Source organism: Xenopus laevis, chromosome 1S (genome assembly GCF_017654675.1).
Source record: "Xenopus laevis strain J_2021 chromosome 1S, Xenopus_laevis_v10.1, whole genome shotgun sequence".
NCBI lineage: Eukaryota > Metazoa > Chordata > Amphibia > Anura > Pipidae > Xenopus > Xenopus laevis.
The window spans coordinates 29,255,150-29,399,328 of NC_054372.1; the positions used below are offsets into that span (position 1 = coordinate 29,255,150).

The window sequence follows — 144,179 nt, forward strand, 5'->3', positions numbered from 1 at the left end:
TAAGGGGCAGATTTATCACAGGTCAAATCTTGAAGTTATGTAAAAAAAAAAAAAAATTCTCACTACTCGAATGGGAGGTTATTTATGAAAAAACTCGAACATCTAATTTTCGATCAAAAACGATCAACCTGAAAGTTCGAATCAAATTTGAATTGCGTTTTCCTCGATTGTCAGGAAAGCAAATAACATATTCAAATTGTTCAACGGACCTCTGCCATTTATTTGTACATGAACTCTGCAGGTGGCGAATATTCAAATTAGAACTGTTTCCAGGGTCGAGCTGTGATAAATATCACATTTAAATTCAAATTCGAGTCGGTGAATTAAAATTCGAATTTGTGAGTTTTGACCAAAAAAAATGAGAAAATATTAATTCACCATTCGTTAACAATCTGCCCCTAAGAGTAAAGCTAAGAGGCCGAGAAATTTGCCTTTCAAGGGAATTTACCAAGTGTGAACACCCAGAGGACAGGGGTTCTTTTTAGGATTTATGGGTTTTTTGTATATTGAGATGGGCACCACCTTGATTAAATAAACTGTCTCAGTATTGAAGAAAGTGTCTGCTGTGGATGTGCCAAGCTTTACACCTTATATATTGATTAATATATGAGCAGTGAGGTATTTCAGTGACATTTTCATCCAAACGTTGTGTCTAATGATGGGCGAATTTCTCCGGTTTCGCTTCGCCGAAAAAATCGCTAAAAATTGAAAATTGCGGATTTTCACGGGGATTTCGTGAATTTATTTGCTGACGGCGAAACTTGTAAATTTGTTGCAAATTCACGCCAGGTGAAATTATTCGTCCATCACTAGTTGTGTTGCATGTTAAAAATTGGACTCTCAATATTCTTTCAGTGTGTTCTTTCTCACAACATGAGCCTGTCTCCCCTCCTACAAATGATAGAACATTCCATTTGGTGCCACTGACTAAGCGAAATGCAAACACAGTACACACGTCAAGAGGGGGAAGTGGGAGCTAAAATCAAACATTATGGTCACGTAATTAAAATATTTACATGAAATCTACTTATTATGTTATTTGTTAGTTATGTTACTCTCTTTAAAAGCAGCATTGTCTTCAAGAATATCAATAATATTTCATAGAAAAAGGCTGGCTGAGATTAAATCTGAAGGTTACTGTATTTCATTGAAAATTATTTGATAAACAACAGACTAGAAAAACTTAAATTCTGTCATTGAGCTTATCCTTGGCAGCTGATCAGCACATATGCAGTGTGGTCAGTTAAAGGGACAGTAGCACTAAAATAGGAACATTACTATTTATATTAAAAGCTCTTGAGATACTGCACATGTAGAGTGATTGTGGGTCCCTGGAAGTAAGTATCAGTTTTCTCTGTAAACAAAACACTCATATATGTTATTAAATACCCTTAATGAGGTGAATTTTAATAACGTATAGGAGTGTTTTGTGGACAAGCAGAGTGGCATAACTAAAGTCCTCGTAGAGCGCGCAATTCAGGGGCCCCCCGAATCCTGAAGGGCCCTACCGTCCACTGTGCCTCCCTGCTGCTGCTCATGTTCCTGCTGCTGGTGAAGAGGCGTGTGTTCCGCTGTGGAACGCACGTCCATCTTGGATTTATTTTTAGCAACCTAGGGAGCAGGCAGGCAGAGAGAGAGCATGCCAAAAATTTGCTACTGGTATTCTGCAAGTGTAAGTTAATGTTTTCAATCTATTCACTGATCTTACTCATCCCTCCCAGCCTAGCTGCCCCCAGGGGAAATGCCCCTAACTTTATACTTACCCCTCGGTGCAAATTCAGGCATCAGAGTTCACCGCAGCCATCTTCCGGGTCTTTGCGTCATCTTCCGGCGTTTCAGCAATTTCAGTCCATTTTAGCGCATGCGCAGTTGTCGCAAACCGGTAAATTGCTCCAACTGCCGCTTCCCGGTCTTCCGCTTAGCTTACCGAAGACCCAGAAGATGGCTGCGGTGAACTCCGATGCCTGAATCTGCACCGAGGGTTAAGTATACAGTTAGGGGCATTTCCCGGGGGGGGGCAGCTAGGCTGGGGGGAGGAGGGTTTACATGCAGTAGGGGTTTTTTGTGGTAAATGGTTGAATTCTCCTTTAATAGAGAGTTTATTGGCCATTTTCAGTGATCTTACTGGCATGTGTGGAGTTAATGAAGTGCTCATTGTTAATTTTTCAGTGGTCATATTGGCATGTCTGGGATTAATGGAGCGCTTATTGGCCGTATCTACAGTGATTATACTGGCACAGTCATACCTGTGACCCCCGCCCCCCCATTCTCCCAGGAGTTACCTAATTTTGCCCTCCCCCAGTCTAATAGGGATTCCCCAGTTTTCTGCAGGCGAAATTGGATTGCTCATGCACAAAAACACTCAGTGACCTCATCTGTGCTTGCGGGGCGAGTAGTCAGTGGCTTCAGGTGTGCTTGTGATTCTCCCGATGTCACTACTGGGTTTTTGCAGCGACGAGCCGTGTTTCTCCTTATCTCTCCTACTTTGAAGCTGACAGCTCTGCACAGCTGGTGTTAATAGGCTGAACCAATTGCACCCAATCAGGCCCCATGCCCAGGTTCTTTGCCGGGGGCCCCTGAAAGTTGCTCTGCTGGGGGCCCCACAAAACTCTAGTAATGCCACTGGACAAGCGCACACCTAACTAGTAATTAATTCTGATCCAAAGATGCCCAACTCCCAAATATTTCGGCAAGACACATCGGGCCTTGGAAACCAGTACAAATTGTTCCAGCACAATGACCAGACCCAATAACAGATACAGAATCATAACAAGTTAATAGTTATACAAAAAATTCAACTTAGAGGAGAAGAAAAGGCATTTTTACCCCAAAGTGATTGTATCTACTTACTTACGTAAAAAGATGCTCATATATTTCCTTAATTCCCCTAAACGAAACATGAATAAAAATGGGCTAACTATTGTCCTACTTTCCTCTACAGTGACTTTAAGGGAAATGTAATAAAAGTCAGAAAACACAATGCACAGTGGGCAATGCACAATTAAAATTCGCAATGCGCAATTAAAATTAGCAATGCAATAACAGTCTAAGAAGGAATATTACATTGCAAAATGCAAATTATTATTCTTATTTGTGCAAATTGTTTTGCTCTTTGCGACTTTTATTACATTCCCCCAATAAAGTTTTAATAGCTAATAGGATGACTATGAAGATTTTTATTCATCCAGGTCATGGTATATCTAGTATAGGTTAATCTAAAACAACTGGACTTGCTGAGGAATCATTGAGGACGTTTCAGTTCAACTCACAGTCCAATTAAGGGGTTTAGGTAAAGGCACTGGCCTAGCCACCCACCAGCAATTATGCAATCAGAAAAAATGAAGGCCAATACCCTGCTGCAAACAGGGATTTTCCAAAATTTTTTCCATGGTGCTCTTGAACACTTCACAATGATCCAATGATCCTCAGACTCTGAGGAAGTGCCGAGATTTGCGTCAAGAAAAGCGTAAGTCCAGGACACCCACCGCATTTTGTTTGTACCAGACTAGATTACTGTAGCCTCCCTAACTCCCATCTCTCCCCTCTACAGTCTGTATTAAACACTGCTGCCAGAATTATCCTCCTCTCATACAAAAGGGTACAGGCCCCTCCGCTGCTGAAGTCCTTATCATGGTTTCCTATAAAACAAAGAATAACTTATAAACTCCTCCTCATAACCTTCAAAGCCCTTCATTCCTCTGCACCTAACTACATATCATCTCTTGTCTCTCTATATGTTCCTGCCTGAAACCTCCGCTCCTCTCAGAGCAACCGCTTAGTTGTACCCCCCACTACTACTGCTGTTTCCCGTATCAAACCCTTCTCTCTTGCGACTCCTTATATTTGGAATGCCATTCCTGAATCTCTCAGGAGAGAATCCTCCTTCAATGTTTTTAAAACAAAACTCAAAGACTACCTCTGGGAGCACCTGGATAACTCCTGAACTGGCACTTATATAACAGTGTAACAAACTGTAACCTACAGCACCTTAATACCCCTCTGAATTGTGTCTGTATGTTACCCTCCCATTTAGACTGTAAGCCCTACGGGGTAGGGTCCTCTAGCCTTTTGTTTCCTTGACACTGAGCACTTAATCTGTATTGTAATTATATTTTATATTTATGTGAATTGTAATAATGCACTTATTGTTACTTTTTATTCCAATGACCCCTTGTTTGTTACTACTAATTTATTGTTTTGCTGTACAGTGCTTTGCCCTCAAGGAGCGCTTTACAAATAAAAATATACATACATACATACACTGTCAAAGCTGATTTTCAAAGATACTGTCTGTGCCCTCTAATGGATTTCCAGAACAGCGCCTACACAAGCAGGATTCTGTAGTGCAAAAGAGTTGTACTGGCGAGGAGTTGCCGGCATCTCGTGATGGCAGCGTCTGGAAGAACACAGCAACTGGGTGAGCTCTGATGCGGTCCACATCATATTTTTTTGATTTTATTTGATAGACTCTGATTCATCAGTAACTCACTCACTCACTTTTTTAAACTCACAACTTACGTGGCAGGAAAAAAAATGATCAAAAAGTTCAAATAACAAATAGAGGGACCCTGGGAACCAGAAGAAAACAACTACCTTTGATGTATTTCCTACGGAAAACAGAAATCTGAAAACGCCTGTAGCTGATACACTTTGTAATTTAATAGCAGCAACTTTCCAGCCTGAAGTACAGATTTAAGTATTCTAAATATCTTTAATATTCCTTAGTATATAAATACAAAGGATTTTTTTTTTTTTTTTTAAATATCACCCTGAGGTGTGACAAGATGATATTTCATCCATTTGCTTGGTCACTAGAGGGTACATGGCTTGTGCTTACAAGCACTTGTAAAACATGAAGAATACAGATTTTGGGCAGGGAAAACACATGGTAAGACTTTCTCAGGCTCTTAGTACAGTAAACTAATTACTGAGATATACACACTAAGTTGGAGTTGACATGTAACTGCCTTAAAGACACAGCTTTTCAACACTGTGTCAAAAAGGTCACAGTGAAATAGGAACATGCTAAAGGTATTGCATGCAATCCAGGCATTTCTATGAATGCCATTGAATTTCCAATACAAATAATAGCATAAACCGTCCTATGATATATGTTGTTCCAGCCCTACTAAAATGTAATTTTATAATAAATCGTATTTAGGGAAATAGGGCTGTCTGGGCCTATGACTGCATAAATAGATGGGGGCCCAAAGAGCAGCAGTTGCCAGTATTTGGTAGATAATAAGTATAGTAAGACAAGTTGGCAATTATTTTTCCAAAGGCTGTTGGGGTTGGTGGAAGTTTTAGACTATCAAACAGCTGCATAACCATAGATTATCCCTTAACTGTAAAGCCAGTTTTGCCTCAGCTCTGCTACTTGGCTCTGTATAGTCAGTTTAGCCCAGCTACTAAAGTCAATCTCCTGGGGACATGGGATTCCACATCCAGCTGTGACACTGATTTGTGAAAGGAGTTGCCTGGAGCTTTCAAGAGTTGCTCATCACTCACTAAACATTTACAGACATGATATATGATACTCTACTTATCATAAAACTGATGTAAATGAATTATGTCATTTTCTCTGAAACATTTTCTCTTAAATGGATTCTCTTGAAACATTCCTTAACCAAAAAGACAAATTCTTCCAGCTGTTCCTGGAGAGGAAAAATGCAACATTTCTACATCAGGATATATGTTCATAAGGCTTTGTCAAGTCAATATCAGTCTATGTGTGTGTGAACTTCTTGCTCAATATGTGCTGTTGATGCTAGGCTACTGGGCCAATAGTTTGGGGAGATATAGTTAAGATGCTGTAAATGTTATAATCTAAAATATCTGTGTCATGGAATGCTGTGGGGCAATTCTTCCCAAATCTCTGCTAATTGGCTTTTAGTCCAGGTACCCCAAAAAAGCCTCTGGGACCCCATATTATAGGGGTCCCCAAGTTTTTAAACATGTAAGTCACATTTAAATGTAAAATGTTGGGAAGTAAGACAAGCATGAAATACGTTTCTGGGGTTGCCAAATAAGGGCTCTGTTTGGCTATTTAGGAGCACCTATGTGGATCTGCAGAATATAGGAGGCTCTTTTTGACAGTATACCCTGTTTTTATTCAACCAAAACTTGCCTCCAAGTCAGGAATAATTAAAGGGATCCTGTCATCGGAAAACGTGTTTTTTTCAAAACGCATCAGTTAATAGTGCTACTCCAGCAGAATTCTGCACTGAAATCCATTTCTCAAAAGAGCAAACAGATTTTTTTTATATTCAATTTTGAAATCTGACATGGGGCTAGACATTTTGTCAATTTCCCAGCTGACCCTGGTCATGTGACTTGTGCCTGCACTTTAGGAGAGAAATGCTTTCTGGCAGGCTGCTGTTTTTCCTTCTCAATGTAACTGAATGTGTCTCAGTGAGACATGGGTTTTTACTATTGAGTGCTGTTCTTAGATCTACCAGGCAGCTGTTACATAGTTACATAGTTACATAGTTACATAGTTACATAGTTACATAGTTACATAGTTACATAGTTAAATTGGGTTGAAAAAAGACAAAGTCCATCAAGTTCAACCCCTCCAAATGAAAACCCAGCATCCATACATACACCCCTCCCTACTTTCACATAAATTCTATATACCCATATCTCTACTAACTATAGAGTTTAGTATCACAATAGCCTTTGATATTATGTCTGTCCAAAAAATCATCCAAGCCATTCTTAAAGGCATTAACAGAATCAGCATCACCCGGCAGTGCATTCCACAACCTCACTGTCCTGACTGTGAAGAACCCCCTACGTTGCTTCAAATTAAAGTTCTTTTCTTCTAGTCTGAAGGGGTGGCCTCTGGTACGGTGATCCACTTTATGGGTAAAAAGGTTCCCTGCCATTTGTCTATAATGTCCTCTAATGTACTTGTAAAGTGTAATCATGTCCCCCCGCAAGCGCCTTTTTTCCAGAGAAAACAACCCCAACCTTGACAGTCTACCCTCATAATTTAAGTCTTCCGTCCCTCTAACCAATTTAGTTGCACGTCTCTGCACTCTCTCCAGCTCATTTATATCCCTCTTAAGGACTGGAGTCCAAAACTGCACTGCATACTCCAGATGAGGCCTCCCCAGGGACCTATAAAGAGGCATAATTATGTTTTCATCCCTTGAGTTAATGCCCTTTTTTATGCAAGACAGGTTATCTTGTTACCTTCCCATTGTTCATTTTGTTTGGCTGCTGGGGGGAAAAGGGAGGGGGTGATATTACTCCAACTTGCAGTACAGCAGTAAAGAGTGATTGAAGTTTATCAGAGCACAAGTCACAGGACTTGGGGCAGCTGGGAAATTGACAATATGTCTAGCCCCATATCAGATTTCAAAATTGAATATAAAAAACTCTGTTTGCTCTTTTGAGAAATGGATTTCAGTGCAGAATTCTGCTGGAGCAGCACTATTAACTGATTCATTTTGAAAAATGTTTTTTTTCCCATGACAGTATCCCTTTAAGCACCTGCTTTGAGGCCATTGGGAGCAACATCCAAGGAGCTGGCAAGCAGCATGTTGCTTGTAAGCCACTGGTTAAAAATCAATGCCATAGGGTTCATCCCTACAGTTTGTGAACTTTATGACAGTGATCCTCCAACTAGTGTTGCTTGTGAGGAACATGGTGCTCTCACCAATGCCTTATTTAGATGTTGCTCCTAGTGGTCTCAAAGCAGGTGCTTATTTTTGAATTACTGGTTTGAAGGCAAATTTTGCTTGCATAAAAACAGGTGTACTGTCAAACAGAGCCTCCTGTAGGCTGTCAGTCTGCATAGGGGCTACCAAATGGCCAATAAAAGCAAATTTTTCATGCTTGCGTTGCTCCCAAACTCTTGACATATCATTTGAATGTTTTTTACAGGTAAGAAACACCTGCTTTATGAGATGTCATTTTGCCAGTTAAATAGGCTGAATTGAGCTTAAAACCCACACTCTAGCTTACCTTGATGGTTCACTGGCAAATGAAAAGGTGGTAAAGAACCTTTAAATACAAGAAGCTCTGTCAAGCGTTGACTATATACAATGCCTGTAATACCAAAATAATGTACTTTACATTTACGTTTACGTTCTCAGCAGATTGCAGAATTCTAATAAGAACAATATTTTTCAGCTCTGGCAATGATAGCTATATATTCTGCTCTCAGATAATATAAATACTTTTTTCTTGTTTTATATTTCATTCTTTGGTGTAGATTTAGAAGACAGGTTTTTTTTTTGTACAAGCGTATAATTGCACATTAGACTGAGGTTACATCTTCTCACTGTGACGGACTAAAGCAAATGGCCGAGGAACTACGGTTAAAGGTCAGAAGATGCTACTCATGCCCCTGAGTGACTGAAGGTTTGTCTTATGACTTGCAATTCTAAGAAATAGTAGATGGGTAAGAGAAATCACACATACCCTAATTTAACTGCAACATTCTGTGTGAAATCCACACGCAACAGCACTATCTGTAGCTGAAACCATAAATATCTTAGGACCAGTATACCCCTTGTTTTTAATTAGTGCTATGGATAAGGCTTGTGCCAAACATGTTTTTTTATTGATTTAAAGGGTTGTTCACTTTTGAATTAAATTTTAGTATGATGTAGAGAGAATATGATTTACAATAGGTTTTGTTTTTTTATTATTTGTGGTTTTTGAGTAATTTAGCTTTTTTTGTTACGCAGCTCTCCAGTATTCAATTTCAGCAATCAGGTTGCTAGGGTCCAAATTACCCCTAGCAACCAGCACTGATTTAAGTAAGAGACTGGAATATGAATTGGAGAGGGCCTGAATAGAAAATCCCAGGAGGTTTAATCTGAGCACCGGGATCTAATTATCTACATTGCAAAGACAGATCATGGAGAAGCTTCAGTTTCCCTGTTTGCCCCGTTTAGCTCAAGAAATAACAAAAACACATACATTTTTGGTGAATAAAGCTATAAGCAAATAGTATTTTCAGCACAAGCCTTATTCATTGTGCTTATGCAGAACAAGGGAGAACTCTCCCTTTAATATGGAAGCTGCCATTTGTTGGAGAAAAGGTGACTAATAAGGCATATTACCAGCCAAGCTATCAACAAATTATAATGTGTTGCCCTTAAACAGTGTTGAACATCAGAAAACAAATACCTATCTGTAATTGCATTATAGTAATGAGACTTTCTGCTGAGAGAGAACCCACTCATGGAAAAGGCGTTGACATTTCTCTTGCTGCTAAGGATGAGCAAGTCAAAAATACTCCAACAACGATGGACACCAATGATATCACTAGTTTACTCTGAATAGCGTAATTATTTGAACTATCATGGTGTCATCACTCACCAGTCTGGTTCCCCCCTTGATCATAAGTCAGGATCATTGACTTGTTGATGTCTCCAGTCTACAGGATGGGGTTCCCCAAGCTTTAAACATGTGAGCCACCTTAGATGTTGCTACCAGTGTCCTCAAAGCAGGTGCTTATTTTTGAATCGCTGTTTTGGAGGCAAATTTTTTCTGCAGAAAACTATGTGTACTGCCAAACAGAGCCTCCTGTAAGCTATCAGTCCACATAGGGGCCACCGAATGGCCAATCACAGCGCTTATTTTGCACTAAGTCAGGAATAAAGATCAGTGATTTGTTGATGTCTCCAGTCTGGTCAAGGTCTTAGTGGTAAAGCATTTCAATTATAATCAAAATCAAAGTGCATTTATCTGAGATGCATTTATTTCTGGTATAACCTACATTTATACAATTTGCTAGTCACTTTTATATAATTCAAATCCTAGATAAGTTGTTGTTTAGACAAATAACCAGAATGTGATACATGCTCTATAATCAGATAAAAGTGATCCTTTTGACGTATGTGGAAAGACAAAGAGGCAAACTGTATCAATAAAATATAAGAATAATAACAATGAGAAGCAGAGAGCAATGAGCTCCTTGGCAAAGCAGACAAGAAATTGGTGACCTTTATGCATAAATGTATTCCTGGAGATATCACAGAGACATTACAATTTCTCTGGCTATATTTGTTTAAAACCTCAATAAACATTACTATACATACATTAGTATGATCATACTGTAAATTATATACCATTATTTTATAAAAACGTATGTCTTAACATTTGGGAAGCAGAGAACCTAGCCTGGTTAGGATGAGATCGACTAAAAGGAGCCAAAAAGCCCTTCACGTGAAAGATATGCAACATAAAGCCTTCTGAAAAAAGAAGGTATTTTACTTGCCTCATACTAAACACATAGCAATTAAAGCTACAGTAACACCATAAAATGAAAGCATTTTAAAGGAATGACAGTATAATGTACTGTTGTCCTGTACTGGTAAAACTGGTGTAGTCAAAAATACAACCTGGGTAGTCAACCATGAAGGCATACTCTAAATACAGTTCTGATTTTAGGTAATTTGGCTGACTCATTTGCTGATTTGGCGCAGAATAACAACCGGAAAAACTTTAGGCACGCGCCGATTTTTTCATATTTTGTTTTTGCAAGGGGCTGCATTTGTATCTTCCTAGTGCCCCTAAATAGTGGAATTATTTGGGGGCACTAATCAAGCCCCTTCCAAAAAAAATTTAGTCAGCATGTGCCTCAAGTGAGATCCTTTCTCTGAAATTATATTACACCTTAAAACTTTACCTGAGGTCAAACAAGTAATTTTTAATTTTTTATAGTTGCTTAATAGATAAGGTTGAAAAATGACACGTCGATCAAGTAGATCGGCCATAAGTTCAAGTTAGAAATGCTAAAAAAAGGATACTAAGCTCCATAGTTGAACTATAGTTTGGAAGAAATTAGCTGAAACTCTTCCTCATACCCTATGATGTGCATTGGAGCCTCCCAAAATTCCAAGTCCTATAACAAAGCTTGTCAGTGGCCCATCACAATCATCCCAGTGCCTTATGAGACAGTTTATCAGTTTCATGCCCATTACATAAATTCCTTGTGTCTAAACCACCATAGTTCAAAAGCCCTCATCAAACAGCTGGTTAGCCTTTCACTAAAAAACTCTGCATGATTTTTTTCTTTTTTTTTTTTTTATTAACAAAATCATCAGTGTTGTACTGCAGCTACAGTGTATACAGTGTACAGTGTATGTGATGTGGAACTTGCAGTTGTGCTGGTTTTGATTTCTAGTGTCTTTTTTCCTCCCTTTCTTCCATCATCATCATTAACTAGCAGCTAAGAACTGCCCAGTCCCTGCACGCAAATTTCCTAGAATAGGAATCGAGCATGTTGTGTAAAAGGGAATCAGTTTTATGCTTGGCATAAGTGTGTGCAGGAGGCATGTTAGTTGCGTAACGTAGTAAATAGAAGCAATGTGTCATTTTTAAATGTGTTTTTGCTTTGAGGAAGTCTTTTGTTACTTGTGCCAGCAGTTTCAGTTGCGTGTGCCATATCACACAAATAATAATGGGTATCTGTGTGTATATTTTATCATATATCACTGCTACTAAACTTCATCTTTAATGGGACTGAATACCTAGGGTTTTTTTTTTATCAAACTCCAAAAGTTTTTCACATTTTTCTGAAATCTACTCTGGCCAAATCTGCACTGACTACCCCACCCCCTTTTATGAATACATTTTCACAAATTTTCTTATGTGGAAAAAGTCATGATAAAATCGTAAAAGAATCGGAATCTTATGACCCTTTTTTTAAAATCCCCCGAAAGCTATGATTTTTCAGAAACCCTGCGCAACTCAGAAAATCTTCCAATTGTTAACGGGACATCTGCCATTGACTTTTATATTTTACGTGACTTTTACATCTGAGTTGGAGTACTTTTTTCATCTAATTTTTAACACCATTGGACTTTAATAAATCCCTCCAAAAAAGTGAGTTTTTATTCTTATGAAAAAATTGTATTTTCCCCCTTAAAATTTCAACTAGAAATATTCGGAGCTTAATAAGTAACCCCCCTGATAAAGGGTGGTCTGGTCTGGAGATTTATAAAATATGTTTTAAATAGGATTTGTTTTTTTTTTTCATATGAAAAATCAGAGACACAACAACAAAATACGACTGGGAAGGCTGTACTGATTAAACTGAATTTAAATCTCATTCACTAAAGGACATACTAACATTCTAGACACATGCTAGGCCTGTCAGCACCTACCATCACAACATGTTTAAAATATATAAAACAAAAAAATGCATGGCTTGTCTGGTATGAAGTGCTGTCGGATACTCAAGTTTATATATATATATATATATATATATATATATATATATATATATATATATATATATATATATATATATATATATATATATATATATATATATATATAGATATATATACATACATATATCGCAATCAAAGAACGCTCACATGGAAGCTGAATATAAATGTCCTTTAGCGAATCTTTATTGTTGAATAGTGTATCAGCGTGTTTTGATCCTTATGGTATTGTAGTCAGGACGATATTCATACATACAGGTATCGGACCTGTTATCCAGAATGTTCGGGACCTGGGGTTTTCTGGATAACGGATCTTTCCGTAATTTGGATCTTCATACCTTAAGGGGCCCATTCACTAATTTCGAGTGAAGGAATAGAGGAAAAATAGTTCGATTTTCGAATGTTTTTTTTGGCTACTTCGACCATCGAATTGGCTACTTCAACCTTCGACTAAAAATTGTTCGACTTTTCGACCATTCGATAGTCGAAGTACTGTCTCTTTAAGAAAAAACTTCGACCCCCTAGTTCGCCACCTAAAAGCTACCGAAGTCAATGTTAGCCTATGGGGAAGGTCCCCATAGGCTTTCCAAGTTTTTTCTGATCGAAGGATAATCCTTGATCGATGGATGAAAATCCTTCGAATCGTTTGATTCGAAGGATTTAATCATTCGATCGAACCAGGGGCATAACTATAGAGGAAGCAGACCCTGCGGTTGCAGGGGGGCCCAGGAGTGTAGGGGGCCCAGTGAGACCCCAATTAATTAGCAATTTTAATATATCTTGGTAAAATAGGCCAACTTATAAATATTTTGGGGCCCTAAATTGAATTTGCTATGGGGCCCAGTAACAACTAGTTACGCCACTGGATCGAACGATTATTCCTCAGATCGTTTGATCGAATGAATTGCGCAAAATCCTTCGACTTCGATATTCGAAGTCGAAGGATTTTAATTCGCCAGTCGAATATGGAGGGTTAATTAACCCTCGATATTTGACCCTTAATACATCTGCCCCTAAGTCTACTAGAAACTCATATAACGATCAAATAAACCAAACACACTGGTTTTGCTTTCAATAAGGATTAATTATATCTTAGTTTGGATCAAGTACAAGCTACTGTTGTATTATTACACAGAAACAATTTGGATTATTTGATAATAATGGAGTCGTGTCTCGTCTCATTCTGTATTCTTATACTGCTGAGATGACAATAAAGTTTACTTTGACTTTGACTATGGGAGACCACTTTCCGTAATTCAAAGCTTTCTGGATAATGAGTTTCCAGATAATGGATCCCATACCTATATATATATATATAATGTTCAAAGTGGACCAGCACACCAAATCTTCAATCAAAAAAGGTTTATTTCAACATCACTCAATTAAATAAACCTTTTTTGATTGAAGATTTGGTGTGCTGGTCCACTTTGAACATTGTATACTCTAATTGACCAAGCACCCACTTTCGACCAACAAGGAAGGAGTGCAGGTACTTTGTGAATGTCTATATATATATATATATATATATATATATATATATATATATATATATATATATATAATGCACAAGTAAGATCCGCACTCACAGGACTTATGGAAATAATGAAAAATTTATTGTAGGAGTCTAAAGTTTCGGCCTCCTCCGAGGCCTTTTTCAAAGTGGAGGAGGCCGAAACGTTAGACTCCTACAATAAATTTTTCATTATTTCCATAAGTCCTGTGAGTGCGGATCTTACTTGTGCATTAGAGATTTAATTATTTGATACTGCACCCAGGCATCTGAAACTATGGGGCTGATTCACTAAGCTCGAGTGAAGGATTCGAATGAAAAATACTTCGAATTTCGAAGTATTTTTTTGGTACTCCGACCATCGAATTGGTTAAATTCGTTCGAATTCGAACGAAATCGAACGAATCGAACGAAAAATCGTTCGACTATTCGACCATTCGATAGTCGAAGTACTTGCCCTTTAAAAAAAACTTCGACCCCCTACTTCGGCAGGTAAAACCTACCGAAGTCAATGTTAGCCTATGGGGAAGGTCCCCATAGGTTTGCTAATCTTTTTTTGATCGAAGGATTTTCCTTCGATCGTTGAATTAAAATCGTTCGAATCGTTCGATTCGAACGATTTAATCGTTCGATCGAACGAAAAATCCTTCGATCGAAGGATTAGCGCTAAATCCTTCGACTTCGATATTCGAAGTCGAAGGATTTCAATTCGAGGGTCGAATTTCGAAGTATTTTTAACTTCGAAATTCGACCCTTAGTGAATCTGCCCCTATGTGTTGAGAGTGCCGGCTTCACCACGAACTATATATATATATATATAAGGAATAAAGGATCCTCACTCTCCTTGTTGTTTCAAAGTATAACAGCTTTTATTTCTTACATCACAACAAGGAGAGTGCGGATCCTTTATTCCTTATACCTTTAAACATTGATCAAGCACCTCCAATCAACTAATGTCAGAGGTGCGGGCACTCCAGGAAAAGTTTATATATATATATACTGTATATATATCTATATATATATATATATCTATATATATAGATATATATATATATATAGATATAACAAACAAGGGAAAGTTGTGCTCACCACTATTTTTTAAAAACATTAGGCGGGGGTGCAATGAGGCTGTGACCACAAAATACATATAGACACATACAAGAGTCCTCTGCACTCAACCCATTATCAATATATTTAAGACAGAGACATTTTGTGCATACTGCTACTAAAAAATGCCTTACCCTTTAAACAAAACAGGGATTGTTTGTCCATATATTGCAATATATTTAAGCTGGCCAACTACGTCAAAGTCATCCCATATCTGGCCAGTCCTACGCTTAATTTTCATCTGATTCATTAAGAATTCTATTGCTTCATTATACATTTTACAAAGGGACTAGGTTTTACCTGCAACTTAACTTGCTGCTTTCAAAGTAAACCCCCATACTTGGCTGCCCTTTTATTAGACACCAGTGGGATCACCTGACTATAGCTGGGAAGGGTGGGAGCTACAACATAGAGCTGGTCACTGCTCTTGTATAACTATAACAAACAAGGGAAAGTTGTGCTCACCACTATTTTTTAAAAACATTAGGCGGGGGTGCAATGAGGCTGTGACCACAAAATACATATAGACACATAAATATATTGCAATATATGGACAAACAATCCCTGTTTTGTTTAAAGGGTAAGGCATTTTTTAGTAGCAGTATGCACAAAATGTCTCTGTCTTAAATATATTGATAATGGGTTGAGTGCAGAGGACTCTTGTATGTGTCTATATGTATTTTGTGGTCACAGCCTCATTGCACCCCCGCCTAATGTTTTTAAAAAATAGTGGTGAGCACAACTTTCCCTTGTTTGTTATAGTTATACAAGAGCAGTGACCAGCTCTATGTTGTAGCTCCCACCCTTCCCAGCTATAGTCAGGTGATCCCACTGGTGTCTAATAAAAGGGCAGCCAAGTATGGAGGTTTACTTTGAAAGCAGCAAGTTAAGTTGCAGGTAAAACCTAGTCCCTTTGTAAAATGTATAATGAAGCAATAGAATTCTTAATGAATCAGATGAAAATTAAGCGTAGGACTGGCCAGATATGGGATGACTTTGACGTAGTTGGCCAGCTTAAATATATTGCAATATATGGACAAACAATCCCTGTTTTGTTTAAAGGGTAAGGCATTTTTTAGTAGCAGTATGCACAAAATGTCTCTGTCTTAAATATATTGATAATGGGTTGAGTGCAGAGGACTCTTGTATGTGTCTATATGTATTTTGTGGTCACAGCCTCATTGCACCCCCGCCTAATGTTTTTAAAAAATAGTGGTGAGCACAACTTTCCCTTGTTTGTTATAGTTATACAAGAGCAGTGACCAGCTCTATGTTGTAGCTCCCACCCTTCCCAGCTATAGTCAGGTGATCCCACTGGTGTCTAATAAAAGGGCAGCCAAGTATGGAGGTTTACTTTGAAAGCAGCAAGTTAAGTTGCAGGTAAAACCTAGTCCCTTTGTAAAATGTATAATGAAGCAATAGAATTCTTAATGAATCAGATGAAAATTAAGCGTAGGACTGGCCAGATATGGGATGACTTTGACGTAGTTGGCCAGCTTAAATATATTGCAATATATGGACAAACAATCCCTGTTTTGTTTAAAGGGTAAGGCATTTTTTAGTAGCAGTATGCACAAAATGTCTCTGTCTTAAATATATTGATAATGGGTTGAGTGCAGAGGACTCTTGTATGTGTCTATATATATAGATATATATACACACAATATATACACACATACGCAAGCCATTTGGTGCCAGAAGGAGACTGAAGGATTACATACCTATAGTTTAAGAATTTAAAAGATATTTAAATAAAACACACAAGCAGTGGGACATGATATACCGGTAATCTAATAACATATTTCTGGGCTCTCAAAGAGCTCGGAGGCATAACTGCCGTTTCAGTGTGCACCATTAAATCCAACATATGCCAATCCTGGTGCCAGCTTGCATTCACACTATGAAATGTAATTTCTGTTAATTGGCCTACTTTATGTTCCTAAAAGTCTTTATGTACCGTGACAATCCTTTTATCTTGCGTGGGGCTTTAACAATACAGTCTCCAGTTTGGCGGGCGATGTTAGCTCTGTATGATGCCTAACAAAATATGTTTTGAGTTTAAGGCTAACACATAATTTGTTATTAAACAAATGGCAAGTGTTTTTTTTTATTATTCCTCTATAAAAGTAGGAAAAAATGAACCACAATAATCATGTCCTGCTTAGGCACATATCCCTTGAAAATGCTTACCCTACACTCTCAAATGATTTGCCATTGCAAATCTTTCCATGTGCCATTACATGTGCATTTTTATATACACTGATACACAGTAGTGCAGTCTGATGCCATCTGCACCTTACCTCAGAGACACCTATAGGCAGGGCTGCATTCACCCCCCACGGGCCCCAGGTAGGAGCCTGCCAGAATGCCCACCGGAATAGCCATTCTGTTACATGGTTTGCACTATACCTCATGGCAGAGACACATAGCGGCACATTTACTTATCTCGAGTGAAGGAGTAGAATAAAAAATACTTTGAATTTCGAAGTATTTTTTTTTCTACTTCGACCATCGAATTGGCTACTTCGACCTTCGACTAAGTTTTCGACGATTCAAACTAAAAATCGTTCGACTATTCGACCATTCGATAGTCGAAGTACTGTCTTTTTAAAAAAAAAACTTTGACCACCTACTTCGCCACCTAAAACCTACCGAGCATCAATGTTAGCCTATGGGGAAGGTCCCCATAGGCTTTCTAGCCAATTTCTGATCGAAGGAAAATGATTCGATCAATGAATTAAAATCCTTCGAAGGATTTAATCGTTCCATCGAATGATTATTCCTTCGATCGTTCGAATTTCGCTAAATTTAACTTCGAGGGTCGAATATCGAATAACCCTCGATATTCGACCAATAGTAAATGTGCCCCATAGGTAGAGGTTGGTAGCATATACAAGGGCTGATATGTCAAAGACTATATATATGAGCTGAAATTGCTCAAAAGTCAAACACATTGACCTGTTACAATCATGTGTTGAGTCAAATAAGATAAATTTAACTGTCAAAGCATTAGGAAAAATTATTTAAAATAAAGAAATGTTGCAATATGACATTATAACCCCCTGTACCTTCCTGCTAGTGGTCGAGGGAAACCCGATTTCTGCCTTCCATTTATATGCCAGCAGCCGCCAATGACATCACAAACAGGGTGGGGCTGGAACTTGGAAGCCAGCAGTGTGAGGTCGCACAGCTAGGTCAACTCGTACCCGCCCGAACCATGGGTCCCACGGGTATCGGGTCGGCCCGCACATCACTATTTCCTGCATTTCAATCTGTTGCTAGTATAATCCCTAATCTTATTGTACAGCATCACAAAATAGATTGGCACCAAAGCTTTAGTAAATCTTTAATTCATTTTCTTTTAAGAATATAGTTATTTTTATCTTATACATTCTGGAATTAAATGGTTTATTACAGTGCTTCATAAACCTAATGTTTGGTTCAGCAGCAGCAATTCCATATACAGTACAGGTATGGGACCTATTATCCAGAATGCTCGGGACCTGGGGTTTTCCGAATAAGGGATCTTTCTGTAATTTGGATCTCCATACCTTAAATCTACTAAAATAAATATTTAATCATTAAATTATCCCAATAGAATTGTTTTGCCTTCAGTATGGATTAATTATATCTTAGTTAGCATCAAGTACAAGGTTAGTGTTATCAGTTATTGTTTATATTTGATTTTATAAGAAGGAATCCTTATATCCCATTCAGCAGTGCACATTTATAGTAGTTATTAGAAATTGTGTTTATGGTGCATCTCTGTGTCAGCGATTAAGCAATTTTCTGCAAAATATTTTACAAACTATGTTCCAGGATCCCTTCAAATAAAGTAAAAGTAATATTGAAAATAAGGTAATGAGCATAAACCAATTTGTGGTCACCCAATTGATTCAAAAAATAATATGTTACTTGTTAAAAACACAGCAGATTTTCATTTGGTATTTGAGTTTAATTTTTTTTAATTTATGGTTTTGTGTTTTTGAAATATTTGCCTTATTCTTCTGCCTCTTTCCAGCTTTCAAAAGGAGGTCCTTGACTCATCAACCCAAAACACATTACTCTGTGAAACTAAAAAGTTTTGGCATTTGATTGTGGGTAAAAACATGGGAATTATGCATTTTTGCTCCTGATACATTGTTTTTGCATTAGTCCATGAGCCTTATTATTTACAGGTATATACACAAAATGTATTCATAGGAATTGCTTGTAAAAATTTGAATTATTTGAATAAAATGGAGCCATTGGGAGATGGCCTTTCCATAATATGAAGCTTTCTGGATAATGAATTTCTGAATAAAGGACCCCACACCTGTAATTGATTTTTACCGGTACCACCTTGTTCAACTAAACAAACATTTATTAGCATGTATTTGTCTGTGTGGCCACCTTATGATGACACATCTCTCTGTCCAGCCATTTTTCACCAAGTACAACCAATTGCTCTTTCCTTTAGAATGTGGTCAAGAGGACAGTGACTTATATGCAAGAGAAAAATATGTTAGGCTGAATGAGTTCACAAATACAAAATAAAAAACATGAAGGCTCATATGAAAAAATAATCAGTGCATTTTGTGAAACAGGTTTATTATACAGTTTGGTGCATTTTATTGCAATGACAGATTAATTTACTTTAATTGCAAACTTAGCTTTATTGTCATTTTCTCTGTTACACATCTAGATTTCATCCTTATTACATGAAATGAAAGGTAACATTATGAGAAAGATTTTAATTAAATCATCAGCAAACCTGCTCAATACATATACACTCATCCCTATTAGAAAAGCAGATTCATTACTTATAATGAATTATCCACAGAATTTTCTAAAATTAAAATTGATTTGTTAAATCAATCCTCTTTCTATAATCAAGTTAACTAACCAGATTAGAAAGAATATTCCATTAGAGAGAGAAACAGAAATAATCACAATAAACACGTTTTACAATAAAATCAGTTATTGTTTATATTTATATATATATATATATTTTATAAGAAGGAATCCTTATATCCCATTCAGCAGTGCACATTTACAGTATTTATTAGAAATTGTGTTTATGGTCCTTCTCAAGTGCATCTCTGTGTCAGCGATTAAGCAATATTTTGCAAGATATTTTACAAACTAAGTTCCAGGATCCCTTCGAATAAAGTAAAAGTAATATTGAAAATAAGGTAATGAGCATAAACCAATTTGTGGTCACCCAATTGATTCCAAAAATAATATGTTACTTGTTAAAAACACAGCAGATTTTCATTTGGTATTTGAGTTTAATTTTTTTTAATTCATGGTTTTGAGTTTTTGAAACATTTGCCTTATTTTTCTGCCTCTTTCCAGCTTTCAAAAGGGGGTCCTTGACTCATCAACCCAAAACACATTACTCTGTGAAACTAAAAAGTTTAAAAATGGGAATTATGCATTTTTGCTCCTGATACATTGTTTTTGCATTAGTCCATGAGCCTTATTATTTACAGGTATATACACAAAATGTATTCTTATGAATTAAGTAAAAAAAAACGAATTATCCCCTGAAGTTTACATGAATGAGTATTATAACACCATGAATGTGTAAAATGAAAACTGACAATGAACTCAACTGCGTATTTGGTTTCATGTGCTGTCTTCATATTTTGTACATGATCTGACCTCATATTAAAAGTTGACATCAGATGTCAGCCATGGGGGTGTGTCTTCCTAAAATTGCAGCAGGCACTCAAGTTGTGTCCCCACAGGCAAGCTGATTCTGTAACTAAGTCGCTCTTTGTGTGGATTTATTAGCACATCATTGAGAGGGTCACATGAAACTGCCGACGGATGACTTCACAAGTTGACAATAATTGCATGATAATTTTCACATCCATGTAAAAGATGAGAAAAGATCTGAGAAATGAGGAATGAATAGAACAAACAGCCTTATTCAGTGGGGTGACAAGCTAACTATAATGATGACATACTGGGGTGAATAAGAAGAAAAGAATAATGCAAACTCTTTAGTTTTAAGAAAAATGTTCAATCTCTTTCATTTTCAATTGTTGAAATTTAATCTCTGCCCATAAATTCCTGGCAGTAGGGTATAGTGGATTTGGATTTGTTCTTGGAACCAAACCCACATACTGTATTTACCTACTTAAAACTAAAACTTACTCCCATTACTCATTTACCAATAACCTCACCATTTACCCACAAAAACAGCATTTAGGAGGTTATTTACTAAAATCCAATTTTTTCTCATTATTTTATTAAAACAACTTCAACCAAACTCCCATCCACAATTTTAGCTTATGTATCATTAAAATAATTGAAAAATTTTGGTTCGAGAAAAGACTATAAAATGTCGATAAATTTGTGAAAAATTCGAAACGTGTTTTTTTTTCAGATATGGCACCCGAAAACCACAAATATTTCGCAGACGCAGGTCATGATGTCTTCCAATTATAAAAGGGACATCTGCCATTGACTTCTACATGACCTCGGCAGGTTTGACATGGAGTATTTTTTTATTCGACTTTTAGCAGCCTCGGGTTATAATAAATCTAGCAAAATTCAATTTTTTTACACAAAATAAATGATGTTTTCCAATTTAAAACTCCGACCAGAAAAATTAGTACTTTAGTAAATAACCCCCTTAATATCAAGTACACAAGATTTGTCTCTGGTCTAATAAGGCTGTTGGTAGAAATACATGTTTGCCTACCAGCAGGTTACCAGTAAATTATACTTGCCTATTACTTGCTAGGAATTACTAGACCTGGTAATATATTTGCCATTTTTATTATATTACCACTGCAATGAGCAAAACCTTGTGGCAGACCCATCCACCTGCAGGAATATCAGTTGGCTCCCCCACCCCACACGACTAGATCCTGCCACCCAAATTATACCAGGCCTTAAAGGAACAGTTCAGTGTGACAAAACAAACTGGGTAAATAGATAAGCTGTGCAAAATAAAAAATGTTTCTAGTTAGTTAGCCAAAAATGTAATGTATAAAGGCTGGAGTCACTAGATGTGTAACATAATAGCCAGAACACTACTTCCTGCTCTGCAGCTCACTTGGTTTCCACTGATTGGTTACCAGGCAGTAACCAATCAGTGACTTGAGGGGGAGGAGGGGGGCACATGGGTCATAACTTTGCTTTTCAATCTGAGCTGCATGCTGAGGATTAATTGCAAACTAACTGAACAGTTATGTCCCATGTGGCCCCCCTTCAAGTCGCTGACTAACTCAGAGTTAGAGAGCTGCATAGCAGGAAGTAGTCACTCCAGCCTTTATACATTACATTTATGGCTAACTAACTATATAAGAAACATTTTTTATTTTGCACAGCCCATCTATTTACCCAGTTTTTATTTTTACACGGAACTATTCCTTTAAGTTCTGCTTCAAATCTACATATCACTATAGGCCAGACTCTTCTCTGCTTCCCATCTGGTGCCCAGTGAAGGGCAATGTTAGTGGTTAGACCTGAATTACATTTAAGTACATGTCCAGCCACCTCTGTCATCTTTGCATTATGTTGGCAATGTCCTCTAAATAGCAATGTAAGAAGTTAATGTTGAGATCGTCTGTGACAGAAGAGGCACAGAATTCTTCTCAAACTTCTGCAATGGAAGGAATACATATATCCCTTTGCAAATTGCATCTGTGTGCAAGTCTAAATGAAAGGCATTGTTGCCTGTGAAGAAACAAGGAAATCAACAGCTGAGAGGTGGAAATTCAAAAAATAAATGTATTAATATAATTTTAAAAAGCTTAAAATATTCTATAAAATGGCTATTTTGAAAATACATTTTTTGATACAACTGCTTTCATGACTTTCCCAAGCAGCACTCTACCATTTTAATGAATTTGTGGTAAAAAGATACTCTTTGTAATACCTTTGTGAGCCTGTACTTGGGTGACCTCTTGTTCTATCCACATATGTTTATTTATACAGTGTTATCTATTAGTTCCCAAGTGCCACGTTTCCAGTGAGAACATACGCAATTTTGATAGTGTTTCCTCATAACTAATCATAAACTACACTGTGTTATCTAGGCTATGAATCAACTATTTTCAATGTTATCACAAAAGGCACAACATACTGTACATTTAGGACTTGAAGAAGGGTTTGACTGCATGCACAATGGGGGTAATTTACATAATTGACATGAAAAAAACATTGGCTTGTTTCACTATATCTTGCCAGGGAAATAAATTGTTTTCTTCAATTTATTTTCCATATGTTTATTTAGTGTTTTTGATTCTAACTTAATTCTAACTACCTAAAATTGTTATGGTCATATAGGTGCCTATCTTAAAGGGATACTGTCATGGGAAAAAAATTTTTTTTCAAAATGAATCAGTTAATAGTGCTGCTCCAGCAGAATTCTGCACTGAAATCCATTTCTCAAAAGAGCAAACAGATTTTTTTATATTCAATTTCGAAATCTGACATGGGGCTAGACATTTTGTCAATTTCCCAGCTGCCCCTGGTCATGTAACTTGTGCCTTCACTTTAGGAGAGAAATGCTTTCTGGCAGGCTGCTGTTTTTCCTTCTCAATGTAACTGAATTTGTCTCAGTGAGACATGGGTTTTTACTATTGAATGTTGTTCTTAGATCTACCAGACTGATTTTCTCTTGTGTTAGGGAGCTGCTATCTGGTTTCCTTCCCATTGTTCTTTTGTTTGGCTGCTGGGGGGGGGGGAAAGGGAGGAGGGTGATATCACTCCAACTTGCAGTACAGCAGTAAAGAGTGATTGAAGTTTATCAGAGCACAAGTCACATGACTTGGGGCAGCTGGGAAATTGACAAAATGTCTAGCCCCATGTCAGATTTCATAATTGAATATAAAAAAAATCTGTTTGCTCTTTTGAGAAATGGATTTCAGTGCAGAATTCTGCTAGAGCAGCACTATTAACTGATTCATTTTGAAAACATTTTTTTACAGAAAGATGCATTATCTGGAAAACCCCTGGTCCCAAGTATTTTGGATAACAGGTCCCATACCTGTACTTGCTTTCAAAAATGCTCCTTGCACTTTCATATAGTTGCATGAAGCCCACTGTGTCCATTCTGCCCTTACTGCTGAATTGTGCGCAAGTGGAAGTACTGACCCTGCAGCCCTGGAATATGAAATAGGCCCTAGTAGTTCGAGTTTATGGTATCTTACAGCAGCCCCTCTGGCTTTTGCCAGAATACACAGTTTTGGGCCTGAACACTGGGGAACAAGGGATCTAACACCACCCTGAACATGACAGTAATTTCAAGGTTACCACAATGGGTCTACCAACAGACTTGCCACACTCCAATATGCAAACATGCACAACTGTATTTGTTTTTATGCATGGGACGAAGTTATGGTGGGAACTACTGCCCATGCGGTCACAATGGGAAAAAATGTTAAACTGTCATCTTGTCTATATTCAAGCAGAAAAAAAATGACCTTTATCGAATCTGCCTTAATGTACCATTTATTTAAACTAACCCAGCCCTGGCCATTAATTTAATGCTAGTTCAACAATACGACACACACAATTCTCCTCTGTCTAATGAATTTAATGGTGTTCATTGTAAACAGTTATTTTATGCACCAGAGTATAAACTGTATAGAAGATAATTGCAACTGAAACTGAAATTGTAAATGAGTCTGAGTATATTGTGGAAATATTTACTCAGCAAATAGACTGAACGCTGAACAGGCTGTGGTTTCATAGCTGTTGTCTATAGTCGTTGCTCTTGAGTTATTCTCAGGAAGAAATTAGGCTCCTTTATGTAGATAGTTGTATTCAACTTTGTATGTTACTGGTGCATGACTGGAAACAATGGAGAAGTAATTAATAAATGTGATTCAGAGCTATTTGTGCAATATTTGCAATTTCCACAAGTCTAGGATATTTTTCTTGGAATACTGAGCTGCTATAGTGTTTCAGCTGCTGATAGAAAACACTACACACTGTGGGGCACATTTACTAAGGGTTGAATATCGAGGGTTAATAAACACTTGAATTCGACCCTCGAAGTAAAATCCTTCGAATTCGAATATCGAATTCGAAGGATTTTGCGCAAATCCTACGAACGATCAATCAAATGATAAAACCCTTCGAAGGATTTTAATCGATCGATCGAAGGATTTTAATCGATCGATCGAAGGATTTTACTTCGATCAAAAAAAGCTTAGAAAACTGACGGGGAACGACCCCATAGGCTAACATTGTACCTCGGTAGGTTTAAACTACCGAATTATGTAGTGGAAGTTTTTTTTAAAGAGACAGTACTTCGACTATCGAATTGTCGAATAGTAGAACGATTTTTACTTCGAATTGTTCGAATCAAGTCAAAGGACGTAGTAGCCTATTCGAAGTTTTTTTCATTCGAATCCTTCACTTGAGCTTAGTAAATGTGCCCCTAAGTAGCTAGGTGAAAAGTACAAGTATCCCTTGCATGCTTGCAAGCTATGATTTGCAACTTGAACTGTATTTTTAACTAAGCACAAGGCACTAAGTGAAGTTTGAAGAGAATATGAGCAGGGTTGCAAATGATAAGTGCATGGGGGCATATATTTGTGCTTCTTGGTGCTCTAGGAATAGCCGATGAGTCCTTTAATCCTGCAAAAATGTGTGAAATTCTTGATCTGAATATACAGTATAAATACAAGGGGTCCCCAAACTTTTTTACGTGTGAGCCACATTCAAATGTAAAAAGAGTTGGAAAAGTCCCTTGGGGTGTCAAATAAGGACTGTGATTGGCTATTTGGTAGCCCCTATGTGGACTAGCAGCCTACATGAGGCTCTGCTTGGCACTATACTTAGTTTTTATGCAATTAAAACTTGCTTCCAAGCCTGGAATTCAAAGATAAGCACCTGGTTTGAGGACACTGAGAGCAACATCCAAGGGGTTGGAGAGCAACATGTTGCTCATGAGCTACTGGTTGGGGATCGCTGATATATACCCTGGCTATAACAGTTTATGAGTAATTTACGGTACAGAGTGCAGTATGCAAAAAAACCCCAGTCATTTTGTTGCTTTTGTTCCGATGCTCCGATAATTGGGAATTGCCATAGATCTCATCACTGTCCTGCCTCTTCCTCCATTAATACAGCCATCCTACAGTGAGAACGTGTCACTTTGTAATTGCCTGGAGCATGTTACTTCAAAATCAGTGTTGGTGCATCATCATTATGTTTGCACAATTATGCCAATGTTATAACGCAATGCATTGGGAATGAGAAGTTACTGATAATCACAATATAGTATGGGAAAACGTGCCTGTTTATGCATTGGTGTAATTAGGTTGTTTAGGAGATTTTTAAAAAGCAGCACAAAAATACCATGCGTAGCATTAGCCTATACAGGGGGTTGCATTTTTAGTAGCTATGCAGTGGTGCCCATTTGAGCTTTAAACTGCCAGTATTATTATATTATTTATTTGTATTTTAACTATAACGAGGCCTTTTATAATAACATAGGTGCTCTATTGCATTAGTGCAATAATCAATGGGTAAATGCACATAAGTAATTTAGCAGCTACATCAGTAAATAAACTTCAATAATGGAAATATGACAAGTTGTAGGATTGTTTTGTCAGTAAAACCTAGTAAAGAAAGACAGAACAGAGACAGAAATGAATGTTTAAATAAAGATAACAATAAGTCAGTCAAAGGATACGATTCATAAATATTAACAAATTAATTTATGCAAGCACTAGACTGCTGTCTAGACAGAACCAAAACACTATTATCTTGCTATGGAAGGAATTAAGAGTGTATTAACATTTAGATCTTTCCTTAGAAAAAGCCAATAAGACATTATATGACCGAAATTAATGACTAACGACCTTTATTTGCAGTCATGCTTCTTGACCATCTCACCTAAATGGCATGGATTAGAGTAACTTTATAGATCTAGGAGGGTGGCAAGAACCTAAATAAAATTTTATGAGTCGGTAAATTACACTTGCAGGTAAGCCATTTATTTTTTATATGCAATGGATTGTTTTGAAGGAATGAAGAGCCAGAATCAGAAAATAGTGCACTGGGAAAGAAATGATTGACAATAAGCATGACCTTGGGAATCCTTTCAAATGGTGGCACTTACAGGTGCATCAATCCTAGTATGCCAACTAAATGAAATGCACAAGAATGGGTGTCAGTTCCCAGAAAATGGCTAGTACCACTTATGGAAAATGAAAGAAGCACAACAGACATTTTTCCAGATGAAAGATCTGCTAGAATTCCAGTGTCAGGTGGTGCCAGATGATACAGGGAGGCAAAAAAGGCATTTTTGTGTTTGTTGGAAAGTAAAGCTGCGGACCAGTGATCTAAATTTCCCTTATTCTCACATTTCCCCATTCACTTCCCCGTCACTCTGTAGCTTTATTATATCTAGTAATCTACTCTGAAAAAGCATTGCAATACAAAGATTGTAAATGTCTTATATAAAGTATATATTTTCAATAAAAAATTGGTAGATCAGAGAGCATGTGATTGCTATTTTTTTATTTTCCATGCCAAGTTATGTCTCCAACTACAGAGCGCACAAAAAGAAAGATGATCTGGTGCAAGTGTTTTTATGACAAACAGGGAGGTATATAAAGTAGGTTCTCTTTAATGAAAAACGTTGCTCTTGAATGAAAAGGTTTAGTAGGGAGGACCATAAGCCCTGGCTTAAAAATCACTACTATATGCAATAAATGTCTGTCCTTTGTGCTAGACCATAGAATTTTGGATCCAACCCTTTATCTACATACTCTTTAATACAGGGCCTTATTGGTTACAACTAGTTGCTTTAGATGGACATTCAAAACAAACACCACAGTTGAAAGTTCTTTCTGATTACAAATAGGCAGCAAAACTGTTTGTATGGTGCTAAAGATTTACTTGAAGAACCATAAAGAAGAACCATAAAGAGCTGAATTTAAGAATGATTGTGGAATTACAGATGTAGAGTTATATTTCTATTATGTAGAGACTTTTCTATAGACTTTGAGAACTCTCATTGGGCCTTAAACATCCTATGAATGCCCCAATACACCATAGATGCCAAGGCAAAAGGGAGTCTGGAGTGAAACCTGGGACTGCAGATATTTAAATATATGACTCATATATGAAGCTTGTTTCCCAATATTCCAACAAGCAGGTGTTATCCCTAAAGGACTATAAACCGAACGTGTACTGAAGAGGAGTGGCATGCACCTGTTTTATGACCATTCGCTAAGCAGATGTTAAGCAAGTTTTTTCAAGCAGCTTTATTTATTAAACAGAGCAGGGTGTGGAATCTCCACACAAGACAGCTTCCATGTGCCAACGATGAACTAATTATTAGTGACGTAGACTCGCCTATATGTCTCTTGCTGATAGGAGCATGCATATTGTCAACAGTTCTTTAACTAGAGAGACCGGGTAGATAGGAGCCTAACCCTTTCACTTTGATATCTGATTCTAACACATTGCAAAGAAATGCCCTCTTTGTTACACAAGTATTTTAAAAAACACAAATCCAGCTTCCCTCATATTGATAAAAAGTAAACATAAGTGGAATGTACACCCCCACATGTAAAAAGATATACAGGCTCAGGATCCAGCATCAAGTGGAGGAAAGTGTTTAGAGAATTCTTACCCTATGTTGTACAGAAGCTGGACACCAGTCAGCATGTGTTTTACCCAAAATGTCGTGTTTTACCCAGAATTCCAGGGTCATTTCAGATGCAAAATAATGTCCCCTGCAATTTGCCAATATGGATGCTGTTGGTGACAACCTTCCAAGTTGTACAAGTAACTTATTGTTGTACAACAAACTATTATGTGCTGTCTAGCTCAGCATCTACAAATACATTTTTTAATAGAAATGTATGAATATGAAGTAGATGTTATTAATAAAGAGTAAATAAAGACTGCACAGCTAATCGGCCAATAATATTATCCCATAGTGAAATCTAGAGGGCAACATGTATGGGTGTACAGGTGCAAAACTCCTTCACTATACTTTCCATGATGTTGTTTCTTTACATGCTCTAGCACCCAGAGTAGTTTTAGAGGGGTTACACCAGATCTGGGCTGGGATTCAAAATAGGCCCTGGCGTTCCAAGTATTTAGAGGCCCAAATAGTACTCCACCAGCCCACTGATTATTAATTGTCTATGGGACCTTACAGCAGCCCCTCTGGCATTTGCCAGAACCCACAGATTGCCAGTCCAGGTCTGGGGTATACATAGGGTAGATTGTCCATGTGGGACCCCATGGAATAGCAGCTGTAGGTAGAAAGACAGGGAAAAAATTGCATGCAAGATGTTAACAGTAACAACTTATTATAATTGCAACCATACTATGTTTCTAAGCAATTGTCAGTTTCTACGTGTATTAAAAAACAAATCACTTCTAATCCAGGTGAGACAAACGGGATTGCTAGGAACATTAGTACTTGAAGCATTAAGCAAGGATTACACAGTGAAATGTAAATTATGTTGGAATGCTGAATAACCAGTAGTTAAAACCTAAGTAACAGATTCTATTGGTAAAGATTATAATAACATGTCCCAGATTCCCCTTTCCTGTGGTCCCTCAGCCACAATGTATAATTTCTTATAAATATTCCTGGTTTCTCTTATGAATTCCTGGGTTGAAGAGAACATCCATGTACATCATTCTGCCCTTCATCCATGGAGCCGATAGGCCTTTAACAATGATCTTTGCTTTAATGCACCCGTATTCTCTTCCCTAGGGCTCAACGATTGGATCAGCCCCATATCGCCCACCTTAAAGCGAGGATCTCTTTGGATAAGGTTATAAAAGGTAATACAACAATGGCAGCTAACTAACAGGATCTGTAAACATGCAAACAACATAACTAAGGATAAAAACCCAATGGACCATGCCAAAAAAACTGCTACTAAACAAGTGTAGCTATTCAACAACTGGAGACCGGCTGTAATATTTTTGGGTAATAATTAACTGAAGGGTAAATGTTTTCAAGACAAATGTTCTACTCGATGCACAATTATCCCATTAAACACTGATATAATAAGGCCAGTATGAAGATGGCAGAAGCTGATTAGACTTTAGACTAGGAAGCTTTAGGTATATATTTCCTAACTACTACTCCTGCAATGGCTTCAGGAATACATATCTAAAATCTACAGGTTATCAGTTGATTCCCATACTTAATTAAAGTGAATGCTTGCTGCAGACTGCACAGAATTGTATGTAGACGTGTTAATTAACTGATAATTAGCCATGCAGTCTGAGGATTTAAACGAATCTACATTTTTCAACAAATGAGTAGCCAATTCTAAACACAAATAACACTAGGCTAGCTACATAAGGGGTCATTTACCACACAGAGCACTGTGTTCTGCTGTTCTAGTATCACCACCAGTCCCTGCTCTCCTTTTCAGAGGCATGTAGGCATCCAGGATGATATTAGACATCACCATGTTTCTCTAGAAATCAGAAGGTATTTACTTGTCTCATGCCATACACATATCACTGCCTGAACACCACAAATGAGAATTTTAATTCTCTCATAAGGCCTCATGGGCGGAGACATGCAAATCAATCCTTTATGTCCTTTTGGCCAACTATGCATCCAGAACCTCTGGTTTTATAGCACAGAAACAGCCTAATGGTTCAGAACCATATTTCCAGACTTGCAGACAGCCTGTTTCAATCTTGTTAGATCTCATCAGTGCAAGATTTGGAACATGGCTTCTGAGGGGTAGGACTTGGAGAGTAGTGAAATAGAAAACTGAACCTAGTTAGGGTGAGATGGGCTAAAAGGAGCCAAAAAGCCCCTCACATATAAAATAATGTCCGTAGAAACTAGGGATGCACCGAATACACTATTTTGGATTCGCCCGAATACTGAACCAAATCTGAATTGGGTGGGAAGGGGAAAATATTTTTTACTTCTTTGTTTTGTGACAAAAAGTCAAGCAATTTCACTCCCCGCCCCTAATTTGCATATGTAAATTAGGATTCAGATTCGGCCGAATCCTGCTGACAAAAGGCTGAATCCTAAACCGAATCCTGGATTCGGTGCATCCCTAGTAGAAACAAGCAAGAACACTGTACTAGTTGATGTGTGCATGATAACAGCTATCAATTGCATCACATATTTTACTGGCTCTCACCAGATAGCAAACACAATTTTCTACTAATTAGCAGACAAGCAGAACCCTACCAGACCTACCAGTGTTGGACAGGCTTGCTGAAGTACCAGGATTTTTCTTGGGAGCCCTGACCTTAGTGGGTCTTTTGCCGTTTCTGGAGCATAGAGTATTAACTCTTTTCTACCATTTCCAGGTTTTGTTTGGGTGTCATGTATTTTCAACAGTGAGAAACATAGGAAAGGGTTTAGTTTAGTCTGTGCTGGGGTCAGGGAAATGACTGAGGCCCAATTTATTGCCATAGATAAGCATAAGAAGCCAAGGTTTTTTATAGACCTGGCAGGGGGAGTTTCTCAGGAAGAGTTTATGCAGTGTAAATGGAAGAGCAAGAGCTAATAGATTCCTCAAAAAAACCATATAATCGGGGCTGTAAAGATTAAGGTGATAGAGATGTTCCACCTATACACACTGTCTATGCTACCATATGCAGTCTGCCTGTATCCGCTGTGCTTTTACAAAGCTTGTACTGTACTAGCAATAATGAAATAATACAACACACAGGAGAGAATGAAAACACACACAATTGGCCCTGGATGTGTCATTTTGGGAGCAGTCACTCTGGCTGCTGTGAACGTCTCAGACAGAGGAATTTTTTCTCAATAAGAATAAAAGGGTTTTCATTTAGAGGTGGGAAAAGACTGCTACAGCTAATTTAGTAGATAGCAATAAATGTTCAACACATAGGGCCTGATAGTTGTATGAGATCTACAAATGTTAGAACTGACAGCCTTTAGTAGAATCAGAAACATTATCAAAATTTTCAACATGGACAGTAACAGCTGAGCTATACAAACTGAAAATAGGAAGCAATATGTAATCTCAAAATAGCAACAAATCAAAAGAGCAAAGTAGGGTCAAAGACAGGAAACTAAACGAGATTTAAGTGCTATCTTGGAATGACTCTAAGATAACAAAGGTGTTGCGCTTATAAATGGACATATTCATACACGTAGAGTTCATGTTATTGCATGACTGCCATCATATAGCAACAGGTGTTTTGCTGAATGCAGTCAGATAAACAAACATGAAGATATGGTCGGCATGCATTGTACAGTCAATTGCGTTCACATTACCTGCAGACATGGGAGGGATCTGTAATTCAGAAAATACCCACACTAGTGAAACTAATACTCTGAGTCACCATCCCACCTACTCTAGGCGAAACAAGAACTTGCTTTGTAAAATATGAGGAATATATGCAGTGCCTGCTAATTAGCTGAAAAATTAAATGCCAAAGAATGGATGAAATGTACAGTCATCCCATTTCTCAGATTGTTCGTGTGAACTAATCTTGGCACAGAGGAATTCCTTTGGGAAAGGAAAAGTCTACCTCCAGGGAAGGCCCTTTAGCCAAGTCTCATTTATCTTTGAAGATGCAATAGGTGCAACTGCCAATGCTGAACCCATGCAAAGAAGGTGTAGTAGGTAATAAGGATGGGTGGGTGGGTATAATATGGAAGGTGGGTGACAGCAGGGCAAGATGGGACAGTAATATATATCAATGTTGCAGTTCTTCAGTCACTGTTGAAGTAAAACTCCTAACTAGTGATTGGTAAATCTGTCCCATTTTGCTTTGCCATAAAATTTGCAAAATAGCGAAAATCTGCAAAACGCATTGTCAATGGGCATTTCTTGTGAGGGGGGGGAGAGAATTTTGCTTATCACTATGCCCAAAGTCTACTTCACCTGTTGTTGGGATGGTAATTGTATTTTAGCAATAGTAGTAATTTATAAAAATAACAAGGTCATACCAACTCTGTTTTGCACCAGGACCAGGCCCGGATTTGTGGAAAGACCACCAAGGCCCGGGCCTAGGGCGGCAGGATTTTAGGAGTGCGGCATGCTGCCCAATCACATCCACATTGGTTTGGAAGCTCTAGTGCTGCTCATGAGATACAATAGTTTTTTAAATTTCCTGTGCGCCAATCCCCAGTGTTCCCAACCTGATGATGGAAATTTGTGCATGTGCAGAAATGAAGGGGAGGGGACGGGGGTGACGAACGGCAGCAGGCCTAGGGGTGTCCGCTCTGTAAATCCAGCCCTGACCAGGACTCAGCACTACTAAATTATCCCTGCAAGCAGTCTATTAATTATTTTTGGAACAGCCTAAGGCAGTTATACAAATTTGTTTCATACATTTGTGTTTGTTTAGTGGGGAACAGACCATCATGTGATCCTACTCAGCAAGTTAATGGGGTACTCTAACATGTGTTAATTGCAGTTCACTCTCACTTCCTCTGATCCACTTGTTTGGTCCAATCAGATTAGTTAGTGCTATGTACACTTCAGTTGGTTGAATAGCCAATGTATGGAGCGATTACCAGAAGATATTTGATAGCACCCAGTAATACCTATTTGATTTAGAATACTGACTGTTCTTTACTAATGTGCTTCCATGTTTAGCCAAGGGCTTTTGCTTGGTACAGGTATTATGCTACTGGAGAATTATTACAATGTTTCCCCTTACACCAACATGAATGCCAAAATATCATGTGAGAAACCAATTTCCCAGAATCCATTTTTAGAAATAGGATTCTTACATATGCCCCAACCACTTCCTATGTGTCTTACATTCTGACGTCTAGTAATAATCATTAGGGCTTGCCAATCAGTGGCACCGCTAATATTAGAGAGTGCAGGCCAGCTTAGCTGTTACTGTTGTATCTCTTGGGAATCAACAAGATGATATTTTCTGGGTCCGTCTCATTTCTGTCAAAAAAGTCCAGCCATGTTTTATGACAGAGCTCTGAAATGTTTTATAGAGTGCCAAGACTACAAGATTAATGAAACTCTGAATGCAGTACACAGAGCAGTATAAAAACAAGTATGTACCATAACCTAATGTAATAGTAGAGCGGAATAGTAAATCATATTGACAGAGCATTAATTATCTGTATATTTCTACTTGTTTATATGAGTGGGAGCTTCCATGTGTACTAGAGCACTGTTACTAGTACAGAAATTTGTCATGAGAAAATACAAGATATGCTTGCTTTTACCAAATTATTATATTTTAACTAAAACCACTTTATAACCTCGAATTTTAGTCCACAAGAATGCAAAACATTTGTCATCAAACATCAATCCTACAGTTCATTAAGGGCCCTTAAAACTAGTGCACTTTTTTTCTGATGCACAGTGTCGCAGATTTTGACACAAAATGCAATCCGCAGATCGATTTCAGCCCCTGGCCGCTAGCAGCATCCTCTTCTTGTGTCTGGAAGCCTTGTGTCGGCTCTGGTGCGAACATAACCAGCGGATTTCAGCAAAAATGCAGTCTTTCGCTTCTTCACCAAATTCCACCAAATGTGATCGCACCTTAGCTGACAAAAGGTTTCCAGACACCAAATAAGAAAAGGATGCTGCTAACATCAAGGCTATTCTTGGTCTCATCTGGCCCTAGCCTAAGGAGCTCAACGCATTTTTTTTGCTGAGAAAAGCAAAGTGTGTTCCTTAATATAGTCAAGTTATTGAATATAATGTACTCAAACTGTGGGACAATGGAAATCTATCCAAACAGTTGCAATATATGGACAAACAATCCCTTTTTTGTTTAAAGGGTAAGGCATTTTTCAGTAGCAGTATGCACAAAATGTCTCTGTCTTAAATATATTGATAATGGGTTGAGTGTATTTGTATTTGTCTATATCTATTTTGTGGTCACAGCCTCATTGCACCCCCGCCTAATGGTTTTAAAAATTAGTGGTGGGCACAACTTATCCTTGCTGGCTTAATCTAAAACTTTTACAGACTCCAAACTTTTGATAAGATGATCTGACTTGCACACTTATACAAAACGGAGTTTAAATCCCCACTGACCCCTTTATATTCCTGGGCCCTTGAGCAGCTGCTGCCTCTGTTGTTTTACCCCAGCAGCAAAATATGATCACTTCTCCTGGGGAATCAGGATTTTGCATAACCAACAAAGCGACTCTTTTGTGAAAGTGATTTATAACCACTGATCTGTAACCGACACATTAACCAGCACTTAGACTGGACTGAGAATCAAAATAGGCCCTGGCATTTCAGGTACCCAGAGGCCCCAACAGGCCACACAGAGGCCCAAACAGCCCCCCACCAGCAAACTAAATAGTGAGTGTCTATGGTATCTTACAGCAGCCCCTCTGGCATTTGCCAGAACCCACAGCTTGCCAGTCCGGGCCTATCCCATTTTGTTGCTGTCATATATTGTGTTTCTGACATAAGCCACAATTACAGTCAGGGGCAGAGGTAAACAATATGCCACATCAAAACCCAACCGTGCCAGATTCTTGGAAGGACTGGACTGCAAAAAAAATATGTTTAAAACAAGAATGGAAAACAAGTTTTGCTGATCTACAACTCCCAGCATCCACTAACAGACTACAAAATTTGATTATAACCCCTTTCCAATATCACATGGGCTCTGGTGCAGTCCACCCTGGTAGTTACACCATTGCTTTTGATAGATGCTTTTCTTTGACTTGTCTCTAGGGTTGCCACCTGGCTGGTATTTTACCTGCCTGGCCGGTAAAAATTATGCTTGATGCCAATGTTATTAATAGGAAAAAACGCCAAGAACATAGGAAGGCTGGTAATTTTTCCAGAAAAGGTGGCAACCCTACTTTTCTCCAAGGCCCTGTAGGCACTTTGCACACATAGATTTCAACATATACGTGCTACATATATTATCTTCCCCAGCTTATTGAGGGGCTATTGTAGTCTAAAACATTTTGCTATGGAACCAAGAAACTGGGTCCAATAGGTTCAGATTACACCAATGCACATGTGACTCCCTAAGGCTAAGGTCACATGAGGCAGAAAACCACTATTTGAAATCCGTTGGCTGATTTCTGCCCTACCACAAGCAGTAGCCTCCTCTCTCTTCCGCATTGAATGAGCTCCTCGTGAACAGACTATGCGGGTTTCATCGGAAAACCGTGAGTCTCTGCATTTTGAGCTGAAGTCTGTTTGCGCCAAGCCGATTCAATGCGGAAGAGAGAGGAGGCTACTGCCCACAGTAGGGCAGAAATTAGCCAGTGGATTTCAGCCACGAGATTTCGTGCCTGCGTGGCCCTAGCCTAAATACCTATTCTTTATTAGAAAAGGAAATATGTGTAGGTATTGTGTTCCGTAACAATGAAAGCCATTAGCAATATTTCTACTGCCATATAATAGTGCATGTTTCTATATAATTAAACGTTTCTATCTAATCAAACTTTCTAACATTAAAATAAAAAGTCACTGAAGAATTATATACAAAACATGACTTGGTATTAAAAATAAAATGCCCTTTAATTAACGGCTTTTGTGTAATGTGTATATTATCAATACATATAACTGCTTCATTTTTTATGAAGCAGCTAGCATGTAACCTGACTTGCATTTTGTATGGTATTTGAAAGGCCCTACAGCGATAAAAAAGGTTACGGTCTTCAATTTCCCATGCGACCTTGCTGAGTGAGGAAATGCAAGCTGTTGCCTTTTGTTATTACTGAGATGTGAGCTGCATAGGTGCAATGCACAAACATCATTGGATATGTAATTACATTTTTTTTTTTCCCAAAAACAGTATGTGATAGAGGCTGTGATCAGAAATCCAAATTATAACCATAAAAATGGTAGGCTGATCTCTGTTCAGATTCTGCTATTTTATTTAAAATAAAAATAAGCGAAATAACAACAAACTATATATATTTTATCTCTCTTATTAAAATAAAAAATAAGAGAAATAAAACATATATAGTTTGTTGTTATGTTATTACAATACTTTTAGAACAATTTATTCAGGAACCTTGCATGGTTAATTACTCGACTATGTACCCAACTGTAATTGCCTGGTGACAAAAGAAGTGAAATAAATGAGGTTTTATTACATAAGGTAAAATAAATGTAAGTAAAATTGGGAAAAATTACTCTTTGTGGTCAGAATATTGGCTACTGGGGTCAGTGACCCAGACAACCAGATGTTAAAGTTGTTGTTCACCTTTGAGTTAACTTTTATTATGATGATGTAGATATTCTGAGAAAATTTGCAATTGTTTTTTATTTTCTTATTATTTGTGGTTCTTGAGTTGTTTATTTTTTTTTAATTCAGCAGCTCTCCAGATTCAATTTCAACAATCTGGTTGCTAGGGTCCAAATTACCCTAGTAACAATGCATAGATTTAAATAAGAGACTGAAATATGAATGGGATAGGATCTGAAAAGAAAGATGAGTAATCAAAAGCAGCAATGACAATACATTTGTAGCCATACAGACCATTTGCTATTTTTATTATTTTATTAAAATACTATCAGAAATAAATAATGAAGACCAATTGAAAGTTGTTTAGAAGTGGCCATTCCATAACATACTAAAAGTTAACTTTAAAGGGGTTGTTCGCCTTCAAATTAACTTTTAGTATGCTGTAGAGAGTGATATTCTGAGACAATTTTCAATTGGTTTTAATTTTTTATTATTTGTGGTATTAGAGTTTCTTAGATTTTTATTCAGCAGCCCTCCAGTATGCAATTTCAGCAATCTAATTGCTAGAGTCTAAATTGCCCTAGCAACCATGCACTGATTTGAATAAGAGACTGGAATATGAATAGGAGAGGCCTGAATAAAAAGATGAGTAATAAAAAGTAACAATGACAATACATTGGTAGCTTTACAGAGCATTTGTCTTTTTAGATGGGGTCAGTGACCCCAAATGGAAGCTGGAAAGAATTAGATAAAGAAGGCAAAAAGTTCACAAACTATGAAAAAGAAAAAACGAAAGCCAATTGAAAAGTTGCTTAGAATTAGCCATTCCATAACATACTAAACGTGAACCACCCCTTTAAGGTGAACTGCACCTTTAAATTTCAAGGGTAGAAGAGGGAAGCAAAGTGTTAAAAAAGTATGCATAAAATGAAGGTTGAAAAATTGCTCAAAATAGGACATTCTAACTTAAAGGCGAGCTACTTGTTCAAATATGCAAAGATTCCTATAGTGCCATTGTGAGTGACTGTACACAACTATGTACGCACCAGAGAAACATTAGCCTTGGCTAACGAGCCTGGCTAGTGTTTGCTTTCGGGAGGCTTTTGTAAGCACAGCAGGAGATATCAGGTGCGCTTTGCCTCCCTTCTTCAGTTCTAAGCGACCATTCAGTTGAACAGAGAGAGCCAAAGTACATCCACAGAGCGGGAATCTGAGAGGGTGGAAAGCCCCCCTTAGGGCTCTTGTGTCTTGTGATCAGATCTAAGAGTCCTAAAGAAAACAAGTGGGACAAATAAATCTGCACTTGAATGTGGGGTGAGATAAGGTGGGAGATCAGAAAAAGAAGAGGGAAAGTGCAGCAGACTCTGGTTTACGTTAAGCACAAAACAAAAACTGTGGTACTGTTTTAGCCAGTAGCAAAAATAACAAATAAAAAAACAAACAAATACAAAAAGTATTGTAGAAGTGATACCTATATTGGCTAACAATAAAAATACATTGCAAGCTTTCGGAGCACCAAGGCCCCTTCGTCGGGGTATTTTGCCTCCAGAGTGTTCCGTGTTAATTATATTGATCATATTAATTATGCTCACAACAAGTGGCAACCCTATGTGGGCTTTTATTCAGTAATTCGGTTGTATGGTGTAGATAGTGATATACTGAGGCAATTTACAATTGGTTTTATTTTTTATTATTTGTGGTATTTTGCTTTTTATCCTGCAGCTTTCCAGTTTGCAATTTCAGCAACCCAGTTGCTAGTGTCAAAATTACCCTAGCAACCATGCATTGCTATGAATAAGAGACTGGAGAATAATTAGGAGAGGATCTGGAAAGAAAGATGAGATTTTTTTTAGGTTTTACTTCCTAGTAGCATGAGTATTTATTTTTTACAGCAGATGAAGAGAGACTGAATAGAAATACGAGTAATAAAAAAGTAGCAACAGCGTCATGCCAAGCCTGTCAGGCGCCCTAGGCAACCGATGCGCTCAATAGGCATAGGCACATGAACGAATAAACGCACGCATGTGCTATTTGACGCTAGCCAGTGCAGAGAGGGGACCGGATTCGGGGTAGGAGGCAGAGAAGTTACTTTCCTGGCCAGTGCCGGACTGGGCCAGCGGGGCAGCCCAGTCCAGTCCCGCTTCGCATTCTAATCTTCCTGCTGTGGCAAATACAAAGTGCGTGCCTGCTCAAAAGGACATGTGCAGTGGCAGGAGGGGTGCGGCGGCAGCTCGCCAGTGTAACCCAGCAGCAGGGGATCCGGAGGGTGGTACTGCGACAGTAGCCCCGGTAGGCCTTGGGTCCCCCAGTCCGACCCTCTGCCTGGCACCCCCCCCCCAGCTTTACACCCTAGGCACGTGCCTACTCTGCCTTCACCTAGTTCCGGGCCTGAGTAGCAAAAACTATAAATTTGTAGCCTTACAGAGCATCATTCAAAAACTTTAAAAAAAGAGAAGAAAATTAAGACCAATTGAAAAGTTGCTTAGAATTTGCCATGCCAGGCCAGTTAATTTCTCCTGGCACAGGGTCGGACTGGGGGGGACTGCTGTCCAGGGTCCCCCTCCGCCCCCTACTGTGACTTACCCAGCTTTTTGCCGCCCCTGGAATCCTGTCTGGCGCTGCCGCCTGAGGCGAGTGGCTCAGCTCGCCTCATTGGCGGAGCGCCCCTGGACTTACCTAAAGGCGCGTGGAGACTGTGGCTGGTGTTGCAGTGCGCAAATGACTAATTTGGCATGCATGCGCAGGCGGCGGCGCGCGTCACAATTTTTTTTTATCGAATGCCAATATCGGGAGAGGGTTCGGACGCACCGGGTTTTTTCCCAGTGTCGCGCTCGGCCAGTCCAACCCTGTCCTGGCATGTTCACTAACTAGTGGGTGTAACTGGAGAAACTTGCTGGGTGGTTGTGCATAGACTGTGCATAGACTGTTACCCTAGTGATAGTGTCCATTATGCATTGCTGTGGGCTAGTGACACAACACAGAACTTTAAGGTGGCCATACACGGGCAGATAAAGCTGCTTATATCAGTCCTTAAGACCAATTCGGCAGCTTATCTGCCTGTGTATGGGGGCTTCCGATGGGTCTTCCCCATCAATATCTGGCCACGATATCAATTGGGAAGGTTTAATTTTTTCAGCGACCGACCCGTCAAAGCCCATTGCTCCTCGCTGTAATCTGTTCCCTCGGCCCTAAGGGCGAATGTTCGGATTACCCCGATATAACCCTGCCGTTGGTGGGCATAAAGAGGAAAGATCCACTCATTTGGCAATGTCGTCAGACGAGTGGATCTCTTCACTTTAGGTTTCAGGTTTCCATGGTGCCATGGGTGGTTCCTATTTGCCCCTAGTAGGGTTGCCTCAGTTTCTGGAAAAGAAATGTAAGCTCAGCAGATGACATACTGGTAGCGACGTAGACCCCCTAAACCTAGGGCTGCCCATAGGAATTAGTGTCTGACAAAACGCACCACATATATTTTTATTATCTGAAGTGAAATTTACAGCAATTAAGTGGCATGCAGTTTGATTACAAATATATTCCATATATACAGGTGTAATAACGCCTGCGAAGTGCAGGAAGAATGAGCGCAGTTTCAATAAGGGGCTGTACGTGAAGTTGGATGGGAAAGAGACTATTCCCACAACACGCGCTGTGCGTTCGTCACACAATAACAATCACTGACGCCTCATCAGAAGCAAACATTGATAGTAGAAAAGGGGCGGGATTGTGAGGGAGGGGCCTCCCAGGCGGAGGGGCGGAGCTGCAGGAAGAGAGTTACTACTCTACTCTGCAAATTGGCAGAAGCTCAGAGCAAGTTGAGAGCAGAGAGAGAGGTTGTAGCGTGGAGCTGCGCTACAATGAGCCATATTCCATTCCTTACGGTCACCATGAACTGGACTTACCTGTGGATCTTGCTGTTCCTTCTTCCCTACACAGGTCAGACAAGGGGCTGGTTGGGTGGGGGCAGCTGTATAAGGGATTTGGCAGAGAAGCACCACCTGTCTCTCTTCTGTCCGGCTGGGATTGTGCCGCAACTTTTAAGTTGCTGTTTAGAAGGTGTCGCATGATCGCTTCCCTCCCTGATCTACAGACACCTGTGTGGCATTCCGGCATCCAACGCTTTTGTACCAAATCTACTTACTGCAGATGTGTGCGATTTGTTCAGCGAGACTTGATCTAAAGTTAGTGCGCAATTGTCAAAATTAGGATTGCGGTTCTTGTACATGGATTTAGATAGATTTAAATGCCAGTGTGTATATATGTATGTGTGTATATAAATGTTTGTGTATATGTGTGTGTATATAAATATGTGTATATGTCTGTGTGTATGTGTATATAATACACGAAAGCTATGAATATCCTGTAAATTATATCCTTATAAAGGGTGATTTCTGATGTCATTTCTGTCACATGACTCACTGAAATTTGTGTATTATAATAAAGTACCCCCAGTTGTAAAATATGAGGATATTAGAAGTTACCTCGGAGTTTCATGACCTGTATAAAAACACTCGGCCTTGTATGTATGTGTATATAAGTGTGTGTATATGTATGTGTATATAAGTGTGTGTATATGTATGTGTATATAAGTGTGTGTGTGTATGTGTATATAAATGTGTGTGTGTGTATATGTATGTGTATATAAGTGTGTATGGGTATAAATGTGTGTGTGTGTGTGTATATGTGTATGTGTATATAAGTGTGTATGGGTATAAATGTGTGTGTATGTATGTGTATATAAGTGTGTGTGTGTATATGTTTGTGTATATAAATGTGTGTGTGTGTATATATGTGTGTGTATATAAATGTGTATATAATATAAATGTGTGTATATGTATGTTAAAATGTGACATTTATGTGACTTTCTGCTCTGATGCTTCCTGTGCTGGTTGTGGGGTCACTTGTGCTTGATAAAGAGATCCCATAATTTGCCGGGGACTTGATTCATTTTAACACCACGCACTGATACAGGCAAAGTGATCTGCAACTTATGCTGTTGGGTTGCATTTTAGCTGTCAGGGGATGCTGGGAGTGGTAGTTTGACAGCATCCAGAGGAGTACGGTCACACCTGGAGATTCGAGAAGATTGTTGCCTGCCGACTAGTTGTCCCTTCTTTGGGTCAACTAATCTCCCCGAACTGCTTCCCCCTGTCTTCTAGAATGAAAAATCTCCTGCGGCATGGCACTCGCAGCACTTCGTTTTCCAAAGTTGCCTCACGAGGAAACTTTGGGCAACTTCGGAAAACGAAGCACTGTGAGTGCCATGCCGCAGGCGTTTTTTCATTCTAGCAGGCAGAAGACTGGGGGAAGCAGTTTGGGGAGATTAGTCTCTCCAAAGAAGAGGCGATTAGTCGCTGGTCTACTAAATCTCCCCGAATCTCCAGGTGTGACCTTACCATAAAGGTTCCTATCTTTGGTGCTGTAAATTGTTAGAACAATTAGTAGAAAAAGAAATAAGGACCGCACATGCTCACCGTTCCCCCCTCGATTCAGGTGCACAGTCCAACAGTGTCCCCACTGTGAATTCGACAAAGACTCAGGAAAAACAGACGGCACTTCTGAAAATTGGGATTTATTGGGGTTCCTGCTAGTAAACCTTACGCGTTTCGGGAGTTATCCCTTAGTCATAGGTCATGACCTATGACTAAGGGATAACTCCCGAAACGCGTAAGGTTTACTAGCAGGAACCCCAATAAATCCCAATTTTCAGAAGTGCCGTCTGTTTTTCCTGAGTCTTCGCTGTAAATTGTTATGTGCTTTTCCCAATCAAAGTGATACTGACACTAAAAAAAAAAAAAACTACTCTTCAGAATATTAATGTACATTAAGTTACCTATAGGTCATGCTGATCATTCTTCGCTGATAAATCGGCTTTTGTAATTGTTGTTGCATTTCTTAGACTTCAACTGCTGCACAAATATGGCAGCCCCTTGATAGAGGAACACGGGATCAGAAAGTTAATGTAAAAGTATTGGGCAAATATTTTCATGGCAAAATTATAAATGGCATGGAAACACAATGTTATGATAGATGTTAAAAAGGTTTAAATTCTGGTGTATCTCTTTAAGCCATAGTCTGCTCTTCTTTTTATGTTGAAAGGGCTCATACCCACAGACTTTTTCTTCTTTTTATGTTGAAAGGGCTCATACCCACAGACTTTTTCAAATGTGTTTGATATACGTTTCAGACACAGGTTTGAGTGCACCTAAACCCATTTTTTATTTGATTCCATTATATTCTGCCTGGCTGTACTCAAGAGCATTTTGAGTGCTGTTTTACTCCTTTTGCATCTCCTTGTGCATGACGCACGTTCAGTAGCTGGTAGAATAGAGGGTTACGTTTGGAACTGACAAAACGCACTTAAGTGCCTTTAAAAAAAAAAAAAAAAAACTCCTATAAACGCATTATATGCGTTTTTTTGCTCTCGGGCAGGCGTTTGAATAAAGTATTAAAAAAAAACTGTGTGTAAGAGCCCTAATGCTATTAACATAAGACATTACTGTTATTTTGTTGCAGGTTAGCGGACATCAATTAGGCCGGAGAATTGTGTGTTTTATTGTTGTTCAGTGGCATTTCGGTTGCCGTGGAAGTGAAAGAAGACTTTGGTGAAACCTAAGCCCGGTCTTTGTGCTGCTGTAGAATATAATAAGTGCCCTGATTATGTTGTTAGGGATACAGGACACAAGATAAGAGACAACATTCAACAAAACAAGCCTCTTTATTGGTCATTTGTTGGGATCTAGTAGGGGATACTGGTTTTGCTGGTGCAAAGTCTGTTTGTATCCATTTCCAATTTTGAAATGACTTGTTATGATCAATATATTTTCAGCATTTCAAATTATAATACTGCATACAATATTAGGGTGCTTGTATTTAGTGGTGCACATACAAACACAAATTAAATATATATATATTCCACATCGCTAACGAGCATTTAAGTGCTGATACATAGGTCATGGCTGTGCAGAAATCAGTGCTGTCTGCAGCAACTGTCAAAATTCTTTGTTAATAGTTACACAGGCTGTAGGAACAGTGTTTCCCCAACCTTACTTAGGGAACGCTAAATTTAATGTGGCTTTATATGAAATATGGCATAAATCGATTTTATTTCCCCAGTTTTGGGAGAACTGCTGGAATCGTACTTATTAAATCCACCTCCATATACAGGTAACTAGTTTGGTGTCCCTGTTCCCCCGGGGTGCTTATGTAAATTAAGCACGATTGCCCAAACATAAGAAGCACTTGAAAACTTGTTTTGGAAATGGACCTCATTTAGTGGATAGGAATTTACAAGCACAAATAAAGATTGTACCAGTATGCTAAAAGAGATCAGCATCGGATAGGTGACCCAAACTCACAGTTTAGGTAGACATTTAGGGGCTATCTAGGGTTCAATTATGAAAGCGGTCCCATAACAAGCTCATTAAGATGAAGGGCTAGAGATTAGCTGCCCTGACACGTCATTTCCTTTCTCAATTAATTAGAGTCCCTAACTCTTGTTCAGGGACTTCCTTTTGTTTAACATTAGACCATTTCCCCACCTAAAAGAATAAAAATTCAATACATTTGTTAAATGGATGAAAATGGTTTTGCTCTCCAAATCTCCCCTCTTATCCATGCATAAGAATACTAGTGCATGACATAATACTGCAGTATATAAATCCCATTCACAAAACCTAGCATATTAAATTCACAAGAATTATTGGCATGTATTTATTGTAATGTGTTTATGCATGGCCTCTGTGCAGTTCTACAAATAGAGCTTTGCAAAAAAATTGTGTAAACCGTCACCCTTTTTGTTCTGATAGGAATACAAGAGGGGGGGAAGTAAGGAAAATATTAAGGGCTCTTACTCATGAGCGTTTTTACCTGCGCTCCCCTGCGTTCGGTTTTTCGGCGTTCAGCCGCAGGGGAGCGCAGGAATAGACGCATTTCATTATTTCAAATGGGGCTGTACTCACACAGGCGCATGTAGGCGCCGAACGCAGGTTGAGACGCAACATGCTGCATTTTTTCTGCGCTCGGCGCCTACACGCGCCTGTGTGAGTACAGCCCCATTTGAAATAATGAAATGCGTCTATTCCTGCGCTCCCCTGCGGCTGAACGCCGAAAAACGGAACGCAGGGGAGCGCAGGTAAAAACGCTTGTGAGTAAGAGCCCTTAGGGGGCCTATTGGAAGTTCATATTGAACAAAATATAATCACCTGTACATCATATGCGTATTCAGGATAGTAAGGGCTGCCATTAGAAATCACGGGGCCCTGTACAACAAAATGTTCAGGGCCCCGGCCCCCAGATCCCGCCCACTCCACACTACAGTTAAAAGACCACATAGACGTCAGTGCTAAAAAAGGTAAACCCCCCCCCCACACACACACATGTTATAAAAAGCTATTAATGGTCAGGCCCCCTTATAAGTTAAAAAAACTGTGAGGCCCCCCCATAAAGATTTTTTTAAAAAAAATTGTTGATCAGGGCCCCCTTGAAGTTAATAAAAAATAATTGGTGATCAGGTCCTCCCTATAAGTTAAAAAAAGTATTTGGTGATCAGGCCCCCCCCTGCAAGTGAAAAGAAAATTGATGGCCTGCTCCCCCCCACAAGTTATAAAAAACCATTGGTGATCAAGGGCCCCCTGCAAGTAAAAAATAAAAATTGGCCAGACCCCCCCCCCCAAATTTTTTTTAAAAATTGTTTGCCAGGGTTTAGTGTCGAAGGGGGGGGGGCGGCTATGCTTCATTTACTTGATTAGCTGGGCCACCCTTTTTTTTTTCATTTTAGTCGGCGCAGAGTCACGGAAAGCGTTTGGGGATATTGGTCGTGCAAAGACGAGACAATTAGTCGCCAGGCAACCAAATCTCCCCAAAACGCCCAGTGTGGCCTTACTAAATGGTTCAGGGAGGTTTATTGAGAAGTTTATTATTTACCTGCTACTACACCAGATAACTGCTACAGACACCTGCTAAGAGCTTTTGTGTTTTATGGTTTATTGATCTCTTACTGTTGATGATTAAGGCATTCACATTTAATAGCTTAATAAACTGTTTGTTATCGAGAGATGTTTAAGCAGCTTGAATCAAGCTCGTCTGTTGTGTTTATATGAGCTTCATACTTCATTATAAGTTAAAAAGGAACATGTCTAGCTCCCTAATGTACAGAATCAGGATGAGAAATAGATTTATGGCGCATGATCGTATGTACAATTAATATAGCCAAGGCACATTATAATGTAGTAAAGGCTAAGAAGTATGCAAACACAAGTGAGAGTGCATGAGCTTATTCTTGCAACAACCAAATATGCATAGTTTAAAGTTAAATCATTTCAGTATTTATTTAACCCTTTAAGTGCCAGCTATAACAACTTCAACACTGCTATAAAGTACCAGTATCCATCAGCTGCAGAGTTTATCTCCCTACTATGCCTGATTTCCCACAGCCACAGTCCTTTCTCAGAGACTATTATCCCACTGTTACTATAGGCACCATCTCTCCCTACTATACCTGCTATCCCATATCCACATTCCTTTTCCAGAGACTATTATCTCAACTGTTACTATAGGCACCATCTCTCCCTACTATACCTGCTATCCCATATCCACATTCCTTTTCCAGAGACTATTATCTCAACTGTTACTATAGGCACCATCTCTCCCTACTATACCTGCTATCCCACAGTCACACTCCCTTCCCAGAGACTATTATCCACTGCTACTATAGACACCATCTCTCCCTACTATACCTGCTATCCCACAGCCACAGTCCTTCCCAAAGACTTATCCCACTGTTACTAATCTATAGGCACCATCTCTTCTTACTATATCTGCTATCCCACAACCACAATCCCCCCCAGAGGCTATTATCCCACTGCTACTATAGGCACCATCTCTCCCTACTATACCTGCTATCCCACAATCACACTCCCTTCCCAGAGACTATTATCTCACTGTTATTATAGTCACCATATCTCACTACTATACCTGCTATCCCACAGTCACACTCCCTTCCCAGAGACTAATATACCCACTGTTCTATAGGCACCATCTCTCCCTACTATACCTGCTATCCCACAGTCACACTCCCTTCCCAGAGACTAATATACCCACTGTTCTATAGGCACCATCTCTCCCTACTATACTTGCTATCTCACAGCCAAACTCCCTACCCAGAGGCTATTATCCTTAATGCTAATATAGTTATCCTTTCATCCAGTAATACCTGCTGTGCTGCCTACAAGGCTTATAATTTTTATAAATCTTGTGTAAACTTTGTGATAATATTTGTACATTTGTGGTCACTTATTGATTATTTCCCCAAGGTCGATATTGTTGCTTGTTTCGCTTCTTGGAGTTGAGTTAAGCCTTTCTGTAAATGTTAGAGACTCACAGAGTTTGATAAACAGTAGATAAGTTTATAAATAGTTTTAATAATTGCGCTAATTGGTGCTTTCATAGGCAATGTGTGCATGTGGATCATTCCTGGCAGATGAGAGCAGACTGTGCTTGAGTGCTGACATATTTCCCACAGTGCTTCACAGAGATTATACATTATTCACATCAGCCCCTGTCCCAGTGGAGCTTGCAATCTAAAGATCCCTTTCACATTCACACATGGTCACTTTTATCAGGAGCCATTTAAACTGCCTGTATGTTTTTGGGAGAGAGGAAACTGGCTATTGGGTCAGATATCCAGCTGCAATGATGGGATATTGAGAATTTCCGGCAGCAGCTGGAAGTTGGAGAGTTCCTCTGTTGGTTCATGCAGGTGTCCACTTTGTACCACCACGTGGCTGAGATTGTTTGTACACATTCTGACGTGTTATATTTCCCCCATTTGTTCTGAGAAACCGTTGTTTTTTAGAGCCTTTTGAATGTGCTTTCCAAATTTGTGTAAGGGCTCTGTTCAGTTGTCTAAAAGGGAACTATCGCCGAAATTTAACAAGCGTCATCATACTGAATTAAAAAACTTCTAAATACAATCAAATATTCTGCATTGGTTCTGAAATAATCAAGTTTATCTTCACTCTCCCTCTCTTAGCATCTGTTTCTCTTCATTCTGTCTTCTTGCAGGAGTTGGGTGTCAGATATTCATTGACAATTACATCCAATACATCTTATAGGGGGCTTCTATTCCTAGCAGATGTATTAGTGCTCATTCAAATAACTAATTCCAGTACAAACAAAATCTAACAAAATAACTGCCTTTTGCAAAATTCCTGAATGTAGAGAAACATGATGTCTGGTGGTTTTAAAAGAGTGAGCTCCAATACATCTTCTGTGCTAAAGGAGCCCCCCTATAAGATATACAGGTATGGGACCTGTTATCCAGAATGCTCGGGACCTGGGGTTTTCCGGTTAACGGATCTTTCCGTAATTTGGATCTTCATACCTTAAGTATACTAGAAAATAATGTTTACATTAAATAAACCCAATAGGCTGGTTTTGCTTCCAATAAGTATCCATTTTATATTGGTTTGGATCAAGTACAAGGTACTGCTTTATTATTACAGAGAAATAGGAAATAATTTTGGAAAATTTGGATAAAATGGGGTCTATTGCAGGTGGCCCTTCTGTAATTCTGAACTTTCTGGATAATGGGTTTCCGGATAATGGATCCCAATACCTGTATTGGATCTAACTGTCAATGAATATCTGACAAACAACTCCAGAATGAAGAGAAACAGATGCTGAGAGAGGAATAATGAAGATATAGTGAATAATGTACCCCCTCTTGTAAAATATAAGGATATTATAAGTTACCGAGGAGTTTCATGACCATATAAAAACACGAGGCTGAAGGCCGAGTGTTTTTATACAGGTCATGGAACTCCGAGGTACAGAATGTTTAATTGATTGTATTTAGAAAACATATTATTTCAGTGTGCTGAAGCTTATATTAAATGTTCATTTTTGTTATATTTACCCTTTAACAGAAACCAAGAGCCCATGTAACAGCTTCTGCTGTGTAATCTTATCCTGAGACTTTGTTCATTTGATCTCTGTGATGGAATTGTGAATGCCTCTTAAAAGTATAGATGTACTTGTACCTTCTATGTAAAGTGAGTTATTGATGTACTGACAAATAGTGGTCCCCCCCCCCCAACCCAGAACATTATTAAGGATTTGGCATGCATGTGATTGGTGGGAATTTGAGCTGCATGTTTGACGAGAAGGGAAAGCACAGTCACTTCCTGTTGGTGTGGTTGAGCTGTGCCTGGTTGGTTTCCTGGCTATCTGGGACACGTGCCCCCCACACCATACTTTCTTGTGTTCCACTATAGGATTGTTTTTGCTTTAAAACTGATTATACAAGACTGTCCATCTTTTGTGTAAATACAATGCCCTTTATCTCCAAGAGCATCTGAAGGGCTGTGGGTAACATAGGTCCTTTCTTACTGAGCCTCCTCCACTGGCATTCAAATTAAAGTCATAATTGTAAAATGTATACAAGAGTATGGTGGCATGAGAATCACTTTCTCTGCTTTTTAACAATCAAGTATAATTTATTTATTTTTTTTTGCAAAGGGGCATTTATCCGGAACTTGACCAGTTCCCTTCTAGAAAAGATATCGGGAAGTGAAGCATTCATGACATCCTGCAGGGGCTTTCCTCCCCTCTCTACTAAATTAGTACTCATGATGAGGGAAATGTCTTTCATTTGGTTTAATTGGGCATCCTTTTCTGGAATGTAATTGGATAAACTTGCACTTCAGACTTGAGCCACTTTAAAGGAAAACTGTCATGGGAAAACGTTTTTTTTTTTCAAAACACATCAGTTAATAGTGCTGCTCCAAATCTGCTGCTGCTGAAATCCGTTTCTCAAAAGAGCAAACAGATTTTTTTTTTATATTTAATTTTGAAATATGACATGGAGCTGGACATATTGTCAGTTTCCCAGCTGTCCCCAGTCATGTGACTTGTGCTCTAAAAAACTTTAGTCACTCTTTACTGCTGTTCTACAAGTTGGAGCAATATCACTCCCTCCCTTTCCCCCCAGAAAGCAATTCCATCCTTAAGTGCTGGCTCTTTCTGAATGCGCATGACCAGGCAAAATGACCTGAGATGGCTGCCTACACACCAATATTACAACTAAAAAATAGAGTGAATTATTTGCAGTGTAAACAGTGTAATTTAGAAATAAAAACGACACCATAAAAATCGTGACAGAATCCCTTTAAGGCCATCCTTTTACTCTCTGGTAGTAGCATTCCACAGGATATACTAGAAACCGTTTGTAAGGGCTCCTAACTCAGGGGTTCATTACCTAATCTGGGCATTAACAATGCAGCCAAAGTCTGTTTTGTTCAGATAGCTGTAGAACAAAGAAATCATTATTTATTTTTTTATTATTCATTAGGTTACTTGGTTACACCCCAGGTGCCAGTTTGCATGGTGTCTGTAAATGAGATCCATATTCTATAAGCCTAATATTTTCTCTTTCTAAACTCTTGTTGGTCTTTCGCATGTTGGACCATGCAGCTATCTACAGCTTCTGTGCATCAGTATTTTACTCCTTGGACACGGTTTTTTAACCTTTTTTTTTAATGGGACCCATCCTGTGTCTGGGATTTTGTCTTGGAACCCCTAGTTATGATGTAGAATTAATTACCTATGGCGCTTCCTTATAACTATTTGTTGCAAAATTAAAATTCACTGTATTAATGGGGATCATGTGACCCACCATTTTCAATACGGTTTACTAAAATTTTTGTTAGCAGTTTATTTTTATAGAGCCAAGCAGGCATTATTTTGCATGTTAATGTGACCATTGTGGGAACTGTTTTCATTCGAGTTAATGGGTAAATATGTCACTTTACCTTTGCAGAGCAAATTGAATCTATTCAGACACACATGTATAAAATACTTTCTATTCTGATGTGAATAACTTTTGTCATATATGTACGTATTTCTGTATTTGACAGAGTGGCTTCTGTGACACTGGCTTGTGTTTGCCAATGTGCTTTGTTTGCAAGCAATAGTATTTTGCATGTGAAAAATCTGCCTTCTGTGAGCAAAAAAAAATCCATACAGGTTACACACTGTTCTATTAAAAAAAACCTTTGAATGATGTACAATTGCTATATTCAGTATTTAAGGTTGGTCATTTTCAAAAGAAGTCTGAGAAGTTAGATCTTCAGGTGTGTCCTGCAGGAATACAGAACCCAAGTTTTACAGATGTCACACATCTAGTAACGACTGTAACATGTTTTCTCTTACACATCAAAAAAATAATAGTTTATAACATAACCCGGGGAATGATATTAGCATAGATACTGCCTCATTTCACTGTTTATGTAATTGGTTTCCTTCAATGGTCTATAAAGATATGTGTGCATTTTCTGCTTTTCTCTTAGATCTCATATGTCATCTTCATTATTCCCTTTATTATTCCCCTTATAAACAGATAACGCTTTACTTTTAGTAAGATTTTTTCATTATAAACAGAATTGGTGAGTTGTAAATCAAAATAACTTTTTGTGTGTGTAAACAGCATCTTTGTCAATGTTTCTTAGTAAATAAACACAGCAAACACAGAGTAATGTTCTTTTTGCATTTTAATGACATGTGTTGCTCACATGCTTGTTTACTATGTTTTTCTTCTCTTTGCTGAGGCAGAGATTGGTTTTTATGGCTTTTAACGTTTTTTGACCACTGCTGCCACGTGCTGTACTTCACACTGAAAGTTTACTTATAGAGGGTAAAGTATTAAAACATTGCTTTGGGTTCAGTAAAGGCAGCAGTCAATAACAAGGTAGTGTTGCCTGTTTAAAATCACTCATTAGTTGCTGTGGGTTACTAGACATGGGGCAATGTCTAGTACTTTTATTAAATTACCACAGTTTGCTTTTGTTTCATAGGTTACATAGTGTTTGTTTTTTTGCTTATTGCAGTGATTTCCTTAGTATGAGGTTGTGGGCTGCATATTTTTTTAAAGTCTCTTTGTTGTTGTTGTGCCTTTGATGCTGTGAGGACCAGGTGAGCGAAGTAAATCCTTTCATTTGACAAGAAGATGGATGTGTGGCAGACTTCAAACATCAGTAACACTTGTGGCATTGTATTTAGAATCTGGGGCAGAATCAAGTCTCTCTCTATCTCTCTCTCTCTATCTCTCTCTCTCTCTATCTCTCTCTCTCTCTCTCTCTCTCTCTCTCTCTCTCTCTCTATCTATCTATCTCTCTGTGATACTTCTGTGTTTGTCTATACTATATGACCATTTTGAGTGTAGATGAAGCTAAGCAGCACTACTGTAAATGCTCCATTAAACTGGAACCCTTCAATGTTTTCATTTCTTGCTGTTGACTATTCAGAGTTATTATTATCATACTTCGATCATCCTTGCCACAGTCTCATTTTGGGCTGTAATTGATGAATAACTAGCCAAGCAGATGTGTCTGTTGCAAGGTATTGATTAACTCATATATTATAACACATCCCTTGTAAACCTCCTTGTAATGTTGCCACTATGCCTGTACGTACGTGATGCAAAGACATGCTGATCTATTCTCCAAAACCTGCGTCCTTTAGGGATTGATTTTCCTTTCCTCTTGGCATTTGTTGAAGTCGTAAAAAGCTATTTACTTTTGCTCTGCTGATCAATAGAGATGTTCTAATGGCACTCATGAAATAGATGCACACTAGCAGTCTGTTGCGTTGCCACCTGTTCTGATGAATAGGATATTGCTTGTATAAGAGTACATCCATGCTGGGTAGACTTTAGTCGTTTGAGTGTGTTGGAGAAAAGAGCTAAGCAAAATTCACACTGATCACATTCTGTCTATTTAATATGGCAATGTTCTATAGGGCTCTCTACAAGTCAGCTTAGCATATAGGTATGAAAATAAATGTCATAACTTGACTTATTTGTCAAACTTTGCAACATAAGCCAAGTGTACAGAATAATTATAAAGACTTGACTGACTGGTGGCTCATTTACACTGCTTATTTATGGATGGTCACAGAGAAAGGACCATGGATTCTGAAATCTAATTAACATTTGGGGGGGAACCTTGTATAGTAAATGGAGAATTAGGGCAGAGACACACGAAAAGATTTGGGGAGATTTAGCTGCCCAGCAGCAAATCGCCTCTTCTTCGGGCGACTAATCTCCCCGAAAAGCCTTCCCACCGGCTAGAATCTAAATCGCCAGCGGGATGGCACTTTTTCCGATGTCACCCGAAGTTTACCCTCAAAGCAACTTCGGCAATTAAATCTCCCCGACTCTTCACGTTTGCCTGTGCCCTTAGGGGGAGATTAGTCGCCAAGGGACAAATCGCATGTTCTTCAGGTGATTAATCCCCCAGAAAAGCCTTTCCTCATGAGGCCGCTTTGGGCCACTACGGAAAACAAAGGGCTCAGAGTGCCATTCTGCCGGTGATTTAGATTCTAGCGGGCGGGAAGGCATTTAGGGGAGATTAGTCGCCTGAAGAAGAGACGATTTGTCGCTGGGCATCTAATCTCCCCCAGTAGCTTTGTGTGCCCCTGCCCGTATAGGTGCATAAGAAATTCTAAACTAGTTTTGTAAGTTCCAAGGGAATCCTCAAAAAAAGATTAACCATGGCCTAGGAGCTCATTCTGGTATACATAAGCAAATTGTACCAGATCTCATTCTGGTATACATAAGCAAATTGTACTTGTAATAAGTGTTTACCAGGGCACACTGTGTTCATAAGATTATGTTGTTTGCCCTACTTTTTGTTACGTAAGTTTATGCTGTTAATGGATGCGTTTTATTGTGTTAGACGATCTTGGTGCACGTTTGTGCATGTTTATGACAAAATGTCAGAACAAGTAAGAAAAGTCAAAATCACAGACTACAAATTCTTTTTTTCAACACAGAGAATTTTGAGTAACACCACTTTTTGGGGGATTATTTTACCCATGGATTTTGTATTGAGATATGCCATTAAGGGCCTGATGCTTTGGATCAGATTACATGACGAGAAACACTAATTTTTATTACAGGCTTAAAACACCTGTTGAGTATGTGACTTTTCAGAAGTATGAGAAATTTTACAGTGTATAGTTTTTCAGCTTTCAATATAATATTTTTATGAGGATTTAAAGACACAGAGCTCCAGTAAATCTTCCTTACAAAAATATTTTTATGTATGTTTTTTCTTACTTCTATCCAACTACTGGGTTCTGTGATATTTCCCAACTGTGTAAAGAAACGTATGTATGTTGAAACTGATATGGAGTTTGCTAATCTCTCAGCAGCTGCCGTGTTTCAGAAGGCCCCACCGCTTTTCTGCTTTGTTCTATGTTATGAGTACTACAAAGTCAAATCAGGCCCTAAAAACTAGGGCAAATTGTTTCCCTTTTTCTTTTATTTCAGATTTGTCCATTCAACTGTGTAAAAATATTTCAGTTAAAAATGTGATTTTAATTTTCATGTACAAATTGAGGTAAAACTACAGAAAACATTCACAGCTTGTCTGCATTGTCTATCTACAGTAATAAAGAAAAATGTTGGATTATTTATCAGAATAGAATAGTCGCCACTCTCATAATTTGTTTCCCCTTTAAACAATTCACAATACATTTGGATGTTTAATATGCATTTCTATATAGTCACGTTTACACTTAATTGACTGTTTAATTGTATTTGCCTCTTCCTCTCAAGATCTGAAACTGGAAACAGGCAAATGCATATCCACTGTACATCTTCCATTGTTCTGGGGCCGTTTACTGAGCAGGCACATGCCAGATCAATGAGGGGAATGACACTGCCCTACAGGTCTTGCAGGGTTTTTAAGTCCATTGTCAGTGCATTCTAGAAATACTGAATGGGTGCAATGGACTGAAACAAAACAAAGGCAGGTAAAAAGGATGTTTTTTGTGCTGTCTGTATATGACACTTGTTAGGTCTAATGACCTCTTTTGTTGACTGAATGCAAAATTAAACAGTGCTGTGACGTGGGACTGGCCTTTTCTACTATATCGGTGCAGCTTTCATTAAATGTATATGATTGAGAAACGCACCTTCTTTAAGAAGGGCTGTGAAAGAAAACCCTTTATTAAAGGAACAGTCACACCAAAGAATTAGTGTTTTAAAGTAATGAAAATATCAAGTTTTAAAAAGTCAAAGGTTTTTTTTTCAAAATCGATTGCTACGATTTTACTTCGACCGAAAACGGCCAAAAAATTCAAAAAGAAAAGTTTGACTATCGAATTTCGAAGTTTTTTTTTACTTCCTTGTTTTGTGACAAAAAGACCTGCGATTTCCGTCTCCGCCCCTAATTTGCATATGCAAATTAGGATTTGGATCGGCCAGAAAGAAGGATACGGCCGAATCCGAATCCTGCTGAAAAAGGCCGAATCCCGAACTGAATCCTGGATTCGGTGCATCCCTAGTTCACATATTACACTTTGCTGGAGGTTTTCTGAATTCTCTCTTTTAAACTTACCAAGAGGCTAGTGCTAAACACGTATTTTATAATAGTTTTTTGTATGTGAATTCCTGAAATGTTTTAGGTTTACAGACAACAAGAAGCAGAAAGGCCATTTTGTGTAATGTGTTACAAAGCAATTTTATAATGTTGTTGTCATTTATATTTGTTTCCAATGCTTCCATTGGAATGAACTGCAATGCACCACATGGTGCCATGGTAACAAATGTTTTAAGTATTTACCTTTTTGCAACCGATTTAGCCTGAACACAAATAGATTTTCCCAAGCTCTGTAAGAAAAGCACCTCCTATTAGATCTTTCAAAGGCTCAAGATTTATTTTGAGGTTTGACTTCCTTGTGACTGCCATAATATTGCTTTGGGGCTCCTTGGCTTCTGCCAACAAGTGTAAGGACTGACGAGACTTCCACAGCAGTGGCCTGAATGGCTTGCTTACTGGTAAGGCTCCTTCCAACCAGCAAAACATCTAATAGGAGGTGCTTTTCTAACAGAGCTTAGGAAAATCTACTTGTGTTCAGGCACAAACAGGTTGCATTAGCGACATTCACTATTCTAGGCACTTTGATGCCGGTGATTCTTACTAACTCAGGGAGCAACACTAAGGAGTTCCCCCATTGCTGTTGTGGGAATCACCTGAAAGCTCTTGTGTAATCACTAGGCAGGAACTTGTTGACTGAAAACCTGGTTGTTTGCGTTTCCAAGCAACAAGCGATTGCCACCTTCCAAGTTACTAAAGATTGAAAGGTGTCAAAGCACCTAAAATTGCCGGCAAAGCAAAAAGTCACTGTACTTTTTTTCTACTTAGATAAGCGTTATACTTCAGAGACCAAAAAAAAATGCTATTTTTATGTTACATATGTTACATGTAAATTGCAGGAGGATGAGGCATTCAGGATAACTCAGTAGGATTAGCAAATGTGACATTTAAGTGTCTATATATGTCTGCTTTTTGTCTCTTGCCAATATTTATCTTTCACTCCTGAGACATGTGACCTTTGGAAGTTTTCTACAATATGAAGCCTTTTTCCGTGACATTTGTAAGATTACATTTTGGAGTAATCTTACAAATGTGTAGGCAGTTTAGCCTTCTTCGGTAAATCCCTGTTCAACAGAAACTATTTATTTCATTTTTTTAAGGAAGTAAATGTTTAAAAATCTAACTGATTGTTTTTCCTGCAAAAATCACTATAGCTCTTTTTAAAGTACCCCCATTTATCTGCTTTATATCAAATGAGCTTTGAGTAGCACCTCTGACTTTACACCTCCTGGGCAGATGCAGTCATATGTCTAAAAGATTTTCCATGTGACCATCAGATTTGTCATGTGGAAAAGATTCCAAATGGGATATGTAGCCATTCTGAGCTTTCGTTATTGATCACTGCCACCGTGCAGTGTGATGCTTGCTTGGTGAAAAACCATGTCTTGGTCAATGGTACTTTGTACTCCACCATTACTGATCACTTATGAATTTATGAAAATATACAAATAAAGGGTAATTATAAGCATGGCAACTCCAATTAATATGGGTGAATGAAAAAAATGCAGATAAATCAGGCGCCCTTGGTAAAATCTTAAAATGTTTTTTTTTTTTAAAAATAAGTATAAACTCTACTGAAAAAGGACTTCCATCCAAACATTTTTTGCAGGATTAAAAGAAAAGTAGTTCTATGCAGTTCAAGTGTACCTAAATTAAACCTTTTTAGTGATTTTAATTTGTGAATGTAGTAAAAGCCAGTTAACAAGAGGAGAGCAGTTAACGGAGTCAGAACCTGTTGGAACTGGAATTACATTTACTTTAAAAATATTGAAAAACATTAATACAGTATTACCGTATATACAGGTATGAGATCCACTGGAAACCCGTTATCCAGAAAGCTCCAAATTACACGAAGACCAGATTACAAAGATCCATTACATGTATTGGGAACAGGTCCCATACATGTATTGGGAAATGTATTGCAAAGCGGTGCATAGATCATATTTTCCTTGACACTTAGGTGCAGATTTACAAAAACATTCGAATTTCAAAGTAATTTTTTTTGGTCAAATTCTATCGAATCGAACGAATCGAAGTAAAAATGGACCCTTCGATAGTCGAAGTACTGTCTCTTTATAAAATCCTTCGACTCAATACTTCGCCAAATAAAAGCTACCGAATTGAATGTTAGCCTATGGGGACATTGTAGATAGGTTTTGGGCACTTTTTATGATCGAATAAAAATCATTCGATCGATCGCTTAAAATCGTTGCGCTAAAATCTTTCAAATTTGATATTCGAATGATTTTACTTTGAGGGTCGAATTTGAGGGTTTTTTAACCCTCGAAATTCGACCCTACTTAAATCTGCCTCTTAATTCCTTCTGTTCATGGGGAAAATTAGAGACCACTTTAGGTTCAGAACTGTCTTATCTTCTTTAAAACCAAGGCACCAAATTATTTAGCTGCAAAAGCAATCAACAGCAATTTTGTAAGAATAAAAAAAAAATGTTTATGGCAGTGGCCAACAAATTCTTTGAACTAAACAACTTCAGACAGATGACATTAAGTCGACACTTCAGAGCATTGACCCTACCCCTACTTGTGTCTGTCCTGTACAGAAAACTGTACAACATATTTATGTAACTTTTCAACAATGTTCTGTGAAATTATACTGTAAAATTGACTTTTAGATTTCCAAATGTAGCGATTCACTTTGGAAAAGTGATGAATAGCTCATTGTATACGTGCATAAAAATGGGCTCTTTTATTATTCCTCCAGCAACGCCTTGATCGACACCAACAGACAAATTTCTGTGCTGTACTCATCATTTCCTAATTGAGATGTTAAGGTTAAAACTTTAAATTTATTGAACAACCAAATCATATGTTTTTTTCTGGGTTTTTTTTTTCCCTCTAGGAGAGGCCGTTCCTAAAATCAATAACGGAGACGACAGAGTCACTGTTAATGTTGGTGAGCGATTTTCATTGGTATGCAGAGATGTTCAGTTAGTTAAATTGGCTTTTCAGAAGTTGGGCCCTCTGAAGAAACCTCGAGATTTGAAAAGCCGTTCATATAACAAAAGCAAAACTGATCAGATCATAGTCATTGCTAAAGCAGATCTCAAGCACGTCGGAAGATATATATGCACGAATACAGAGACACACGAAAATACCTCTGTCTCTCTCTTTGTAAAGGGTAAGTCATTCATAAGGTTACACCTCTAACCCTTCAGAAGAAACCTCTTGATTTATGTTTATTATAAGATATGCGTATATCATTTTTTGGGTAACATTAAAGGAGAAGGAAAGGTTAAAACTAAGTAAGCCTTATCAGAAAGGTCCATCTAAATATACCAGTAAACCCCCAAAGTAATGCTGCTCTGAGTCCCCTGTCAAAAGAAACACTGCATTTCTTTCCTTCTATTGTGTACACATGGGCTTCTCTATCAGACTTCCTGCCTTCAGCTTAAACCTTATTGCCCTGGGCAAGAGCATGCTCAGTTTGCTCCTCCTCCCCCCCCCTCCCTTCTCTACTGTAATCTGAGCCCAGAGCAGGGAGAGACTCAGGCAGGAAGTGATGTCACACCACATTAATACTGCAGCTCCTATCCTAAACAAACAGACAGTTTATAGAGCTTTTTACTCAGGTATGGTAAAACATTCTACAGAATAAATATAGCATTCTAGCTTGCACTATTGCAGCTAATCTATTGGCAATAAAATGCCTCCGTAGCTTTCCTTCTCCTTTAACTACATTCCAGCAGAAAGGTCACTAGTAGTAGTCTTTACCCATGGTGTGTGATTATTGAAGTATAACAGCGTGTAAAATTATGTGCTCACTTTCAACAGTGTCATATAGGGTAATTTTTAATCCCAAACTGCACTTCTACAGGCTTATTGTGTTTAATGAAATTTGAACTAACCTGCAAAGAAATAGTCTTAAATGACGACATAAATAAAATTAGGGCATTTACAGTTTTGCATGTGCTACAGTATTTGATCTGCTAGCTGTATACTCATTAATTATATCATGGCCCTTGGCCAATGTATTTTGAAACAATCTATTGTGCTTATTTCAGATCCGGCAAGGCCATTCCTTGATGTCCCATTTATCGATGTAATAGAAGGAGGTGATGCAGTTGGCATGTGTCTTCCTTCTGATCCGGACATTGTCGATATTATTATAGAGAAGTGTGATGGTTCTCCTTTGCCAGAGAATTTTACCTTCACAACAGGCATCGAAGCTGGACTCACAATCAAATCGGTGCAGATGGAGTTTGTTGATTGCTATGTATGTTCTGGAAATCAGAGTGGGACATTGAAGAAAAGCGGCACATTCTTTATTCATGTAGAGCCAGGTGATTGAGATATGAAATGTTCTATTGTCGTTTATGTAGTGTTTTTTTTACGACTGTGCATATGGAGAAGTCTGGGGAAAAAGGGGGTTCCTGTGTTGTGTGCATCTGTAAAGGGGCTCAGAACACACTTTAGATTAAGCCATTTTAAGCATGTCATATCCAACATACCTCTAACAGTAATGAGCAGTGCTTTTCCCAAGGCACAGAGAAAATTACTTTTATTTCACTCCACTAAATGAAGTCATGATTTCAGCTCCAGCTGTAACAGTGCCTTATCCATTAACACACAATCCCCCCCCCTCCCGTGCTAATGATGCCAAATTTCTCCCAAGAGTACAACTTTATCTACCCCCACTTGTAACAGGCAGATGGAGAAGCCTTTATCTTTCTGTGGGTAGATAACTGCAAATGAGGCTGGATCTAACTCTCTTGTCAAAACATTGAATTTAATCAGTAAACAATATGTCTTCATTCATAATGAAGCCAAATCAATTCTTAGAGCTGCTTTTATTTTTAAAGATTATGCTGCTCCCCCCCCCTTCCCCCTGGACAAAAAACTTTGTGGAATGTACTGAAAAAGTGAAGACACGTGTCTTTGGCAATAATGCAGGATGCACAGTCCCATCCTGCAGATATTTCTTGCCATCATTGTTGCATGTTTATATTTGCACTGTAATAGTGCATGAGAGTGCTTAATCAGTATAAACAGAAACCCAATATATTTTGCCCAAATCACTGCTTGTTTAAAGGGAAATGATTTCCAAATCAGAAAAAAAGTGTTTATGTCAAAGAAAACAAGCTAACTTGCTTTTATTGTTATGCTAACTATGCATGGGCCATAAATCCCACTCCGTGCCCTTTTTCCCACCCATAGGAGGACAAATTTGACCTGTTAAAGAATAGTTGACTGGTACATTGGGGGGGGGGCATGCTAGCCAACCAGTGACTACAAACCCCTGGTCAATGAATTTATCAGACAAACGGATTGTAAAAGTACTCCCACTTATCAAAAGCTGAAATTGGAAAGTTGACCATACAGAGAACCTTTTTACGTTGCTAATAAAACAGATTTTATCTCTGTTTGGATGCCAAAATCTCGGTTGGACAGATCTGATCATTGGACCTTGTGCCATAGACGCACAGATAATATTGTACAAAACTAATTTTCGTACAATATTCGCTGCGTGCATGTTGGAAAAAGAGCCAACCAATATCTGCAGAAGACTTGGATATCGGTCGTCTCGTTTTAAAAATTTTAATCGGGTGCCTTTGAAGGGACCCAAACATCTGACATTGCTATTGCTGAACCGTCAGATACAGGTAGAATTCTATTGTTTCTACCTGTATATCTGACGATTCAGCTCTACACGTGTGTATTGAAACGAACAATCTTTCTTTGAAAGATCTTTTCCAAGAAAGATCGTAATTGTTACATCTATGGCCACCTTTAGGTAATTCACATCTATAATTATTTTCTCCTTTTATCAGAGATGGGGTTCTCTGGCCTAAGGCCTTCAACATTTCATGTATTTCTTTTGTTTATTTGTTTACAGAACCCAAAAAAGTACCAACTGTATTTCTGAGCAAATCCAGACAACTGGTCAAAACAGGAGAACCATTTGAAGTCACCTGTACAATAGTGGATGTTTTTAGTTCTGTAAAAGCTCAATGGTTGAATGCCAAAGAGGTAAGTACAGTGTTAGCATTAAAGACACTAAATATATTGTAACTTTCCATTCTGTTGAATGATTGACAGATTTACCATTCACATTATTGCATAAGATTATAGTATTTCTAAAGTGCCTCAGCACTGTACAAAAGAAAGGTGTACCATTACATACAACTACAGGGCCATTCTTATTTGCATTTACAATCTAATAGATATATGCAACGTTAGGCATTGGTTTATTCACATTAATTGCAGTTTTTTTGGTCCTGTATTAAAACCAGTTTGTGGAACTGCTTCGTTTGTGACTAAGTGGTAAAAATGAAGTGGTTGTGTTATGAAATGTTACAGTTCACCTTTAAGGAATGGTGGAAATCATGTGGAACAATCTTGACAACCTTTGCAAACAATGTACCTGAATGTATTTGTCTGCTTCGCTGATACAAGCTCACGAAGGATATAAATAAAGTCATCACCAATAACATACACAAAACTTAAATGTTCTATTAAGTATCGTTTTTATCTTGAACAAAGGCCCTTCATTGGAAAACTATATCCATAAATCAACACACCTTCAGCCAATTTTAAATGACCATAAGATATTTAGGGAGGAGGTGGCTGATAACAAAGAGACCTAAAGTGTTTATATCCTGTTTATTTCCTCTACAATAGTATTGTGTGCAGGAAGTGTTTTGCCAAAAGCTAGCCAAGATTACTTTCATGGTTAGTAGGACAGACAGCGCTATTAGGAGAGACTTTCAGAGAGGCAATACCTGTGGCTGCCAGAAAGTCTACTCAAAAGTGTCACTCGATACCACTTGGTCATAAACTGGCACCAAATGTAGACTGTTGTGTTGTAAGTGAGGCTTATCCATGTGGTCATTACTCTGTATGTGGGGTAAAACTTGCATATTCTCCCCAAATCTCGCCCTAAATTACTTTTGGGCTGAACCTACACTAGGGGGCACATTTACGAAGGATTAGAATAAAAAAAACTTCGAATTTCAAAGTTTTTTTTTTTGGCTACTCTGACCATCGAATTGGCTACTTCGACTTCGAATTGAACGATTCGAACTAAAAATCGTTCGAATATTGACCATTCGATAGTCGAAGTACTGTCTCTTTAAAAAAAACTTCGACCACCTACTTCGCCACCTAAAACCTACCGAGCATCAATTTTAGCCTATGGGGAAAGTCCCCATAGGCCTTCTAGCCAATTCGGGATCGAAGGAAAATCGTTCGATCAATGTATTAAAATCCTTTGATTCGAAGGATTCCTTCGATCGAACGAATAGCGCTAAATCCTCCGACTTCGATATTCGAAGTCGAAGGATGTAACTTCGAGGGTAAATTATCGAGGATTAATTAACCGACCATTAGTAAATGTGCCCCAAGGTGCGCAGGTAATGCCATGTTCATTAACATGAACATTAATTCTACATCCCCCCCACTTTGCATGCTCATATAACAAGTTAGAATGACTTAATCACATGGGAACTAGAACACACAAACACCGGCTGCTATGTCTACAATTAAACTACTAAATTATTCTCCCGCGGTTTAATACCACAACTATATTTGTCATTATTCATCAATTTCATCAGTTTGGCACAGTCAATATTTATCATTTCTTTTAATAAATGTTGCTGTTTCCTTTGGCACGGTTATGTTATTACACTGACAGACAACAGCCTCCCATTGCCTAGGGTCCTGTCTCTCCCCTATTACAGAGGGAATGTAAATTTCAGAAAACAAGGTTGTTTCTATGAAGTTCTGTGTACTGCACCATAGTAACTTGTGTTTCCTAGCGCTTAATATGTTGTTAATGAGCACTGTGGATTCTTGTCAGTGCTGAAGGTAATGCAGCCTCTTGCAGCACAGGTTGTATTACAAAGCCCAGGTCACTGGTCACTAAGGGCCTATAGCCATGTTTGCTTAAGAGCCACCTGTCGCTAGACTGCAACTGCAAAGCCCAAGGACAGCCAACAGAAATCATTGGACCACTACAAGTTGTAGTTCAACAGTAGCTAGGGAGCCACATATTAAAGACTGATGCTTTAGGACTAGCTACTTCTCATTTAAATTTGGCAGCATCGTGAAGAAATATTTTCTCCTATGTTTGTGTCACACTGGTTGGAAATGGGAATTTTATTTCAAATAAAGCAGAATGGCCACAGTTTAGTCCTCTCGCACTTCGAACAAAGGAGTTTGTTGTGTATATGTTTGCTATATAATCATACCACACATTTTTCCAATAATATAAATATTTGTTGACTTCCTCTCACTCTGTTATGAAAATACACACATTTAGAATTATGCACTCTAAAGTTTATCTTTTCTTCCTTCCTTCCTTGCATAGAATTCCCTGCAGCATCATTTAAAGCTTCCCATCTATAGACCGTTTTTTATTATGTTTCTTTTGTTTGGCTATAATGACGATGCAGTTCCCTCCAGTTAGCATATTGTAATAGAACAGAATTGCTTGGTCTTCAATATTAAAAAATAATATTAGTATTTTGTTAGGAATACACCGAATCCACTATTTTGGATTCGGCAGAACCCCCGAATCCCTTGCAAAAGATTCAGCGAATACCGAACTGAATCATTTTATGGGTGGGAAGGGGAAAATATCTTTTACTTCCTTGTTTTGTGACAAAAGGTCACCTGATTTCCCTCCCTGCCCCACATTTACATATGCAGATTAGGATTCGGTTCGGCTGGGCAGAAGGCTTTGGCTGAATCCCGAACCGAATCCTGGATTCGGTGCATCCCTACATTTTGTACACGTACCCCCTTACACCACCAAATGTATAGGGGTGCAGAAATCATTTGCGACTGTCTGATTTGCTGCTAAGGCTTTACCAAATGTTATATTCAAATAGAAATATTTTTCTGCTTGTAGAACATTCACAAAGTGTTTGTATACTGTACACAATGTTATAAATCCTTAATCCCACCTCTATCAAGGCAGAAGGTAAAATATACAGTTCAAGGTTCTATGTTGTATGTTCTAATCTGTCATTCTTTAACAGGGTGTGACAAAACAGGCCAATTTCCTATCATCTAGCATCTTTAGTTTTAACTTAACTCTGAAGAGCGATGGTTTTACCTTCAGTGAATCCAGAACGTTCACCTGTCAAGCAGAAAACTCAGTTGGCCAAGTGAATGCCACGTTCACATTAGATGTCATAGGTATGCTGCTGGGTGTGAAATATATTATTTATAGAAGTATTCAACAGTTGCCCGCCTTCCTGCGTTGCTCTTGTTTGCAGTGGCTATATAACCCCGCTTTAGATATAATATTCACTTCTGGAACTGTGGGGCAAATTCACTAAGATTCGCCGCACTTTGCCAGGCGTAGTTTCGCCAGCGCTTCGCAAATTCACTAAAATCCGAAGTTGCACTCAGGGGTAGCGTAAGGCTGCGAAGTTGCGCTAGCGTTGATTCGCTAAGCGAATCGAAATTACGCTAGCGATGGTTAATTTGCATACGGCGCCAAATTCACTATTCAATGGAGGAATATGTAGCAGCACTACAAATGCCTGGGAAACCTTCAAAACATCAAATAAAATGTTTATTTGCCCTACACATGTGCCCACTGTATAGTTAAGTTGCCATGAGTTAGGAAATGTAGGGGGGAAGGAGGGGAGCCCCAAAAATTTTTTAGATCTTTTTCAGCCTATCACCCAACGCCAGCGTTTTTTGGGACTTAGAAAAAATTGTAACTTTTTTTGAAGAAATCCCTATCTATTTTATTGCGCTTCGCCTGGTCTGAGGTGGCGAAGAAGTCTAGCGTAAAAGGTAGCGTTCAGAACAATGCGCACGTTAGTGAATTTGCGTAGTTAAGTCCGTTGCGCAAATTCGCCAGGCGTAAGGGTGCGAAGTTACACTAGCGAAGTTGCGCCAGCGTCCGTTAGTGAATTTGCAAAGTAACGAAAATTGCCAACGCTAGCGAATTGACGCTAGCGTTAGGCGCTTCAGTGCATAGTGAATTTGCCCCTGTGTGTTAATTGAATTGCATCTTATTAAAAAATATTCCTGTTTATATGTAGTTATAATTTGTAAGGAATTTATATAAAGAATGGAAAGCTTTCCTCACTATGGACATTAATACTTAAGAATGTGGCTGACAGATCGGTTTCATTGAATGCAGAAAGAAGTCACCAGAGTCACAGATATGAGATCTGCCCTGAACGTTTCAGTACTACATGGTTTTTAGCTTTTAGTGTTGGCCCTGTGTATATGAACTCACTGACTAGCTATATGGTCAAATTATTTGATAATTTTGGGCTCAGCTACTCTGTCAGTGCTGAGCTGTAACCTTAGTGCTCCAACCACCAAAAATCACCCCATGTTCTACCATGTTTATAGCCACAGTTGGTGGGATTTATACCTCTATGTTGCTCATACAATATCAGTTAACCTCTTAGTTTGGAGCTTGTGCAGTCATTTACATCAGACTGCTTCAGCATTGGATTTTTCTCTACTCTCACCAGATGTTGGATATGTCAATCTAACTGTCCTGGAGAACACAACAATCAGTGTTAATGCTGGAGACAACCTCGTCCTTAGGGTTTATATTGATGCATATCCCCATCCAGATGACGGATTTTGGACTTATTTTAATGAAACACTTCAAAATACTTCAGACCATTATGTTGAGACAAGAGACCAAGGCAACAATAGGTAAGAACTTTGGAACGACAGTGATAATGTAAAGTTTGCTGATCACCATGGATTGTCTAATTCTGGGCTACATTCATTTCAACTTAAAGGGGAACTATCGCAAAAATGAAAATGTAATATAATTCATTGTACTGAAATAAGAAACCTTCTAAATAAAATCAATTAAATATTATGCAGTTTCTGAAATAATCAAGTTCATCTTCACTATCTCTCTCTCTCAGCATCTGTTTGTCTTCATTCTGTCTTCATGCAGCAGTCAGTTAGATTCAATATATCCTATAGTGGGGGCTTCTTTTCCTAGCAGATGTATTAGAGCTCACTCAAATAACTGATTCCAGTACAAACAAAATCTAACAAAATAACTGGCTTTTGCACAAATTCTGCATGTAGAGAGGCATGATGTCTGGTGATTTTAATAGAGTGAGCTCTAATACATCTTCTAGGCAAAAGGAGCCCCCTATAAGATATATTGGATCTAACTGCCAATGAATATCTGACACCCAACTCCTGCATGAAGACAGAATGAAGAGAAACAGATGCTGAGAGAGGAATAGTAAACATAAACCTGATTATTTCAGAAATTGTACAGAATATTTAATTGATTGTATTTAGCAAGTTTCTTATTTCAGTATGCTTAAGCTTATAATAAAGTTTCATTTTCGCGATAGTTCCCCCTTAAGCTTTTGCCAGGTGATTGTAATGTGTTCCTCGTATACAGATGGGTAATCTGGTAACCTTACAATAACCTCTCGTGTATCCACATACCAGTAATTCATTGTGGAGTTGATGATTTGCATGTAAAATACATGTGTAAAGGTTGGCAGTGGGACTAATAATATGTGATTAACGGAGTGCAGCTGGGTAAGCACATTGTTTCTCCATTCTTTCTCTCTGTGTGATTAACAATTCTATAGCAACATTTACCTGGTTTCTTTTACACTAATGCTAAGGATTGTGCAGGCAGCTGAAGGGTTAACCCAGACCAGCCTGACTTGCATACCCCTCAGGCAAATGAGTTCTTAATTACTAAACCACCAACTGTTCTTCTCTGTGACAGGTACGTTAGCGAGCTTCATTTGATTCGCTTAAAAGGAACAGAGAAAGGCATTTACACCTTCTATAGCTCAAATTCTGATGATTTTGCTTATGTCAACTTCAATATCCAAGTAAAAAGTAAGGTTTTTTTTTTTTGTTTTTTTTTAATCCGTCTTTGCGACTGATTTGCATTTTATTGAGTGACTAACTGACATACTGTTCTTTCTCTTTCTGGCAGCAAGGCCTGAAATCCTCATTGCTGAGAGAACTAGTGAAGGCACGTTACAGTGTGTAGCAACGGGATACCCTGTTCCTGCTATTCAGTGGTATTTTTGCCCGGGAAGTGAGCAGAGGTAATTCAAATGCGTTAACTCAGAAAGTCGTTTCTATATGCTTAACCCATGCCTCTCCGCCCCAGCCTTTTTTGGGATTATGTGTTAAGATAATTACTTGAGAATCCCACTGAACTGCTTCTCATGTTTCCTTCAGATGCACGGACTATCCACCAATTTCACCTGTAAATGAAAAATTTATCCAAGAAAATTCATCCCTCGGGCGCGTAGTAGTGGAAAGTACCATTGACGTCAATCATCTTAAGAAAAATGGCACTGTGCAGTGCGTCGCATCCAACGAGGTGGAGATTGCTTCTTCAGTATTCAGTTTCGCCATCAAAGGTAACATCAACACATATCTTGTACCTGGTTTAAACTACACAAAATGGTGCACATTAGGCCCTATTTGTGAGTCTTTTGCACTTTGCAGCTTGCCCCATGGAATTTCTACCTTTTGGCCTTACTTTGAGGTTCTGACTACATTTGACAAAATTACATACAGGAGGGACAAGAACCGGGAGTCACTTGGATGTCATTTGGCACATGCCAGTGTGTCATTCAGCCTGCAAAAACCAGGAGCCCTTATGGCAGATCCTTTCCAGATCTTACTTTTGGAAGGGCTAGGGCAACTGCTTTCTTGCACTTGTGCCTATCCTTTTGTAAAAGAGCCCTATTATACTGTGTTTGTCTCCCATATTTTTTATGACCTGTCTTAAAAGGGAAGTTCACCTTTACATTTGAATATGCTCTAGATAAGGATCTTTTTTTGCTTGTATCTGTGAATTACCGTATATACTCGAGTATAAGCCGTCCCGAGTATAAGCCGAGGTACCTAATTTTACCTCCAAAAACTGGGAAAGCTTATTGACTCGAGTATAAGCCTAGGGTGAGAAATGCACCAGCTTCTGCTAAGTTTCAATCAAAAACTTATTTTTGGAGACTATTCTTGGACGCCGGCGACTATTCTTGGACTGTTTTTGCGCTTGACCCGAGTATAAGCCGAGGTAGAGTTTTTCAGCATATTTTGGGGGCTGAAAAACTCGGCTTATACTCGAGTATACGGTATCATTATTTTTCAGCAGCTCAGTGGTTATAGTTACAGACGGAAATATGAGAGATTCTGAATGGAAAGCAAAAACAAATTTAAAAAAAACCTCAAATAGAAACGTAGAACAGAAGTGTAAATACAGTGAAAGCCACAAGCAGTGACAAATACAGGGCAGTTATAAACTTGCTTAATTGCTTCAGTCCTCACAATAGTAAAATAATATTTATAGGCTCCATTAACTGAAAATATGCTAATTGCGTTTTTGTCTTTTTTCCCCATAGAGAAACTTCGTGCTCACACTCTGTTTACCCCCTTGCTGATTGGATTTATAGCCGCGGCAGGATTAATGTGCATAGCTGCTGCAATCCTCATGTATAAATATTTGCAGGTATGAGTATTACTCCGTTTTGCTTTCCTTCATTTTATTTGGCTTTAATCTACATACGTAAATTGATATACCTGTTTGCTTTATTTCATTACAGAAGCCAAAGTATGAAATACAGTGGAAGGTTGTGGAAGAAATCAACGGAAACAACTATGTTTATATTGACCCCACACAGCTTCCTTATGATAACAAATGGGAATTCCCCAGAGACAGACTTTCCTTTGGTCAGTTCAATGTTCTTTGTTAATTTTTAAATCAATTGTAGCCAATGTGGGTTTAATTCATATAATATAGTGTAAGTGCAAGCCCAGTGCTCAGTTTCAGTGGGAAGCATATGTTTGCTGTGCTCTCATCAGCACCAGAGATAAACAGACTTATTGGTTTGACATCTCATGGAAGACTAAAGCATTGAATGCTAGTTTTTGTTGTTTAAAAACCAGGTGTACTGCCAAACAGAGACTCAATGTAGGTTGACAGTCCACATAGGGGCTACCAAATGGCCAATCACAGCACTTATTTGGCACACCAAGAACATTTTTCATGCTAATGTTGCTCCCCAACTCCTATTACTTCTGAATGTTGCTCATGGCTTCAAAAGGTTGGGGATCCCTGTTCTAGATACTCAATAAGGTTGATATTTGGGAAAATATTTATTTCCTGCATATTTCTGGAATTATAAAAGTAGAACTGATACAACAGTTATGAGCTAAGGTTGTTGTTGACCCAAAAGGGGGAGCTTGGACTTGAAGCCTGAACCCTCTTTGTATGAATATAATGTTGCTGCATATGTTGTGGTGTTGGATTCATTTACCTTTGTAGCTACTAAAATAAAATGTCTTTCTGTTAAGGGAACATCTTGAGTCATTTTCCTCATACATCTTTTTGTGTACAGGTAAAATCCTTGGCGCTGGAGCATTTGGAAAAGTGGTTGAAGCTACTGCATATGGCCTTCTTAAAGAAGACAGCAGGTTGACCGTTGCAGTTAAAATGCTCAAGCGTATGTATCTTTGTTTCTTTCCCTTTTGTAGTTTTATCACCTGACTAGTTTAATTACTGTGGCTCATGTCTACTCTTCCTTGTTACAGCAAGTGCCCTTTCCACGGAGAGGGAAGCCCTAATGTCAGAACTGAAGGTTTTAAGCTATCTTGGCCATCACAAAAACATTGTGAATCTTCTAGGTGCCTGCACAATTGGAGGTAAATACAAAATAAAATCTGTTTCAAGATCTTGACTAGGCTACTTGAAAGGAGGCAATAAATAGGCCTATAAAAACTGCCAAACAGGCTCCTGCAGACCAAGTTGGCAGTTTATTTTTGTGGGCGAGAATTGAAAAGATATCAATCATAGAGGTTAGGAGATTCCAGTGATTGTGCTAGTTTGGAAATGTCAACAGTATATGGACAGATTGTTCTACAGTCATTTGATTTTTTTTTTGTACTAGTAATTCTATTGGTTCCTACCAGTTGTGTTGCATCCAATTAATTGATGTTACAATCCAATTCCTATTAAGTCTATTAGGGAATCTAATAAGAGGTTGCAGGTTTGATCCAGGTGTAGTAACCTAGGCCAAGCCAAAGCATCTTTTTGCAGACAAACCTATAGCTACTTTGTTATTGTTTGTGTTATTAGATCTAGGGCAAACCTTGCAAGTTGTATTTGCTCTTTTTATAATTGGAACCAGAATCAGTCTTTGCCACCTTGCACTCAAAGTGGTACGTCACTATAAGATCTGAGCATTTGATACAGTTGCAGCTACAGATATTACAGCAAAAGGTGGCTGTAGTATAAATAGGCCTAAAGTGTTTCTTACATTATACAATGTATTTCACGTTATCATGCATGTAAAATATTGAGAAGTTGATAAAGGGAGGGGCATTAAGTGTCAAGTGCAGTAAATGATGGGGTTAACTAACCCAAAAAGAAGGGGGGGGTTCAGCTGCTCAAGCCCCAGACCTTCAGCTCGGGGAGGCAAATGGAAATTTAGCCTATGACTAAGTGCCCCTAAGGCATGAAACGTGTAAGGCTTTGCTGTGATGTTTTTTGTTTAAATAGATACTTTTTTTTACTACATCAATCTACGAAGTGTGGTCTGGTACGTGCCAGCCCTTCATTATCTATTTGCATGTAAAATATTATCTATGTAAAACAGGTTATGTTTAGATTTATTTAATGGGGTGCCACTAATAGTATTTTCATCTTTAGCTGAACTCTCCAACGTGTCTCATAATTCATCAAACACTGAAAATGCTTCAGTTTTGAAAGCAATGCTAAACATTTGTTAATTAAGAAAGAAGCATTTTAGAGGATTAACTGTTCAGACCAATACATTGGCATTTTATTTTTCAGGACCGACGTTGGTCATTACCGAATACTGCTGTTATGGAGACCTTTTGAATTATCTGAGGAGAAAGCGGGATTCATTTATATGTCCGAAATTTGAAGAGAGCTCAGAAGCAGCACTTTACAAGAATCTCCTTAATACAAGAAATATGAGCTGGTAAGAAAATGATATATGGACAGCAGTTGTAGGAGGGCCAACTAAAAACCACCCTTGCTTAAAATATCCCTTGAGATCCAGTGTATTGTTCATGACTGAATTCTTCCTCTTGCTATCAGAATCAAATGCTTTTACCTTCTGTGGATAACATTTTGTAAGCTCCCTGACCTATGGCATTTTACAGTAAAATAACAGAGACCAAAAAGACCCAAGTAAGAAAAAAGAAAAAAAAAGCATTGTTACTTTAACCCTATTCATGCCAGAGGTGAACTTCAGTATGTTTTCCCTTAACAGTTCAAGCAATCCGCCCCCGCAATTAGATTTGCATCCTGTAACAGACAAATGTAAATGACAGCCAATGCGATATGTTTCCCTGCCAAATAAAACAATTCATATCCTTTTCTTTGTTTGTGGTTTTTATTATTTGTGGCACTGTAAACAGTGACAGTGTTTGGGATCTAATCCTTCCTCTTGTTCTGCAGTGCAGGAATGAGTGAATACATGGATATGAAGCCATCTTATGTTGTCCCCACGAAGACTGACAAAAGGAGATCTGGTAGGTTACGATTAAACAGACTGAAACAGATAACAATAAATATTAGCACAGATCACGGACTTAAAGCATATGGTTACACCTTATCTATTCGAAGTACAGGTATAAGATCCCTTATCCGGAAACCTGATATCAAGAAAGCTCCGAATTAAGGAATGACTGTCTCCCATAGACTCCATTTTATCCAAATAATCCACATTTTTAAAAATGATTTCTCTGCAATAATAAAACCGTAGCTTGTACTTGATCCCAACTAAGATATAATTAATCCTCATTGGAAGCAAAACCATCCTATTGGGTTTATTTAATGTTTAAATGAATTTCTAGTAGACATAAGGCTTGAAGACCCAAATTATGGAAAGATCCATTATCCAGAAAACCTCAAATCCGAGCATTCTGGATAACCGGTCCCATACCTGTATTATTATTACCATGTATTTATGTAAAATGTGCAGCAGAAAAGGTATATTTCAAGCTGATGGGTGTCATTAGTATTCCTTTACCCTTCACATAGAGATGAATCAGGGTTTGACTTTAAATTTGTCTAATATGAAGTACCTGGCATACCGTTCTTTTAAAGATAACAGCTGTATGTGGCTGGAGTCCATAGAAATGCCCATAAGTGTATGTTCATTAGGATAAAATGAAAGAATGACATTTGACATTTCTGTCATTAATATTTGGCATCTGATAGGTTCATTTGGGGATCACGACGTGTCTGTGTCAATTCCCGAAGAGGATGATTTAGCTTTGGATACAGATGATCTGATTCACTTTTCATATCAAGTTGCACAGGGGATGAATTTCCTCGCTTCTAAAAATGTGAGTTTTTGGCTTTGAGTTAAAAAAAAATCACATAGCTTTCATAAGTTCTCATAAGCAATAGTACATTAGTCTGTTTATTAACTGTTATGGCTGTGGCACATGGGGTGCTTTGCTGAAAACAGTGGCAGGCAAAACACTCCATACCTGCCTTTTATCACTGGGTATAATTTGGGATACACTGTGCCTTTAACACATTTGCCAGTGACAAGATACTCGGACCTCTGCTCAGAGTGTTTTTCATTGCTGTGTGCTTCAGGCACCACATTTACTATAGATTACAGTGGGAAGCAGGATAGGTTCAGTGGATCCATCCATGGTTTCAGCAGCAAAATGGTCCTCTGTGTCATTAGCCTAAGATAATATAAAAGATCTGTCTAGCAAAATATCATAAAGTACTGCTGATTCATATTGCCAAAGAGCAGTGAAAATAACTACCAAGTTTACCCTGCAGTTGAATAGACTGTTTTTGTCCTAGTGTATGCAGTTATTTCTTTTATTGCATAAGAAAACTATTCCTCCGTTATGGCTATGGAACGCTTTGGGTGGGCTCATTTATAAAAAGTAACTCGACTATTACAGGAAACTGAGCTGTTCTATTTCCAGTAAATAGAAATTATTTTCTTTATAGTGCATTCACAGAGACCTTGCTGCAAGAAACATCCTCCTCACTTACGGTCGGATAACAAAAATTTGTGACTTTGGACTTGCTCGAGACATCAAAAACGACTCAAATTATGTGGTGAAGGGAAATGTAAGTATGAGCAGGTGTAATTTCGTTAGTGATGCTAAGCACATTGAAATTGACTTATAGGTGCATTGGGAAGAGTTCAAATCTCATCAGCAGACTTTCTCTTGTAGGACAGATAATGGTTGGGTGATATAATGGGATGTTTCTTGGTAAAAAAAAAAATGACACCTATTAGTTGCATTTTTTTGTTTTCTATAATGGAAGTAGATGTAATGTTCATTGTCATGGAGAAAAAAAAGCCTATTGATTTTCCTTAACTTAATACCGATTAAAGTAGTAAAACTGGAACCCATGTGTTGAACAAAATAATGATCTCTGTGAAGTCATAATGTTGGCAAACACAATACTGGGCTTAACGCCTTGAAAGGAAGAATAATTGAATGTGTGTTTAATTTCTTATGTAAATATCCAGGAACCGTAGGGGAAAATGTTATGCCAGCACACACAGCAAAAAAAAAAAAAAAAGGCACATTTTAGGTCGACTTGTTACACGTTTCTCTTTGGATGGAAATAATTTTCTTTATGTTTTATTAAAAGTAATAGATACACTTTTCTTATTCAGAAAATGTATAGGACTCAGGAGATGGCTATAAACCCACAAAAGCAAACATGAAGTGTTCTGTGCCTTTTAGTTTATATGGCAGTGTGGGAAGTCTAAAATTTCATAGAGCTGTACCATGTACATTTATACAATATACTTCTTACACTAATACAAGAAATGTTCTTGTTCGTAGTTTCAATATGCTCTCTATTGTATGCCCTGGCACGATTAACAGCAAAATGTCTATTCAATAACAGTATCACATGCAACAGTTTGCACAACTATCATCAATCATAGGTTATTGTTTGTTTTAGTATTAGAATATTTTCCAAACAAACTGACCACTGAAACGTTTACTTGCCTGTGGTTAATAACGTCGGTTATGAATTTCTTACCTTTATTGCATTAAATTCCAGATTAGAATCTAAAAAATGTTCCTTGTTTTCCCTAGGCCCGACTTCCAGTGAAGTGGATGGCTCCTGAGAGCATATTTCATTGTGTCTATACATTTGAGAGTGATGTGTGGTCTTATGGAATCCTTCTCTATGAGATCTTTTCACTTGGTAAGTAATGCTAACAGACTAGCTAGCTATAAGCCAAGGTCAGACAGCACCTTATCCACAAGCTGTTGCTGAAATTAATTTATATATTTCCACAGTACATGATATTGAAAAAAGACACACTGGTAAACTGGATAGTGATCTGTTGACAGTCTGTTTTACTAGTATTTTCTTAGATTATTAAAGGGGACCTGTCACACTAAGAAATAACTCCAAATCATCTTTTATGATGTTAGTCAAGCAAAATAAACTTCATTTACAGTACATAAATTATTTCAAGCTTGTTTCTTTTAGTCTTAGAATTCACAATAACATCAAGCAGTCAAGCACCATTTTGTGGACACTGTTATTAAGATGGCCATTTTTACCTGTGTACTCACACAGACGCATGTAAGCGCCAAACGCAGGTTGGGACACAGCATGTTGCATTTCACCTGTGTTTGGTGCTTACATGCGTCTGTGTGAGTACAGCCCCCTTCAAAATAACTGACTGCATCTACTCCTGCGCTCCCTGGCGGCTGAATGGAAGAAAGCAAAATGCAGGGGATCACAGGTGAAAACGGCCGTGTGTAAGAGCCCTTAGATCTTGCCAAAATCTTGTTTATACACCAAAATGGGGCACCTGATGCCAACGCCTATGCACTGGCTGCAAAACTATATGTTGAGGAGGGAGGGGGATGTGGGGAGGGCAGAGATATTTAGTAAGTGCAGAATGGAAAGTGAAAGTAATTACCTGCCCCGCCTCTATGCCTAAGGTATGGAAGCAGGGCAGACAATATGGTTGACAGCTGAGAGTTTGAAACATGTTTATAATGGGTATGGATGTTTTAACTAAAAAAAAAATTTGTTGCATGTGTAATTTTAAAAGAACTTCAATTTTACAGCTTTTTATGTCTGGGTGACTGGTCCCCTTTAATATTCTAGTTAACTTAAATCTATCACTAACTTATCTTTTACTGTTTGGCTTACAGGGAGCAGCCCTTACCCTCGAATCCCAGTGGACTCTAAGTTCTACAAGATGATAATGGATGGCTACCGAATGATGAGCCCAGAATGTGCTCCTCTTGAAATGTAAGAAATGTGTTCATTTTGGTTTAGTAGGGGCTCTTTTTAGTATCAGCTGGATAAACAAAAGGCCACTTGCCTGATGCGCGCTACATGTACATATTTCTAATGCCAAACAAAACTTTCTACAGGTATGAAATAATGAGAAGTTGTTGGAATTCAGATCCATTAAAACGACCAACCTTCAAGCAAATCGTACAGATGGTGGAACAGCAGCTATCAGACAGCAAGGGAAATGTAAGTGGCTTTTTTTTATTATCTCTTTGGTCATGGAGAAAAGCATTAAATATTGAGACATAGTGGTTGTTATGGTTGCCATTAAGCTGTGCACTCATAACACCAGGAAACATCATGCAACAAAATGGGTAGTCTCATAATTCAATAGTTGCTAGTGCCAAAGTATATTATACACAGTTTTTATAAAATGCTCCCTACAAAAATGACTTTAGGGACGCAGCCCACACAAAATTAGGAGGAATATTGGTGGTAGGGTGTGTCATTAAAGTTTTTTGATGAAGAGAATGTTGCATGAAGCGGTTCTAACCCAATGTATTGGAAAGGTGCAATTCCTTCTTTATACTGAGCATTTTGTTAAGGCAGGGTCAGGGTATGCTAGTGACTTTTGAAGATGCATTGGCAAATCTGGATAAATATATCCAGATATAGTCCATGCCTGCTGTTTCCTCCTTTGATCGTCCATGACCATACCTGCTACAAATCTGGCCAAACATGGAGCTGTGTTGAATGATAATCATGTGATCATGTTGGATAGAGGATTATTTTGATGGCTTGCCAAAATGTGAAGTAAAGAGCAGCATAACTCTGGCTCCGCTTCACTTTTTGCTGTTCCTACCATACAGGAGGTCAGCCAAACATCTGAAACATCGCTGTCCATTCTCTGGGCTGATCAGTTTAACACTGTGCCTGGTTGGCCAATGCATGGGCACTGTAATTATTTTGGAGCTTTGTATGTTTGAATATCATATGTATAAAGATATTACTGTCACTTGGAGCAGAGATAATTTATAATATCTGTTTGTTTCCATCAGACCCCAATACCTTACCCTGTAAGTCACGTTCCACTGGACCATGCAGTAAGAATAAACTCCGTGGGGAGCAGCACCTCTTCTCAACCACTGTTGATGAACAGCGACGGCTGAATCTGTATAAGCAAGCTCTCATAGCAAGGGATATCACTTCACCTTAGACTGACTGCAGTTTTGCTGTGCAGCTTCTGACCATAAAATGACTAAAAATGTAATGGTCGTGGATCCCATTGCAGCACAAAGAGCCACCGTGTTCATTGAAAGAAAGAACTTTCACTGTTTGGTTATTATACTGAAATAATTGTTATTATACTGTTCTGGAGACACACAAACCCATGAAAATCCTTGGCCTGCTTCCATGACATAGGATTAGAAGATGCAGAGATGCAGATACAGTGAATATAATGTGCTTTATATGCTCTCATCTGAAAAGATTCGACTTTTGTTATATTTTGCTTTCTGTGCAATTCAATGTTTGGTCAACAAGGGCAAAGATACAGAAGAAGCTGTTTCTCTTCACTGGAGCCGATTATTTTGGACTCTATTTGGATAAAACCTTGTGAAATACTCTTATTATGGCAAGAACTGTAAATGTAGATGTTATGTCTGAGGCTTAATCCTACGTGGATATCTTGTTCTTTAGGCTCTGTTGTACAAGTAGATCTTGTATTTGAGGCCTTCAAACTGGGTTTTCTCTTTATACCAAGCTGCAGAACCTTTAATGTTCCTATCTGTATAGTTGGACTGGGAGATCCCATTTTTCCCATTGTTTCTTCACTTAAGTATTTATCATTTTCAAGCACTTGACATATACAATAAATAGTCTTGGTACTGCAGCAAGATCGTTTATAAATATTTTAGCTTTTATACCCCAGGTTTTCCAATGCTGCAGGAAATTTTGAGCAATGTCCATTCCTTCTTTGTAGACTTGCACATACCCAAATATTCACTTCCAAATACAGGTTACATAGGAATACAAAAAAGCTAATTGTTGCATTACGGGGTTTTTTGTGTGACCGTTTTCCTGAATGTAATTTTTTTTGTGTTGTAATTTGTGTTCTAGAAGAGTTGAGTAAGATCAGAGATTTCGATTCTGAAACCTACTTGGAGTTCAAAAGATTGTTCATTATGTTTTGACTATTTTCTTATTATTTGGTGGTTGTGATCTACACTGGTGAATGTTATTCAGAGCACCCACTGACCACCTTACTTTCACTGCTATGTATTGAATGTGTATCAGCCAATAGTAGTAGAGAATGCTGCTGCTTCATGAACATTCATTCTGAGGAGAGCATGGTGAAACCCAAATGGCTATAAACGACCAGGATTTAGATTTGGGTATTGTAAAAATGGCTTCCATTTGGTACACCTTCCCACCTCCAACCTAGGGTGAGTTATAACTAGATGTCGACCCTCCTATGTACACACAGAGTATTCATGGAAGATGCTGAAAAAGATACATATACAGTAAGGGGGTTATTTATCAAAAACCGAAAAGTTCTCACTATTTCCTGAAAACTACTCTGACCAAATCTGCAATGACTTTCCCCCTAGTTATCAGTAAACTTTCAAAAATTTTTCTGGTGCGGGAAAAAGTCACAATAAAATCGTTAAAAAAAATCCAAATCCCAGAATTTTTTCGGTTTTGAGCACAAAAACGACTTTTTTCGGAAACCCTGCCAGTTGTTAACAAGACATCTGACATTGACTTTTAAATGTTCTCGGCAGCTCTGAGTTGAAGTACTTTTTTTCCAACAGACATTTAACACCATCAGACTTTTAATATATATCCCTTAAAAATAAAGTTCATTTTTTTTCTCCGTAAATAATGCTATTTTCCCCGACTAGAAAAATTCTGAGCTTAATAAATAACCCCCTTTATTTCAGCGCTTTCATCAAGCTCCACCTATGTATCCTTGAGAAGTCTCCTTTTCCATTTAAAAGCCACAGCCAGCGTAGCTCAACACCAAGCACTCGCTAATAATGCACCTTAACACAAAAGTGGGTTCCTGCACCTAAAGGCGCTATTACTAAAATAGTTGCCACTGAGCTGATCATTGCATTGGACTATTGTATAGTTTCCCATGCAAATGGGTCCTCCTATTGCATAGTTCATGTTGGTACCTTCCGCTGTCAATGTAATGTAATGTTATATTCGCATGTGCAAAGCCACAACTAATGTCTGTGAATACTTACTACCAAGCATACTTAAAGGGGAAGGCATTTCCTTAGAACATATTTTTATAAAGTGCATTTTACCTGTATTAAATGGTACAGCGGATCTATTTTCTGTCCATGCTTTAGGCAGGCAACAAAGGACTACGGGGCAGCTGTATAAGTCTGTGTTACATAGGAAATCATACGACTGCCCAATGCACTGACGGAAAAACATTTTGGGAACTGCTTTTTAGGCTAACGCCACACGGGTTAGATAAAATGCTGGTATCAAACTTTTCTTTGCTGTCTGTCACTATCATATCTGCCTCGGGCAAACAATTATCATAAAACATATACAAGGCAAATAGGAGGGCCTTGTAGCATCAGCCTTAGTGTCCTTATAGCCATCTTGGAATGTATTATTCTTGAGCAGAAGTGGTATGTAGCCCTGCACCTGTTGCTGAACGGCAGCCCCCAGCAGGCTATAACCCACCTTGAGAGATGTTCTTAACCAACATCTCGGTTTTACATTTGCACTGGACTTGTCTTTGCTGTTGCGCCTTTTCTGTATTCCTGTTTAAATAAAAATAATTATATTTACCTCTTCACTGCATGGTTGGTTCCCACAGCAGCAATTGGGTAAAGTCCTAAAATCCACTGTATAATGTTTGTAATGTCATTGTTAAATAAACAATTTATGCACACACGGAGGTACTTTGGGTGCACTTTGTTGGACACTTTTTATTTTAATGCTTTCAAGATGTAATATATTTTTGTATATTTTTGTTACAATTCTACAGGTTTTTTTTTTTTTTTACTGTGACTGGATGTTAAGTCTTTTTGCCGTATTTGTTTTTTTGTTTTTGTAAATACTAAACATGTAGCAATAATTTGTTTGCAAAATCCCCAATGCCTCTCAGAAGTATTTTTCTATATATGTAAATATGTGTATTTTATGTTGCAAGTTTATGGCATCTTGCATTAGTTGTTTGGTTGTTGAAGCATTAAAAAAGGTAATAAAAACTTTGAATATGATGGTGTTGTGTTATATGTACAAAAAGTATTTATTCTTCATGGAATATTTGGATAGATGAACCAGCTGGGACCTTGACGTGGCCATACACAGGCCGACCCTACTGGTATTCAATGGATTTGTTTGGATTGTCGGATTATTTAATCTTACCAACCACAAAAGTGGCACAAATAGCACATGAAGTAGTTCCATGGGTCAAATAATAAGATCTAAGCAAAGTTAAGGGAGATATGTAGCTCCTGTCTGTACCTTATTTTCAGTTTGGTCTTTTTAAACTGCACTTTCAATATGGCCCATGTAAAATACTTTATTAGGCAATATAGTAGAAATTGCCTCGCTGAGTTTGGATGTGTAGCATCACCAAGGGCTAGTGGTTTGGATTGGCTAGATTGTCTACCATCCAATGCTGATACTTAGGGCCCGATTCATCAAGCTCGAGTGAAGGATTCGAAGTAAAAAAACTTCGAATTTCGAAGTGTTTTTTGGGCTACTTCGACCATCGAATGGGCTACTTCGACCTACGACTACGACTTCGAATAGAAGGATTCGAACTAAAAATCGTTCGACTATTCGACCATTCGATAGTCGAAGTACTGCCTCTTTAAAAAAAACTTCGACCCCCTACTTCGGCACCTAAAAGCTACCGAAGTCAATGTTAGCCTATGGGGAAGGTCCCCATAGGCTTGCCTAAGTTTTTTTTGATCGAAGGATATTCCTTCGATCGTTGGATTTAAATCCTTTGAATCGTTCGATTCGAAGGATTTAATCGTTCGATCGAAGGAATAATCGTTCGATCGTAGCATTTGCGCTAAATCCTTCGACTTCGATATTCGAAGTCGAAGGATTTTAGTTCCTAGTCGAATATCGAGGGTTAATTAACCCTCGATATTCGACCCTTGATGAATCGGCCCCTACGTGATCCCAAACCAGTGACTCATAAGGCACATGTTAAGCTGGCCATAGACTCAAAGATCCGCTCGTTTGGCGACATCGCCAAACGAGCGGATCTTTCCCCGATATGCCACTAAACTGCATGGCTATATCGGGGTAATTCGAACGATCGAATTACGATGCGCCACGCGGCTCCAGCGGGTCGGTCAGGTAAAAATCCAACCTTCCCGATCGATATCGTGGCCAGATATCGATCGGGAAGACCCGTCGGAAGCCCTCATACACGGGCAGATAAGCTGTCAAATCGGTCCAAACGACCGATATCGGCAGCTTTATCTGCCCGTGTATGGCCACCATTACTCGCCACTCAGATTTATGTTTAGGTTTGGTACGTTTTAGAGGCAAAGAGACACAGATTTACTCCAAACAGAGCTTCTTGTTGGCTACCTATTATAGATTCGATTAAAGGTTAAAGCCCTTATTTAGCATCACCAAGGAACTTTCTTCATGCTTGTGTGGCTCCCCAACAGTTTTACAATAGAGTGTGGCTCACAGGTAAAAAAGGTTGGGGGACCCCTGGTGTTTTGGGCATAATTGACAATTTCTGCTTGTTCTTTATGCTAAGATATGAGTGATGATTTGATCTGTGGTGCAGCCCAGGTTCCCACTTAATCCATCTGCACCAATAACTATGTGAAGCTGACCATTTCAGGAGGAGTATCCTATCTCTTAACAATTTGCCTTATTTTGTTTTCTCCACTTTTCTGTTCTTATTATGTGGTTTATGAACAGCAGCTAGGCATACAGACCCTCGTTTGCCTTGACCCAATTTTTTTTTGTTGTTGTTGAAGATTTTAAAGGAGTTTGCAAATCTGACAAACATTACAATGTGAATCCAAGGTGTTTGCAAGTTTATTAAGCTAGTATTAGGAGCCGGAAATATGGAGTGACTTTGCATTGTAACCCGTTGTTTATAATGCTTGCAGGTTACAATATACCATTTAAAAATCATTGTAATGGTGAGAGTAAAAGTATAAGAATGTGACCAGCCACATTGAATACTCAAAGCAAAAGCTGCTTATCAAGTGACTAATCTCTTTTGCCTTCCTGTCATGTGTTGGTGGGTTTTTTGGTTCCTTATTCTGCAACATGATGTGTGTATATGTATATGTGTGTATATATATATATATATTGTATATATATATATATATATATATATATTGTATATAGCGGAAACAAAAAAAAGAAGAGGAATATTCTGCTCAAAAAGCACATCTATGTAGATGGGTCCGTTATGCTCCTATAATTATTCCCATAAACATAGCACTATTTGTATCATCCTTTGGCCTTGTACCCTGGAATAATTAACATTTTACTAGTAAGAGTTTGTCACCATACACTCGATAAGGAGGAGAAAGGGGGCTCTTTATAGAGTAAATACATATTGGTAAAGTGTATGATGATGATCTGAACTGCCTTGTCCCCTTATCAGTACCTGAACTTTCCTCTCCAGTGTTTCTCTGTGTTTTGTGTTTAGCAGAGAAAAAAGAGCCACAAATCAAAATAAAAAAACCAGTAACCCTGTGTAGCCTTTCTCCGCTCTTGTTGTACAAGGTGATTTCACAACAGGAGCAAGAATTTTTTAAGCGCTCGACCCCTAACTAGACTGTGGTTTGTGGCATGGGAGTTATTTAGTATAATATGCTGAACAGAGAGCAAGACAAGGAATAACCACAAAAACAAGATAGTCTTCTAACCGTTTCTCTAACGACACACTTCAGCACGAGGTGTGGGCATCTTGTATTTAGCTATAAATGACCAAAACATTATCCTAGTTGTACTAGTAATATAGAAATATTACTTTGTTAGAATGCATTAAATCCACATTTAGCAACAGGAAAACATCCTGGAAGTCTTATCTACTTGCTGGTACAAAAATGAGTATTTATGCAAATTTTAGCTTTATTTGGGCAGAAATGTCATCCAAAATGTTTTTGGCATAATAGCATTCCATTAAAGTGATACTGATTCGTTACTATAAAAATTATGGGAACGTGTCAGTATAAAGTATGTGCTGCCCCCCCCCAACCCTGTGCACCTTTGCGCAGCTCACACTACTAACGAATTTTCTGTTTTCCTTTTGTGACGCTGGGCTGGGGGCGCAGTGATCCTTCCATAGGCTGAAGTCCTGTTTTGATTCGTAATCAGCCTATGGAAGGATCGCACCGCCCCAAGCCCAGTGTCACTGAAAGATCTTTAAAGGGATACTGTCATGGGAAAAAAAATTGTTTTCAAAACTCATCAGTTAATAGTGCTGCTCCAGCAGAATTCTGCACAGAAATCCATTTCTCAAAAGAGCAAACAGATTTTTTTATATTCAATTTTGAAATCTCACATGGGGCTAGATATTTTGTCAATTTCCCAGCTGCCCCATGTCATGTGACTTGTGCCTGCACTTTAGGAGAAAAATGCATTTGGCAGGCTGCTGTTTTTCCTTCTCAATATAACTGAATGTGTCTCCTGAGGAAGTGTCGTTCACTTAGTCACGAAACGCGTAGGTTTGTACAGCGCACCCACTGAGAATGTAACTCCACACTGTGTGTAATAATAAAGCCGGATTGATATTAAAACAGTGGTATTCCCTCCGTTGAATGGCCGGCGCTGCTAGCGAGGAATCATTTGCGCGAAGATTGGTGTATATGGGGCTAATACCCGAAGTCTCGCGATAGCTGCGACCAGGAAGGGATCGCTGAACGCCGAGGTGAGCTCCGCCATAACCGCTTCTCCAATCTAATAATTGTGTCTCAGTGGGACCTGGGTTTTTACTATTGAGTGTTGTTCTTAGATCTACCAGGCAGCTGTTATCTTGTGTTAGGGAGCTGTTATCTGGTTACCTTCCCATTGTTCTTTTGTTTGGCTGCTGGGGGGAAAAGGGAGGGGGTGATATCAGTCCAACTTGCAGTACAACAGTAAAGAGTGATTGAAGTTTATCAGAGCACAAGTCACATGACATGGGGCAGCTGGGAAATTGACAATATGTTTAGCCCCATGTCAGATTTCAAAATTGAATATTAAAAAATCTGTTTGCTCTTTTGAGAAATGGATTTCAGTGCAGAATTCTGCTGAAGCAGCACTATTAATGGATTCATTTTGAAATATTTTTTTTTCACATGACGGTATCCCTTTAAGCAGAGTCGGAAAATATTCCGGGTGCAGCATACTTTATACTGACACGTTCCTATGATTATTATAGTCAGTATCGCTTTAATGGGCTGAAAATAAAATGTTCTAAATGTGTAATGTATTTGCTGCAACATATACATGTCCATTAAATGTTATCATTTCCCGACATATGCAAATTAGGCAACACTAGCGCATCTTTGCTTTGATTGCCGAACTAATGTTAGCTAAAATTCGCCAGCGTTCCGCGCCCTGGACACAACTTCGCATTTTAGTGAGTTAGCGTTGTCCTAGCTAATTTACGCCTGGCGAAGTGCTGCGATGGCTGCGAATCCGTCGCTGGCGAATTTTTCACTGGTTAGGGTATTTGCCCCATAGACTTCATTTTAATCGAATAATACAGCTTTTTTAATATTTCCTTTTTCTTTGTTATATTAAAGCAGTAGATAATTGTATTACCAGAGCATAGCTAATTCCCTGCTTAATAGGGATTCCATGCTAACAGGGGTTGTATACTGGTAGTCTAATAATCTGCCCATTTTAAAACAAACGCTCTGTAAGTTTAGAATGTATTGTTATTGATACTTTTTATTACTTATCTTTTTATTCAGGCTCTCTGATATTCATATTCCTGTTTCTTCATAAAATCAATGAATGGTTGCTATGATCATTTAGACCCTAGCAACCAGATTGCAGAAATTGCAAACTGGAGAGCTGCTGAATAAAAAGCTAAATAACTCAAAACAAATAATAAAAAATGAAAACCGATTGCAAATTGTTTTAGAATAGCACTCTCTACATCAAACTAAAAGGCAACTGAAAGGTGAACAACTCCTTTAAAAGAGTTGGGATCGCCAGTAGTAGAACCGTATTGTGAGCAGGCTGTACTATGCGACTGCCAGGCGGATCCTGTGAGTATTATCTTAGCATGGATCCGGTACTGTTTTAAGACAGCGAACAATTTGTGTTTTTGTCATTCAAAAACTGAGCAAGTGAAGGAGCTGGCGCTGTGAAGGGAGAGATCACTAAGTTCCTGCCAAGCTATCGGATATTTTCCTGGAACCTTAAGTGAAGCTATCCAAAGCTGCATTGGAATAAAAAAAGGGAGACTCTAAGTGAGGTGTTCAGTTTTATTATAGGAAGCGCATACATTTTTGAATTTTTATCTCTCTTTTAGGGGTGGAATCCCTTTTGTGTGATTGCGCATCCGCTTGCTTAATATTTGCGCAAGGTGTAATTAAATACTTTTATAAGAAACTAGACATTAAGCCCGTTAAATTAACGGGCGCTAGAACATATGTAGTCAAACATTCGCCAGAGACGGTCCGTGGGGCACATGCGCAGTAGCGCAATCCCACGGACACGGGGACTGGACGCAGAGACACTTCAACTTTATTATATAGGATGATCTCTGCCTTGCAAATAATTGTGAGTGCACACTCCATGCCCAGGCTTTACCTGCCTCTCACCTGCATTGGTTGAAACTCAAACTCATTTATTTGCTACACTATTTTAATTTGAGGTTGGTTGACAAAATAGCATATGCACTTTACTTAAATAAACTTCTAGGTATAGGAAGATCATGCGTTTCTCCCCTTCATGACCCATGAACTTGTAATTGGTTGAAGCATCCAATGTCTGAACTAAGGTCAGTAAGTAAATGAGCAGGGAGCCCTGTTTGCTGCTTGCTATATGGTTAGTAGAAAGTACAAGGGCCGATGCAGAGCTCGCTCAACCAGAGCAAGGACATGTGCAGTTTAATACTTTTACCCCGAAGTACACATCTGTGACAAAACACGTGCAAAAAAATTAGACAGGTGTATAAAGCCACGTTTGCAGAACAACAGGAACAGACCAATGAGTTGGAACATGACCAAAAAAATGTAAGAGGATGTTAAACGACACTATTATATAATACATTCCAACTTGGAATAACTTACTTAAACTGTCACTCACCATTTCCTTCATTTACTACTTATGTGGCTGCCAGAACTATAAAATTGCACTGCAATTCCAGTAAAATAACTACAGAATAGCCTCTGGTGGTTTCTTTCTTTTTCCAAATTAAAGCAGATCTTCCTTTAATCATTGCCTGAAATATGGCAAATCTTCCCGCAGCTGCATGTGATGATCATGTGTTCGGGCTGCACGAGGCCCGTTTATAAACGGTCATAGACATTTATTTATAGTGGTCGTATAAATTTATCCTTCCCACAAATTCCTTTTGAACTTTTTAGAATAATTGAATGCATTGAAAATAGGCCACTTGCTGATGGTTTAATTCAGGAAATCTCTAAATAATGTGTATGTATACCTGCTTGTAATTGGCTTTAGGAATAATCTGTAAGCTCTCTGGGGTAAATTCACCAACCTCCGAAAATTAGCTGGCTTCGCTCACATCGCAACACTTTGCCAGGTGTAGATTCGCCAGGACAACGCTAATTCACTAAAATCCGAAGCTGCGTCCAGGGCGCCGAATGCTGGTGAAGTTGCGCTACCGTTACTGCGGCAAACTAAGTGAAGTTGCGCTAGCGTTGCCTAATTTGCATACGGTGGGAAGTTAAAGTTAAATGGACGTATATGTTGCAGTAAATACATTATATTACACAAGCCCAGGGAACCTTAATAAAATAAAATATAATGCCCTACACATGAGCCCAGTGTATAGTTTATGTGTCATATGTTAGGAAAAGTAGGGGGGAAACTGGGTACCCCAGAAAAAATTTACAATCTTTTGCAGCCTGTCATCCTGAAAAATGAAGTCGCCAGCGTTTTTTGAAAAAAAAATTTCAACTATTTGTTGAGGAACTGCCATCTACTCTATTGCACTTCGCCTGGTCTGAGGTGGAGAAGGCAAGTGTGGTGCAAGAGGTAACGTTCAGTAAAATCTGCATCTTAGTGAATTTGCGTAGTTACGTCCATTCGCCAGAGCGCAAATTCGTCAGGCGTTAGGGAACGAAGTACCGCTACAGTGTATCTCCTTCGCTAGCGAAATTACGCCAGTGACCGTTAGTAAATCTGCGAAGTACCGAAATTACGTCACGCTGGCGAATTTTCGCTAGCGTTAGTCACTTCGCCCTTTAGTAAATCTGCCCCTGTGTTTCCAACAAATTAACTCATCAGGAGCAGAGCTTGAGAGGCAAAAACCACTCACTTTGTATAAATAAAGTGAGGTGCAGGTACACAAAAGGCATCCAAAAATTGGCTCCATATATAAACACTATAACATAAATCAAAAAATAAAAGTATGTTCATTAAATCGAAAGTATAAAGTACATAATGAAAAAGAACCCTATACATTTTGACCCCTACAGGGTCTTCATTAGAGGCCTCTTTTAGTATTTTTTTGCCGCTGCTGAAGGAGGACGTAGGGTTCTTTTTCATTGTGTTTTTTAAATTATGTGCTTTATACTTTTGATTTAAGGGAGGAACTACACGATGCATTGGTGTCGACATGTCACCATGCAATGAAACGAATGCGACGTGTCGGATGTTGTGAAGAAACAGGAAGTGAAGGAGAATCGCATGTAAGAACTACATTTATCTGACTGTCAAATGAAAACGCAGCGCACTTCATCAAACGCAGCGACGTGTCGGCACCAAATGCATTGTGGAGTCCCTCCCTAATAAGCATACTTATACTCATGATCTATGAGTGTGTTATGATGTTATGATTTTAACAGCGTGACGTCATTTCGGAACTTCGCGATTTACCAACAGGTGCTGGCGTAACTTCACTATCGAAGGAGATAGACTCTAGCGGTACTTCACACCCTAACGTCAGGAGAAGTTGCTCTCTGGCGAACGAACGTAACTACACTAATTTACTAAGATTGAGATTTTAATGAACGTTACCTCTTGCGCCAGACTTGCCTTCGCCACCTCAGACCAGGCGAAGTGCAATAGAGTAGATAGGACTTGGTCAAAAAAAAGTTTACATTTTTTTGAAGTTCCAAAAAACGCTGGTGTCTTTTACTTTTTAGGGCTAGTCCACACGAGGAGATTCGGGGAGATTTTGTCGCCTGTCGACTAATCGCCTTGTCTTTTGAGCGACTATCTCCCCAAACTGCCTAATCGTTTTTTCCCCAAAGGCCACAATGAAAAGTCGCCTGCGCTAATGCACACGCGGCGATGCGTTTTCAAGAGTCGACCAAAGTTGCCTCAGTGAGAACACACGCCAGGCGACAAAATCTCCCCGAATCTCCTCGTGTGGCCTTACCCTTACAGTGTGATATGCTGCAAAGATTGTAATTTTTTTTTTGGGGGTTAACCCGGCTTCCCCCCTACATTTGATAACATATGGAACATAAACTATGCAGTGTAAGGCAATATAACAACTCTATTTTCTTTTATTAAGGTTTGTAGGTTAGTAAATTTTTCCCCATTGTGGTCAGTTGGTGTATAGAGACAGCTGGGAGTCAGGGCATTCTAGCAAGCAAACCTCAAGGTCAGTGGTTCCTAAACTTGGGAACTGACCACCTGGGGGGAGTGCTTAGATTAGGGCAGGGAGGCTCAGCCTGAAGACCAGTTAGTGAAAGATCAGATCAGAATGCCTATTTGTTGTCCTATGTACACCTGAAAGTCCAGCTTGAAGGTAAACTAGGGTGAGGTGTGGGGTGAAACCAGATGTGATGTTCTAGAGTTGGGGAGTAACACAAACATGAAAAAGTCCATTGGGATGCCAAATAAGAGCTGTGATGCCTATTTGGTAGCCCCTATGTGGACTGGCAGCCTACAGGAGGCTCTGCTTGCCACTATACTTAATTTTATTCAATTAAAACTTGCTTTCAAGCCTGGAATTCAAAAATAAGCACCTGCTTTGAGGTTGCTCATGAGCTACTGGTTGGGGACCACTGATCTAGATAATTAACCATATCTGGAAATTTATTATGAGCTAAGGAGGGCCCTTGGACCTTCAAAGAGGTATTCAACTGAAAAAGCTTTGCAACAACTGCTGTGGGATATTCCAGGTAGACCTTTCAATCACAGGCTGTCATAGTGTAACTAAGTTGAGTGTTTCCTTTCTCATCTGACACTTGTTTGTCTTACTGCCATCATATGGGGGCCCTGCTGGAGTTATCAGATAATCTGCCCTCAAAAATAAATAATTTCCTTATATAATAGGATAGTTATTTACTGTTACTTGTGTACTGCCTCCCATTTACTGTAAAAATAATTTAGGAAATAGAGACATTTCTATTGCTTTCATGCAAATGCCTATAAAGTGTATCTAGGCCCCCGGTGATGTGCCGAGTCTGATAGTTATTGCTCCTAAGTGGGTTCATACAGTTGCTGACAGCTATCAATAATTAAGGCTTGTTTTATCTGCCAACAATGTTCTCCCCAGCCTCCTCTCTACCAGCAGATCTCCATTTGTATAAACGTTTGTTTGGCTGCACAGTTTCAAAAGCAATTATCGCATTATATGCATGATCTAATCATCAATAATGAATCTATTTTTCAGTTAAGAAAAGATTCATTGGTTGACATTTTACTCTGGCAAGCTCTGGCCATATACCCCTGTGTAACGTGGTAAAAATAAATGTGGAATTGTTTTTTTTATAGGTTTTTGCACTATATAATTAAATCATGTTTGGGACTAATGGAGGGTAACCTGAAGGATATAGCCAGAATTAGTAAGTGCATTTTAATTGCATGCATGAACCCAGGATAAACTATTGGCACACTTTAATTAAAAGTATTTTGCTACTTTTCTTTGTAAGGGCTCTTACACACGTCAGTTTTTGCCTACGCTCCCCTGCATTGCGCTTTCTTCTGTTCAACCGCAGGGGTGCACAGGAGTAGACGCACTTAATTATTTTGAAGGTATGCGCCGAACGCAGGTGAAATGCAACATGCTGTGTCCCAACCTGTGTTTGGCACTTACATGCAGGGCCAGATTTACATAGTGGGCGGCCCTAGGCCCACTGCTGTTCGTCGCCCCTGTCCCCTCCAGGGGGACAGGAGCAATGGGGATTGGCACACAGGAAATTTAAAAAATGATTATATCTTCAGTGCATCCCCAGTGTTTCTGAACCAATGTGGGTGTGGTTGAGCAACATGCCGCCCCCCTAAAATCCTGCTGCCCTAGGCCCGGGCCTAGGTGGCCTTTCCACAAATCCGGGCCTGCTTGCATGCATCTGTGTGAGTACAGTCCCCTTCAAAATAATTGACTGTGTCTACTCCTGCGCTGCCCTGTGGCTGAACGGAAGAAAGCGCAACGCAGGGGAGCGCAGGCAAAAACGGCCGAGTGTAAGAGCCCTAATGGTGAAAATTATTTACTCATTGTTTCTAAAGCATATGTATTGCTGAAAACAACAACAAAAATATAACTTCTGCACATACATATGAATATAATAGGCTGATCTCCTTTGTGTTTGCTTCAAAAGTCTATGGGACTCCGAGTTACAGGGAGCAAAGTTTAATTTTGGGCCCCACAAGGCACAATTCTGCCACATTTCCAGCGTAATTGCAGCCATGAGGTAGGGATGCGTCTGACAAAATTGTGGGTAATGCACTAAGACGTGTGCAGATGTGTGTGCTCTTTAATGTAAATCAAATGCAAATTATCTGTGTCTAAATGAAATTTGCACTCAATGTTTTATGTCATTAGTCGCTGTGTCAATTGAAACAGGCCATTGGCTGAACCCTGGAGCTACCATTCCAGGTTCCCCTGCATCAATAGGCAAACTTAAGGCCCCCATACATGGGCCAATAAAAGCTGCTGACAGACGGGCGTCCTCGCTCGATATCTGTCCGAAAGTCAGGCAGATTCTGATCGGGCAGGGTAAAAAATCCCGTCAGATCGCGGCCGCATCTGTACGTTGAAGCGGTCCATCGATCCGGCTGCCCATATTACTTACATTCTGATCCGATCGTCAGGCCCTAGGGCCCACGATTGGATCAGCCCGATATCGCCCAACTCAATGTGGGCATATCGGGGAGAGATCTGCTCGTTTGGCGAAATCGCCAAATGAGCAGATCTCCCTTAGTATGGCCGCCTTTACATACATTTTTCATAAGAAACAGGAACTCAGCACAACTATATGGAGGTGCAAGTATTTTGTTTTAAGTAACAACTGCAGCAATCTTTTCCTGACCACAACTGCAATAAATTACCTTTAATACCCATAACCCATTCTGTCTACAAATCAAGCTAGAAGATTTATATAATGGAATTATAAACACTTCATTTCTTTTTTATTATTTGTGTTTTTTTTTTTAAATGTTGACTTTTGTTTAGCAGTTCTCCAGTTTGGTATTCCAGGAGCTATCTGGTACAAATTATCCTAGCAACCAGCCCGTGGTTTGAATGAAATACTCTGCACGTTTTACAAATAAAACAATATACAAAGTGGTAAGCTTTTGCAATTAAATGGTCAGAAAGACTGGGATATAACAGTGTCGGACTGTGATGCCAGGGGCCCACCAGAAAACCTTAGACCGTGGGCCCACTTTCCAAACTATTACTCCTCCTCTACTCACTCAGCCTCTTTATTCTCCTAGTCTTTTTTATCTACTTACTATATTCTTCCATTATTAGACAGGGCCGCCAGCAGGGGGGCACAGGGGGTACTGCTGTACCGGGCCTAAATGGGGCCTGGCTCTGCTGCACTTTTCGAAATAGTCGGACCCCCCTTGACAGCGCTGATGCCGTGCCGCCTCTCCTGAAGTGCCGAACAGCCGGAGTCCCAAAGCTGCGAAAAGACCCGAAGTCACGAAAACGGATGAAATTGAACAGCCGAAATTAAAGCCCTGAATCAGCGAAAAGACCCAAAGTCACAAAAACAGCAGAAATTTAAATCCTGAAGCTGCGAAAAGACCCAAAGTCACAAAAATAGCCAAAATTGAACAGCCTTTTCGAAATTAAAGTGCTGAAGCGGCGTAAAGACCCAAAGTCACAAAAACAGCCGAAGTTGAAGTCCTGAAGCGGCGAAAAGACCCGAAGTCAAGAAAACAGCCGAAATTAAATCGGCGAAAAGACCCAAAGTCACGAAAACAGCCGAAATTGATGCCCTGAATCGGGGAAAAGACCCAAAGTCACTAAAGGAGGCGAAGTTGAAGTCCTGAAGCCACGAGTTCAATTCTACTGAGCACCAATGTGTGTTTTTTATTTTTTTAATCCCCTGGCCACAAATATTATTTTAATAATCTATAGGCACCTGCCACCAATGTTCTCTGGGGCCCCAATTGTTTTTTAACTTGTAAGGGGGGCCCTGGCGCCAATTTTTTTTTTTTTAACTTATAAGGGAGCCCTGACCATCAATAGCTTTTTATAACTTGTGTGTGTGGAGGGGGGGTTACCATTTTTAGTGCTTATGTCTGTGTGGTCTTTTAACTGTGGTGTGGGCGGGATCTGGGGTGGTGCTTGGGGGCTGGGGTGGGCGGGGGATTTCTAATGGCGGCCCTGGCCCGAGATCCACTACATGTTGGACTGGTCTATATCTGGTAACAAGAATTTTGAAATCAACCAAATAGGATTTTGGCACCAATATGTATTCATGCGGCTCAGTTACCATCAAGGACAGGGTACTGTTTTATTATCACAGAGAAAAAGGAAATCATTTTAAAAATTAATAATTTTTTTGCCACTGCATATTATGAATGTGGGTCTGCAATTATCCTGGATTACTCTGGTTTTCCCTGGCCTGGCCTGACCCTTCTAGTAGTCACGAACACTTAGTTAATGCATTAAGTGAGACAGGAGACAAGCAATAATCTTATAATTATCTTCTGTAAATGTGTCTGAGCCCATGTTTTTACCAGACACTAATGATTTAATTGTAGTTAAAATTTTGTTGCAGCGTTGCTAGTATGGTTTTAAAGCGAAGATGATAATCCAGTGGATACACGGGAGGACCCATCTCTGATGGCCTAAAAACAGTTGATGGGTTTCTGACCTGGTGGAAATTTTGTGTGAAATTTGAGAGTGATGATTGCTCCCCATGGGGTGCATTTTGGCAAACTCACCCTCTCACCTACAGAAGCCTGCAAGTACTACATCCATATTCCGATGTAGCCCTCGTGAGAATTTTCAAACCTACATAAAAGATATCTGGCCAGTACTTGGCCACATATTGGTCCCTTCAGTGGGTTCCATGTATAGGACAATAAACCGCTGACTCAGTTTTGAGGGACCAAGTTGGCTACTTTTATTGGCCCATGTATGACCCTGGGTGTATTAACCCTGACACTACCATTTTTTACTCTTTATTTTTTACCTGTCCTCTTAGTACACCCCTGTGTGACTCCCATAGAGCCTCAATGGCTTAGGCTCAGGGATAGAGAGATCCTTGGGTGTGAGACCACTGTGAGATCCACCTAGAATGGGAATTGTGAACACTAAACCTGACAATCTGAGTATGTACTGGATGATTATTATGGGAAGCCTGTGCATGTTTGATTTGTAACATCAAGTCAGCACCCACTATGTTCTTGTGTATCATCTGTCAATATATAATTGCATCTGTTTTTAAAAGAACCAATGGCACTCAAATTATTTGAAGTACTTTTATTATGGTTGGAGATACAGTTTAGTCAACCTTTCCTCCAGTAGTTAAGCGAGGGCCGATCTCCATGAGTCTTATGTACTAAGTGCCCTACCAGGAGTTGTCAGGGAGCCTCTTGTTCCAGGCTGCCAATAATCATGGGATCTGTTACTACTATAGTTAAGCCTCTATACTGTATATCATAGCTAATGTAGAGTACTGATGGCTTAAGAACCCCAGTAAAGGGGGGTATGTTCACTGTAACACTTGTGCAGCAGCAGATGCCTTATGTTTAGTGGTTTATTCATGCAAGAACTGAACCACAGAGATCACTAACAATATAAGGTTTCTTGATCTGCATCTCCATCTACCTCTTCTCTGCTATACAGAGGGCTTCCCTACATAAATGCTGACAAAATCAGTTGTGTTTTAAGAGACTATAGAACCACGATGGTTGCAGTAATAATATGATATGTGAGATACAAACCTATCAAACCTTAGTTTGAAAACAGATTTGGGGGCAGATTTACTAAAGGGCGAAGTGACTGAAGCTGGCCATAGACGCAAAAATCTGACCGTACGAATCATCGTACGATCGGACTTTCCCATCTCCCGACCTGCCACTAACCATTCCGATCAAATAAAGTAGAAAAGAACAGATCAGCAGATGTTCTGCCCCTGACAGCAATCGTAAGAAAGTTATGTCCGACCAAAGCTAGTAACAGTCTCCCTCTGAAAATCGTACGATCGGTAATACACGCAGAGATATTATCGGCAGCCGACAGAAATCTTTTAACCTGTCTGATCGACCAAACGACCAATCTCCACTGGATGAAAAATGTCCAGTTTTACCAGTGCAGGGCAACACTATATTTATTATTCATTACTTAAAAACGCTTTCATTTTTTGACATTACTATTCCTTTAAAGAGATTACATGTTTTGCAGCTTTGCAGTACTTTGTCATGCAGTATGTGGTATTACAGAAGGCCTTGATTACTTGTATGAGCAAAATGTTGGATTTCCTTAATGGGGTTGTTCACCTTCCAAACACTTTTTCCAGTTGAGTTTTTTTCAGATTGTTCACCAGAAATAAAGACTTTTAATCAATTGCTTTCCATTTTAATTTTTTTTTATATAATTTTTCCAAAATTGAAGTTTAATGTTCCTGTCTCTGGTGTTTCAGTCTGGCTGCTCAGTGATCCAGGAGCAAATTCTGACCTGTTACATTTTGCTACATTCAGTTGATACATTTCTCAGCAACATCTGTGGAATATTAGCAACTATTGTATCGATTCTAACAACTGCCTTTCATTGAAACTCAGGGATTCTTCAGGGACAATGACAAATGTATCAACTAAATGTTTCAATTTAGAACAGTTGGCGAAGTGTAAGGCTGCCGGCGACCCCCTCCTCCCAGAGCTGCTTTAGAAGGTGAAAAAAGAAACTTTACACTATAATATTAGAAAAACAACCACGAATAGAAACTAGAAGGTACTTGAAAAATGTCTTTCTTTCTGGTGAACTAACTAAAAACAACTAAACTGCAAAAAGTGTTTGAAGGTGAACAACCCCTTTAATAAATGTATAGGGTTCCAATCAGTCTGGCTTTGAAGGAATGTCAAGTTCAAAACTTCCTGTCTTGGTGAAACCCAATCAAAAATATGGCTGATGCTCATCACAGACCACTGATGACATAGCTCTGCCCCTGATATTACAGTTTTGCCCCTGAATATCACAGGCTTGTCCCCAAATCTCACTGGCTCACTCCCATATTTCAGTACTCCACATCCTGACATAATCTGCCCCTTTGTCTGCATTGTGCAACTGTTAAAAGTGCCCTAATCTCAGTGCCACCATTACCATTATAATTGTTGGGACCCTTTACAATTATTTGACCACCCATGAACACATCAGGTACATAATAAAGCCTGGGTAAAAACAGCATGTAACCATTGCAGCTGAGTCACTATATATAACCAGAAACCACTGCAGGTACAGGTGTAACTGTGTCTGCTCTGTAGTAACTGTTGAGCTGTGCCCCTGCGCTGCTGCAATGGTATCTTCCAGCATGAGCCCAAGGTGATGATGTCATGCATGTGCCCAACTGTCTTTTGATGGGACTGCTTGTGAGAGAGGAGTGTTGGTGAGAGTCTCGCAAGTTTTTTGGCTATCAAAGCGGATACAGAGCGTGGAATTTTGGAGAGATATTTGTACCTGAGCCCTCTAGGAGTGGGAGAGAAGGAGACAGAGGTGCATTAAGGTCAGATATTGAAGAAAAGAAGAAAGGATCGTCGCCAAGAGAAGATGGAGAAGAGACAGAGAGGTAAAGGGACATCCCTCTGGGAAAAGCTGTTAAACTGTCACTGGCCCCTGTTGTGTTGCCACAATTTGCTTTTTGGGGGTTTTTATATTAATTGTTTGTAGTCTTTCTGCAATGTGGATTAGTTTGGCTGCTATTTTGTATATGGAGGCAAATGTTATTATCTAGCAGGGATCTCCCTCATGTTTTAGGCAAAAATATATCCATGTTACCTGTCCATGTTACAGTATGTAGCAAATAATCATTTTTCATTGAATTCTCCCTACTCCATATCAGTTTGCGTTATATCTTTAGGGAATTAGGATTTTTAATGGGAAATCATGTTTTCATTAGAACAAATATTTATTGTATTTACCATTAACTCATCTACGTAATTGTGATATATTTTGTTAAAGACAGAGATTGGGGGATTCACTTATCCAAGTATTTTAATATATCTGAAATTATTTATGAACATAGATGCAATATTGCAAGTGTAATTGCTAAAATGAAAACCTACCAGCAATTAGTTTTAATCAGTATGCTGTAAAATAAGATTAAAGCAAACACATAATTGGTTATTATTGGCAACTAGGCTTGTGCAATTCAACCTATGTTAGTAAATCCACTCTATTGTGTTAGTGCTGGATCCCAATAGTCCCATAATGTGGGCGGGCCCATCACTTACTAAACGAGAGAGCAACACTTATATATTGTGTTTATGAACTGAGTTTGCTGCATTAGTAGGATGTCTGGAAAAGGTGCTTTTGCCGTTTTTTGGCTTTCTTGGAATAAGCATGGGTAATATGCTCTAAGATTTACTGCCTTTCTGGGGTAATGTGCATAAAATGAAGCTCTGAAAGTGAAAATAATTTTAAATCTTTTCCATCTCATTTAAAAACAAAATACAGTTTACATTTTGACTCTCCAAAGAGAGCATATTCTGTAAAAAATGAAATGATGCTGCTATGGGAGAGTCATTCTCGTTCCTACATTGTGCCACCTAGGGCCCAATATACTTGCACCCATGGCACTGGCCAGTGCAGATTCTGCACTGCATCTTGTGCCAGATTAAAAACATACAAGTACTTTTCATTATTTTTCAGTTCATTATTCATACTATTGCATGCACTTTTATTTCCCACAGGAGTTAGAATTAGCCCACTGGATGTCCACAACTACGACTTCCATTCCATTCTTGGGCAAGGAGGATTCGGCAAAGTGAGTGAATGGTTTTCCAAGACAAATACTTTAATATTGAATAAATTGAATAAACATGGAATCATATGCTCTGTGTTTTTAAAGACACATTTTGCTATTAAATTCTATTTCATGTTATTTTAGTTATATTTGAACAATTTGAAATTGTATTTGTGTTAATATATTTCTCCCAGAGTTTTATTATTTTATTTCCCTATGGCTTTCTCAGGTTATGTTGGCTACATTTGCCAACCGGAAACTGGCCGTGAAGGTCATCAAGAAGAGTCCTGAATGCAATTACAACAGCATCCGGATAGAGGCCAGTGTGCTCATGATGCCTCATCTGAATCCATTCCTGTGCCAAGGCTATTCTACTTTTCAAACTCAGGTACTAAACTGGGACAAATTAAGCATTTATTCGGTTTTGCACCTTTGTTTTCAGTGTTTTAATCTCTTTTAATTTGTCTGTATAACAGCGTCATATTTTCATGGTGATGGACTACCTCAGCGGAGGAAGCCTTGCACGTCACCTGGATTACTACGGGAGCCTGGAGCCAGAGACAGTGCTGTAAGTGATTAAAGCAATTGCATCTGTTTGTATCTCTATTGTTTGGCAACAAGAAGAGATACATATGAATATTTATTTGTATATATAAGGAATTTGTATTATACTTTTTTAACATTTTATTTTTGTTTAAAAGTTTCCATTCAGCGGAGATCGTGTGCGGCCTGGAGTTCCTGCACAGCTGCGGCATTGTTCATCGGTCAGTATAGCTCTGCTTCTCCAGCTCTCCTCTCCATAATGTTTCTATTGGGTAAATTAATTACCCTCAGTCTGATTATTTCATTATCTGCTTGACCTATATTATCAGCCCCTAGAAATATTAATTTTATTCTGTATTACAGAGATCTCAAGCCTGACAATATCCTGCTGGACCAAGACGACCATGTCAAAATATCTGACTTTGGCCTGGCAGTTCCAAACATTTTTCGTGACAAGACCATCGGTGGCCGAGCAGGGACAGTGAGATACATGGCACCAGAGGTGAGCAGTGCAGTTTCACTACATTTATAGCATAAATTCAGTAATGAACATGAGTGTATAATAATGTGCCCAAAGCAACAATTTAAACCCAGCTTATCAAATGTACAAACATAGGGGTATCAGTAGCACTGTCATTTTAATTAATTTTTTAGCAGTTGTCTAACAATGTATATTGGGATTTATTCAGGGTGTATATCTGTGCATATGTCTGTATGTAATTTGTCTCTTGCCAGTGAAAGACTTTAGTCAAATCTGTTGCTCAAAATCCAGTGTCTTATCCCTTTGTCTTTATCTCAATAACAACCTTGCTTGCTGTGACAAAAAGTTTTGGAAAATCAATATTTAGTTCTAGTAGCTGGAATTAATAGTACGCAGATTCCCTCTTAAAATCTCCCGCCATTCCATCCTGTATGTGAATTGTTTCTGTTAGTGTTCTTTTTGTTAATGGGTCTCAAAAGAATCATATGATCAGTTCCTGTAAAACTGTAGGAAGGTCAGAATGCCATGGGGGAGTTCATTCGTATATCTTTGTTACTCTCTTTGTTTTCAAGGTCCTGCAAAGAAAGAGATACAATGCTGCAGTGGATTGGTGGGCAGTTGGAATCATAATCTGTCAAATGGCCTCTGGAGACTCCCCTTTTTATGAAGGCAACGACAGGGAGAAAATCATAAACTCTATCATCAATGATGAGCCCAGGATTCCTCGTTGGCTGAATGACGATCTGAAGGACCTTCTGAAAAAGGTGAGTGTGAACAGACGGGTGGAGTATCTTTGAAAAGGGTCCCCATGTGGGACCGAAACATCGGATAGAATGCTGCATTATGTGAAATAAAAGGACACACATTTTTACTATCTACAGTGCGTGCTGATCCTCCTTCTGCAAATATATATATATATGTCATTTTGTGTTTTTGATTTTTATTCCTTCAGCTCCTAGAGAAGGACCCAAATCAACGTCTTGGGGATGGAAATATTAAACACCACCCATTCTTCTCTTCGATCGACTGGGTGGAGCTGGAAAATAAAAACCTACCACCCCATTTCCAGCTAAGAGCAGTAAGTACATGATTACTGAATGCTAATTAAATAGATACATAGCCCTGGATTAATATAATTACATACCCACATGTTAGCACATTCCATATCATCCTGGCTAAAGGGTTATTTTTCTCTTTTTTTTCTTGCAGCCTCCAATGGAGCATTCCATGCCAACTGAGGAAAATCCTCTGTCCTTCCTGTCGTAGGACCTTATACCATGTATATAGTTATTGAACATTTGTATTAACATTTTCCTTCCTACAGGTACAGGTGGGTAAAGGTATTAGTTACAGTTAATTGTTGAAGTGAATGGTGTGTGACTGTGTGAGTGAATGTGAGATATGAAAGGCCAAGGGTGTAACAAGAGGGCAAGGGGGTCTAACATTTAACATTCAGCTTTGCCTTCATACACATGTCTGTTGAACCCACACCCTGATATTAATGCTTATAGTCCAATCATCTATGCCAGGGAAGGTTTTTTCCCCCCAGTACATGGGGGTTTTTTTTATCCTCCTGCAGATGAACTAGAAGTTTATTAAGAATTTTCTGAGCAAAGGGTAAACTTCACAGACATGAGTAAGCCTCACTATTTTCTTATGATGTTATTTATTAACTGTTGCTATAATATTATTAGACCCCCTGAGGAATGTTACACCCGGAGTGAATGGACAGTAACAGGGTTGAAGCCTTGACGTGGCGTTACTGCTCACATGTGTAATCATGTGCTAATTCAACCAATTGTGAGACAGTGGGAATGGTATGGTCGTATTATCAGAACTGCATTATCTTTGGTCAGAACAGAATTAATTTTGGTACAACTGGGGCTTTAACTTGACATTGTGAATTTCCTAATCAATTTTATGGTTTGTGCTTGAAGTTTTAATACCAAGTGGAATATTTTGCAGAACATAACGGTGTGTTTGGGGGTGCAATACATGAGAGATATGGCATGGAAGATATATCAGCCAACCTAGTTCACTAAGGCTGGAAAAGAGGTTGTAAACCCAAATGTAACATTTTGCATTATAAAAGCATATTTCATTCTAAGCAGCTTCAGAATAGAAATATTAATCACAACTATATTATTATTATTTAATTGTTAACATAATCGCTATTAAAAGCAGTATCTGTTTGTCCATTTCGTTCTTTGCACTGCTGTTTCCGACTACATGCACCAGAAAATCTTCCCATCAGCATTATGCAATGATATAATCACAAATTGGGTCAGAACACAGGCCGGGGTCAGTATCCAGGTAATCAGTCCTTGGAGAGTTAACAGAGGAATAACAGAGACATGCAGGATGAAGGAGATGAACAGGAAACAGGGAGAGCTGGAGAACTGGAAACAGGCGGAATTTGTAGGAGAAAATGACTGTATGAAGATTAAAGGTGCTGGAATATGAGAACTGCATGAGAATAAGAGTTAGTGGAAGATCTGACTAGAACCCTGAAAAAAGGTCATAATAAAAAATAAAGTTTTTATTACTCTCAGATTGTAATTCATTTTAAAACAAGTTATACAGGGGCCAGAAATAACCTTCACAGTGAGGGATGTTAGAAAACCCAATCAGACAAAGGCCAAGAGACATTTCAACTAACAATGTGGCCAACTGAGCGATATTCCTGATCTTGGTATTTATGTTCACTCCATTTGCGCTGACCATACATTTTCCTTATTGTTGTACTAATCCAGAGCTTTTATTATTTCTTGAGCTAAACAGTGCCAACAGGGAAACTGAAGCTTCTCCATCTTGCATAGTAGATAATTAGATTCCTAGTGCAGAGATAATACCTTGCATGATGCACTTCTCCTGTCTGTGCACTTGTAAATCAATTATCTACTTTGCAAGAACCAAACCTGCATCAAGAAGGCGCAAGGCTCTGATGGGGCCCAATGCTGGCCAAATTGCAATTTGCCCAGCACTTGGCAATCTTTGCTGCACTATAAGTAACTGATACAGAGGAGTAACATTTAAATTACAAACTCCCATTTCTTTATCACTACCTGTTTCTTCTGTGCGGCCAGTGTTGACAATACCCTACACAATCCTCAGCTCCTGTCTTGGTCCCTAAGCCCAGCCAGCCCTCAATTACTCCTCACTGCCCTCCTGTTGGTGCTGTGTATGTAGCTTCTCTCCCCTTTATGTCACACTCGGTCTCCTTGGAGCTTCCTGACCTCTTACAGCTGCAGGGAATCTGTGACACATAGTGGTGACATTGCAACCATGGACTCTCTATCGCTGCCAGCAACAGTCACGTCTGGGGGTCCCGCCTGCAGGGTCACTACTAGACTGAACAGACAGAAGATCTGCTGGGAGAACTTTACCAGTACGCACTGACACAGAAAATTGAGAGAAGTTTCCATAAGAACTTGCATTTTCTTGTGTTGTGTGATTATAGTTTATCTTCTCCCATGACTATTGGTTCAGATCAGTTCAGTAAGCTCAGACTGTTTCTTTATAATATTCAAGTTCGCCTGCTTTAGAGTAGTTCTGTCTCATTTTCTTGTCTGTGGGGCCCACTAATGGTAGCTCTGCCCTGGGCTGACTATTTTAAAGCAGCCCTGAATAGGTGCAGAATCTGCAAAATAGTACAGTTGGGGAGATGCATAGGAAACTGTCTTTAATTTGTAGAAGACATCCTAAAGAAACACATTTTAACTGTTGCAACTTCTTCAGTTTTGCTGAAACTTAACATGCAAATCAAGGTTCATATTTACATTTCTTATATTAGGACAGATATATTCCCACAGGACCTATACATTTTTATGTTTTCCCTATGTATCAGTCGTCTTAAATTGTAAAATGATTCATTTTATAATCTAATAGTAACCTTTATCATATATTAAAAATTTAGTAGACTGGAAAACAGCAAACTTTTATTCTCCCTACAGCACAATATTTGCCAATAACCTTTCTAATTTGGTTACAAGATACTTTCACATCTATATTATTCTTAAATTATAAAGTAAAATTTTGGATTAATATGCCTTGCAAATCCTGAAAAACATTTCTTCCAAGGATATGTAGATTGATTCATGGATATTCTATCTATCTATCTATCTATCTATCTATCTATCTATCTATCTATCTATCTATCTATCTATCTATCTATCTATCTATCTATCTATCATCTATCTAGTATATTCACATACAGCAATAAAAATACACACCAATGTGAAACATTAAGGGGGTTATTTATTAATTAGTCAGAATGCTAAAAACTCGAAAAATGTATTTATTATACCCCGAGGATGCAAAACTTCTGAATCCGAAAATATTCCATCTTCAACCTGTCAAGGTCCTGTAGAAGTCAATGACAGAGGTCCTATTTGCAATTTGAAGATATTATTGTCTGTGCTGGTTTTCGTACGATAATCCAAACATTTTGGGCTTTTCTACAGATTTCATAAAAAATTTGGTCTTTTCGCGCATCAAATCAATTAAATTCAGATTTTTCTTGCGACAATCCAAAAAAGTTGTGGTTTTAGTTGATTTTTTCATGGTTTTTATTTAGAAACTAGACATTAAGCCCGTTAAATTAACGGGCGCTAGAACATATGTAGTCAAACATTCCCCAGAGACGGTCCGTGGGGCACATGCGCAGTAGCGCAATCCCACGGACACAGGGACTGGACGCAGAGACACTTCAACTTTATTATATAGGATAAGGGTAAATCGTGGATTCTAGTTTGGTCAGGCTTTTTTGTTGAATCTGAAAAATTTGGATTTTGATCAATATCCCCCAAAATCTGTGAGAGAGGTAAATCAAAATGCAAACATATAGTGCATCCAGACCTGGAAACTATTATGATTTAGAAAATGTAAGGAGAAAAATCACCCTGCCTCAAACTTTTTGGTCATCACATATACAGTATAACACAAAGGCCATAGGGCATCTGGAACCAGAGTTTTCATATTTATAAGCACTCAATAGGCTCTCTCTACGTGCTTTCCATACCGACAGAGGAGAAAGTTAATGGAGCATAAAGGACAAAAGCATTCTTCCATCCATGTACTATAGAGCAGTCCACCAACAGCATGCATTAGCATGATTTAACACCTTAACTCTAGTGCTGCAAGAATAATGGAAACATAATATCAGTAGTTTAACACAGCCACACAGTAAATTGAAGGCCAGTCCTGTAGATTCTAAAATTTGTGACACGTAAAAAGTTATATGGACCCTCCTCCTTAAGGCACTCATTAATACTGTAGTCAACCATAAATCACCATAATCCTTGTTTAAGGTACCATTGTCTCTGGTAGGCTGGACACAGCCTTGACTATCACCTACTCAATCTCATTTATGATTACATAACAATGGACAAGATATTGAACACACATTGATGTCATACACAAATGTACTTGCACCTATAAGTACTCCCAAGGGGTTATTTATCAAAATCAGAATTTTTTTGATTTCTTTAAATAAAAAAAGTCTGACCAAACTAGAATCCACGATTTGCCCTTATTTATTTGTACTGTGTTAGCCAGTAGCAAAAATAACAAATAAAAAGCAAACAAATACAAAAAGTATTGTAGAAGTGATACCTATATTGACTAACAATAAAAGTACTTTGCAAGCTTTCAGAGCACCAAGGCCCCTTCGTCAGGCAAAATACAAATGAAAGCTAGAAAGGCAGAGTATATATACTGTTAGATCAGTGAAAGATATTCATGGGCAATAAATTAGGACATTACTATTTACAACCCACCCTAATTCATTGTATTATCTCTACAATTGATTTCTATCTATCTATAACTTCCTAATTTATTGCCCATGAATACCTTTCACCGATCTAACAGTATATATGCTGGGCCTTTCTAGCTTTCATTTGTATTTTGCCTGATGAAGGGGCCTTGGTGCTCCGAAATCTTGCAATGCATTTTTATTGCAATAAAAAAAAAACACACTGTCATACCTGTATTTACCTTTTTAAAATGTCCTCTATTTTTCCCCAAATGACACAGCACTTTAAAGGAGAATGCAACCCTTAACTAAAAAACCCCTACCCCCCTACCCTATGTAGACCCCCTCCCCCCAGCCTAGCTGCCCCCACGGGGAAATGCCCCTAACTCTTTACTTACCCCTGGGTGCAGATTCAGGGATCGCAGTTCATGGGTGCCATCTTCCAGGTCTTCGAGTTTTCTTTCGGGGCTTCAGCAATTTCCATCCATTTTGGAGCATGCACAGTTGTCGCAAACCGGGAATTGCGCATGTGCTGCTTTGCCAGTCTCAGATCACTGGCCCGGAAGATGGCTGCCGTGACCTGCAATCCCCGAATCTGCACAGAGGGGTAAGTAAAAAATTATGGGCATTTCCTGGGGGGCAGCTAGGCTGGGGGAAGGAGGGAGGGGAGGTCTACGTATGGTCTACGTAGGGGGGTAGGGTTTTTTTTTAGTTAAGGGTTGAATTCTGCTTTAAAAGAACTGTTCAGTGTAAGAATGAGACTTGGTCAAAAGCTTAATGTTTAAAATGTTTTACCTGAGAAGCCAGCTGGCTGTAACATGTGCCAAATATGTGTTGTTTTTGTAGAATTGTGCAGATTTCTTGTAACAATACACTGGGATTCCACTGAAATGGTGGAACTTAAGGCATAATTCCCTATTGTTTCTCCTTGCAATAACAGCACTGCGGTGTAGCATTTTTAGGTAAAGACTGATCATGTTGTGCTTCTTGTCCCTATGAATCTCTCACTGAGCGCATGCAATGACAAAAAGATTCATGCATAAACAGATGCCATTTGGGTTTCCTATAAAATTATGGTAGTTCTTAGCAAGGGAGCTGCCTTCAGGATTTAATTTGTTCATTTCTTGAATTTGATGGACCAGACAAGTATCAGGATTGCTGACAACCAAACATAAGTAACTGCATTCTTGACCCCATAGCATCAAATTCTAGATTATTCTGAATCCTTTTACAATGCATCTGCTATGAATGGAGAGTTCTTATCCCATGGAAAAAAAAAGATACATGGTTGCGCCAAAACTGTCTCTGAGCTGATAATTATTGTTATTATCATATCAATACATGAGATGGCACTAGGGTTGCCACCTGGCCGGTATTTTACCGGCCTGGCCGGTAAAAATGATAGTTGATCCCAATGTTATCAATAGGGAAAAAGGATAAATATATAGGAAGGCCGGTATTTTTTTCCAGAAAAGGTGGCAACCCTAGATGGCACATAAGCTGGAGCGTGCTGACAGTCAGCTAGTTGTATACTTCCTATGTACAGCAGTGTCTATGTAGCTAAAGTGCATTGCCCCTGTTGCATTCCCTTAACATATTCTCTGGGATACACCAAAGGCAGTAGCCATCATCTTGTTTAGACTGTCACAAGGGTTGCAAGGACCCTATGAACAGTAGCGATCTGGTCATATATATGAGTTACAAGGATAAGAGGGCCAGGAGTGCTCCTACACACGTCTTCTCCTGTAACATTCAATTATATATGCAATCAAAGTCATTTATGTCTCTTTATTCAGCAGAAATACGTATATGGCAAGCTACTAGGGGCATATTCACTTCACTACTAAATGGTTGGGGTGTCCTTTATTGAGTGCAGAAGCCAGTGGAGTAACTAATGAAGGTCAGGCTTGGGTGCCCCACCCATCATCATACCCTCGAGTTGCACACGCACAAAACAATCCCCAGCCCTCCTGCCCCAGCTTTCTCCTTTCATGGCTCTGCTGGGCTCTTATGAGTTGTGTAACGTACTTGTCAATCAGGAACCTTGTAGGCAGCTGGTACACTGAGACGTACAAGGGAAACCCTGTGGATTCTGGTGTTCACCGACACCCTTTTTGTTGCACCGGGCTTTCTGCTGCGGAACCAACAAGGAATTGGTGCATTTGATAGTAATAACTCCGTAAAGAGGTACCACCGAAGTCAAAACAGGCAGAAAATAACCCTTCAGCAGGGTCTGCAAACACCAGCCAGCTTAGGCACTGTTAAAATGGAGGAAGGGCTTTTTCAAAAAGAATTGGCGGCAACATTTTGTATCTTGCACAGAAAAATTACATAATGACGTTCGACACTTGTGACGAGCGCAAACGAACCGTCGTCAGCGTCACTTGCGCACGACTGGAACACGTGACATTGCCGGAATCGTGCGCCTGCGCCCCAGAAGCCAGAGAGAGTCGTGCCGGGAGGTAAAACAAGGTGCAGGTCGCGGGTGCCATACCCCACACCCCCAGTAATTAAAGCACTGACATCCAATGCATAGGTATGCGTAGGTATCTTTGTTAAAGATCTTTTTTAAACAAGTTTTCTGCTTGCTGTCTTTATTGCATATTAATAGTAAGGAGGTACACATTCAGGTTGCAGTGTTGCATATAAACCACAGTTATATAATAAAGCAAAGTGAAAACGTTGGGCTGAAATGGATGATAGAAAATGGGGGATAGAGTTAAATGTTGTATTTTGTGTACAAAGCTTGCCTCAGTCTAATATCCCATAGCAATACAAAGATGCTGATTAGCTGCATTGGGTAACTAGGCAAGATCAGACTCGTAGGTTACTACTACTTACCCTACTAAGAACTTTATTATTTCTCAGTTCAGCAGAACCTACTGAAATCCCCATTTAATTCATTAAATTAAATTTTAAAGATAGAGGAAAACAAAAAAAGTACTGTACATAGTAACAGCATGAAAATGTGCTCTGCCAGCTCTGAATCTTACAGCAGCTTGCTTCATGAGAAAAGGCTGGTTCATTGTCAAAATAAACATGATATCTAATGAATCTAATCCCCCTTGAAAGTATCACAGACCTGCAGTTCATTAGCACTGTGTCGCCTACAACAAGAAAGGCACCTGGATGTGGCATGTGTGTTTGCACAAGCTTGGGCTCCTGTACGAGAGTTTGGCTTAACCCTTTGTTTTCATTCACTATCTTATTTATGATGCTCAATTTGCCCTGTTAAACAGTTTTCTATGAGTAACAAATAATTGCTCAGGTGTTGTTTCTAATGCATAGACATTTTCCTAAGCGAGTTTTCGTTGCTTAGTAATTTCTATTCTACTAAGAAAGGAAGCAAAACCTGCAAGTGCGGGACTAAAGGGGCAAACTATATGTAATGTATGCAAAATGCACCAGCCCCTTAATTCCTTAAGCAGCTATATTTAGCTCCTATAATTAATGGAAGTAAACAATCAACGTATAGTTAGTTTTGCTGCATGTCCCATAATATCCAAATGTCTCATAATGTCAATCTCAAAATGGGGTGGGGCTTAGTGGAAAATATTATTAGTGGTTGCAGTTTGGTTCAATGTAATTAGGCTTGACCAGTCATTTTTCATATGGAAATGTGTTAAGTAATATCAAATACAATTTAATGTCTTATTAATGCAGAAAAAAGTAAATCAGTCAATATAAAATGTATTTGATGGAATAGGACATTTGGGGCAAAAAACATTGGCATATTTTGGAGCTCTCTGGATAACTGGCGTCTGGATAATAGCTCCTGCCCTAATAAAGTTCACTTAGGGGCAGATTTATCAAAGGTCGAAGGGAAAATTTGAATTAAAAAAATCAGATATTGAGCTAATTTTTGTGTATTTCGACTAGGGAATAGTCCAAATTCGATTTGAATTTGAAAAAAAAAATCAAAAATTAGAATTTCGAAATTTATCATGTACTGTCTCTTTAAAAATTCGACTTCGACCATTCGCCATCTGAAACCTGCCAAATTGCTATTTTAGCCTATGGGGGACCTCCTAGAACCCATTTGGAGTCAATTAGTGGACTTTAAAAATTCTAATATTTTTTTGGGGAAAACTTTGATTCGAATTCAATCAAATGCGCTATTACTTCGACTCGTACGATTCAAATTTGGCCAAATTCGAACCAATATGGACTATTCACCCACATTAAATACTTCATTTTTTTTTCTTTTTTATAATTTTCGGTCGGTCTTTTTGAATTCGAATTTATAAGTTTTATAAATTCAAAATTCGACCCTTGATAAATCTGCCCCTTAGTCTACATTTTGGTGCATTTTACAGAAAGCATGAGATTTTATCTTTAAAAAATACCTGTAATTTTCTGTTTGGGTTTTTTCGGGGACTTTATGAGTATGTATTATCTGAAGTTCCACTGAACACAATAGACCGGGTGGGGCTTTGTTTAAAGAACAGATAAAGGATGATGGAACATAGCTGAGCTGACAGCAAATATTCTGCTGTAAAAACCAGGAGTTCAACTTCAAAGTCAAGCTTTATTATATGTTAGAAAAAAATACTGTACTTGTTAAAGCAGCATTACTGCTCCTTTAAATGTTTCTTACTAAAATCTTAAATTATATAGGTTCTGGAAAATGACATCAGTGGAAGCTATTTTCTGTTTGCATTGTACGGAGACTCAGAATTTTGTATTATGGAATGAAAGGTTCAGCTCAGCTGAAAGGAGATGATGCATTTGCTGCTTGATGGGTCCCAAACAAATGGTAGCCAAACTGGTAAAGCAAGTAAAACAGTGTATAGCATTATAATGCAGGGAAACGCAATATTTGATTATTCGGATTAAGAGGCAGTTGAGTGCCTCAGCATGAAATGCCTGATAATTTTGTTTCATAGCACTGGTTTGGTGTCTCTCATTTCAAGCAAAGTGGAAGTAAGTTGTATAACATTGGGTGCTGCTGCCTAAAGGCTATGGCATGCAAGGCATTTTGGCTGTTCAACCAGTAGGGTTTAAAGGTCAGGGGAGTAGTTCCAGGCAACATTGCAGTTACTAGTGTCACTTCTCACTGTCAAATTGTGTATTGTATCCCCAATATTTGTACCTTAATTATACTTAATTATTATAGCTTTGTACCATAATTATACTCCTTACAGTACTAACCACAGATTTGCTCAAACAAGTTACTGGTGGTCCTACATTCTAGATACACTGATGCCATTAACCGACGGCAGACTGGAACACTCCTTTAGCAGAGATATACAGTTCAGCAGTGGTAACAGAGAGCATAAGTCAGACAAATTGAATCAAATCCAATTCAGAACGCCATACTAGGAATTAAAGTAGATCCAGGTCATATATGGATAATCAATGGGGGAAATACAAGAGCAAGGTCAGACAAGCCAAAATGCAAAACCATTAACTAAATTGCTGGACTCCCTCAGGGCTTTAGCACACGGGCAGATTCGGGGAGATTTAGTCGACTGCCTTCCCCCTGCCCTCTGTCTGCTATAATGAGAAAACGTCAGCCCCAATGCACTCGTGGCACTTCGATTTCTGAAGTCGCCCGAAGTTTACTCATGAGGCATTAAATCAGGCGGAAGGCAGGGAGAAGGCAGTCGCCAGGTGACTAAATCTCCCTGAATCTGCCCGTGTGCTAGCTCCCTCAGTCTAAGATTTTCCAGGAACACCTATTTCTAGGTAGTAAACCTGTCTGTTCAGGCAATGAGCCCAAGTAGGCAGGGTCTATAAAAGCCAATTTTCATGTATGGGAGGTCATTGAGCCACTAGAATTAACAGGGGTTGCACCTCCCTAACACTTGTTTTGAGATTGTTTGTGAGCCTCTAGGGAAATGAGCAAATCATTGAAGTCTGGTCATCCATGCAAATGAATATGGGAACGGTGACAGTGTATTATGAGAGTGTTTTAAAGCCCTGTCTAAGGCCAGGGGGCACACAGAGGCATACAAGTGGACGAAAGTGGACCCACCGTCATGAACTCTTTCCTGTAGTTCCATTGACAGACATGGCCTCTGCCAGTGTAGAGCTACATGGATGAACATTCAGCATGGAGACACTTTCCTTGCCTGCATACAAAATACCAGAGAAGGAAAGTGGATGATCTGCTCTGTGTAGCTTTGGCCTAATAACTTAGAAACATAATAATATAGTAGATGAAGTTGAAATAATCACACATCCATCAAGTTTAACCTTTTTGCTTGTGAAACCGGTGAACCCCCACCTAAATCCTCTCAATTTTCCCTCTCCTCAGGGGGAATTAAATTCATTCCTGACTCCCAAAATGAATTTGCCATTCAGCCTGGGTAAGTTTTTCAACATTCATTCCCCTCTATGTTTCTAATTATGACTGTAGTAAATCCACATTTCTATTTTGGAGTCTGCTACTGAATGTTCTCATCCCTTGGTATATATATAACTCTTTGTAATAAAAAGCTTAGTGAAACAACCAAATACAGTGGAAACCCCCAGGAGTCACTACCTCAATAGAATGCCATTCCATGTCACGATAAGTATACCAGTTATTACTGCATACGACCTGTTTTACTCAAACCAATAAAGATGTTCATATTTCCAGAAAAGTTCTGATGGCCAACTTGATAAGATTTGAAATTGTTATGTCTTATTCTTGACTTTATTATTATTATTTATTATTAACATGTATTTATATAGCGCCAACATATTGTGTAGCTCTGTAGAGTAAATGTGATTATACAAATAAATCACATGAATAATATACATAGAACATATGGAGTTACATACATCACAATCAATACAGGTACAAAGAGGTGATGAAGGCCCTATGCATAGGCATACAGTCTAAAGGGAAGGGAGTAATACACAAGGTGTGGGAGTGGGCAAGATCGAATTAAGTGGGTGAGAAATGTGGTGTTGCGTTTGGTAGACTTCTCACACATTTATATTTAATTTGACATGTACTTGACAATTGTTTAATTTTGTGTAATTAATTTTCAATTTAGAGGCAAATAAAAACATTATTGGAAAAAAAAGTGCTTAGTGAAATATATTTTCATACCTTTACAGTGCTGTGTAGTATATCAATAAAAAAAACTTACATACATAAATGTAGAAATACGCTTTCCTTCTCTTGTATGATAAAACTGGGGATTTTCATTGACAGTTGGTGTAGCAGATCTGGCAGAGAAACTCAGGCCAAGAATGCACTTCTTCGCTGCTGCTTCTCCACTGCTTGATGTGCCTGCACCCAGATATATTTCCTTTGCTCAGGTGCAGGCAGATGCGGCAGATTTCAGAGCCAAAACGCAAACTCTCACATTTTCCCAACCATCTTAAGTCAGGATAAGAATAAAAAACATGGGTATATATAAATATTTTTATTTATAAATATTTAAGTGAGCCATAGGACAAGTATATGAGTGAAGGTTCTGCCTTAGTGAAACTTTTTGAGCATTTATTTAAGGATAAACACAAATAATAGAAACAACAAATCTCTCTAAGTGCAGTACTGGCATAGGTTTTGGTATCTCATCACCATCTCAGCACCAGCACCAAATCCTTAAATGATCATAGTCAACAACTGGAATATGGATGTCATTAAAAATTAATATTCAAAAGCTTTGTATATTCTCACGTGGAGCCTTGATCCTGCACTAATTATTGATGTGCAGCATGCTGCAACTCTTTATAGCTTTATATATACTAGGGATGCACCGAATCCACTCCTTCATGAAAGATTCGGCAGAATACCGAACCGAATCCAAACCACTAATTTGCATATGCAAATTAGGGGTGGGAAGGGGAAACATTTTTTTACTTCCTTGTTTTCTGACAAAAAGTCACATGATTTCGGTCCCCACCACTAATTTGCATATGCAAATTAGGTTTCGGATTCGGTTCGGCCGGGCAGAGGCCTGGATTCGGTGCATCCCTAATATATACACATTGAATAGCTACAATATGTCAGTTAATGAATATTGGAAATGCAGAAACACCCAGTTACTCACATCGCCCAATCAGATGTTTGCTTTGATTATTTGCACTGCAGCTCAATTGCCGATTGGTTGTTATGGGTGACAGTACCTGTTCGTCTTTGTCTGTATTGTATATAGTCTGCATAGCCCAAGGAGGATAAGCAAGAATCAGAAGAATGAACGAGGAAGAATGAGGAGCAGCTGTACAAAACTACATAGTAGTAAACATACTTGTATAATAATAATATTTCCAGAACTTTTATAATTTTTTTCTATGAATGCAGCAATTGTCTAAATCATGACTGTGCAGCCTGTGATCATCATCATGGTCGAAGTTATATGCCATGGGAACACAACTCTTTATTTACTCCATTCGTGTCTTTTTTGTGCATACCAGAGACAAAATGTAATTACAGCAGAGCTCACACAGATTTATAAACATGTTTTGAAATCGAGAAGAGGATCTGGTAGCTCCAAGAGGGTTTGTGACGTTGTCCCTTAAGGGAAAACAGAAGCAACACAGCATATTTCATACTTCCCTTACCCTAGAGATATACAATATGGCTGTAAAAAATTATATTTCTTAGACTATGGGGGGGAATTGCATAAAAATCTCAAAAAAAAACAGTTTGCAAAATAAATAATAATAATTTCGCAATGTAATAGTCTTCCTTAGTTATTGCATTAGGAACTTTAAACAGGCATTGCACAATTTTAAGAAGTACTTAAAGGTGGTGTAATCTTTTGAAGCAAACATAACTCTTTCAGTAAGAAGTTTTATTGCATACACAACGCACTGGCTTGAACTATAGAATTCGCAATCTTTCTTCCACTGTTGGAAGTGGTCGGTAAGCAGTTTCTGGGTTCACACAAAGGAAATGTGTTCATGCAAAGGTGTCCATTTTCACATTGTGAATACTTTTTCCAGTACCAACTGTTTAGGCGCTTTAGGAGAACAATATTGTCCTCATGGACCCTGCCAACCTAGATCCTCTGTGTGTGCGATCGCTGAGTCCCCCTGCTGTGTCGTGGCTGCAAAGGAAAACAATTACAAGGTGTAACAACTCACCCTGGTTGTCTAGTGGGCCTGCGGGGACGCACACTGTGTGGTGCTGCTTCCTCCAAATCACCAGTTCCTATGGGATGTGTGGCGCGCACTTCCGTAATTTACACACCGAGCATAATGACGTCATCACGCTTTGGTGTGAAGTTCAAACTATTTAAAGGGGCTTCTGTTTAGAAATCATTGCCGTTGTTAGGTCTAACTTGTTAGTATCCTGGGTGCGATTTCTGTGTTGTTTAATTTCGGTTTTGATCCCTGCCTGCCTGACTATTCTTTGAACGCTGCCTGTACCAACCCGGCCTGATTGACCTTGCTTGAAATCCGCCTGTACCAACCACTGCCTGTCTGACCTTGCTTGTACTCCACATGTAGCGACCCCGGCCTGCCTGACTGCGCTTTTCGTCTACTCCCTGAACTGTTGCCTTCCATCCAAAACCTTGGAGATGCATGTGCAGAATCTGGCAGCATCTGAGTAGCTGAGGGCTCCTTCCGAGGCCAAAGGTGGCTGCTTCTGGCAGACGTTTGAGACGTGGCCAGGGAGCCTAGCACTACATTGAGGGAGCCGTACGTGACACAAGGTTCATTTGGAGGGGAAGGGTTATGGCAAGTTCAACACTGTGACGGGGGCCCCTAAGGGGATGTGGGGGCCCTTGAAGTGGCAGCCCTGGTTGGCCCTGGACCCCCCAATTCAAATCTAATGATTAGTAGCCCAGTAACAATAATATATTTGGTACTCTAGTATGTAGAATCAAGGTCAAGGTGTTTTCCAATAGACCACCGAAGAGGTGCACTGTTGATGGAGCTAGTGTTTCAGTACTGTAAGCCAAGAAAAAACTATTGTGTTAAATACTAACTGTCCTGTGACAGTGAACTTTGAATTTTTCTTGTTAATAAAGTATTCACAACCACAAGTGCTCACCTGAGTGATTCTGAACCACGTTGCAATGCACTTTATCTTTGGAGTTAAACTTTGAGTGTAAGGGGTCAGGAGGGTAACCATGATCTGCCCAGAGTAAACAATAAATATGTAAACTGGCAACCACTTTGCACACACATGTTTTCCAAAGATTATCTATTGTATGTATACAGTATTGCTTGCTATTCAAAGACACAACATGCACAAACACCATACAATACTGTACAACTACACAATACAAACAAAGAACTTAATATATCAACTTGCAATAAAAGTGAAAAGCATATCACGTTTATTCTTTGCTATCTTCTTCCTTTCACTATTTGCTCTGCTGCTGATTTCTGGACTCTTGCCTGAAGCTCTGAACACGCAATGCCACAAGCATCATCTCATATTTACTTATCGCTGTTACTATACAAATGATGCAATATTTACATATAAACTTTCCCTAAAGGGCATAGGGACACAGATGCGTTTTCACGGCGTGGTAACGGTGTGGTTTTTAAAATGACCGAATGTGGCATAAATATGCCAAACCTAGCACCCCAAATAACTCCAAATTCTTTTCTATTATGATAACTGAGCAAAATGAAATTTACTTACACTATATTTACAGCAAGCTTGCAGGGGCCATTTTGTGTATGCACCAGAAAGGGGGACCTAATGCCCTCGGGCAGTGCCCTACACAATTATAGGAGGAGAGAAGGGGAAATTTGAGGAGTGCAGTGACATGTAGGAAGTGCTGAAGGGAAAAGTAATTGATAAGATATTTAAAGGGGAACTCCGGCTTCCAAACCAAAATTTGATAAAGAGGCCCACGAACACAGAAACCCCAAATATACCCATCACAGTTACCTGTTTCTTCAAAAAGTATGAATAAATGCCATTTTCTATGCTGAAATCCAGCTGTTTAACAGTTCTTCTCTTTCTGCATCATTTGAAATCCTGGCAGGGAAGGAGGGATTAAACACTGATGTTACAAATTGTAACAACTTCTCCACAGCTTACAGACAGCATGCAGGAACTACATAACCCACAATGCATTGCACTGTGATGTTCCTTTCCTTATTGAAATCACGTGTGCAGGGAATTGTGGGGTTTGGAGGATGCAGGCTGAGGACAGATGGCTGTTGATACAAAGTAACAGTAGTCAGCCAGCTCAGCAAAGTAGTCAGAGAGATCAGCAGGAGAGCAGGGGGCTAGGCTTAAGGAACTATCAGAAATCATTAAAAATCATGAAAAGTCTGCATATTTTTTAATTGATGTATATTGCAAAGTTGCTTGAAATTATGTTTACTTTTCAAAAAGCTTAAGGTATGTTTTTATGGAGTTCCCCTTTAAACACCTTTATAACGGGTATGGATGTTTTAATGAAAAATAGAATTTGTGTTTCATGGTTCATTTCCAAAGGACTTCATTATGCAGCATTTTATGTGTAAGTGACAGGTCTGCTTTAAAAATAGTGCTGTTTTTTTTTCACATAAATGGGCTTATTTCCAATCAGAGGTTCTAAATTGCACAAGTGTAGCTGTCTTAATAGAAGCAGCTTATAGAAGATTGCTTACTTTTGGCAATTGCTCTTGTGCAAGTTAACAACCATGGCTTTATATCTGTCTCACAGAACAACTACTGGTCACCAACAAAAACCATAAAACATTTTCGCTTCCCTATTTTAAAGATTTTAGCTTTTGATTAGACATGAAACATTGATTAGCCAATTTAAATGCAAGCATTCTCCAATTCTTGCTTGAGAAGAAGTGATGGGCAAGTTTGGTCTGGTAATCTGCCATTTGGATAGGTCCTTCTGCAGGTGGTCAGAGTGCACCTACAGACAATGCAGGACTCCTACAGCCAGGAGAAGAAATGCAGCTTCAGACCAGGCTGTGGCTGTGTTGACAATGTTTTCATACAATTCGATACCTCCCAACTGCATTTTTTTGCAGGACAATCCTGATTTTGACAGCTCAGCCTGCAGTCCCCAGATTCTTACTGAAATGTCCCCAGTTTCTCTTTGATAAAAGTGAATAAATGAATATTCTCCATCCACTAAATCATTTTAAGGGCATATATAGTATGTCCATTAAAGTTGTTCCAGAAGTACAAACTATATTCTGTATGATTCATGATTTCTATTCTTATGTGTTTTAGTCTTGTTATTGATTTTTTTATTTTGAAAAACCTTTGCTTGGTTTGCATCCATTTAGCTCCTTATCTCACATACAGGTATTATACTACTCAAAATCAAAAACTTAATTCCAATTGAGCCCTTAGACCTCCTTTTGCCTCTGTTTAAGGCTACTTCACTAGTCCACTAGTGCAATAATAGACAACCTTGCCAACCATGTTAAACGTATAGCCATCTTAAGGTAGGAATTGTGTGGCCCTTAGTGCTCATGAACTTTCATCAGGGGTATAAACAACTGTGTTCAGAATAATAACAGTGTGTTTAAAAAGTGAATAAAGCTCAGAATTCTTATAATAGCTTTTATTTCCATACACACAAATGCATTGGGAACACTGCACATTCTATTCCAAATCAAAATATGAAGAAAAATTGGTCAAATGTGTGTTATTCCTTTACATAAAGTTAAGAAAAGGGAATATTAGACTGTTCCAAAATATAGCAGTGTCTGCTTTCTTAGTAAACTCAAACATTCACTGTATAAACTGAAAAATGTTTCATGATTTTGCTTTCCTTTGAATCACTGAACTAATATTTAGTTGTATAAACAGTGTTTCTAAGAACTGCTGCACCTCTGTGTTGTATGGAGTCCACCAACTTCTTGCACCTGTTACATTCCACAATTCTTCTGCATTTCTTGGTTTTGCCTCAGAAACACCTTTTTTTATGTCACCCCACAAGTTTTCTATTGGATTAAGAACCAGAGATTGTGTTGGCCAATCCATAATGTCAATCTTATTGTCTGGAACCAAGATGTTGCTCATTTACTGGTGTGTTTGGGGTCATTGTCTTGTTGAAACTCCCATTTCAAGGGCATTTCCTCTTTGGCATAAGGCAACATGATCTCTTCAAGTTTTTAGATGTATAGAAACTCTTCCATGATCCCTGGTATGTGATAAATAGGCTCAACACCATAGTATGAGGAAACATCCCCATATCATTAAGCTTGTGCCCCCATGCTTCTCTGTCTTCACACTGTACTGTGACTTGAATTCAGTGTTTGGGGGTCGTCTGACAAACTGTCTGTGGTCCCTAGACCCAAAAAGAACAATCTTGCTTTCATCAGTCTACAAAATATTGCGCCATATCTCTTTATGCCGGTCAATGTCTTCTTTGGCAAATTGTAAGCTCTTCAGCACATGTATTATTCAAACATGGGACTTTGCAGAGGCTTCTTGCCCGATAGCTTGGCTTCACATAGGCGTCTTCTAAATGTAACAGTATCACAGGTAACTTTACACCTTCTTTGATCTTCCTGGAGCTGATCATTGGCTGAGACGTTGCCATTTTGGCTATTCTTCTATCCATTCAAATGGTAGTTTTCTGTTTTCTTCCACGTCTTTCAGGTTTCGGTTGCCATTATAAAGCATTTTAGCTGAGCAGCCTATCGTTTTCTGTACTTCTTTATATGTTTTCCCCTCTCCAATCAACTTTTCAATTGCCTGTTTTTTCACAGAATTAATAACCTCACTAAATGAACTCCACACTGCTATTATTTGACACAATCTACTAATATTTTTAATACTGCTATTATTTTGAACAAGCCTCAATTAATGATTCAATTACACAGAATCAGCAGCATGTCATGACTGTTGGGTCTGTTGGTATTACTCTACTACACCTACTAGTAAATTATTTGACATGTAGAAATATAATTTCTACCAAAAACAGTGATTGATCAGGTTACTGATGTTGGACTGCTATTATTCTGAACACAACTGTATATTCTATCTATCTATCTATCTATCTATCTATCTATCTATCTATCTATCTATCTATCTATCTATCTATCTATCTCTCTCTCTCTCTCTCTCTCTCTCTCTCTCTCTCTCTCTCTCTCTCTCTCTCTCTCTCTCTCTCTATCTATCTATCTATGTGTGTAGACAAATGCAAAGATTTCTCTTCCACTCAGTCTGTGTTAACTGAAGTGGAAGAGTCATGCCCTACATCCTGACCGGCTTTCCATGTGATCTGTTGGTTTAGCATGTGTCAACTATGGCTACATTGCAAGGAAAATATTACTCTCCATACCAGTATCAAGTTAAATCAATACACAACTAAGAGCTGGACATTTGAATTTAGTTTCACATGAAAGTATTTATTGAGTTGCCCCATTGCCTCAATTGGCAATGGAATAGTCTACATTAATCTAAAAATCTGACAGAATGCAGCTTGGATCTAGTCCTCCCTGTTCAGCGTTGAGTTCATGAAGATGAAAATGTGATTTCAACAGCCACATCTTACATCAGAATTAAAAAATCGTTTACGTGACATACCAGAACCAGACTTGCCTAGTACTTTCCAACAAATTCCTTAGAAGAAGGGTGATTATAGAGAATGAAATACAGCAGCTATAACTAGCAATGCAAGCAGCACAAAGCTCCCAAGAGGAGCTTTAGCGGCTTCAGTGATTATCACCAGATTTGGGATCAGATGAGTACAGAGGAGGTTCCAATGTGCCTCAAAGGGAATCCCAACCTTTCTCCAAAGTAAACCCCTAGTACTTTATTGTGTCAGATAAACTGAACACTACTAGATAAACTGAACTGCTTCAAGCTATTCACTTCTTCCTATGGGTGTTAGAGTTCAGTGCATAATAGTCTTTTATTGAACTCTTTTTATACATGCTAATAATTTACTGTTTTGGCATGAATTGGTGATAACAAAGAAAACTATACATGAATAGACATAAATACAGGTACAGGTGTGGGATCCCTTATCTGGAAACCTATTGTCCAGAACGCCCTAAATCACAGGAAAGCCATCTCCCATAAGGAACATTTAAGCAAATAATTCTAATTTTTAAAAATGATTTCCTTTTTTCTCTGTAATGAATCCAAAATTGGTGGCAAAACCATCCTGCTGGGTTTATTTAATTTTCATGAGCAGACGTACGGTATGGTGATCCAAGTTAAATACCTATATTTCATACCATTTATTTCAGACTGTAATGCAGTATATCTATCACTGGGCTGAACTAGTGAGCTCACATGCCGACTAGAAACAATACATTTTTGCATACAGTAACAGAGAGCAGGTGACTTCAAGGAGCAGATGCTTTGCAATTAAGGTGAGGAATTTGGTTCACACGATTGTTCTGCACAGTTGTTTTTCCTCAGGCTCCTTTCCTGTTGGCTCCATTAGCATAGTGACTTGCACAAACCCGATTTGTTGATGGGATACGCGCCGGGCATCAGTCAGAGATGGTCACTGGCTTCCCTTTTCCTGTGCAGCTGTTGTTTGCCATGAGAGATGACCTCAGACGCTTTTTGCTTTAGTTTTTATCAATGAACTTGATCCTCAGCAAAGATGCACAGTCACCCAGACAATAAGTAGAATGCACTTGTTATCGGGAAAAAATTACATTGGAAGTAAAAAAACCTCCTTTAAATGCAGGTGGAATTGTTTGGTGTGTAATTTGTGAGTCAGTTTAATGTTAGCAACACACAATTGTTTATTTAAAAAAAATCAGGACTGAAGTTAGAAATAATTGGGCCCCAGGTAAAGCAGAAAGAATTGGGTGCCAGTCTAAGTTATGTAAATTAGGAACTTGCAGTCCTCAGGCTCTGCCTACAACTTCTAGCACTCCCAATAGCCTTTGGACCACAGATTCATCATATCAAATGTATGCACAAAAAATACCTAACAAATGTAATACATTTTAGGTTTTTTGTATTTTTGTTCTGTTTTTCATCATAGGACCCTCTGTTGTTATGGCCCAATGCAGATGTCCTCATTACCTTACCCCATAACTACTCTAAGTAACATGTTTACGTGACCAGAAATAATATACAGGTATAGTCATACACTTCGATATAGAATATAAACCCTATAGGGATAAGTTGATTTACAACAATCTTCACTACTACACATTAGAAACAAGATTTGAAGCCAGTAATTTGCATATCAATATGGCAATGTCAGACTTCTTGGGTTCTGTAATACTGAAGATCTACAAAAACGCTCTGCCCATTCGGTTCAGGATACTAGTGCAACTTTCCTCTTACACGTCACCACTTTCCTGATATTTATGCTTTTAGTATAAGAGAAATGAGGAGAGCACTCAATAAGCATAAATGCTGTGGTTACTTTATTTAATGCCGACCACCAATGGTGGTCGGCATTAAATAAAGTAACCACAGCATTTATGCTTATTGAGTGCTCTCCTCATTTCTCTTATTCTTGGGTTCCTGGTTTTAGTGGGCCCTTCTATTCACCCAAACATTTGACCTTATTTGTCTAGTGATCCCCAACCAGTAGCTCGTGAGCAACATGTTGCTCACCAACCCCTTGCATGTTGCTCCCAGTGGCCTCAAAGCAGGTGATTATTTTTGAATTCCAGGCTTGGAGGCAAGTGTTGGTTGTATAAAAACCAGGTGTACTGCCAAACAGAGTCTCCTGTAAACTACCAGTCCATATAGAGGCAACCAAACAGCCAATCACAGCCCTTATTTGACATCCCCGTGGATTTTTTCGTGCTTGTTTTACTCTTCAAATCTTTTACATTTAAATGTGGCTCACGAGTAAAAAAGGTTGGGGACCCTTGGTCTATACCATGTTCATTCCTCAATTCTGTATAAGAAAAAAGTAGAGATGCACCAAATCCCGGCTTCGGTTTGGGAATCCAAGAGCCTGGCCAAACCAAATCCAAACCCTATCTAGTTTTAAAAAAAAAATCAGTGTGTGTGCTTCAGATTTTTCCACTCTCACCTCTGCATTTCCAACACTACAGAAGGGTTCGGATTCAGTTTGGTGTTTGTCCAAAGCCATAATCCTGGATTCGGCTGGACCCAAAAATGCAGGGTTCAGCGCATCCCTACAAAAAATAGGAGAATAATAAGAAGAACAAGATGATAGGATGTAAATAGAAGAAATGAAGGTGACTTAAAACAGAAGGAAAATTAGTTTGGAGAGTGGAGCCGTGATGTACAGTTTTCTGGCTTCCCAGTCCAATACCCCAACAGGGGCGGCAAAGGAGCAGCTTGAACTAACATAGTATACAGTATGTAAATCCATGGCTAGATGTATGCGTCATGCAAACAGAGTTAATATAAGAACCCATGGCAACTAATCTGTGTTCAGTTTCCCAGTCACAATGCAGCATTGGTTGTTCTTGCTTAATAGACATTGATGGTCCTAATGTTGCATGCATTGAGTAAAAATAGTAAAAACAGGTGCAAAGTATTCCCCAGCTGTAGTAACTCGGAACAGGCAATCAAAAGGTTAGACCCATTGCTTGTGAGCAAACATCTTAATGGTTACTATGGGTTAGTAAAACTTGCATTATGACAGGAGCAGCACTGGTTATTAAATTAGCCCCACTAGTGATTTATTAACAACAGCTGAATCACGCCAGTGCTATAACGTCTGAAAGCATCCAAGTTAACTACTGCTTAAAAGAGAACAAAAGCATAACTATAAAAGTAGGGTACAAATGTTGTACATTATGTTTAAGCTTCTATACCAGCCCAAAGTGAACTAGGCCCTTTATCATTAAAGATCTGTGTCTCCAAAGATGTCCCAGTTCCTCACAAGCCCACTGAGCATGTGCATGTCACAGACACTACTAACAGAATCAAGATGGGAAACTCCTGTGGCAACGCTGAATGCCTAAATCGTTACTACTATAGAGAATCTGAACCTATAGGCTGGTTCAATACACTCAGTTTATGGAATGTGTCATTTCTAGTTATATGCATTTTTAGGCTTTAGTTCTCCTTTAAGAAATAGTGAAAACAGCATCTTTGCAATTTGCTGCAGGGCAATTGAAGCTCCCTACAAACCCTATGTGACTGATGTCTAATTACAAAGCCTGCAAGGACATTAATAGCCATAATGCTCATTCTCTGGAAATGACAGTACCAGCCATAGTCCCAGTTATGCTAATATCCAGCTTGTTGTTTCCTTTAGCTGAGTTTGCAGTTTGTCGTAGATAATGAAGGAACAACGATCCATCCAATGAGCTGAATCTGCATCTAAGGATATTTGTACGTATCACATGGGGAAAGAGCAATTAGCTGGGTTCCAAATCACTGGGATGGAACATAGAATAGAATGGATTTTAGAAGATGGCTAGAAATCTTCCAGACAGTACATGAACTATTTACAAGAGCAAACACAGGGCCAGAGTTAAGGATGAGGGTCACCTGAACGTTTATCCTCCTGTTCTCCCACTACAGAGGGATTCTGGGAGGGGCAGCTGGTGAAATGCTGGTAATTATAGGAGGCCTACAAGTTTTAAGCATTACAGTGTGATGTATTACTTTTGTTTATATGTGCATTTAATTTATTTGTACAATATAACAATGCAATATTTGAAAATAGGCCTCTTTTGAGGCTGAGGTCCCTACCTTAGTCCCTATCCTATGGTATCTTGGCCAACTTTAGCACTTTGCCTGTTTCTTGCTTATTTTCAGAGATTACTGCATCCCACCCCTATTCTTCAATTGTTATTGCTACAGTTACTACAAATGTATTTATGGATTTAATGTGTAATGCCTGGGTATGGCACAGGGGGATATTTACAAACTAATTAATAGCACCTGAGTGAATGAATTTATTGATTTATTTACTTATTATTGTTGTGACAAAACCATCATTTACATCTGTATATATTCCACCCCCAGAGGTCTGTAAAACAAATTAAAATGGAATTTGTCTAATCTGCAGGAGAAAATGCACTAAGTAAAGCTTTAAGGCAATAACAACTTAGTGTTTAGTACTTATTTCCATTATTGGGAGAAGCTTTCTTTCTGCTAGCTCTCAGTGCACATTCTCTAAAAAGCTCATTGCTCTTGTTCAGCTTTTAAATTAGGGTGGTTTATCCACCCACTGGCTTTTATGTGAAAATGAATAAATAAATAAAGTACTGCTGATCCTAGTCTTTATTTATAATTTAAATACATGTATTGAATCTATCATCTGGAATATTTGGGACCTGGAGTAATGGATTTGTGAAATAAGGTTACTGAAAGCACTAGACCTTATTATTATTATTAATAAAATAAAAATAATAACAATAATAATGATAACAATACATTTATATATCTAGCCCTATATAACATTAATGTACATGGCTGTTTTAGGGTATAAAAGACTTATCCATCTATGTTTTTGGTATCTTTAAAGTTCTGTTTACCATTTGTTAAGGGCTGATATGGCGGGTGCATGGGGCATTTATGAATTCAGTGAAAAATCCCAGATGATGTTTTGACGTTGGAGAATATTTGCAAATCAATGAATGTCAGTGCAAAAATTCCTTCCTTATTTATTCCTCTTGTGCCATATTTCATATTTCTTGAGTTTCTGAGTATACTAAGGGGCACATTTACCTAGGGTCGAATATCGAGGGTTAATTAACCCTCGATATTCGACCGTCGAAGTAAAATCCTTCGACATCGAATATCGAAGTCGAAGGATTTACCGCTATTCTTATGATCGAACGATCGAAGGAATAATCGTTCAATCGAATGATTAAATCCTTCAAATCGAACGTTTCGAAGGATTTTAATCCATCGATCGAAGGATATTCCTTCGATCAGGAAATTGTTAGGAAGCCTATGGGGACCTTCCCCATAGGCTAACATTGACCTCGGTAGGTTTTAGGTGGCGAACTAGGGGGTCGAAGTATTTTTTAAAGAGACAGTACTTCGACTATCGAATGGTCGAATAGTCGAACGATTTTTAGTTTGAATCATTCGATGCGAAGTCGAAGGTCGTAGTCGAAGCAGCCCATTCGATGGTCGAAGTAGCCATATTCGACCATTTGAAATTCGAACTATTTTTCCTCTATTCCTTCACTCGAGCTAAGTAAATGGGCCCCTAAGACTGCACAAAAGAGCCTGAAACCGGTTTGTCAGTATAAAGTATTGATTGGCAAACCTTAGCAAATGCAGAGATACCCAGAAAGCCCCCTAGACAGCCATACATGTAGCAGTTTCATATGCCCTTGAATAGTCTATTTGCATCTAGTAAGCAGAGTCAATAATAATAAAGATGCCTTATTATATATCAAAAATAGAGGAAGGGCACAGGTAAACAACAATTGCACATCCACTTGCTTTATGGCTGGGATTCTATATGGCAGGTATTTGTGGCATGATTATCAGAAAATCCACTTATTCATGCACGAAAAAAAGCGTCTCCAACTTATACACAGAAATGCACTGGATTATGACTTTTTCAATAAATATTTTCAGTTCAGATATACAGCTTCCCAGATATACGCAGTACAGTATATATAATGTATATATGAATTGAGCAGGCGTTTTCCATACAAGGGCAGATTTTAGCTGCTGATTCGACTCCTGTGGTCCGAGTTTATCTGCCCATGTATGGTCAACAACATAAACATTTTATGTAAAATAAAATAAGGCTAGAAATGCTGTATTTTGTATACTAAATATAAACATGAACTTACTGCACCACAAGCCTAATCAAACAGCTCCCCTGCTGTTCATAAGTATGATTGTTTCCCTGCAGAGCAGTTAGGGACCGTCTGACAATTCCTATCCACAGCAGTAAATGAAGGAATGAATTTCACTGTATACAGTCAGGTTTCTTATAAAAACGGTACACATTTTTTAATTAAAGAATATTGGAGATAGGTTTCGTTTTCATTAAAGAAAGTAAAAATGGGATTTTATTTTTTTGCCTTTACATGCCCTTTAAACCAGTCAGATCGATATCTGGTTGATTTTCTGATGGCTTGTATCCCTGTCATTGGCCAAACGATTGGATCAGCCCAAAATCTCCGACCTCAAGGTGGGCATGTTGGGGTAGGAGCCACTTTTTTGGTGACCTGACCAAATGGGTGGATCTTTTAATCTATGGCCAGCTTAAGCCCCCTATTATAAAATATTATAAATTGCTTTGTAAAAAGCTGGCACTATATAAACACGTGAGGATCACAAGCTCCATTTTTTTTTCAAGCTGCATTTTGAAGTCCAAAATTTGGTGAGGTTTTAAAATAAATGGGGAACAAATGTGACAATTTATCACCTGCATGTGGAGAGGTTACTTGCTTGGACGTCAAAATGTCCACAATTGCTATGTGTGCTGTTGCCATTGCCATTATTGGAACCAAGTGATTTATTTAAATAATGAAAGGTCCACCCACACTGTAGAGTGATAATGCCCAAAGCATTCAGCCTCCTTTGATATAAATAAACCACTAATTTCGGCAATCCACATTAACTGCATGGTTCCGAATTGTCTTTTATCTTGTTGTGAATCTGTTATTAGTTGAATTATATTAGCCTCACCAGATGAGAAGAGAGGTGTGGGCCAAATACGCAAAGACAAAACATTAAAGGGCAGCAGGAAATGTGATGGGAGTTGAAGAAGGTGATCCCTTCCCTGCTGAGGGCACTCCAGTTGTTTTTCTGGTTTTGCACACCTTGAATATCCCTCAGTAAGAGACAAGAATCATCAAAGAAATGCAAGGTGGGCAAAGGTATTTATAGTCCAGGCTATAGAAATCATTAGACCTTTTGTTATTCATTTATCCATTTGTTTTTGCATGGGCTTAATTAAATATAAAAGATCCAGAAGTGTAACAATCCAATATTCTGGTGTCTAAAAGGACATAGAGTTTTCTCCCATAGTATAAACTTGTCTTTTTAGGACCAGGGGCATTTTCATTGTGTCTAATCAGTTAACAATCAGTTTGTACATTTTAAATACAGGTATGGGACCTGTTATCCAGAATGCTTGGGGATTTCCACTTAAGGAATCTTTCCGTAATTTGCATTTCCATACCTTAAGTCTACTATAAATAATTTAAATGTTAATTAAACCCAATAGGATTGCTTTGTCTCCAATAAGGATTCATTATGTTTAAGTTAGGATCATTTACAAGGAACTGTTTTATTACAGACAAAAAGGAAATAATTTTTAATAATTTGAATTAGTTGATTAAAATGGAGTATATGGGAGATGGCCTTTCTGTAATTCTGAGCTTTCTGGATAACAGGTTTCCAGATAACAGATCCGAGGCCTGGATTCTTCTTACATTTACATGAACAAACAAAGCAAAGTGGCAGTCATACTGTAAATGGGAAGTGTATTTTCATTCTAATGGTCACTATGTGCAAATACTTAGAGAAAAATTGTAATAAAGGGATATGTCATCCAGGACGGTTTCATCAGCCATCATTTTTAGAATCCCTCAAACACAGGGTTCCCTCTATGGCAGTCGATTGAAGGCAATAGTTCTCTTAAAATCCTGAATCTGTCTCCTGTTCTAGTTTTTAACAATAGTTAAGCAGAATTAAAAGCAACTACATAAATTCACATAATTTAGATATAAACCACAACATCCTAGGTCCATAATGTTCACAAGCAAAGATTGGCGAAAGTGGTTGACCAAACTCGTTAAGTAAGAGAGTTACACGGGGATTTATATGTGTATATGTGTAATGTCATCTGCAGTGCAAAGTAGTACAGCAAAACTGAGTGTATTATACATTTATAAATAGCATTAGGTGCACCCAAATGTTTCTATATGCCAGAAAAATACTTCATCTTTAGGAAAGACGCTTTTTAGAAAGACATACAGGGGAAGCAAGACTCCTGAGGAGTTCTAGTAAATATTGGGTAGCAATGGGCTGACAGTCTGCCATTTTATTCAGAATGTAAAAGAGAATTTTCCAGGGTCGGACTGGAAAAAAACCTGGTGGGCCTCCAGGCTCTTGTGGCCTCCGCTGGCCCACTCCTGCATTTCTTCTTCCTGCCGTGACCTGCCGTGACCTCCCTTCTTCTGGCCGGTCGCGGCAAAAACACAGTGCGCACGTGCATTGCAGGGGAAGGGGGGGCTTGAGCGAGCAACCCCGGTGGTCCCCGGGCCCCACCAGTCCTACCATGTTTGGCTCACACACTCCCAACATTTTAGAAATAAAAAGAGGGACAAAAAATTTGACAGATTGTTTTTGACCACGCCCATTTTTCAGGAATTACAGTTTTGCTAATGAAGGTGAATTGCCCTTTAAAGAAGAAATCAACCTGTGGGGGGGAAAAAAACCCTACCCCCCCACCCCAGGTAGCAGCTTGGAGTTATTTATTATCATTTATTAATAGTTTCCTGTGCATATCACACAGCAGGAATACGTAGCATATAAGAGAATAGCTATACCATTAATGTCCAGGCCTCTATGAGGTTTCTTTAATTGACTATGAGATTTTAAGGGGCAGATTTACATATGGTCGAATGGAGCGTTAATTAACCCTCCATATTTGACTGCCGAATGTAAATCCTTCGACTTCGAATATCGAAGTCGAAGGATTTACCGCAATTAGTTTGATCGAACGAAAAATCGTGATCGAATGATTAAATCCTTCGAATCGAACGTTTCGAAGGATTTTAATCCATCGATCGAACAACCAAACCCTATGTGGACCTTCCCCATAGGCTAACATTGCATCTCGGTAGGTTTTAGGTGGCGAAGAAGGGGGTCAAAGTTTTTTTTAAAGAGACAGTACTTTTACTATCGAATGGTCGAATATTCGAATGATTTTTAGTTCGAATCGTTCGATTCAAAGTCGTAGTAGAAGGTCGAAGTAGCCAAAAAAACATTAGAAATTCAACGTTTTTTTTATTCTATTCCTTCACTCGAGCAAAGTAAATGTGCCCCTAAATGTTTCCCCTGATTTTCAACAATGCCTGCCCGATTAATTGTTTCATTAATGGTCCATTTTTTTTGTGACTATTTAAATTGCTTCTGCATTTAGTCTTCTTGTTCACATTAACATTTTTCATGCAATTTTGAGTTAGAGGACAGAAAATAGGATCTTGGTGTTTGCACATGCACATATACTATTGAGAAACGGTGTCCTTCTGTTGAGGTCAGTTGTGAGATCCTAGTGTACAGCTGGTTGTGTACTCAGTTGTATGGAGTGACCTACAAAAAAGAAAATAATTTTCCAAATGCAAACTGCTTTCACAATGCCACAAGAATTAAGTCTGGGAGATAATGCATATTTATCTTACATGTAAGATATTTATATGATGAGAAGCAGAAGAAGGGGGACATCTAGTGGAGAGGTTTATTTTTTTACATTTTACAAACCATCAAAAAAAACTTGTTGATTTAAGGTAAATATTTAAAATGAAAAAAAATCTGAGTTTTACTGCTCACTTTTAGATCCCAATGGCTGTATACAAGTTATTTCAATTGTTTTGGGCTCCTTACTATTCCTAAAATTGAAACAGGTGAAATTCCTAGTCGCAAAAACAGATGGCAGTGCAAACACAGAGCACAGCATTATCCTTATTTCCTTATATTGCAGAATTGAAATGAAGCAGATAAAACCACACACAGGCGCGCAGATTTAATCAGGGCATAATGGAACAAGGGCCAAAACTGATATCTAGTTGCAATTTGGGTGCTTGCCTGATCATTAAGATCATAATCACCATCATTACTGATATAGCACCAGCAGGTTACACAGAGCTTTATTTTAGTATATAACAAACAGGGTCTAAAGCTGGCCATAGATGTAAAGATTTTTAAAAGATCCAATCGTTATCGTGAGACCAAGATTATCTCGAGATGATCCTTTAAATGTACGATGTGTCCATCAACTAAAAAACCATTTCAGGCGATATTGCCAGCAAAACAAACCGAAGGGGAGCTGCCTGCTTGGCCCTGCAGACATAGATAGATTGCAATGGGACCGATAAAGGTTTTTAAACCTGGCCGATCAATTTTCTGACAGATGTCGGCCAAAAAATCGTAAGATGTACGATTGTTCGAATCCCATTAACCGCACGATAATTTGACGGATTGGTCGGACTGTACTGAAATCGGTCGTTCACCAAAGAAGAATCGTCGCGTCTATGGGGAGCTTTACAATAATCTAACAAACAAACGGTTAGATATCAAGCGACTAGAGGGCTCAGCTCAAATAGCCTAAAATCGAAAGGGTGAGAGAACAGCTGAGACACAAGGATGCTGAAAACAATTGTTGATTATTTATAAGCTGAGTTCCTATCGGTTTGTTTGGAATTCACCTCTCTGAACAGGCTAGTTCACCTTTTAATTGCTTGGAGGGAACAAGAGAACCTGATGAGCCATGGCAGAAAGTTCCAGAGACAGGCAGATGCTCTACAGAAGTCTTGCACTTAGGAATAGGTTTAATTGATGCCTAGCAGCAGTATCTACAGGAGCCCTTAACCCTTTTTACACAAGAGCCACAGTCACATCAAATGAATTGGGGAGCAACACAAACAGTGTCGGACTGGGACACCAGGGGCCCACCATAAAACCTTAGACCAGGGGTCCACTCTCAGTACTAATATTCTTCATCTCCTCAATCAACCTCTATTCTCCTAGTCTGTTTTCTTTATTCTATAATCAATTATTCCATCTATTTAGCCTCTTTGTTCTTATAGAAATAGGGAATGACCATGAAGTTTAGCAGCATGAGGGCCCCCTGACTCCTGTTTTCCTGGTATCCCAGTGGGCCAGTCCAACCCTGAACAGAAACATTAGAAAAGTTCCTGGAGGTGCAAAAATTGGCTGTGATTGGCTGGTCTGGCAGCCCCTATGTGGTCTGGCAGCCTACAGGAGGTTCTGTTTGGCAGTACATCTGGGCTTTATGCAACCAAAACTTTCAAGCCAGTAATTAAAAATCAAGCAGCTGCTTTGAGGTCACTAGGAGCAACATCCAAGAGGTTGGTGAGTTACATGTTGCTTGCGAGCCACTGGTTGGGGATGACTGTTCTAGAACAGTCACTGCCATGAAATGTCCTTGTTAAAATCTATGATGCCATCTAGTGTCTGATAACCAAACTGCATGTGATTTATATTTGCTTGGTTTGCATCTCAGCAAACAGTGTCCTATTAAAATAAGCCTCAGTGGCAGAATTACCATACAGCAGACATTGCAATCATAGGGGAAACCTGGGGGCACAGGGAGGCTGAACCACAGGGTCTGGTTGTGATAGCCCCTTCCTTGGTGAAATTTTATGCTGTAACTTGGTCACTGCCCCCCCCCCACAGATTTCTGTATGGGGAGGGGGACCTGGTGCCTTTAGCGATCCCCAACCTCTTTTACTTATGAGACACATTAAATTTTAAAATAGTTGGAGTGCAACACAAGCATATAAAATGTTCTTGAGGGTGCCAATTATGTACTGTGATTGGCTATTGGAAGCCCCTGTGTGGACTGCATACCTTCCAACTGTCCCGTTTTTAGAGGGACAGTCCCTCTTTTGACAGCTAAACCTTCAGTCCCTTGTTTGTACTGGAAAGTCCTGTTTTTCTCTGCACTTAACAGCCAGAAAAAGAAACAATGTTTCTAACTTACCATAATTGGCTTTTGGCAGAGAGCTCAGAAAAGCCACAGAAAGTTAGACTCACAGCTTAAAGGGCAATTCACCTTCATTAGCAAAACTGTAATAACTAAAAAAAACACAGAAATATGTTCAAACTTTCATAACTTGCCAAATTTTGTAAAATGAACATGGTAATTAGAGGGTATGGACGGCAACTTTGTTGTCCCTCTTTTTACTTCCAAAATGTTGGGAGGTATGGGACTGGCAGACTGCAGGAGACTCTGCATCAGAGTCATATTATAATCATACATGTAATGGGTAATGGAATAATAGGTCTAAAGTTTGCTACTAGTCTAGTAACCCATAGCAACCATCCGGGAGGTAGCATCTACCGGTCAACTGTGTGAAAACACACCTCTGATGGGTTGCTATGGGTTATTATATGTGGGCAAACTTTATACTGTTTATTACAAATGGGCAAGTTTACTATAGTTTTAATCTTCAAACACTGGCACCCAGTTTTATGTTCTCAGATCCAGTAAAGCACCACAGAGTGGAGTCCTGTAGGGAGTCGTGTACCCTATGGGATGAGGGTAATTTTTGAGTGTGGGTGTAGATGCGGGTCCGTGTGTTGTGGGTCTGCGGGTCTGGTTGTGGGTCTTATCTATATTTCTTATTTAATATTGTCAATATTTTACTCCACTTTAATTTTTATGATGATTTCACTTCCGGTTCGCAGCAACAGCACTTCCTGTTTAATGGTGGTTGCAGACAGGGCCGCCATCAGGGGGGGACTGGGGGGACACTTGTCCCAGGCCCGGTGCTTTTTGGGTTTTGGGGGGGGGGCCTGGTGGCTGTACTTACTCTGGCATGGCCCCTGCTGCTGTCAGCGAGCCACACAATCTGGTAGGAAGGGTGGAGCTGTACTGCCTGCCCGTCGCTTTCCCCTTCCCTGGCATGGGCGGTTTTTCAATAAGGCTAAGGGAGACTAAGCTTCCCCAAACCTATGTGACACAAAAGAAAATGTAAAACAAAAAAAAACCCTGCTCTCTTGATGACTGTGTGCTCTTTTAAACAGGGAAGGAAAGCTCCGGTTCTGCCTCCAGGTTCTGTGCTGTGGAGATCAGCTGAACTCTGATTGGATACTTCTGCCAGCATTTTATCCAATCAGAGCACAGCTGTACTTACAGACAGTAAACTTTACCAACCAGGGGATGAAATAGGCGGGGCTGGCTAAACTGAAGGTATGGACAGAAGTCAGACTGGCAAGAAAGAGCTGAAATATTTACTCCTACTGTATCTAATGGAGAGTGTTTGCAGCCAAATCCATTCCACTCTGGAGAGGTACTACATACATTCTGAGGGCTAAGGGTAACTTACTGAAATAAAAGTTCTCAGTTTTCTCAATAGCGATATTTACTCCTTTTTTTCTGGTCACAGCTACTTCCGATGATGTCACTTCCGGTTTACAATGACAGCATATCCTGATTCTTGATGGTCAGCGGGTCGCGGGTCCGGGTTGCGGATAAGGTACTTGTGGGTAGGGTCGGGTAGCGGTTCCAATCGGTTAAGAATGTGGGTTGCGGGTCCGGGTTGCGTATTGCAGGTTGTGGGTACTGGTCGGTTAAAGGTCCCAAAAAATGGACCCGTGCAGGACTCTACCACAGAGTATCTGACACCATGCTCCATTTTATGCATAAAGGATTTGTCTGGGTCAGAATGAAGCCTTAGCCTGCAATAAGGGGAAGTCTGGAGACTTCTGTTAGCCTAAAAAATTATTTTCATGGAACCCTAATAGGCTTTTTATTTATTGAAGCCTTTATTGTGATGTGCTCACTGGTTCTCTACAGCCAGTCGCTAAAAAACAGCATATTAATCTATTAGTACTACCTTTCTAACACCAGATGTCACTCTAGTTACAGTATTTTAGTTCTACGGAAACCCAAAACTAGCACACAAGGCAATAACTGTGTGTGAAAATACAAAATGACATGTAATTGTTATACTGGGGATCACTATTTATATCACAGATTTAATAGTCTGCAGATTCTTGTAAGTACGCACAAGGGAAGATTATACTAACAAGTACAGAGAAAAAATCATATAATTTGAGTATTCCAAAGTTACAAATAGGGTATAAAAGAATTCTCAGTAGAACCAGTTAAATGGACACTTTTATTTAGAAACCAAAATTTCATATATTCCTCACAACCTGGCGAAATACAGTTTCCTTGAGATGAAGTAAAAAAAAAAGAATTTCCATTTGGCAAAGTTAGAGATTGTATTTTACTGCCTAGTGATACTGGAGTTGGAGTAGTTAAAATAAGTGATATTATACTATTTTGGTATTCTACTGTACTACTTTGCGAAGCACAGTGCCACAGAAAGAATGGGTTACAGATGCTCACAGTACATTCCAAAATGACACCAAAAGCAGCACAATTGCGTCCAAATAATATCAACATGCAAGCCCCTAATTGCATCAGGAATGCCTCCCACTGATGATTGAAATTACACTGGAATCAAATGGGAGAAATGCTGCATTTTGTTTTACAAAAATAATACTTTGAAGTTAAACATCGCCACCTCCTGACTAAACTTTCTACTGCCTGTGTCCAGCCTGACAAAACTAACAGAAGGCGGCACTGTTGTTCCAAATTTATTTTATTAGCAGTGTACAAACTGTTACTATCTTGAAAACTAGAAAATTAAAAACAACTAATGTAAATTGCAAAAGTGCCGCATTCTGAGCACTTTTCATTCATTAGTTTCTAGAGTTTATAGTTTTTCATTTAACTTTCTGTTAGTGCTCTTGCTAACGTTGAATTTGATGGATTTTCTTGGAATAAATGGATATTTTTTATCTATATGGTATATGATCTCATGAAAATTTTTGCACAAGTTTAAATACTGCTGGCTATTTTTTTTCTAATTTTAGCAGGTCAAATGATAAACATTTTTTTGTTTTTTTTTTTAAAACCTGGGAATGTATGTACAGCATAGAATCCCCACCATAAAGCAAGACAGGGCTGCAGATTCTCTCCAGAGTAGACAGTCTTCTAGAAGCAAGTATGCAAGTATAACAAACTACTTTTTCAGAACTAATGGACATGTTTTGGTAAAGGTAACATTACTGACATACAGACAGTGGTGTCACTAGGGAACCATGGGCCCAGGTGCAGTTGCACCCACTGCCCCCAGTAACTATGTCACTGCATACAATACAATAAAAATGTAATTAGGCCCTGGGTTGAAAATATCCTGAGAAGGTCAGTTTGCTTTACATCACTGCTAATGACAATAGAACATGTATGTTGCATGGTGAGTATGTTCCAGCACACTCCAGTAGTTGTTTCTATACAGGATCTCAGTATGAAAATAATTGACATTTGTTGGTTTGAGGCTGATCTTGCTTGATATAAAGCTTCACCTAAGCAGATTCACTTTTATATCAGGCATACGTGATTTGCTAAATGCCAGACTGTAGTATGAAAACAGATTGTAGTACGTGGTACCACCCGCTGTTCTTCCCGTCGGATACAAATGTTGCTTGTAATTCACAGCAGGAATATGTTATAAAAAAACAAATACCTACCGTACAACTCCTGACAGCTTACTATGAATTTAAGTCAGGAATCACCAAGATCATGCTTGGAAATGCACTATATCTGCTCACTCTTAAGAGTTTATGGCAGCAAAGTATTTTGGAAATTTAGCATGTGCAAGTATTTAGAAGATTTTAAGATTTTTAGCTAAGTATGTTGGCCTGTGCCCTCCAAAGTGATATTTCACTTGAATCTAAACATGGCTGCATCAGAAAGGGGAAGTCCTGGAGCTATTGAACCAATGAAGTTGTTAATACAGGTATGGCTTTTCGAGATAAGGTAACATTCTGTAATTTGGTTCAACATACTTCAAGTCTGGTAAAAAACCATTTACACACTAGATAAGCCCAATAGGATTTTTTTTGCCTCCAATAAGGATTAATTACTATAATTAATCTATAATTTTGAGCTTTCTGGATAAGGGGTTTCCAGATAATGAATCCCATAAATGTACATTAAGCCAGGGTTTTTTTTCTCAGATGACCCACATTATGCTGCAGAATCAGCTTCAGGACACAACATTGGTTTAAAGCATATTTGCCTTGTTTTAATTATTATGTATTGGAGGGGGATCATGGAAACCCGCACTAAACAGCTTGGGGACCCAATTAGGTTAAAAATACCTGCATCAAAATAACTGCAGGTATGGGGCGTGTTATCCAGAATGCTTGGAGCCTAGTTTTCTGGATAAGGGGTCTTTCCATAGTTTGGATCTCCATATCTTAAGTCCAATAAAAAAAAATGTAAACATTAATTAAACCCTATTTGCCTCCTGTAAAGATTAATTAGATCTTGGCTATGATAAAGTACAAGGTACTGTTTTATTATTACAGAGAAAAAAATTTAATCATTTTTAAAAATTAATTTTTCAAATAAATACATTTAATTATCTGATAAACATGGAGTCTATGGGAGGTGGCTTTCCTGTAATTCTGATCTTTTTTGGATAATGTGTTTCTGGATATCAGATTCCATAGCTGTACAAATAAAAACAAGACAACTTACTTTTCAAAACAACAAAGGAATCCAAAGTTAAATTATATTTCATTATGTTATAGAGCTCACAATAAAGTTGGTATCTTGAATTTTAGAATATTGGTTTATATTATTGGTTTACATGTAATATGGGATTAGGAGATTCGATAAGAAACAGTAATTCAAGGACCTTGAAAATGACACCAAATTAGATATTTCTACAGCCTTAATTTTTCATTGGCGCTATGTTTGTAAATGCTAGGGACATATTGTACTTTGATATCTAAATCCATCAACCTGAGCTCTTCAATACAATACAATAGTAGCACAGAGGAGGCATGTTATCACATGGGTTTTAGGTAACAAAATGTTCTTGTACCCTATAATAGCCACAAACACCCTTTTGCCAAACCATATCCCATTTTTCCCCCTGAAGAATGCTATTTCATCTCATCAGAAAGCAAAAAGAGCAACTAAATACATACAAATTCGATTTTTTTCCCCACAAACACTGAAGTTCCTAAAAAAAATTTGGATGCGTCAAAATCTAAATTTAAATAAGCAAGTATTTCCCGTCCTTTAGAATTGTTTAGGAATTAACAAACAACAGGAAATGGATGCAATATTATGAAGTGCTTCCTGGATTTAGCGAAAATAGTGACAGTAATGACATCCAGTAGCCTTGATTTTAGCAGTAATGTTCACACCCAACTTTGCCTTGCTGTGCTTATTGCTGGGAAATGTCTTGGAAATGACTAAGGATACTATTGAGTATTTGCAAAATCTGTTGTATTAGACCACTCTGTAATGAGGAATTGTTCTGCAACAACTCTTTCTGTACTTCCCTATTGTTAGGGGTCATTTACATAGTTGCTAATTCGCCATTTTCCCCCCAGATGTATCAAAACTGAGACAATTTCTCACATTTTTAGGCAAATTGGGTGCAAGTTCAACATGGGGGTGGCATCCCTTTCACAGTGTGCAGTTAAACCGTGTTTGTATCTAATTTACTAGGCACAGCTTGCTGCCATAATGGTGACAATAGCTCCAGGGTCCCCCACTCAAATTGCAGTTGCACATCATTCTTCAGAAAAGGCAGGATGGTGGCCCTGGAAACCATGTAAAAGTTAAAGTTCTTTAAAGGGATTCTGTCATGTTATTTATGGTGTCCTTTTTATTTCTAAATTACACGGTTTACACTGCAAATAATTATCTCTGCAATGTAAAATTTAATTCCTAACCCAATAAGTGTATTTCTTTTTAGTTGTAATGTTGGTGTGTAGGCAGCCATCTCAGGTCATGTCATTTTGCCTGGTTATGTGCTTTCAGAAAGAGCCAGCACTTCAGGATGGAACTGCTTTCAGATAGGCTATTGTTTCTCCTACCCAATGTAACTGAAAGAGTCGCAGTGGGACCTGGATTTTTACTATTGAGTGCAGTTCTTATATCTACCAGGGAGCTGTTATCTGTTTACCTTTCCATTGTTCTGCTGATGGGCTGCTGGGGGGGGGGGGAAGGGAGGGGTGATATCACTCCAACTTGCAGTGCAGCAGTAAAGACTGGGGACACCTGGTAAACTGACAATATGTCTAGTCCCATGTCAGATTTCAAAAATTAAATATAAAAAAAAATCAATTTGCTCTTTTGAAAAATGGATTACAATACTGAAGTCTGGGGATACATTTTGATTTTTTTTTCCCCCATGACAGTATCCCTTTAAAGGAACAGTAACACCAAAAAATGAAAGTGTTTTAAAGTAATGAAATATCATGTAGTGTTGCCCTGCACTTGTTAAACTGATGTGTTTGCTTCAGAAACACTACTATAGTTCATATACACAAGCTGCTGAGTAGCAATGGCGGAAATTGAAAAAAGGCTATATGGCACAGGATAATTGGTGGATAACAGATAACGTTATGCTCTACAGAGCTTATCTGCTGTGTAACTTGAGCCTTTTCTCCTTTGAATGGCTGCCCCCATTGCTACACATAGTTAGATAGTTAAATTGGGTTGAAAAAAGACAATGCCCATCAAGTTCAACCCCTCCAAATGAAAACCCAGCATCCATACACACACCCCTCCCTACTTTTAATTAAATTCTATATCCCCATATCTATACTAACTATAGAGCTTAGTATCACAATAGCCTTTATTTATATAAACAATAGTAGTGTTTCTGAAGCAAACACGTCAGTTTTACTAGTGTAGGGCAACACTGCATTATATTTTTATTACTTTAAAACAATTACATTTTTTGATGTTACTGTTCCTTTAATTAATGGTTTAATCTGTGAATTCCATTGCATTCATCTTGGATAACCCACATATAAATTTCCATTTGTGAATGACTGCCCTCTGATTCTTCCTGGGGTAGGACTAAGGGGAACGCCCCCAAAATGCAGTGTATCCACTTTTTTACACGATAAATGGCAGGGGTTCATCCCCGTGTTTCGTTGCATCTTTGTGTCAGTTCTGAGTTTGTGATTCTTTGGCTTCATCGTATCCATCATGACCATTCTGAGCAGAAAGCCCCCCTGACCAATAGCTGTTTATTAACATGTGACACACGTTGAAGAACATTTAGCATGCCACTAGCAAAAGTTTTTTTTCAGTTGTGTACCCAAAAGAAATCTGCAGAAATATCAGTGGCTGTTTATAAGCACAAATGTTTAAAACTTTAATTATTCATAAAACCATCAACAACAGAGTTTAATTCCAATATCACATTGACGCAAGTTGGAGTCTGCCCATTTTTTTGCTCTAGTTCATTGTTTTCTAAGGGAAGATGAAGAACATATTTGGGGGGGGGGGGGGAATGAGAGAACAAGTCACTGATATTCAATGCTATTGAAATAATAGGATTTCATTAACGTTTTGCTACTTCACATACTTTTGCATAATACATAACCCTGCCTCTGGTTTTGATGGAAACATTATGAAAGCTTTATACAAGTAGACATTTTCAACTTTAACATTGCAACTTGAATAGTTGATTGAACCAGTTAATGTACTCTAAATAATATTGTTGGGCACAGCTCATTAGCTGTTGAACACTCGTTAAAAATATTTTATACATCTGTTTTGATTATCTCAGTTTCAGTTAAATTATCCCTAGGCTATCAGGAAAAAAGTAAGTTTAGAAGGATTGTTTGTCCTTTAACCTCCTTACACAGTTCAGGGGATTTTGTGACAACAACTTAATATCCATGAAATTGTCACTTTATGGCCATCGAAGACACATCCTCACACTTTGCAGTAAAAACAAAAGCAGAAGTGAGTTCATACCATGCTTGTTATTTTAAAGAAAGATGATCCTTAAAGTAACATCAGTCAGCAAAAAATGTTCTTTATTTCTCTAAACAAAGCAAATCTTGTCCACTCACTTTAACCCTTAATGGTATTTTGGTATATATATATATATATATATATATATATATATATATATATATATATATATATATATATATATATATATATATATATGACAGGCTGTTCTTTTTAGAAAAATAAAGGTTGCTGTTATGAGATTGTTTTATAATCCACTCATTTTCAAATTGGTTCATTTGTGGAGCAGGTAGTAGCTTAATAGGGACGAGTTAGCCAGAATGGGATGTGTTATCCAGAATGCTCAGGACCTGAGGCTTTCCGGATAATGGATCTTTCTGTAATTTGGATCTTTATGCCTTAAGTCTACTAAAAAATCATGTGAACATTAAATGAACCCAATAGGCTGGTTCTGCTTTCAATAAGGATTAGCTACAGTCATATGAAAAAGTTTGAATACTGGGGTGTTTTCTGAACAAATATTTTTAGTGAAGCAGTATTCAATTGTATGGAATTAAATCAAAATTGAAAAACTGGCTGTGCAAAAATGTGGGTACCCTTGTAATTTTGCTAATTTGAATGCATGTAACTGCTCAATACTGATTACTGGTGACACCAAATAGGTTGCGTTAGCTTTTTAAGCCTTGAACTTCATAGGCAGGTGTGTCCAATGATAAGAAAAGGTATCTAAGGTGACCAATTGCAAGTTCTGTTTGACTCGCCTCTGAAGAGTGACTGCATGACCTCAAAACAACTCTCAAAAGATCTGAAAACAAAGATTGTTCAGTATCATGGTTTAGGGGAAGGCTACAAAAAGCCTCAACTGTAAGGAATGTAATCAGGAAATGGAAGGCCACAGGCACAATTGCTGTAAAACCCAGGTCTGGCAGGCCAAGAAAAATACAGGAGCGGCAAATGCGGAGGATTGTGAGAATGGTTACAGACAACCCAAAGATCACCTCCAAACATCTTGCTGCAGATGGTGTATCTGTACATTGTTCTACAATTCAGCGCAATTTGCACAAAGAACATCTGTATGGCAGGGTGATGAGAAAGAAGCCCTTTCAGCACTCACGCCACAGTCGCTTGTTGTATGCAAAAGCTCATTTAGACAAGCCACAGTCATTTTGGAATAAAGTGCTTTGGACCGATGAGACAAAAATTTAGTTATTTTGTCATAACAAAAAGCCCTTTGCATGGCGGAAGAAGAACACCGCATTCCAAGAAAAACACTTGCTACCTACTGTCAAATTTGGTGGAGGTTCCATCATGCTGTGGGACTGTGTGGCTAGTTCAGGGACTGGGGCCCTTGTTAAAGTCGAGAGTCGGATTTATTCAACCCAATATCAACAAATTCTTTAGGATAGTGTCCAAGCATCAGTCACAAAGTTGAAATTATGCAGGGATTGGATTTCCTAACACGACGATGACCCTAAACACACTTCGAAATCTACAAAGACATTTATGCAGAGAGAGAAGTACAATATTCTGGAATGGCCGTCACAGTCCCCCGACTTGAATATCATGGGAAATCTATGGGATGATATGAAGCAGGCTGTCCATGCTTGGCAGCCATCAAATTTAACTGAACTGGACAGATTTTGTATGGACGAATGGTCAAAACTACCGCCATCCAGAATCCAGACACTCATCAAAGGCTATAAGAGGCCTTTAGAGGCTGTTACATTTGCAAAAGGAGGCTCAACTAAGTATTGAAATAATAACTCTATTGGGGTGCCCAAATTTATGCACCTGTCTAATTTTGTTATGATGCATATCGCATATTTTCTGTTAACCCAATAAAGTTTATGTCATTGCCATAATACTACTATTTACATAAGGCATGTTATATATTAAAAGAAAGTTGCTACTTTGAAAGCTCAGCCAATGATAAACAAAATTCCTTAGAATTAAGAGGGATTCCCAAACTTTTTCATATGACTGTATGTTACTGCAGTATGTATATTCATTAGTAGGCGCTGCTATTTTAAGCCTTACTGGTTCAAACTATGGCCAGAGAACCAAAGAACCAGTTGTTTAAAGGGATTGTTCACCTTTAAATTAAGTTTTAGTGTGATGTACAGAGTAATATTCTGAGACAATTTACAATTATATTTCATTTTTTATTATTTGTGATTTTTTTATTCAGCAGCTCTCCAGTTTGCAATTACAGCAATTGAGTTGCTAGGATCCAAATTACCCTAGTAACCATGCACTGATTTGAATAAGAGACTAGAATATGGATAGGAGAGGGCGTGAATAGAAAGATGAGTAATAAAAAGTGGCAATAGCCTTAGCATTTGTTTTTTAGATGGGGTCAGTGACGCTGGAAACAGTCAGATTCCTTACACAATACTCTCAAGAGGACTATGTCCTGTTTTCAAAGGCTTTTTAGTAAGCACTATGTTTTCACAAGAAACTTCAGAATGATACTTTGCTGTGGAACTCTCTGTTCCTCTGGGACAGAATAAAGGATTATTTGAGTCGACAGCAAACAGCAATGAGACCTACGGGTCTGACCTCCTACTAGTAATGCTTATTAAAATAACTGTTAGTCAATAAAAAAGGAGTCCATAAAATGGGTAAATTGGTTTGATGTGGCCTCTCATTAAAACAGAAGCACTGACTGCATTATATGGAGCTATTATAATATCATTATATTGTTGTCACATCCATGGGACACCCTGTCCATTCTTGTTAACTGTCAGAGAAGATGATATGGAAAATGCACTGGTGACATGTTCATGGTACACTAGACCCCACGAGGAGCAAAGAAGATGATCCATCTTTGTGTCTTATACTGTTTACAATGCAATGAAAGTCCACCAAAAGGCACAAGTGACTCCTTAACCTTTATTGTTCTGACCAGGGAGCAATGGAGGTGACTGGTGGTTAATTAAGGGGATAAAATGCAGATGTTTTGGTATCACTGTTGGACTACCAGCTCTGCCTTACGCTGTTACAATGAATGATTCGTTATACAAGAAGAAATCAATCTTCATTTTTTCTAGGGGCTGAGAGATCACCCATAATAGCTTAATTATAAAGATTGGATTTCAGTACTGGAATTCTCCTTTTCTGCCATCATAAATCATTTAGCCTTACTCTTTAGCTTTACACTGATATTGGTTTAGTCTCTACTTTTTCCCTTTTCTTTTTTCTATCCTTTCACTACCACCTCTTTGTTACTTTCTACAGTAGGGTGTACTTGGTTGGCCAACATCAAACTAGATATTGTATATATTTAAAGGCACTAAAAATAAAAAGCCAGAACCAAAGGCACAGGAGACAGACAAACAAAACAGAATATAGGGTAATATTAAAATGCACTCACATGGCAAAAATTTCTAAAAAGCATATCTATGCACCGTCCTCCTGGAAGCTCCCCCTGTATACAACCGTCCGCACAAGGAAAGTCCCAAAAGATCGTAGTGGCTTGGGAAGATGGAAAAGCAGCTTTTTGCGTCCGTTCCTCGTGTGCGATGCTCGGCGCCTTCCAGTGACGTCACCTGCCTTACGCGTTTCGTCTTGCGACTTCTTCAGAGGCTTGGTTTCAACTGCGCATGTACACTTCTTTTATTCCGTCTCTCTGCGCGTCACTCAACAACTCCTCCTCCTGAGTCCTATGTTGCTATGGGGACGCGTGATTGTGAATATATTTAAGCATCGCCCAGGCCCATTGCATTCAGGGCTCTCTCTATCTCTATTAATCCGATCTCCATTCTAAAGGATGCCTAACCCACCAATCACTGGCAATGTCAGTAATTAAATTAAGCAGGAAACTCTTATAAGACACATATATGCGGAAACACTGTTACATATTTCAATAGGTATACTATACAAAAACCACTCCTATATATAAAAGACACAAGTCTAAAAAAACTTTAAACAACACAAGTCTAAAAAAACTTTCTATTTTCTTCTAGGATATATATTTAAAGGCAGCCTACCTCAGTTCATGAAACTTTATGTAGATATTTTAGGTATTTCTGCATTATGGAAATGCATGAGTGTCAAAAGGTCTATTAATGTTGGCCATCAGTTAACTTGTATGTCCCGGAGTAATATAATATAAAATATATATACATATATATATCCAAATGACCTGATGGGTGTAAATGTGCCACCAATATGTGTGGCCAAACCGGGTTTGGACAAAGCAATTGGGTTGAGATGCTGGTGGCCACCTAAAGGTACCATTTGCCCTAACCCCCAGGTGTAAATTACATTTATAATTATATCTCTTCTTGTTTTAAGATTATCTGCATAAAAGCAGCAAGGTCCATTGTGCCAAAGAGTTTTAGTTTTATTGTAACATCCAAATCAGATTCAGAGTAAAACTTTAACCGTTTTTCCTATTTAATTACATAAAACCTCAATACTTTTTTTAAACTGTAGACATTATACTATTTTATTTTGCAAAATGTAAACTGAAAAAAATGACCATGCATTGAACAGTCCTTTGAATTTTAGGGTAAAAAATCCTTATATTTATAAACAATAAGGACTCGTCAAATGCACTGAAAACCCCTCCTCTGTGTAGCTCTGAAATGCAGCAGGATTTTGTAGCATAAATAAATGGTTTATTGTTTGTGAAACAAAAGGAATACTAAACACAATAGTCAAGAAGGTGCTAGGGATCCAAGAATAGTTTGGAAGAAGCAAAGCTTTTATTAGACTTCCGTGTGAACTAAATACCATAAATCCCTAGCATTTTGATCCAATATGTAGCCTCCCAAGTGACTAGCTGCTTCCTATTCCTGGATGTAGAGCAAACCAGGCAAGATAATAGCAGCTCTAAAGTTGTCATTTATTTTATATACAGTAAAGAAATGTCCTTGCCAAAGGAATGTCATAGCACTGAAATACTATTAAAACTAAAAAAAGGATGGTAAGCAAGGAACCTTAGACTGTAAACTCCACTGAGCCAGGGAAAGATGTGAATGATCTATAATCTCTGTAAAGCACTATGGAATATGTTTCCATTATATAAAGAATAATACATAAATCTGTCCCTAAATACAGGTAAGGGATCTGTTATTCAGAAGGCTCGGACCTGGGGTCTTTCCATAATTTGGATCTCCAGAGTCTACTAAAACTACTAAAAATAATTAAAATATTAAATAAAACCAACAGGATTGTTTTGACTCCAATGGGTATTAATTATAGCAGTTGGGATCAAGTGCAAGGTACTGTTTTATTATTATAGAGAAAAAGGAAATAATTAAAAGAAATTTGAATTACAGGTATGGGACCTGTTATCCAGAATGCTCAAGACATCTCACTGTGCCTTTGATTAGGTGCCATTAACCCCATGCATCATAGTGAGCATGAACATTTTCAGCCTGTGCTGGGCATGCACAATGGGCATAGGAGGAGTAAGCTTAGACAAGTCACCCATGCTGTGAAAACTGTGCAGGATTAGTATTAGATTTAAAGGAGTACTAAAGCTTAACTAAAGAACTAGGCTCGTACATTATGTTTTGGGCATCTGTACCAGCCGAAGGCAATCACAGCCCTTTAGCAGAGAAGATCTGTGTCTCCAAAGATGCCCCAGTAGCTCCCCATCTTCTTTTCTGCTGATTCACTGCACATGCTCTGTGCTGCTGTCACTTACTGAGCTTAGGGACCCACTCACAATATACAGTACACATAGAATAGAAATGTCACAATATAAGGCTGATTAGTAATTAATACAGATAATTACTACATGACAGCACAGAAACCAGTGCAATTAGCATCAGAATTTAATAATCAGCCCTGTAGCATCAGCTTATATTACAGACCAACCTCATTTTCTGCTGGATAATTAGTGACGACCCCTAAGCTTAGCTTCTCAACAGCTGCTCAGAGCCCACTGAGCATGTGAGTGTCACAGACACTTTCCAAGATGGTGACCCCCTGTGACAAGTGTGAAGTCCTGGATCATTGCTGCTATTGACAAGCTGAAACTTTAGGCTGGTGCAATAAGTTCAGTATATAAAATATGGCATTTTTAGCCACCTTCATTTTTAGGGTTTAGTTCTCATTTAATGAATATGGTAGGACTTTAGGAATTCTTACATTGAGTTCTATGTTTCCTTTCCCATTAAAGAATGCTTACAGTAGTCTCACTATAGGTGTGTTCCATTGTTAATGTTGCTTACGGTATTTGAATTTACTGAAGAGCTATTTATTCTTTTCATGAAGAGAGTATTCCATGGGCGGGTTCCTTGCAAGGGTTTTTACAAC

The 144,179-nt window shown here is 38.7% G+C and overlaps 1 protein-coding gene across 1 annotated transcript; it reads left to right on the top strand.

The window, feature by feature from the left end:
- The first annotated feature begins 40,720 nt into the window (after positions 1–40,720).
- Positions 40,721–79,816, top strand: kit.S (KIT proto-oncogene receptor tyrosine kinase S homeolog). The gene is given in 21 exon segments (NM_001085708.1): positions 40,721–40,833; positions 58,197–58,475; positions 59,359–59,637; positions 61,191–61,324; positions 64,336–64,495; positions 65,800–65,989; positions 67,047–67,162; positions 67,263–67,377; positions 67,514–67,698; positions 68,686–68,792; positions 68,887–69,013; positions 69,682–69,786; positions 69,875–69,985; positions 71,136–71,286; positions 71,769–71,842; positions 72,534–72,661; positions 73,293–73,415; positions 74,405–74,516; positions 75,485–75,584; positions 75,710–75,815; positions 76,628–79,816. Coding segments are annotated over 21 exon segments (2,862 nt in total). The 5' UTR covers positions 40,721–40,784; the 3' UTR covers positions 76,739–79,816.
- Positions 79,817–144,179: the final 64,363 nt, after the last annotated feature.